The 143,331-nt window shown below is 50.8% G+C and overlaps 1 protein-coding gene across 1 annotated transcript; it reads right to left on the bottom strand.

The window, feature by feature from the left end:
- Positions 1 to 5,212: 5,212 nt before the first annotated feature.
- On the bottom strand, positions 5,213 to 88,231 carry SLCO2A1 (solute carrier organic anion transporter family member 2A1). Its single transcript, XM_008512913.2, has 14 exons — positions 87,953 to 88,231; positions 51,582 to 51,719; positions 44,614 to 44,776; positions 24,842 to 25,069; positions 23,880 to 23,978; positions 22,219 to 22,349; positions 20,350 to 20,428; positions 19,641 to 19,805; positions 18,344 to 18,533; positions 16,535 to 16,694; positions 13,984 to 14,153; positions 10,844 to 10,908; positions 8,174 to 8,297; positions 5,213 to 7,235 (listed from the first exon to the last, which is right to left on the bottom strand). The coding sequence occupies exons 1-14, from the start codon at positions 88,046 to 88,048 to the stop codon at positions 7,115 to 7,117; spliced, it is 1,929 nt and encodes a 642-aa protein (XP_008511135.1). The 5' UTR covers positions 88,049 to 88,231; the 3' UTR covers positions 5,213 to 7,114.
- Between the last annotated feature and the right edge of the window lie 55,100 nt (positions 88,232 to 143,331).

Consider the following 143,331-nt stretch of genomic DNA (forward strand, 5'->3'; position numbering starts at 1 on the left):
TCACGGCAGGTGGGAGAGCGTAGGGGAAGCTGTGTGTGCCCGCGGGCCGTCTCGGTGCTTCCTGGCATCTTTCTCTCTCCTTTCCTTGTTCTTTAATGTGTTTATTACACTTTCGTACGAAAATGTAGATAGACTAAATGGTGCTTTGTCGCGGGGGCAGGAAAGACGGAGATCGCAAGGCACTGTTGGGTGGGCTCAGACCCTGGCTGCTCTGGGGTGGCCAGAACAGGGGATGCGGGAGTGGGGTGGGCGTGGGGATCCCCGCAAGACCGAGGGCGCCGGGTTGTGGGGCCGCGGAGAGCCGGGTGGCAGGCTTCCCTCAGCAGAGCGCGCGGTCGGACGCCGAGCCTGTTCCTCCGCGTCCCCCTGGCCCGCGGGGCGTGGCGCCGCCTGGGTCCCACTGCAGGGCCCGGCGGAGGTGGGGTGTGGCGCCCCCTGGTGGCCCACTGCCGCTCCGCCTGGCTCCCGCGCCGGGCGAGACGCCGCTCTCTGCAGACCTCAGTGCCGAGCCTTCCGGGCGCGTGCCTTCCCGGTGGAAATGAGAGAACAGGGGCCAAGACGGCAGCCCGCTGTGCCTTAGGTCCCCCGTCTGTGAAATGGCGTGCTGATTGCATCTCATAGGGCTGTGGTGACGACTGAAGGTGCCATCTTACGCAGAGCACTTAGGACAGTGTCTGAGCCCTCAGCGCACCTGAGCTATTGAAATTTGGCTTCAAGAGCCCTTCTGGAACCTGTGTGTCTGGAGAGGCGGCTCAGGTCAAGGAGTGAGACAGAAACAGTGTGAAACCTGCTTCTGTCCTTCCCCAGTGTGGACCCAAGGGAAAGCTTCTGCTTCATCCGAGCTCTCAGTTCCTCATCTGTAAGCTGGTGGTCGTGAGGTGTAATGAGGACCAAGGTTTCAACAAACGTTGGTCCCCACATGGGACCCTTGAGGTCACTTTTATGGATTTGGTGTCCATAAAAGGGGATGCCTGGTGTACTGCACACTGATGGACCACAAAGCAAAGAGAAGGGTGTTAGCAACAGATTGGGGGTCTCCACAGATGCCCCTTTAAATTAGTTGCCCCATTCTGCCCTGAGATGGAGACTTTCTGACTCCTAGCTCCAAGCCTCCAGCTCCCAGCACCCAGATGGGGAGAGTGAGGAGGTGGGAGGGCATGGAGCAGCTCCCATCCAACCCTGGGCTGGGGCTGCCCTGGAGCACCAGACAAGAGGGAGGCTGGACACGCGTGGTTCCTCCAAGCATGCAAGGTGGGGCTCCCTGTGAGTGTGCTGGGCAGGGCTGGTGTGTGCTCGGAGTACCGAGAGGACTGCTCACGAGGGTATGGCGTGGCCCACTCAGGAGCCCCTTCCCGGTGTAGACTCCAGGAGGGGACCCTGAGCTAGGAGTAGCTTCTAGGACTGCTTGGCTGGGGCTCTGAGGCCCTTCTTCCGGGCCCTGAGTGGGAAGAGGTGGGCATGGGCGTTGTCCCAGAGCCAGGACCAGGCTGGCCCCACCCCTCGCTGCCTGGTGTAAGCCAGCCCTCAAGATGCTCCAGGAACCTCGATGCCTCTATCGGCCTTCCCTCTGCTCTCCTTCATGGACCCTGTGTGCAGTGAGTTCTCAGAGCTTGCACAGGTTTTCCTGCTTCTTTACCTCTCCCTGGAACTTCTTCTCTGCCTGGAGTCTCTCAAAAGGCAGTCCATCCCACAAGACCAGAATCTAGCCCCTTCTCTGACCCCTCAACCAAATGAGCTCATAGCACTTGTACTTTGCCCTCTGATAAGGCCTTTTTCTTGCTCCTAATTATATGACCTTAAAGGGCAGGGACCATGCGTTTGTCATCTTTTGTCCTCATCTACTTCAGGTACTAAATGAATAAACGAAGGCACCAATGACAACTGGAAGGGGCCTCATTTTCTCCGTTTGTAGGTGGGATTAGTCATGCTGCCTTCCGGGGTTGGCTTCCACTGTGGATCAGCTCATCCCCTCCTCTTCAGGGAGCCTGCTTGGCAGCTGTCCTTCTCTTTGGCTCCTCAGCCTCCCTGATCCTTTGGCCCTAGCAAATCTCTCCCATCTCAAGAGAAGCTTTCCCTGACTCTGCATCTCTCTCAGCCAGCACCCAGTCTCTGCGTCCTCTGAGCCAGCCTTCTCTCCCACCTCCCCATCCCTCTGCAAACGGCCTATGGGCTCAGCCCTGCCTGGAAAGCATCTCCTCACCTTTTGGGACCCAGCATTGATGCCGCCTCCTTTGGAAAACTTTTCCCGACTGTGCCTCTCCTCCCACCACAGCCTGACAACGCTGGCTGAAGTGTCCCAGAGAGTGCCTGTGTCCACCCAGCTCGCCCCCTGGTGGTAGAGGATTCTAGTGCTTGTCCACATCTGCTTTTTGTCTCTTCTGAGCTCACAGGAGGACTATCCTTCCCCACCCCCCTGGCAGTTAGGCAGGGACTTGTGACTACTTCTGGCCCATGGTCTGGGAGCCAGAGGTGAAGTGTATTACTTCTGGGCCAAAACACCTACTTTGCAGCGCAAGACCTTCAAGGACTCTCCGGCCCTGCCTCATCAATCCGGCAGCATGTTATGAAATGGAGGTACCTCGGGAGCCCAGCAGACTGCATTACTGAGCCACCATTTGGAGGCCACTGCCCGGGAGAGTCACCCAGACCTGCAGTGGACTTTCGATGAGCAAGATACAAACCCCTGCTGTGTCATGTGACAGATTGGTGAGGTTTGTTACCGCCGCATAGCCAAGCCTGTCCTAACTCAGTTACGAGTTAAAGGAGTTTGTGAAATGAATGGAGAATTTGGTAAACGCTAAAGATCTGTGCACATTTTGGTCACTATTATCGTCATCAAGGTGTAGCAGGTGCGTGGGGGGCAGGGACGTCAGCAAACTGGGGTGACCCCTGTGTAGTGTGGCGACAATGCAGGGGTGGGGATGGGGGGCTGGAGGGTGGGTGAATGGGCAGGGTGTGTCACAGGAGGAACAACTTTCTCTCCTTTATGATTTACCAAGGGCTTGTCCAAGACCTGTTTACATATTTAATTTCTGATGAAAGGTTATAATGAATTGGGTGCTCCTGGCAGGAGACGGACATTTCTCCCAGGGATTTAGTTCCTGTGGTTGTAAAAGAGAGGATTTCTCTCTTGGATTTACAGAGTTTCTCTCTGTCTCTGTCTCCGTCTCTCTCTCTCTATTACACACATGCACAGCCCCTGCCAATCTCTCTGGGAATCTGTAATATATTTAATATCAATTTGATACTGACTGGATTTAGCCCCAGCTTAACTGCATCTCTCCATCATTGAGAGTGGGTAGAGAAAATCACAATGTGGCTTTCTTTCCTAAGCAAGAATCTGCTAACCCCTCACCAGGTGGGGGTGTTCCCTTGAGGGTCTGTCTGTGGGCAGCTCTCTGGGCCTTTTCTCCTGAAACCTTTTCCTCTTTGTCCCTTTTCTCCACGACTCTCCTTTAGCTCATGGTGCTATAAGGCTAAATTGGCCCGGGTTAATGAACAGTTATGCTGACCTTGCTGCTTGGATAGAAGGTGGGTAAATGAAATACCACCTGGTTCTCCCGCCTCCATGACCCACCTCCCCCGGCCTCAGTGGATGCCCGCCCCCCACCCTCCTATGAGCCAGTGAACTTCAGTGGGAACAAAGGGGCCTCCCCCCAATTCCAGAATGACTCAGTAGGGGGGCTGGAGCTGGAAGTGGAGCCGACAGAGAGGCTGGACAGCATGGTTTGAGCCCAGGTCTGGCCAGTTATTATTTGCATGAAGTTGGCCATAATGGTTACTTCCTTGATTTCAGATTCCTTATCTTCAAATGGGGCCTTAAGACCAGTCTGGCCTCCATCATGGGGCCAGTGGGAGGATCACCCCAGGCTCTGGGCCAAAGGATAACTTATGGAGACACAGTGTTTGATTCTCGCTCATTCTCCCTCTCCTATCCAAAAAGGTTCAAAGAAGGATGGAGTGAAAACGTTCCTGCAGACCCTTCCTTTCCTGGCTTTTTCATTCAGCCCTTGAGGGACTGGGAGGGGGAGTGGAGCAGAAGGGTGGGCATCCTAGGACTGGATAGGGGAAGAGGGCATAGCTGGGGTGTGCACAGGGAGGCGGCCTTTACTCTGGGCTCTGGCCTCTGCAGGGTTTCCAGGCTCAGGGCAGAAGCAGGACACTAGGGGGCCTCAGACTGGGAAGGGACCAGAGACCCACAGTGGCAGGACCCAAGGACCTGTGGAGGGCTCTGGGAGCCAGACCGAAAGATGGTTGATGTTGAATTTCCAGGTAGCCAGAAGGATAAGGGCTTGAAGTCAGACATAACTGATTTAAAGAAATAACTGTGACGCATTTTGCACTCTCAGGCTTGTAGACTGAGAATTCCGCTCTCGGTACTGGAAGAACCTTGTATAAATGTGAGCTCTTGGACAGTTTCTTATGCCCGCCATCTCCTGATTGCAGCAGCCCAGGAAATCAGATTTGTAGGCACCCCTTCCCCTTGTCATCCTTCACTCACATTTGAGCTTACCCGAGGCCAGTCGAGCGTGTACATTTCTCAGTGGCCTAAGCCCAAGTGGGCGTCCCTGAGGCTCTGCTGCAGTGACGACCAGCCACATAGGGTGGGACGACCACCCACATCAGCCTTACGTGAGGGGCCAGTTAAAAGTGCCACTCCTGGGCCCCCTCAGACCCACAGAAATAGACTCCAGGGCTGGTGGAGGGCGTCGGGAATCTGCATTTTAACACCATCCTCCATGGGAGTCTAATACTCAAGGCAGTTTGCTAAGCTTTTCTCCAGAAGTGGAACGAAGGTGACACCCTTTTTTTCCCTGCTAGCAGTTAGGAGGAAAGATTTGCAGTGGCAGCGGTAGTGTTGGCTGTGACCAAGTGATCAATGATGATTATGGTATTAATTCTGTTTTGTACCGTGGGCTTAGCTGTTTGTGTCCAACCTCACTTCTGGATATAAACTCAAGGGCAGGGATCAGGCCTCCTGAGGACCCAGCACTGTGGGCCTTTGACTGCTACCTGCAGAAACTCCACCGAAGGAACAAGAAGCACCTGCTGCCTGCTCTGTACCAGGCTGATGGGCTGAGAGTTGCATGACCTCTGATCCCCATGGCCAGAGGCCCCTGAGGGCTATGGAATGGGCACCTCCTCTGGCTAGAAGGTGCAGGTTCTGTCTGCTCTGACAGACATGACAGTACAAATTCATGACCAAGTTACATCAATAGCAAAATTATAATATATTAATAGCAATATCATAATAGAATAAAGGCTTCGGAGGGCAATCAATCTTCCAGAATCTCAAGATTGGCATTCACCATTCGTAAGCTCAGTTGAAGGCAGAGCCTTCAGAATTTGGTTAAATTGCAGCAAGAAGGACCAGGGTTAGCTGTGGGAATCATTTTCTAAGCAGGACCACTTTAAATGCTGAAACTGGCCCCTGAGGTTGCATGGAGCTGTGCTTCCTGAGTGAGATCTTTGGAAATAAGCCTGGTGGCTTTGGAAATAAGGCTGTCTGTAACAGTGGCTTTCACAAAGACTTCAGTCTCATGGCAGTTTGGCCGTTGACATAAATTTTTTGGTTTACCACCATATGAGGCCTTTCTGGAGGTGGTTTCTGGTATGCTTTGGGAGGGGTCTTCCAAGGAGTGGCATTCAAGAGATCCACGTGTGGCAGTGACCAACACCCAGCTGCCCCGGAGGACATGGTGAGTCAACTCTCTCTCGCAAAGGGCCAAGTGCAGGGTCAGTCTGGTGGGGCATGGATGGTCAAGATCCTGTTGACAGTCTTCTTGCTGTGCCTCCCCCCGCTGCCCACTGAGCACACTCTGGGAGGAGGCCGTGGTGTCGATCGAGGGAGGGGAGGGGAGATCTCAGGGAAGCTCAGTGGAGAACCAGGTACTAGCACTGCCTTGTACAAAGTTGGTCTCCAATAAATATAAGATTTGTTGATGAAAGGCCTCTTTTGTTGGCTGTCTACCACACGGCAGCAGGGTCCCTCCACCCAGTCCCACAGAGAGCGCCCACCTCTCTAGAGGCAGTGAGTAGAGGCTGAGAAAATGTTAATGAACACAGGTGGGTTTGAAGCCAGGAAAGTCAGCCTCACCGGCCTCTGTTCTGTGGGCTGCAGCTTGCCATCCAGCATGGCAGCATTTGACATTCCCTTTGCTTCATCATTCGTTTTGCTGACATCCTGGACTGCCTCTGTTTATTCCACGGCATACAAGCTGATGTCCAGACAGAGAAGTCCGTGTGAAGCTGCCTCCTCTGCTCCCAGGGAAACTTGGGGAGGGTCTTCCCATCACTCTGTGATGAGGGGTCTTGTCCCCACATTGTGGGGGTGGGAGGGTAGCATCATGACCATTTCACAGCCTCCCTCAGGTCTTCACTATGCTGTGGCTTTCTTAGTTTGAAACGTACCCCAAGAAAGAGAGAGAAACATGCACAGACCCATGTATAGAAGGGTCTAGAGTTAATGTGAACAGCATTTGGATGACCCACCCTTGGGGTATCTTAGTCCTTTCTCTGGTGCCTGAGAGTGGGTAATTGAGAGAAGACCAGCTGGTCATACTTCCCAACATGGCAGCTTCAAAAGTGGCCTCCGGGGGTAGGAAGCGAGGAGCTGCAGGGCAAGGAGCCACCGCCTCTTGGGTTCTGTGCTGATGCTGAACCCAGACGCAAAGGGGACTATAGTCAGGCTCCCCTTCCCTTAGCCTGGCTCTGGCCATTAATAAGCCCTCTCACTCCCTTCTTCCTCTGGGCAGATGCCCCCTTTTCTCTCTCCCCTGAGGAAACCACCTACAGGACTGGTGAGGGGCAGGGGCCGCCTCAGTGGGCATCCTCACTGGAGCACTCAGCACTGAGGAGAGCCTGAGCATCTGAAGGAGCCAGGGAAGCCCTGGCCCTCCAGCTCTGTGCCCGCCCAGCCCAGGTGCGGAGCGGCCCTAAGGACCTGAGGGGGCTTTTGGGAGGCGGAGGCAGGGAAGGCAAATGGTGACTGGGGTTTTCTTTCTTATTTAAAAAACAAAAGGGAATGACGTGTTAACAATAGTAAATACAGCAGGAGTGGAGGGACAGGGTCTACTCTCTGGAGCAGGGCGGTGGCCTGGCCAAGGGTCAAGGGTCAGATGAGGCCCTCAGACTTTTCCTGCACATTGTACTCCTTGTTCTTCTTCACTCGCCAGCTGATGAAGAAGAGCAGCAGCGCGCCCAGCGCCTTGTAGCCCACCTGCATGCCCAGGTACCTGTGGGGCAGGAGGAGACAGGACCACTGAGCGGGTGTAGAGGCTCTGTGGCCCGCTCCCAGGGCCAGGGCCACCAGGAAGAGCAGCATTATTCTCAGAGTGGCCCAGGGAATGTGTGGTCACCACTCAGGTAAGGATCCATCACCACCCAGGTGGGGACCACTTTCTTCATTCCTTTGACCCAAAAGGGTACAGGCCTCGCAGGGAGTAGGCACAGACTCCTAATCCAGTGGTCCTCACCCCTGCACTGGTGCCCCCAGAGGGCCAGAGGCAACACTGCAGCCCCAGCCAGCCTGAAGGGTCCTGATGGCCCAGCACCGCCAGAAGGAGAGGGGCACCTTCTCCCTGCCCTCATGGTCAGCCCCTCTCCGGGCCTTCTAGGCCACTCTCACAGCATTTCCAGCCCCCGTCCAGCCCCCAGAAGCCCACTCTCCTCACTCTTTCAGGTCTGTGTGATGATGGCAGCAGGAAAGGTGGCTGGAAGGGGTGTGGAACTCAGTGGGGCTGCAGCTAGGCTCAGGCCGGCTGCGGCAGGTTGGGTCCCCCGCTCTTGGCCTCTGACAGGAGCCGTGACGGGGCCACCTCTTTCTGAGCAGTGGGAGGCTGACCTGGCACCATCGTCCACAGCCACAGCCTGTCCCTCGGACTCCAGCCATGCCCCTTCCCTTTGACAAACTTCTTTCTGCTGCTGTCCCTCCCGTGGGCCTGGGGGGACTGCAGATTGGGGGCCACCTCAGAGCAGCTCCAGCGTCTTGTTACTTGGACGGCTCTCTGTGAACCCTGAGATGCCCATCGTGGTGACTCCCTGTCCATGGCAGCACCCTCCATCCTCTCCCTCAGAAGCCCGACAGCCCCACTGTAGCCGCCAGAGCCGATGACTGCCCTTTGCTCAGGCCTGGGGCCTGGCCGCCTTGACACACACCGTGCAGGGCCCTCACCTGTCTCTGAGAGCGTCATTGTCGTAGTAGGCACAGGCCCCTCGCCTGCCTGAGCACTGCAAGTTCCACCGGATGCAGGAAGAGTCGATGGCAAGGCCGTAGAGGGCTGGAGATGGCAGCCAGGCTGGCATCAGCGGGAAGAGAGTTCAGAGAGCCCAGGTCACGCGGAGCTACCAGCAGAGGCTCCTGGCAGGGTGGGGAGCGAGCCCTCCCAGCGCCCCTGCACGGTTCACACGTATGACAACGGCTCTGGCCCACCCCTCGGAACCACATCGACTTTGGAAAGCAGAATAGCTTTCCGTGAAGCCTGCATTATTCTTTCACTGGAGGCTTAGAAGAGAAAAGCGACCTGAGCCATCCTTGCAGGGCAGAGGGAGTCACAGAGGTCACCTTGGTGCCTGCTCAGGCAGACAACATCGTTCCCACACTTGGGATTGGCCCCAAGTGGAGATACGCTAACCTTCACTGTGTAGCGGGAGGCTGTTAGGCATCGACTCCTAAGCTCTCACAGCAGCCGGGAGGCGGGTGGGTGCCTTCCCTTTAACGAGGAGGAAGGTGGACTTGGCTAGCTCCCTGTCGCAGAGCCAAGAGGGGTCAGCGCTGGACTCTGAACCCTAGTTTATAGGGGTTCGAATCGCATGTTCTTCCACCACACCAGGCTGCCCTGCTGGCTTACACAGCACCCTCAGAACACCCCCAATACCCTGGCTGCTCAGAGCCTCTGCCTCAGGCCCCCTGAACATCCCTGCAGCTGAGTGGTGAGAGCTGGTCCAGCAGCTCGTATCCCTTAGTGCTGGTAAATATTCAGGACTGCCCCGTCTCATCAGATGCAGTGCTAGGCAGTCACTGGACTGGGCAGGGGCTTGTCTGGGATCCCTGCCAAGGTCAGCCCATCCCATTCTCAGAACCACTGTGTGAGAACAGCCTCCCAGGCTGTTTAAGGCCCTGTGAGAAGCTGCTTCCGGAGGAAAGAGAGGCAGTCTTCTGCTTGTGGCTCCACACATAAGTGGAACCTTTGAGAACCAGCCTCCACTCAACCCTGCTCACTCCCAAGTCTCTAGGTAACGGGGGATGAAAACTGGCCACGAGACTGACCTCCAGTGATGCTTCCCTAAATAGAAATGCAGTCCAGAGGAAATTTCAATCAAGTCCCAGCAGGTAGTTTTAAACTTGCTGGGGTTTATAGGTACGAAGACCTTTTTCCTAACCTGGAGTGGAATTGCTTTCTTGGGTCATAAACAGAATCCTTCCAGGCCTGAGTTTTCTAACTGTGGTCCCACATGGAGTTATCTGAGCTCAAGTGAAAAAAGAAAGGCAGCGTTGCTTTGAGCAGTGGGAGAGTCGTTTTTCAGGCCGCTGGAGGAAGCAGGGCAGGGCTCCTCAGAGCCCATCCTCACCGCTGGTTGGGCTGGGCAGAACGCAAGGTTTCCTTCCCAGCGGAGGTCTCCGAGGAAGTTATAAATGGTAAGTTATAAATGAAAATCAGGAGCTGTGATGACAATCGTGCCTCTGCCACCAGGACAGGGTAGATCCTGCCGCCCTGTGTCCTCTGTGCTTGTAATACAGGCCAGAGGGGCAGGGTCTGAAGAGGCCGTACTGGGACGAGAGGAGCAAGTGGCCCAAGACTAAGGAATCCCACTGAAAAAGTTCATTCCTCGTCATCTGAACGCTTCACCCAACCTCGGTTGGAGAGTGCTCTGCAGAGGCTCCTGCTCAGCTGGCCCCGGGAGGGACATCGCCAACACACCCCAGAATAATGGAAGCCACGGCAGGGCGAAGTGCAGACCTGGCACTTACATACATAACAATAATAACGCACAGTAGGCTCTGCAGGGATTTTGGAGTTGAAGGTCAGAAAGCACACCTTGATAGTAAGTCAAGTCTCTCCACTGCAAACTCCATATTCCTCACTGCAGTTTGTGTCCACTAATAAATACGTCCTCAGTTGAATTCCGTCCCTTTACTTCATTTACCTGTCACTGCAAGGGTCTCCATCTTAGAGCCTCGTGTCTAATCTAGTGCCTGGATGTGTCAAGAAGGGACAGGCCAGCACACGCCATCTGGGAAGAGGCCCACAATGTGCCCCTTCCCCCCAGTCCACCCGGGAAGGGCTGGGGGTCCCCTGCTCCCTGCAGGTTGCTCGTCCTCCCTGAGGGGCACTGCTGACCGCTTGTGCACAGCTCCATTCCTCCTGGGCTCCTGGCTGCTTGAGGGCAGGCAGGGTTTGCCGCAGAGGCCCCCTTCTGAGAAACATTTGCCAAACAGAGGTAGGAGGAGTGAATTTTGTAAAACGGGAGGGACGCCAGGGCTGGGCTCAGCTGCTGTTCTGGCTGGGACAGGAATGCAAGGTTATGTTCCTACAGCGCGTTCTTGGAGAGAGATTAAAACACACCTGCTTTCAATTCGCTGTTAGGTATTCTCAGCTGTGTCCACTTTCCATTTTCCTTACATAATTTAGTTTGGACTTAATATCATAGATGGAATCTTTCCTAACCTCAAGTAACGGGGAAACCGCCCATATAGGGTTTTGGCACTGGCTGTTGTGTTGACTATGCACAGCTTCTCTTTACAACAGAGGTGAGAGAGGGCTTTCCCCACCCCCACCCCACACCCCCTAAGCCCCAGATGCCCCCTGCTACTCCTCAGGAAGGGGGCGCCTCAGACACTTACCCAGCAGGCGCATCAGCAAGAACTGTACCCCAATGGCAAAGGACTTTTCATCCTGGTTCACCACACTGAAAAGGAAGACCAGGGTCAGGGCTGTGCCTTCCCTGAGGCAGGGGCCGCCAGCCTCGGAGCGTGTCAGAACCTGCCCTCACACGGCCTGACTGGATCCTCCCGGGCCAAGTGCTCCTGTCGTTTATGTCAGTGGTTCTCAAAACATGATCGCTGGACCAGCTGCATCAGCATCTCCTGGGAACTTGTTAGAAATGCAGATTCTCAGGCCCCACTTCAGCCCTAAGAACCAGAGAGTCTGGGCACAGGGACCAGCGATGTGTGTTTTCAGAAGCCCTCCAGGGCATTCTGTTGCACACTCACATTTGAGAACCACTGATCTCTGTGATTTTCAAGGCTGCCCAGGGCCCCCTTCAAGAGGCAGAGGGCAGAAGAGGCTGGGAGCAGAGAGAAGGATGCCGAAGGGCGTGTTTACAGCAGCAGGTCTGAACAACTCCCCTCGAGAGTTTTATAGCAATAAAAGACAGCCTGGTGCAAAGGGTAACTAGGGACCCTTTTGGGCTGTGGGCTTCTGTGTGCAACTGAAAGAATCCCCTACCTAGGGTCAGCTTTGTGGGCGTGTGACCTGTGTGGCCTCACAGGGCCCCACCCTCAGGAAAGCAGTGTTTGGTTTAATTCTTCATTAAAATTCTTGAAATTCTTAATAATTTTGGAACCAGGAGCCTCGCATTTTCATTTTGCACTGAGTCCTGAAAATTATGCAGCCAGTCCTGCCCTTCTGCTTCTTCCCTCAAGAGTGGAAATGTGTTTGGCTGAGGAGGGAAATTCAGAGAAAGGAGGGAGGCTATCTGGAGGTGGTATTGCCAGGCCCTGCCATCCCAGCTGGGCATGGAGCAGAGAGGAAGGATGCCCCTCTACACAAGGTGGGGAGCCAGTCCATAATAGATGCCCCCTTGTCTTGGTCCTTACCCCCAGGCACAGTCTCCTAGATTCTCAACTAAATGGGAGTTGGACACCCCAATTTGACTTCTGATGGAGATCTTGAGCCCCTTCTGGTCTCTGCCAGTGTTAGCCCTGAATTAATGCTGGCTTTCTGACTACTCTCCTTCCTTCCACATTGTCGGTGAACCTTCACTCCCAGCCTCTATTCCCATGCCTAATGGGGGTCCAGGACTGATGCAAATAATGCTTGGGTCACCTACAAAGTCATCCTTGTCTCAGCTTCTTTACACTAAATAGCATCCATTCTCACATCTTTCCCAGTGAGATTTATCCTTAAGCCATTTGGGGATCCTGGGGCATCTTCTCCAGTTTCACTCCACTCCCTTCTAGGAGAGATTGCCTAGGAAAGCCCATCTTGTGGTTGAAATGCTGCTCCTCCTCCACTCCTTCCCATCACTGGGGCTGACAGAAGTCCCCCGGGAGGTGATCTCACAGGGATTGCCTGCCCCCACTGCTCAGGAACTTCCCCAGGAAATGTCCCTAACCTATTCCGTCTCCTCATCATGGCCGCCCACAGATCTTTCTCAGAGTCGAGGGTCCACTATGGTCCATCTGAATTGGGGTACAAGAAGGGAATGCCAATCAAGGGCCTTAGGTGAAAGTGTCGGTCCTTGGAATGCACAGGACCGGGAGCAGCAGAGAAGAGGGTGACCATGGTGTTGGGAGAGGCAGTATGCCGGGGGCTCTCAGCATCCCTACATGTTTGTGTGGAATATGCCAAGAATGCAACGCCCTGACTGCTCTGTTCCTTGGCCGTTTCTCGGTTCTGCAGTTGCAATGAGCAACCTTGAGACAGGAGGTAAAATCTTCCCCTAGGCCAAGAGCAGATTTGGTCTATATAAACAGTGGCTCTCCCATGCTCAGTGTTCCTCAGCTGTGACAAACCCACTGCATGTGAAATGTACACCTGGGCCCCTCCATGTCACCCGTTAGGACTTGGGGGACAAGGATAAATGAAGCAATAGGAGGTTCATGCTGCTCGCTGTGCTGTTAGTAACAAAGCCCTTTGTTTCTGACCCAGGAATCTCCTGTCTTCTGCCAGCATCCTTGAAACAGTAACAGAAACAGGAGCTTGGTAGTGTGCAGGCTAACTTGTAAACAGGGTAAGTCCTAGACCCTGACAAGTGGCTGCTTCTATTCCTTCCTCATCTCCTAGCCTGAGGAAAATAGGTTGTTGACATCTAGCTAGCTGTTAATTATAGTAATTTGGTTAATAATGATAATTAACCAATATGTAGAGCACCTTGTATTTACAAAGCAATTTACCAAAAACTCCTGACATCGATCCTTTGAGGTCAACATCATCGACCCCATCTCATAAGCGCGGAAACTGAGACTCAGTGAGGTTGGCCACACCCTGGGACACTCAGCCAGTGGACGGCAGAGCTGGGCCTTTGACCCTGGCACTGGGCATCCACTCCTACGCTTTCCCCCTCTCTGCTTGTGAGGTTGGTGAGGACAAGGGAGGCAGGCAGGTGGTGGGTGAAGTGCTATTTTTTTGGCTGAAATGCTGTTTTCTCCTTTGCAGACGGTGAGGTGAACGGAGGGTCATTCCCCATCAAGACCTCAGAGGCCCTTCAGTGCCACTGTAATGGGACACCGCTCCCCTCCCGCCTGCCTTGGCCAGCGTCTCCCTCTGACCTGAGAGTGTAGTCCTGGCGCCTAATACACTGGGCTTTTCTCATTTTCATCCTTTCCCTTCACTCTGTCTCTGGAACTTTCCTCATTTTCCTTCCTCAATTTTGTGTATCCAGCTGAGTTCTCCTCACTCTCAGTTCTTCCGGCATTTAAGAATATGTGAATCTACAGGCATTTCCACAATGTGGAGCCAGGCAGCCTGGCTTGCTCAGGCGGCTCAGCCCTTGGCCGGCTCTGCCCTCCTGGGTCCCACGTGCGGAATGGAGGCGCCAATGGGGCTGCGGCACATGGATGGTGCTGGGAGATGCTGAGGCGATGCACAGGTCCTGGTGTGGGTGGGCCCTGGCCCTGTGGCACTGATATCACCTCCAGGTACCACCCTAGGGACACTGCACATTCACGTTCAAAAGACTGAGGGCCAGCAAAGGGAGAAGAGACAAGAAGCCGGCGGCCGGGCCAAAGCCGAGGGAAACGGGGAAGGAAGGCACCCTCACCGCAGGACCATCATGTAGAGGGGGTTGTGGGAGATGCAGGCTATGAGGGCCACGAAGGAGATGAGGAAGATGGTCGGGAGCAGGTAGTGGGCGCAGGGGATGGGGCACGATCCCGTCTTTGCTGAAGCGGATCTCCCGGTCCCCGTCACGCAGCTGCAGTTCAGATAGGTCTAGAAATGGAGAGGGAGGGGAAGGGGGGAATCTGCCGTTACTATTTCATCTCCATACACGTCGAAGGTCTGCTCTTGCCAAAGAGTCCCTCAGGTTTCAACCCCTCTGCTGCCGGGTCCCCTGGGCAGCTGGGTGAGGCTGACGGAGGGTGAGAGGAGACCAGGTGAGGGTTTCAAGGCGCCCCATGGAGCCCACCTCTGACCACTGTTTGGGCGGTAGAAACCGTCTTCACCCAAACCAGTAGTCCAGCATGGGCTGGGCTCCTCCAGCATTACTCCCACGTCAGCACGTGTGGGATTCCACTGCCAGGCCAGGCTCACCCAGCTCAGGACCAGGGCTAGGAGGGCTTGCCTCTGGGCCAGGCCACCCTGTGCCCAGCAGCGGAGGTTTTGTGGGTGGTGGTTTGTGCTGTTCGTGTGTTTACTGCAGGGAGGGTGAAGGACGCATAAATAGGAGCAGACAGCAGTGGGAACACAATGGAATGCACCAAGCCCCCCCCTCTGTCGGGCCTTTGCCAGAGCTTCCTGCCTGAGAGGAATTCCTCCTGTCTGTAAAGGGCTCGAGAGAAGGAGGTCCGTCTCAAGTCTGCAAGTCCATGTGGCTCCACTCTGCTGTACAGCTCGCCTTGGTGGCCACTGCCTGTGTCAGATGGTCTTCCCCTTCCCTCTCTCAGTGTATGATAGACTAGCCTATGGCCATTTAAGTGTCAAAGCAGTTATAAGGCCATGGTTGGAAATAATGAGCTAGTGTGCTTCCTTCTACCAGACAGCAGGAACTATGCATGCTCTTCATTTGGCTGCTAGGAAGCTCAGAAATAAGTCATATACAATATGGCTGCTACTTTCCTCCATCTGGATTTTTTAAATGCAGATTTTTTTCCTTATAATTTACTATTTTTTCTTGATAGTATGCTAATGGATATATTTGTGCTGTTGTTGGAAACTTGTCAAGATTATTTCTGGAAGTAGATGAGTCAGAGGTGAGTAAACAAAGATAAGAAAACCACAGAAGCCACGACAGACACCTCCATCTAGAGGGCAACTGAGAGAGCATCTTGTTCAAGCTCCTTGTGCCCCCTCTGCCCAAGAACCCCACTCCTCTGCCCACAGAAGTGGCAGTGGCAGCAGCCCTGCCCGGTCCTCTCAGAGGAGGATGGGAAGTGGGGACCGGCCTCGCCCACGCCCTCCACACAGGCTGAAGGGGATGAGGCGCACTCCTCACCTTACGGCCTCCTTAGGGGAACTGCACAGACTTCCTATCACTCTTAGGAAAAAGAACATCCAACTCCTAAGCCTGGCCTGCCCGGCTCTGGCCCCTGCCTGCTCCCTGGCCCGACTGGGCGAGACATTCCTCCTCGCTCAGCGCCAGCCCTGGCCGTCTCTTTTTTCTCCTACGCCCAGCTCACTCACTCCCTGGGACCTTGCACTTGCTGTTCATTTACCCAGACTGCTTCACTCCCATGTCTTCACGGAGTTTCCTTCTTCTATTCGTTCAGTTCTAATGTCACCTCCTCAGGGAGGCCCCCCAGGCACTCTCTGGCCATTAAATCTCTTCACGGCACAGGTTACTTTCTAAAAGATCTTGTGCATTTATTTGATAGAATGCAAACTCCACGAGAGCAGGACTTGTCTGATGGGCTCACCGCCGACTCCTCGGCACCCTTGGCCGTGCCGGGCGTCCACTAAGTATTTGTTGAATAACTGATCAAACGACTCAAGTTGGTTTCCCGCTGGCTGATCCTAGGAGGCCAGAAGCCATAGCGCTCAGAGGGCTGTTAGGACCTCACCAAGTGAGCATGGGGAAGGTGGCTGGTGGCCAGGAGACACCTGACTTTGAATAGATGTGTCCCTGGACTGAGGCAGGGCTTGGGTTCTAGCCCCAGATCTGCCCCTAAATAGCTGCACGGCTTCAGGCCAGTTAGGTGGCCACTCCTGGGACCTGAGGGCTTGACCAAATGCCAAATGCCTCCAGCTCTAATCTTCCAGGTCCACATCACAGAGGACCTTCTGCCCTCAATTTATCTGGGCCTGTCCGTGTGGCTTTCCAGGATGCAGGACCCAGAGATGCCCATTAGGATCCATCAGGACGAGACTCGAAGGCCTCGGCTGAAGGACTGCCTTGGCCTGTTTCTGCTCTGAGCATTGTTGGCCTCAGGAATGCAAGTTTGTTGAACACGGGCCAACCTTTAATTGACTTTGGGATGCAGGGATCTGGTCATGACCTTAGGGAAGGGGAGGTGGAGAGAGGGCGGGTGTGGCCCGGAGGCCAGGATGCTGGGAATGAGCGTGGCATGGGTGGCCCGCTGCCGTCCAGGAGCCTCGGAGCAGTCCGCGAGCGCGCACGCTGCGCGGAGACCTCGTGGGGCTCCTGCTGCGCTTACCTTGGAGGCTGCAGGGCCGATACTGATGTTCTTGCAGCCAGCGTGGCACGGGGAGCGGTACTCCACTCCATTGTCCCCACAGACTGGGTGGAAGATGGTGTCCGGGCACCAGCAGTCCCTGTGGCAGGCGGGGGGCTGTGGCGGTATAGAACTTGATGTGCTGCCAGCAAGACAGGAAATGGGGAATCAGATAAAGCAAGACCAAAGAAAAATCCCTCCGCTCCAGCAGCATGCGCTCCGCCTGGTTGTGTGTCTGTGCGGCTGTTTGTCTTGGGCCAGTGCCACCCTGGGATCAGAATTATGCCATCGGAGCCCACGGGGGATTGGCTGCTGGCCGATGCTCAGAGCACCTCTCCGTTTCTTCTGCCACCAGGAACCCAAACCTGCTACTCATAGTCAGAAAGGCTTGGTGGGCAAACCCTCTCACTGCAGAAGGGGTCAAGACAACCCACCACCTGGCCTCTGATGGAAGAGATGGCGCAGATGCTGTATAAAGGCACAGGCAATAGTTCCCTGGGCTCAGGTTGAGGGACTCTCTGAGGACAAGCTGGGGTCAAGATGGCTCCTGTCTTTGGGCCTTGGTAGATATTGCCCCAGTCACTCCATCCCCCTGAGCTTCAACCAAGGGGATTTCATTGGCTGATCTCACCATCTGCGCCCCCTGCCCTGCCCCATATCTGACATTCATGATCTTTGGGGAGGGTTGGGGTAGGGCTGACAAACCGCAGTCTGGAGCTTTGCTACAATCATCATGATAGTTAACACTAAGAGGGCATCTCTTATGTGCCAGGCTCTGTGCCCAGGGCTTTCCATAAACAGTCATCACAATGACTACAATTGACTATGCTCCTTTGGTGGATGAGAAAACTGCAGATTAGATAAGTTAAGTAATTTTCCCCAACTAATCAAGAGCAGTCCAGAACTGGAGTCCAGTCTGATGACAAAGCCCTGTGCTAAACTCCCAGTGAAGGCCACCAAAGCCCAAAGCCTTCTCGGCTTCTCTCAGCCTACAGTTAGTCTGCAGAGACAAATACAAACAGGGGTGAAGGGGGGTCGCGCTGGGGTGGGGAAGGAGGGGTGTCCTGAGCAGCCCTCCCTTCTCTCCTTCCTCCACCAAAGAGAAAGACAGAGAAAACACCCAGGCTGAAAGGTACAGCATCTCGGGATGTTGCAAACTCACTAGGCAAAATCTAAAAGAAGAGGTGGTTGAAAGCGGCACCCAGAAGAAATTAAATGTCCTTCGCTCAGTCCCCTCCCCTCACAGGGCTCTAAAGCTCTTCCTGCACATGAGGCCAGACTTAACACTTAGGACCATGCTGCTTTATGCAAACCGAAGGTGTGCTTTACCTGCCCTCTTCCTCACCTGCCCTACTTTTTCAAGTCTGCTAGCACTTTCATTGTTCTCTTACAGATCTTTTTAAGTCTCCTTCTCTCATCTTTCTTCAGCAGCTCAATAAGACTCTGTAATTCTAGCTGGCACAGAGCTGATGCTAAACATAGCGTATTTCCTGGTTCCTGAGGCTCACAGCCCTACAGATTCATCCTGAAACCAAACTAATTCATTTTTGGTGCTTCTTAAAAAACAGAACCCTAACCCTGATTGCTGGTGGCCCACTAGGACCCTCCGATTTCTTCTTATACTTGAGCATACTATTCAAGACCTGATTTTCTAAGTAGCCACATAAGAGATTAGATCAAAAAGTGAAAAGGAGAGAAGAGAGTTGAAGAAGCAGAAAGGGAGAAGTATGGCAGTCAGATCCATGGTCTGACCCAAGCAAAGGGTATATTCTCACCCCTCATTCCCATTACCTAGGTGGGTAGACCTCTGCTACAGGCGGGGTGGAGCATCCCATGAAGAAGAGAGGGGCACAGAGGATCATGGAGATGGTGATGATGGTGGCAGCCACGCGGGGAATGGTTTGCAGAGAGAAAACGAAACGCTTCATGAGGATTCCTCCAAACAGCATCCCCAGGGCCGCAGCGGGGAGGTTTACGGCACCTAGAGAGACAGAGAGAGAGAGAGAAAGAGGGAAGCTGGTCTGGGTGCACAGGCCTGGGAGTGCGTGTGGGCCCAGACACTGAGCTGGACCATGGAGAAGGCAGCATGGCTTCCTGAGGGAACATTTGATGTGTTCAATGGCAGTAGGAGTAGCTGACATTAATTGAGCATATACAGTTTTCCAGGCACATCTACAGAGTTATCCTGACAGAGAGGATTGCCCTGCCTGTGCAAAGAATGAAGAAAGAAGTGGGGCCCTTGCAGCCACAGGGATGTGGGCTGAATGCGTTTATTTATGTGCGTTTATTAAGCAGCGTTCCTTACCTGGCCCCTCAGTGCATCCTCGCTGTGACCACATGGGGTTAGCAAGGCACTGGTGGTGCCCTCTGCCTGATGTGCTAATTAATTAGGGGCCAAAGGCTAGAGGGATGAGGTCCCAGCCAAGGGCCACACAGGAGGTTTGGAGTCACGCTCTGACCACCTTGCCACATTCCTATGGTCAAGCTCACTGTGGATTGGGCCCAATAATTTACTTGAGTCCTTGGTGAGAACGCATCAGTGCTTCTCAACCTCAGCTGCAAAAGACCCCGATGCTCAGCCCCACCCAGAGATTCGGCTTTCACTGATTGAGTGTGGGGCCTGGGCATCTGTATTTTTTAAAGCTCTCCAGGGGAACCTCAAGTGCAGCCAGGTTTGAGAGTCACTGGATCACGTGCTCCTCACCCACACAAATGTATTCAAGTCCTTGGAGAAGATGGGAAAACCCAGAAGGCATTTACCTAAGTCCAAACTCAATCTTCTCTCTTTCCTCTGCTGCCCCCGATAATGCCAGGGCCTCTGGGAGGCTATCAGGCTTCCAGCCCATCTGACCGGGAAGAAGGCAGCCCCCAGCCTCCACCCACTCCTGCCTGGAATGATAGCAGCCCCAGAAATCTGCCAAGAACATTCTAGATTGCCAACCAGGAAAAATGTCCTTAAAATTCTTTCTCCGGGGCAAGTCCTCCCCTGACTCCTGTCTGTATCTGGTCTGGCCTCTCCCGTCCCTGGATGGGCAGCAGGAGGGCTGGGCCCGGCTCAGGCAGAGACGCTCAGCTCCTGGGGACCCACCGATGAGGAAGTTGGCATAGGCCGCGGAGGCACCATACTGCTTCTCCAGGAACTTGTTGAGGAAGGTGGAGAGGCCAGCAATGACGGAGGAGAAGGTGCACTGGGCCAGGACTGTCAGCATGAAGAGCGGGTTCATCAGGAGCTTCAGAAAGATGCGGGGAAACCCTGCAAAGAGACGGCCGTCAGGGGCCAGGCCTTTGGGGCATTCGTCACCGTGAGAATGGCTGCTGCCCTTCCACCTCCTTCCAGGCAGCTCTCCTCTCTTCCTCAGGGCACAATCCAAGGTACCAAGATGTTCAGGGGACAGTCCAGGGGCACACAGCCACTCAGACCTCCACTCAACATGCTCATGGGCTGGATAAAATGAGGATGTGCCTAGAAGAACTCAGGGGGAGGGTGGATAGAAATAGAACCAGCACTGGGACGCTTCTCCTCACGTGATAGCCACCTCCACAGGAAGGGAGGAGAGAGGAGAACATGGGGGTCAGACTATGGGGGTGGGGCCGACTTTGCTTGAATTTGGGTCTCCTGGAACCGCAAAGAAGCAGTCCCCAGGACCCCTGGCAAAACCCCTCCTCGGAGATGGGCCAATCACAGACCACCTGCTCTTACTGCCCCTTACCACACACGAGACCATATGGCCTGGGGTATCCCCTGACCCCCCTCCCCAAGCCAGCCCACCCAGGGCTTTGCCGGGTCAGTCAGTTACGTTTAATGAAATCCATCAGGGAGCCTCTTGGCTTGACCTCCTCCATCTTCCTTGCCCCGTTCACTATGGCAGGAGACCTCTGAAGGCAGCAAAGGGGGTGAGTGTTAATGGCCCAGGCTCCCTGCAGCCACCCTTCCCTGGGCCCTTGACCCTCTGGTCTTGGGGGTTCTGGGCTGGGCGGCAGTGAGCTGCCCCAGGTGTGTGTATGTGTGTGTGTGTGTGTGTGTGTGTGCGTCCAGAGAAGGCTCATTTGAAGCAAACACCACCTGCGTGTCAGTGAGCCCCGTGCTTTGGCTGCCGACCAGAAAGCATCCATGCCAGTGCCTCCCAAGATACCTCCGGGCACGTGATATCACATCTAACTTTCCCATGACTGATGCCAAAAGGGGTCTGACTGGATCTCACCCCTTGTCTGTCCATCACGGCTCTGCTTCTTCCCTGTCCTCAGATTCCAGGGGTGCTAGCTTCTGGGACACTCTAGTCTAGCATGACCTCTTTCTAGCTCTCTCTTTATATCTCCACTATGGGCTCCCCGCTTCCTTCTGGGCCCAAAGTTGAGTCCTTTTAACTGCTGTTCTTTCCTGGCCTGTGTTCTGTGCAACTCCCCTCCGTGAACTCGCCCACGTCTTCTGAACTCATCAGCGACAGCTCTGGACCACCAGGCACATGCAAGGGCCCTGAGCTCTGACTCTGTCAGGATCCTCAGGGGGCTGCGTCGCCAGGCACAGGAGCTCCCAGTAGTGCACACTCCATGTTGGGCACCATGCCTAGCGTCCCACATGCACCGTCCCATTCCTCACAGCCTTGGTCTGAGACAGGAACTCTGTCTCCAGTGTTTTAAAGGAGAGGAAACTTGCCTAAGATCACTCAGCCAGCAGAGCTGGATTCAAACTCAGAACCACCATGATGTGCTGGCAGCTTCTGAAATTCTTCCTCAAGACAAGCTGGGGCTCTCCCATCACTGCCCCTCCTCCAATTGCTGGGCCTGGGTTTCACTGCTGGACATCAAGCTCTGACTCTGGCCCGAAACCTGGATGCAAACTTCAGCCCCTCTCCTCCTCCAAGCCAGCTCACTGCTGAGTCCTTCTCGCACCGCCTCCAAGAACGTCTGTCCCTGCCCTTCCCTCAGCTGCCCGGCCATTGCCCTGGGCCTCAGCTGCATCCTCCATCTCTATGCTGGCCTCTTCAGATCTCCAGCCTTCATTCCTTCCTGACCCCCCAACCTCAACCTCGCTGCCATGTTTCCACCTGAGTGGTCACCCAGTCACTGCCGTGTCCCAGAACTTCATGGGATCAGAACAAGTTTCAGAGCCTTCAGGCCAACATCAAAACCCCCACTCAGACTTCTCGTCCCTGTTTTCCATTCTCATCTTTCCCTGATTTCTTTCCCAAACAGAAACGACTAAAAGATGCATGGAAGGGCAGTGCTCAAAATATGCTCCACTCTCAGCTCATACCCACGCTCTTCAGCCCTAGGAATCCCCTCTTACTCTGTCCTTCATGTTCAGACCCAATGGGCTGGATTCAATGCAAAAGTTGATGGCACCAGCTCACATGTGCAGTCTTCATTGGCTCTTAACTCTTTGTTCCAATTTAGACGAATTCTGTGTTTCCCAAACTACGTTCCCTGGAGCTTCCTGATCCCCAAGATGCTCACATGGTAAGGGACCACTGATGAGATACCACTGTTTGGAAATTCACCAGTACTCTCTCCTCTCAAAGCCTCTGAGAGGCTGCATCATGAAACGTGTTTAGATTTCACCCAGAATTTGCTGAACTTGCGGCAGCTTCTCAGTTCTGTTTATTTTCTCCCCACACCTCCCTTTTTTAAACTCCTATGGGTAGAGTCACGGGCTCTCAGAACCTTACCTCCACTCCTCTGGCCATTGTTCGAGGAAAGAAAAAGAAGGGGAAAGACGTGAGAACCAAGAGGGCTGAGGAAATGAGCAGGCCCAGCCACCAGGCTCCAATCCATCGGGGGTCTCCAGGGCTCAAATTAACTGCAGTGAAGAGAAAGCGAAGGACACAAGTATTTGATGGATGAATGCATGATCTCACCTTACTGGAACGCTCTAATCAGGGGGATTTCTTCCCACGATGGAGAAAAGGTAAGCCATGAGCTAGAACCTTGGTCAAGACAACATTCCCTCTCCAGGCCATTCCGGTCTTCCCAGAGAAGGGAGACCACTGCCCATGAAGCAGAGTATGAGAGAATCCCCAGGCTGAAGGGATCAGAACCTTTGCCTCACCTTATTTTATTCCAGCCTTTGACAGGAATAATGATGAAGGCAGCTGACTCTCTCAAGGCTTACCATGAGCCAGACACCAGATCACGTGTTTACATCTGTTATCCCTCTGTGTCCTCTAATCAAGTCTACGAGGTAGGAACTTCCAAAGCATTTTGCCTGTCCCTCTGTCACAGTGCTGGCCTTCCATGCATGGTGGGAGGCTGGGTGGTGCAGGACAAGCTTACAAAGCCCAGAAGTCCTTGCAGGATTCATCTTGGGGCTGGCTCCCTGAATGGTCAGCTCAGTACTCTGCCCTTGTCTATGGACTGTACTTTCTCATTCTAAGATACACAGTGATTTTAGTCCACACCATTCTTTGAAGAATAAGAGCTACACCTGTTAACCTCTCACTATACATCAGGCATCTTCTTTTTAATTTTTTTATGTTTCCTTTTTCTCCCCAAAGCCCCCCAGTACATAGTGGTATATATTTTAGTTGTGGGTCCTTCTAGTTGTGGTAAATGGGATGCCGCCTCAGTGTGGCCTGATGAGTGGTGCCATGTCTGCCAAGATTCGAACTGGTGAAACCCTGGGCTGCTGAAGCGGGGCATGTGAACTTAACCACTCGGCCATGGGGCCAGCCCCTAGCCTCAGGCATCTTCTAATCTTTGCAAAAACTCTATTTTACTATCATTAGACCCATTTTACAGAGGAGGAAACTGAGGTCCACAAAGGTAAAGATACTTGCCCAGGATCACTCAGCCAGTAAGAAGTGGAACCAGGATTAGACCCAGGTTGTCCACTGCCAGTGCCCGCACAGTTAAACACGATGTTATACCCCTTCGGGTGTGAGTCATAATCCATGTGTCTGTTTTATGTAATGCTTCTTTTTTTTTCCTCAAAAGGACTCTTATTAAATCTTTTTTATTTTTAAACAATCAAAACCATCTTAGAATCAAAGGACCATAGAAATATTTTTAATATCACCACCAAGATGGGCAGCTGTGGTGGCAACACCTGAGGCCCTGCCCCAGGTCTCAAGGTTTCCCACTGCAAACTTTTTGAGGGCAGAAAGTGTGTTTTCTTTAGCAGCACCCCTCCCCTGTGTCCAGCACAGGCCTGGTAGGAGGAGGTGTGCGCTGTTCGCTCCTGGCTGTCTGAGGGGGCTGCAGGAGTGAATAAGTGCGTGAGAAGGCGGCGGTGAGCAGCCAAAGCTTCATTCTCTGCCCTGGTTGGCTGGGGGTTGGGGGGAGCCTGCTTCGCGGAACTGGCGATGGGGTGGGCGTCCTCGCACACACTCACCTGTGTCCACCCTGCCGTAGTCCACAAAGATCCGCAGCATGACAGAGCCCAGCAGGTACCCAAAAGCCGGTCCAAACACGGAGATGGCAAATAAGATGGCTGGAAAGGAGAGCAGAAAAAGGAGGCTGAGGGGGATAGAGAGGGTGTGGCAGCCAGGCTCTTTCCCCAGCTGAGGGGTTCCTGAGATGTCACCCCATCTTCCCTCTGACCCTGACAAGTCCACACCTATGGCATTTCCCACAGACAAGGCCAGAGCCACTCAAGATCCTGAGACGTGCAGAACCAAAGCTGTTTCTCCTCCAGCCAGCTGCCAGAGAGATCCACTCGCCAGAAAGGAAATGGCCTCCCCGGCAGTTAAAGATGCTGGCCCAGGGGTGTGCTGGTGGGCAAAGCTTCCTGCAGGTACGATGCTGGTGGCCCTGGCAGGAGCTTTTGGGCCACAGAGCCAGTGGGTGTGGTCTGCCAGGTCTGGGCCGTGGGTCCTGAGGATGCTCACTGTGGCTTGTTCTAAGGGAAGGATTTGGGAAGTTGGATGGTCATCTGCTTCTGCTTTGCATGTGCTTCTTTGAGGCCAACCTGCTCCTAAGGAGATGGCTTGGGAAGACGTGTGCTTCGGCCTGGGCCCAGAGGACTGGACGGCAGCAGTAGCTACTGCAGGTTAAGGAGCTCCTCTGTGCCTGGCTCGGGGCTCAGGTAATCCCACAGCGCCCAGCACACAGATACTCTCAGCCTCGTTCTGCAGGTGGTCTTGGGGCCCTGTGCCCCATTTGCCCAGGATCACATGGCTGGTTGGTGACAGACCTGGCATTCCAACCAGGTCTGTCTGATCCCCACACCTCTGCACTCATTTGCTGTGTTGTGGGGCAGAGAGAGTTAGCCCTTGACTCAGCCCCTCAGGGCCTGAGGAAGTGCCACGTCAGGACCTGCCCCCTCCCTGCAGCCCTCTTCAAGCCGCGACTCACAGATGTACAGGGGCGAGTTGTTGGGCTCCGAGAAGTCGTCCACGTAGGAGATCCCAAACGGCTGAATGGGCACTGTCCCGATGCCTGCCAGCAGCTGGGCAAACACCATGAGCCCCCACATGCTGCTGGTCTCCTTCCGGGGGTCCCGGTTGGGGCTGTGGCATTTACTGTGGGGCAGGTCCTGCTGGGTCCTCTGGCAGAGCTCGGCCTGGAGGTGGCTGCTGTTCCCTGCAATGAGAGTGCACGCCAGTCACACTACCTGTCTCCTGCATCCACCAGCCAGCCTCCAAGCCTGGCCTTTCTCCCAGGCCTTTTGGGAGGGACTCAAGAAACAAAGGTGAGAATGTGGGCTCCCAATCCAGGGCCGCCTTTCACGGGTGGAAGAGGAATCTTTCTCTCCCGGGTCTATATTCTTTCTCCTTTGTGGGTACAGGCAGGGGGCTGAGCATGGAGAGAGCAATACTTTCATCCCAGGAGGAAAGGGTCTCCCACCTGGAAAAGGGGATCCAGGATGAACACCCAGACTTGTGGGCCTTCAGTACCGCTGTGGTCAGCCTCAGTGTCGGGCCCCCACGGGGTGGTCCTCTTTAGCAGGCCAGGGGTTGTTTTGTTCCAAAGAAGACCATGTCACCCCTGGCCTGGGATGCATGGCTCCTGGGTCAACACTCCCAAAGCCCTCACTCCTGGATGAGCCTGGCCTTGCATCACACTGGAGAGCCCAATGCCAAAGGCATTTAGTGTCCTTACCAAGTCTGAGCAAGTCTGTGATTCCCAAGAATCACAGAACTTGGGAAGCTGGAAATGATGTCGAGACCCTTTAGTTCAACCCCTCCTCTTACAGATGGGGAGCTGAGGCTGCATCTTGAGACCCTTGGGTGAGGGTCCCAGAGACCCCCAGTGTGGCCCATGGGCACCATGCTGCCTGTGGCTATAGGAACCTGGCCAGGCTAGACTGTCACTTCCGCGTGCCGCTGTTTTTAATTTGGCCCACACTAAACACTCAGCATTGTCAGCTCTCCAAGGCCCGAGGGCTCTTGAGGGCTCCTTTCCATGAGATCTCTTCTTTTCCTGCCTTGCCCAGGCCAGTGGAAACCAGCGACATCACTGATCTTGTTCTGTGGGTTTGTTCACTTAACACTAATGGGATTTGGTTAGATTCTCATTTGTGGTTCTCCCAGGGAGGGCACGGCCCTGAGCTAGGTGGGCCTCAAAGTCCCATGGAGAGGAAAAGTGGGGGTTGTGGACTAGATCTGCCCCTCACACTGGACTCTGCCCAGGGCTGTTGGGCTCAGGGCTTCCCTGGGCGGTGGGGCTGGGGAGGGGTCTGCCCTCCTCATCATCCTCTCCCCTTCCCCAGACATACACGCTTTGTCCAGCCCGGCCCCGCCATCGCCTGTCCTCTACATTGGTGTTTGTGTAGGACACATTTGAAAACTGCTGGCCTAGGGTGCTCCCCCATCGATCAGGGAGTCTTGTCCCAGGAAATCAAAGGGGCCAAGACGTCTGTCTGGTCCAGGTCGTCCAGACCTGACTCTAGCTTTGTGCAGGGTGTGGAGCACCTGGGCAAGCAGCCAGGCCCTGGCCTTTGGTTAGTGTCCCTCTTCCCTTCCTTCTCCCATCTCACACCCACTATCCCACCTTTCAAGGCAGAATTCAATTAGAGAGTGGTCCAACCTCACCGTGAAATAGGAGGCAGCCTCACAGAATTAGGATGGGGAAGTACCCTTACAACATGGAAAGACAGCTGTAAAGTCCTGTAGGTTCAAAAAATAACTAGCAGTTTGGAGAAGAGTATGATCCCTAGTTTATACAACTTACATGGACTAATTGAATATGCAGAGACAAACTCTGGAGACGACGGCTCTCTCTCTGGGCGATGGGAGTGGGTGTTCTTTGTGTGTGTGTTTGCCTTTATTTTGCAATAGAGCAACAGTAAAATCTTCTAAATTAAAAAAAATTTTCCATAAATAAATATAGCCAGAATTTAACAATGTCTCTCCCATTTCTCATGTCTTTCTTCCACAACCATTGTCCTTCTTTCTGGCCTAGGCCCCAGGCCTGCAAAGGTCTGCATGACACTAGGGCTGCATTTCTCTGCCCTCCCCCCACTGCCTCTCCCCTGTGTGGTGTTGAGCCTTTCTCCCACTTACAGGCTCTACTTTGGAGACCCAAGTTCCAGTGCCAGAACTTTTAAACTCTCGTTTATTGCACAGGCAGACACTGCCGAGGCTGTGACGCACATTGTCTCCTGTTCACAGAGGTTACTGGCCTACCTAAGTGGCTGGTTTGGGACAGAGCTGGCATTTGAACCTGTGTGTGTCTGAATCAAACTCCATACTGAAGTCAAGTCTGAAATGGTCACTTTGAGAAGACACAACACACATTTTTCAGGGATGGAGGAGCCAGGCCTGGGGAGAGTCCTCTGTCCCTAGCCACAAACACAAGGGCTCTCTGATCTCCGTGGGTGGCTGGCACCTTATACTGACTTCCTCCCCAGTAGAGGTGTCCTGGGAAGGGGCTGGCTGCTGGGAGTTTTGCTGAAGTCTGAGACAATGAGATGAAACAAACATACAGTATAAGGAGTCAAGAAATTGGTTTTAGTGAAATAAGCCAGACACAGAAAGACAAATACAGTATGATCTCACATGTGGAATCTAGAACAGTCAAACACGTAGAAGCAGAGAGTAAAATGGTGGTTGAGCCAGAGGCTGTGGGGAGGGAATAATGGGAAGGTGATGGTCAAAGCGTACACAGTTTCAAGTATGCAAGATAAATAAGTTCTGGCGACCAACTCTATAGCAGAGTGCCATAGCTAACGAGACTGCATTGTGTACTTACAATTTGTTAAGAGGGTAGATCTGGTATTAAGTGGTCTTAACACACACAGACACAGACACACACACAGAGTAATAAAGGTGGCAGGAGGAAACTTTGGGAAGTGATAGATAAGTCTATGGCCTTGATGGTGGTGATGGTTTCAAGGGTGTATACTTATCCCCAAACTCATTAAACTGTATGCATTAAACACATACAGCTGTTTACATGTCAATCATACCTCAATAAAGTGGTTTAAAAAGAAAAGAAAGAAAGAAATTGGGTTTAGCCCCAGGTAGCTGTGTGAACTTGAGCAAGTTTCTAAGTCTTTCTGAGCCCCCGCTTCCCTTGAGGCAAAGACCACAAGGTGGCCAGATATGGAGACTCCTATGGGTCATTCACGAGCCAGAAGGTTATGGATCCAGAAAGGGGTGAAGGCATGAAAAGTTGGGCCCCGCTGGGCAGTCGGCAGGTCTGATGGCTGTGCCTGCCCTCTTGAAGGAAGGCTGGTGTGGCTCAGTAACGCTGTGAGGGTCCGATTCGCAGGACAGTCTCTTTATCTGGAAGCACAGAACTGTAAGATGTTCCTGCTGAGAAAGAGACCGTGGGGGCTGTGTAGCCCACTCCCCCGACCCCACTAAGGAATCCTTCTACCAACACTGTCTCGTGTCCAACACCCAGGAACAGGGGTGTGGCGCTGGCAGACTCATCCAGATCCCCATGGGGAGGCCCAGGCAGCCGTGGACAGACAAGGCCAACAGACATTGGAAAGGCTGGACTGGAAGCCTGGGACCTGGGTTCTGGACTGAATCTGTGACTCCGTAGGTCAGTGGCCTTGACTTTGAAAGACCTCAGGATTCTAGGGAGAGGCCAAGCACTGTAGAGGGTGGAGGCTTCTGGAGGTGCGGAGGGGGCAGTGCGGGCTCACTGCTCACTCCCTGCCCTCAATGCGGCAGCCATGCAGGACACCCCAGGACGAGCGTTTACACACGTGGGCTGTGCTGGTCTTTAGAAAAAGTGATGGACGAGTACCGAAACCTCTATGCCCTTCTCAAGACCAGAGGGGCATGTTCAGGAACCAGGGCAGAGCAGGCTGCCCAGCCTTGGAGAGCCCTGCTGGCCCACACTGGCGACAGACCAAACGCAGCTGTGCAATCACTCAAATCGGCACGTACCCTTCTCTGTTCACTGCCCCGTGCCAACTTGGACCGAGCTGATGCATTTCTACAGGCCCATAAATAAAAGGGCTGCTGCCAAGACTTCAAATGGGCATTTCTTTTCAGAAGACTCAAACAAATTTCGAGCATATTTTGTACAGGGAAATAAGCAAAGTTTGAAGTTCCCTAAAACCGTGGGCTGTTGTCACTTGCAAATGTGCTCGGCTAAGCCACCTGTCTGGTCTGTCTAGGTGTGACAGCAGCTCCCTGTCACATGTTGTCTTTAGGCTACGGGGTGGCAGGGCCAGGTCCAGGCTCTGTGGAGGAGTGGTTTAAAGATCACCTGAGAGCAAACGGCCCAACTGGGAAAGAGGTGCAAAGAACAGGCCCCCACTCCCAGCGTGGCCAACAAAGGACCACACGCAGGCCCGTCAGCCACAGTGTGGATGATGCCTGCTTCACAGGGGGAAAGCTTGGATGCTGAGTCCCGAAAAGTCAGCAGAAGCAAATTTCATTCATTCTTGGTTGTTCAGTCATTTGGCCAATAGTGACCGTGGGCAGGCACTCTGCTGGGGTGGGGGACACGGAGGTGACTGAGATGGGCACAGGAGCTGCCCTTACAAACCTTCAGTCGGCTGTGGTACACAGATCATCAAAGAAGCAACCAAGATATTGCTGGGTCAAATCAAAACCACAGTGAGATATCACTTCACACCCATCAGGACGGTTATTATCAAATAACAGAAAACAACAAGCGTTGGGTAAGATGTGGTGAAATTAGAAACTTTGTGTATTGCTGGTAGGAAGGCAAATGGTGCAGCCACTGGAGAAAACAGTATGGCAGTTCCTCAAAAAATTAAAAAATAGGGGCCAGCCCCGTGGCCGAGTGGTTAAGTTCGCGCGCTCCACTTCAGCAGCCCAGGGTTTCGCCGGTTTGGATCCTGGGCGCAGACATGGCATCGCTCATCAGGCCATGCTTAGGCAGCGTCCCACGTGGCACAACTAGAAGGAGTTGCAACTGGAATATACAACTATGTACTGGGGGGCTTTGGAGAGAGGAAGAAGGGAAAAAAAGATTGGCAACAGATGTTAGCTCAGGTGCCAACCTTTAAAAAAAATTAAAAAATAGAATTACCATATGATCCAGCATTTACACTTCTGGATATATACCCCAAAGAACTGAAAGCAAGGACATGAATAGATATTTGTACACGAGTAGTCATAGCAGGATTATTCACAATAGCCAGAAGGTGGAAACAACTCAAATGTCTATCAACGGATGAATGGATAAACAAAATGTAATATATACGTACAATGGAATATTATTGAGCCTTAAAAAGGAAGGGAATTCTGACACACACTACATACAAAATGGATGAACCTTGAAGACGTTATGCTAACTGAAAAAGCCAGACACAAAAGGACAAACATTGCATGATTCCACTTCTATAAGAAACGTAGAATAGACAAATGCATAGAGGCAGAAAGTAGAATGGAGGTGGGGGGCTGGTGAGAGGAGGAATGTGGAGCTAATGTTTAATGGGTACAGTTTCAGTTGGGAAAGATGAAAAAGTTTTGGAGACGGATGGTGATGATGGAGTCCAACGGTAAGAATGTACTTAATGCCACCGAACTGTACACTTAAAAATGGCAAAAATGGCAATTTTCATGTTATGTATATTTCACCACAATAAAAAAAAAACACAGCCTGGTACATACTGAGTTGGGAGAGGATAGGGTCCCAGGGAGCACACGGGAAAGGCACCAAACCAAGTGTTGCTGGAGAGAGGGTTTGGGAAAAGATTCCTGGAGAAGGTGGCCTCTGAGCGCAGAAGAATCAACAGGAGTAGATAGAAGACCAGTGGGGAGGAGGAGAGGGGAACAGCACGTGGAGGGGCTCAGAGATGTGGGTGGCACACTCATAACATGAAATGGAGTTCAGTGTCGTTGTCATGCAAATACAACCAGGGCGAGTCTTGTGTGTCCTGGGAAGGGGCCCGGATTGTATCCTAAGGAAAACCCCAGAGGCGTGAAGATGGTGAGGGGAGCAGTACAATGAACGCACTGGAGAGAGATTAAGACCAGTTTTCAAGGTCCGTGTGTCAGGAGCTGAATTAACCCAGATATTTCGGTGGTAAAATGGGAGACTGAGCATTGCACATGGGGCAGGGAGCGCTGGCCGGCTCCGCAGCTGCGCAGGTGGTGATGCACAGCCCAGAGCGGGTGTGTGTAAGATACACAAGGCCAGGCTTGTAGGAGAGAAGGCGCTTGAGAAACAAAGGATCAGAGAGTAAGTGTTTCTTTTAAGAGTTCTAGTTCTTGATTTTGCCTATTCTCCTTATTTTACTGAATTCACAACTAGTAGAACATTGTTGCTGGCTTGGCTGGCAAAATTATTTTTTGAGGGACATCTAATAGTCATTGAGGATCATAAAAATGTTGATTGCTTACACGTCTTTACGTGGCATGTTGCATGGTACACCAATGCCACAAAAATCCTCATGAAATTTCACCTAATGAAGTGTCCGGGAGGCAAAACTCTCTGCGAGTCACTTAACTTATCATTAACTTTTAAAATGTGAGATTACATGTCAGAAACTGCCTTTACTTAGTAAAAATGCATATTTAAAAAAACAATCAATTGGCCCCAATTAAATCCAAGTCTACTGAGTCGCTGTTTGGCTAGTCTGCCTTCCAGAATGATTCGAGACCTCCCAAGAAACTCTCTTTTTCATATGCCAGCCCTGAGTGGGACCAGATTCATCCTGGACCACGTCTGACACACATGAAAGGGAAATGGCAACTAAATCCACCCGCAGAGGGCAAGGCTTTTTTCACCTGGGAGCTCTGCCCTCCGGGAAGCAGCAGCTGGCTGGCCTGGATGCAGGGAACTCCGGAGCCAGGAAGAGCAGGGCGTGGTGGTGGGTAGGGCTCGCTGTTCCCTGGCTTGACGTGGGAACAGGTGTTTATAGCAGAGACAGACATAGTGTGGCTTCCTCAGAACGCACACCTGGGACTCCTTGCAGTGAGTGGCTGTGGCCAGCTCACTCTGGTGAGAGCAGAATGTTCCAGAATTTAGACCATTATGCGCTTCTCCTAAGAGGACGGGGATAAGTGAGTCCAAGGACCAGAAGAAGGGGGAGGAAAAGACCTTGCATCAGGAGCCTTTGGCAGAATCGGGGGGCTCAGCTTTCTTTGCCCCACTCCACCCCTCTCCTCCCTCAGCTTTCTTCAGGAGCTCGGGTCCATGTAAAGGAAGAGAGAGCAACTGCTCCCCACTTTTCAGGCTTTCGAGCAAAGGCCCCGAACCCACTTACTCTCCACTGACTCATGGAAGCACATCGCCCTCCTCAGAGGCTGCTAGCTGCGATCTCCCCACCGTGTCAAATCCTGTGGGAAGATCAGAGAAATGCCTGCCTATTCCAGCCACCACAGACTCCGGAGGCCACCTGCCTCCATCTTGAGGGGCCTGAGAAAGGGAGGGAGGGGAATCTATTCATTAGCTGGATGTCAGTCTGTTTCTCATCTTCCCGAGGCAGACTTCTGGAAGGCTCAAGTTCATCAGAGCACATTTTTTTCCCCACAAGACACCAGAGGTCCAGCTGTGCCAGTTTTCACTGTGAAATGCTAACTAGAACAGGCCGGGACCTCTCCCCTCCCCAGCTACCCCAGCACCACCCTCGCTGCACGTGAGTCAACCTTCTGACTCATCCCATGATGAAATACGCAGACTTTCAGTTCTAATTTCTGGACCCCACAGCAGATTTGGAAAGATAGAGGACTCTGTGGAGGAAGGCCTACCTCCCTAGAATAAGACCCATGGAGATAGGGCAGATCTGAGCAGACCAAGGTCTGGCCATTCCATTGTTCAAGGACATATATTTCAGGTGTGGCCAGGCAGAGGCTGTCCGGAAGGCTGTCAAGGGTATAAGAAGTCTCTGCACAAAGATCCGGAACTGGGGCCGAGAGGACCCCAGAAGGGTCAAGCAACATAGGAAGGCCATGGAAAGCGGGGCTTTCCTTTGGCTAGTCATTCTTATCATTCTGGTAGAGGAAAGAGAGAATTCTGCCAGGAGACAGAAGGGCAACAGGACTTCTCCTTCAATTCATGGTTCTTGAAGGCCACTCATTATCTCCTCAATCAAAAGGGGGCATGGCTTGGGGGGTGAGTAGGGTCAAATGACGAGGAAGTCAGCAAGACCCCAACCTCAGAAGCAATTCATAAGAAAACAACAGGAAAAGGCAGGGGTGCTTCCGGAGAGATTTCTGGAAGCATGGCCAAGGTGCCAAGCCCTTGGGCTATCAGCAAACTCCTGGAACCTCATTCAGAATGTTCTACTCTGAAGGACCTATTTCCTCATCCTCCTAAATTCAGCTACTCAATAGTTCTTCCCGAAACTCTGGCAACACCCACTGGCAGGCCTGGAATAGGCTGTCCCGAATTCACTCATGATTTGAGATCACGAAGTCCTTTGTAAAGTGGGTTGTTTGCACAGCAGAAGTGATTGGGTTCCCAGTGGAGTTCACAAAGCCTTCTTAATCCATAATACCCCTGTAATAATATGTATTCTATTCTGACTAGCCTAAGCCTCCGCTTATAAAATGATTTCTATGGGCGTATGCATTCTGAGTTTTTTTCGACTAGGGAGAACATATTCTTCTGCACCAGCAGAAACCAATAGAGTGGGGATTGACAGCCTGGGTCGCATCATGGGACAATGGAAGGAATCCACACTTTGAAGCCAGACAGACCAGGTTCAAATCTTGGTTCTACTGCTCCCTGGTCGGAGGCATCTCAGAACCTCAGTGTCTTCATCTCCAAAACAGTTATAATAATGCCCCCCTTGCAATATTCTTACTAGGATTAAAAATAATGTGTCTATTATAACCTGGGACATAGTGATCATATAATAACATCAATTTTCATCTAAAGAGGCCAGAAACTTTGAGAAATGTAAATGGATGAGGGAGATGGCAGAACCCTGGAGATAGGCAATATTGCCCAGGTTTTTAAGAACCTGGGAACAGGGTCCAGAAACTAGAGACAAGTAAGATCAGAGCTGGCCACCAGCAATGGATGGATTGTAATAAAGGGTGGGGGGGCTGGTGGGCTGCCTGGAAGGGTTTACATCTGTGCAGGAAAAGAGCGAGCTCAGGGGAACGGAAGGAGAGAATTTCTCTGCTCTGCTTTGAAAACTGAGTTTCCAAGACTGGTTCTGAGGCTGAGGCTGGACCTCCCTTCCCACACCCACACTCTGGCCCTAGAGGGGGCTGTGGGGAAAATGCCTACTTGTATTGAGTAGGCCACGTGACCAATGAGCTGGGTGGGAGAGGGCGAGTCCACTGTGCATGGTGCAACAAGGCTGGGCGTCACACTTCTGGCAGGTCCAGAGCCTCGCTCCTGCACCCTGAGGAATTGCCACCAGGCCAAGGATGGATGCATTGCCTGCTCAGCTCATTATCAAAACTGTTTCTCAGTGGAGAGGAGGGAAGGAAGACAAACCTGAGCGAGTAGGATGGAGGCTCAGCCCCATTTAATTTTAGCATTCAAAGAGATGTGCACTTACTTCGCACTTCCCAACTGGGAATGAAGCAGAACTTATTGTTCACAGATTTATTCAATAGGCTGACAAGGAGCTCTTCAAAGAAAAAAAAGCTATTAGCTGAGCCAACATGAGTTCATCAAGAGCCAGTCATGCCAAACCAACCTCATTTCCTTTGTTAATGGGCCTCCCAGAATAGCAGGAAGCTGTAACATGGTGTTACTTGACTGGAGGAAGCCTTTTGACAAAGCCTGTCATGACATCCTGGTAGACAAGATGTGGACACGTGGCTGGAGAGTCCTCTGGGAAGACCCAGCTCAAAGCGTGTCCGGTGCAGGTGTTAATGGGTCAGTGTGACCTGGAAGACGGCAGCCCGAACTGTGCACCACTCGGCCCCGTTTCCTAGACTGGAGTGAGGACAAGAAACAGCTGACAAATTCGTGAATGACATGAAGCTGGGAGGAATGGCTAATAAGGCAGTCCAAAAGCTGAAAACTCAAAATTAGACCCAAGGCTAGAAGGAGGGGCTTCAACCATAGAGAATGAATCTGATGGAATCAGTTTGGGCTGCTACACCAAAGAATCAGGGCTTGGGTGGCTTATAAACAACAGAAATTGACTTCTCACCGTTCAGGAGGGTGGAAGTCCCAGATCAGGGTGCCAGTATGGTAGGGTTGTGGGGAGAGCCTCTTTTGGGTGACAGACTGCCGACTTCTTGTTGTATCCTCACACGGCTGAAAGAGAGCGAACTAGCTCTCTGACCTGTTCTTGTAAGGGCACTAATCCCGTTCAGGAGGGCCCTACTCTCATGACCACATCACCTCCCAAAGGCCCCACTTCGTAATACCATCGCCTCGCTTCTGACTTCTCTTTGCTGTTTCCGGCTATAGATCTCGGAGCCAAACCAAGCTCTGCATCCTGAAAAGTCCTTTTGTTCCTGAGAGAAAGAAACTGCTCCTGCGGGTTTCCTGCCTCCTGGTGGGTAGCACACTGCCCCAGTGTGCCTGGTGGTTCCTATTTCAAGCGTTTGGGCCACAGGAGGTGTCCCAGCACGGCCAGCAACCTCAGCTCTACTGTGGGGCAGGAAGAACAGAAAGTTCCTCCCTGCATCCTCTGGGGACCCTCAGGGAGCCAAGGCCTCTTGTGGGAGGGTTCAATGGTTTCTTCAAACCACATTCCCCAGCAGGACCGGGGCCTGCACCTCATTTCTGGGGGGCTATCTCCCACTCCCTAACAGTTTTCTTGAGGTGCCCAAAGCCGTTGGAATAGTAATCAGCCCTCCTTTTTCACCCTGGGTCTGAGCCTCCCCAGGGGACCCTCCCCTCTGCCACAGGTGGGTCCAAGACACAGGTCTGCCAGTGGTCCTGGAGAAGCAACTCTCCCCAGGGGAGCAGGACGCAGGAGGCAGCTTGTGACCTAGGCACCTCTCCTCCCCAGACAGAAGCAGACCTGCCTCCCCAGCCTCATTCTGGAGCAAAAGGAATGACTAAACGAGCCTCAAGGGGCCGGATGGGGAGGGAGAGCCATGCTCAGGCTCAGGTCTCTACTCAGGCCTCAGCTGGAATCCCAGGAGAACAAGAGGTTACGTCTCCAGGCCAGCCAAGGTGGCTGGGGGGCTGTGGGGAGGGGGCGTGTTGTGACTTGCCCACAGAGCAGATGTTAAGAGAGCCTGACAGAGAATCAGCTACCCTCGCATCAACCGCTGGACCGTTGGAGGCCACCGCCATTGCCATGGAGACAGCCAGCTCTCCTGGAGCCCCAGCCCCTTCCCTGGCCTTCCCCTAACCTTTGACACAGCAGCCTAGTGTTTTCTATCATTTCCTCACGTGGGTGTCTATTCTTTCCTACACTGTGCATTAAAAAAATGTTCTACATCAAATCTCATTAGGTTTTTTGTGCTCATCAGTTTGGGGCTATTTTTCTCTCGGTTGACTTAATAACACCCATGTGTTTTGTGATTTTTTTTTTTTCCCCTCTTGTTGTTTCCTCTTCCTTTTCAGGTTAAATCCAACTGACCAGGCTGTGCAACTCCCACCCCCACAGCCTACCCACTCACCCTCCTCAACACACACACTTTCCCCTTCCCTCCCATGCACGCCTCCACCCTTGCCCCAACCCCCACCACATATACTTTTCCCTCTCACATACACCCCCATCTCCCCCACATCCTCCCAACCCCCCCTTCTTCCCTCACATACCTCCCCACCCCCACCATCCCCATCTCCACACCCACATCTACCTCCCCCCATACTCGTACACCTCCTCACCACCAACTTCCTACACAGAGAAACAGCTCTCACACACCTAGACACAATTACTCCACAAACACATTCATAACTCCCTGCATACAGTGTGCTAGTCCCTTTTCTCCAGAGCTTCCACACGTCTCCATCTCACACCATGCTGGCAGCCCTGAGCACACTGTCTGTGAGCAGCTCCCTCAGTGGAAGGACCCTGCATGGCTCCCACGGTTCGGTGGGGTGGGGTCTACTTAGGGAGTTGGGGAGCTGGCTCCAGGCCCCGAGTGTCCTTCACGGAGGAAGGGACTCAGTCATTCAGGAGCCTGAGGTTTCCCCTCCTTATGCCTTCCCACCACCCTCCTTCCCACGGACACCCTTGGGATGAATGAGCATGGGTGAGGGGCTGGGAACTTCACTAATAAACCTGGAAAGTGACTCTTCCCTTTCTTTTCTTGATTGCTCCAAAAATACAATCCGACTCGCCCCATCCTTATCCTGCAGGAAGCTCCCTGCCCGTGTGCACCCATTGTCTGCATAGGGACAGACTTCCCTCTGCTCTTGGCTTAGGAGCTCTCACAGGTTACACCTAATCCTAGCCCACGCTGGTTTCCGAAGGCCCTCCTCTGGTCTCCTGGGAGGACTGGTCTCATGTTGACCTTTCTCCCATCTACCGAAACCTCTCTGCCCCTTCCAGAAGTGGTCTCAGAGGCTTTGGCTGCATAGCTAGTCTTTTCTCTACAGGCGCCAGGGCACATTTCTGGACCCCACTGACATTTAGAAAATCTAAACATTCATAAATGTCTTCATGGCCTTTTGAAAATTAGCAATTAGTTGTTAAAGGTCTCTATGATTCCCACGATTTTCAGCCGCTCTTTACTTTTCTTTTGCTAAAATGCATAGTTACTCTTCATTTTCCACATTCATTTCTGGAGCAGCTTTGCTCCAAGGGGAAGAAATCAGCAGTCAACTCATGACAATAGGTCTGGGGGTCACTATTTATGAGTAACAGATTTCAGGTACCACCATGAGGGTGAGCAAAGAGAAATTTGCTGAACAGCTAACGTGGGGCAGGCACTTTACCTGTACTATTTCATTGTAACTTTACCCTCAGAACACCCTGAAAGTGAACGTATTATTGCTTCCAGTTTACAGATATAGAAACTGAGGTTCAGAAAGGTGAAGCGGCAGCTTGCCTAAAGAGAATTGGCAAGTAAATGGCTCAGCTGGGATTTGAATGTCAAAGTCCACGCTCTACCCATCCTACCAGGCTTCTCCAGCTTGAGGAGCTGGGAACAAAGCAGAACAGCAGTCCAAACTTCAATCGAGAGAAAGGCTATGGACTCACATGTGAAGACGCAGCAAGGATCTCGCCGAGGGAGGGGCCAGAGCAGAGGACCCATGGTGAGGACCCGGGAGGAGCTGCCTTCAGATGCCCCCCCAGGATGAGCTGTCAGACTCGGCTCTCCACTGGAAGCAGGGTGCTTCCTCATTTGGGACCCAGCACAATACCTGTATTGTCTCCACCACCACCGGTTATAAGGGCCACCACTTAATGGTTATTGCACGTGCCAGCCACTGAGCTAAATTCTGCACACGCATCCTCGAAGCCCTGGCAGCCCTGTGAGAGGGAGGAAGTGGTCCAAGGCTGCACCGTTAGGGAGTCCCAAAGCCCGGATTCAGACCGAGGACCGCCTGACTCCAGAAGCCTGTGCAGATTCAGGACGCCATTCAGGGTGGTGCACTTAATGAAAGTTGTTTGTTCCTAGTGACCTTGCATAATTCAAAACTAAAGTTCCCATAGGAATACGTTTGAAGTAGGAGTCGCATTCTAAACCTTTCCCACGAAGGGGGACTTTATGAATATTTTTACTTGTACCTATTAGCATAGCACATGCCCACACTGCACTGGCACCCAGTGCACAGCCCCAGCTAGACACCATGGACGGGCTCCTGGGCCAAAGTCCTCCTCATCCCTGGCCCTGGCACGGGAAGATGGCCTGAAGGTAGCTCGGTCCTGAGCACTTCCAGCTGTTGCTCTGATCCCAGCCAGAGCAACAGAATGCCGTGTCCTATTGTTGCAAATAGATCTACGCAAACAAGATGAGCAACAACAATGAAAAAGTTTTCTCTCTTGGCCAATGATTCCTCTCTGCAGGCGTGAGAGGCAAGCTGTGGGCCCTTACAGGCCCCTTCAGTCCTCTCTCAGTGGAATTTGGCTAAGAACACGGAGGTCAGGGCGGAGCAGCAGAGTATTTCCCTCTGAGCAGGAAGGATCATGGTGGGCTGAACCCAAGCTGATGGACCATCCCTAACAAGAAGTAGAGTGATTGCTTTCAGAGGCCCGCCCTTCCCTAACCACCCTCTGTGGTGGCTGCTCTGTGCGAAGCAAATGCCATTGGTATGTGGCCCAGGCCGTGGGGAGCCAACCCACCAGGCTAAGCAGGTCACCATGTGTGGTGCCTGGCAGGATGCCCTCCCCTCAGCCTGGCCCCAGCGCCCCAGGATTCCTTGCTGATTTCATTAGCCCAGTCTTCATGCTGATGGGGAAGGGCAGGGACCATGAGTCTGGAGTGGGCTTGGCCAACAGCTCTCTCAAAGGGTGGCCAGCCAACTCCTGACTCTCCTTCAGAGCTGGCCTCATACCCCTTGTCTAGACTGAGGGGAAGAAAGAGCATGGCAGGACCCCTAGGCTTGGGTCTCTCTTCCTCCTGGGCCTAGTTGAAACAGCACTTGGTCCTTAAATAGTCCAAATAGATCCAAGGCCACAACACATTTATGGGAAATAATTAGTTCACTGGTGATTCACATAGAGGTGGGGAAAAGATTCCCATGACCAGAACCCAACAGACATTTCATGGTTAGACGCAGCTGTCTGAGTCCATTCGTTTTCCATCCCAGTCACCTATCTCTCCCCACTCTAGGTCTCAAAACCTATAAAGGAAGCCCTTCTATCACTCTAAATCATTAACCTCTTGAACCTGATCTGCACATATGACTCAAAAAATAGTCTGGTGTTTAAGCACACAGGAATCAGTTACTTCCTCAGCACATCCCTGGGTGGCTCATTTATCCTCAGACATCTTCAGCTCCAGTACAGTGGACTAAGGATGAGCATTTATGGACTGGGCCTCTCACTGTTGCTCATCACAAAACCATATCGATTTCCCACATCCCTTAAAACAAGTGTAAATTTATCCCAAGCCAATAAAGTATCAGAAAATTAGCTCCAAAGCAGCGATGTCCCTGCGGTGCCGAATAACTGCCAATGTAAAGCCACCGTGTAGGGCTCTTTCCCACCCCAGACCACGCAAAATTTCTACAGGGGAAAAAAACCCCACTGCAGATGACACCACAGTCAAACATTATAGAACATGCCAGGAAATAACGCACCGTGAACAAGAACAAGCAGACGCAAAACATGAGAGTATTAGCATTCTCGAAACTTGAGCCAATAGAACGATCTGAAAAAGACTATAAAATAAACATTTAAAATAGTTGAAGAGACCATAAGAAAAATAGAAATCATAAGGGAATACCAAGAAACCATGAAAATAGGGCAGATGGATTTGAAAAACTATCGTAATAACTTTTAGAAATTAGCAAAATATATAGAACCATTAAAATTTCCAATGTAAAGTGTGGGTTAGACATCAGACTCACAGAGCTGGAGACAAACAAAGGGAGCAGAAGGATGTGCCCGAGGAAATCACCTAGCAGGTAGCACAGATGAATTAAGCGCTGAAAACTACAAAACAGAAGAGTTCTAGAGGGAAGAAGGGAGAAAATGGGTATGCAATATTAGGAATATATTTGCCTGAGAATTTTTCAGAATTAAAGAAAAATCTTAATCTTCCAAAGAAACAGCACATTGAATTTCCAAACAGATAAGTAAAATTAACTCATACTCAGACACTTTATGGCAGACATAAAGAAAAACAAAGAAGACGGAAAGTCTTAAAGACAACCAGAGAGAAAAACAGAATACGTTGAAAGGGACGACAATCAGGCTGATGGAGAAGCCCCAGTACCATCAAGAGACGTCAGAAGACAGAGGCATAGTCCCTTCTAAGTGCTGAGAGGAAACAACTGTGAATTTAAAATCCTGTTTGTAGTTAAACTATAATTCATGAGCAAGGGTAAAATTAAGACCTTTTCAGACACGAGGTTAGAGATTTTCTCACTCATGGGTCCACCTGAAAGTACTTCTAAAGCATATACTTCAGGAAAAAGGAAATTAAATCAACAAGGGTGGGTGAAACGCAAGAAGCAACGGTGAGCAAAGAAACCAGCAAACTTGTGGGTAAAGATAAATAAGCACTGACTTATTCATAATAACAACAACTATGAAAATAATGACCACTGGGGGGAGATTAAAGACAAGCGGAACTAAAACACTGGTCAACAATAACATGAAAGATGGGAGAGGATGGTGGGCATTAAGACATCCTAGGATCCTTATTTCGTTCTGTTGGAGAACAGAGGCATTCATCAGCTTTACAGTTTGTTAAATCATAGATCAAGGTTAAAATGTAAGGGTATGGTGAGGCATCCTGTGCTCATGGATTGGGAGACTCAACATAATAAACAAGTCAATTATCCCAAAATTGATCTATGAATTCAATGCAATTCTAATCAAAATGCCAGAGGATTTTTTTTTTTTTTTTTGGTGAGGAAGATTCACCCCCTGAGCTAACATCTGTTGCCAATCTTCCTCTTTTTTTGCTTGAGGAAGATTAGCCCTGAGCTAACATCTGTGCCAATCTTTTTCTATTTTTTGGATGTGGGATGCCTCCACAGCATGGCTGATGAGTGGAGTAGGTCCACATCTGGGATCCAAACCTATGAACCCGGGCTGCCAAAGCAGAGTGCAATGAACTTCAACCATTTGGCCATGGGGCCAGCCCCCAGAGGATTCTTTTTCGGTTACAGACAAGCTCATTATAAAATTTATATGGAAAGGCAAATGAATAAAAATAGGTAAAACAATTTTGAAGGAGAAGAATAAAGTTGGAGGATTCACAGGACCCAATTTTAAGATTTAATGATAAAGCTGCAGTAATCAAGATAGTGACAGTGGCAAAGGAATAGACACATAGACTAATGGAACAGAATAGAAAGTCTAGATAGACCAACATAAATATGGCCTACTGATTTTTGATAATGGTGCCAAAATAATTTAATGGAAAAAACCAGTCTTTCTGACAAATGATGCTAAAACAACTTAACATCCATATGCAAAAAGAGGAAAAATAACCTTATAAAAAAACTAACTTAAAATGGATCATAGATCTAAATGTAAATATAAAACTTTTAGCAAATCATGTAGAACAAAATCTTCCTATCCTGGGATTGGGAAAGAATTCTTCAATGTGCACCAAAAGCATGATTCATAAAAGAAAAAAAGGATAATTGGATTTCATCAAAATTAAAAACTTTTGCTTTGCAAATGACACATAGCAGAATGTAAAAGATAAGCTAAAGACTGGGAGAAAATATTTGCAAATCTTATATCCAATAAACAACTTATATCCAGAGTTAATAAAGAACTGTTAAATTAAACAGTAAGAAAACAAATAATCCAATTAAAAAATGAGCAGAAGGCTTGAACAGATGCTTCCTCAAAGAGAATACGTGGATGACAAGCACATGAAACGATGTTCAACATCATTAATTTATATTTATACAGAAACATGTGCACAAATATTTACAGCAGCTCTATTCATAATAGCTACAAACTGGAAACAATTCAAATGGCTTTCCATGGGCGAATGGATCAACTGTGGTACATCCATGTGCTGGAATGCTACTCAGCGATAGAAAGGGAGGAACTTCTGATACATGCAACAACTTGAATGAATTTCAAAGGTACGCTGCAGGAAAGAATCCAGTCTCAAGACGCGACATACTGTATGTTTCCACTGATGTGATATTCTCAAAACCACAAAACTAGAGTGATGGAAAACAGACCAGTGGTTGCCATGGCTGGGGAGAGCGTGACTCTAAAGGAATAGCATGATGGAGTTTTCGCAGTCATGGCACTGTTTGGAATCCCGATTGTGGTGGTTACACAAATATATAAATGTGTTCAAGCTTACAGAACTGTAATCACCCCCCACAAAAAGTCAATTTTACTCTCTAATAATTTTTTAAAATGTTTCAGTGGAAGGATAGCTGGCAATGTATAACTTTCAAACTAGTAGGAATTAAAAAATACGACTAAAGAAACAGGACAAGACGCTAAAAGGGGGAAAAACATAGATAAGCAACAAGCTTAAGCACACCAACTCCAGGAGAGTAGCTTCTTCTGGGGAAGAAGTGAGGAGCCGAGAGAGAGTTAATGTTTTATTTCTTTTAAAAAACGAGGTGTCTGACAACCCAAGTGTTCATCAACAAGTGAATGGATAAATAGAACATGGTATAGCCATGCAATGGTATATTATTCAGCAACAAAAGAATGAAGTTCCGACACAAGCTGCAACATGGATGAACTTTGAAAAGATGATGCTAAGTGAAATAAACGAGATACAAAAGAACAAATATTGTATGGTTCCACTTGTATGAAATATGTAGAATGGGCAAATTCGTAGAGACAGAAAGTAGATTAGAGGGAGCCAGGGGCTGAGGGGAGGGCCAAATGGAGAATTAATGGATACAGAGTTTTTGCTTGAGGTTGACGAAAAAATTTTAGACATAGTGGTGACAGTTGCACAACATTGTGAATATAATTAATGCCACTGATTGTATACTTAAATTGATTAAAACGGCAAATTTTTTATGTATATTTACCACAATTAAAAAATAATATATCAAAACCATTAAATTGTACATTCTAAATGGGTGAATGCTATGGTATGTGAATTATGTCCCAATAAAGCTGTTAAAAGCAAAAAGAAAAGAAAAAATGGGGTATCTGAAGGAAAACTAACAATTCTTTTTAGTCAGTATATAGGTATCTGTTATATTATTTTCTTTGTTATATTTTGAATATTTTTTTTTATTGAGGAAGATTAGCCCTGAGCTAACTGCTGCCAATTCTCCTCTTTTTGCTGAGGAAGACTGGCCCTGAGCTAACATCCATGCCCATCTTCCTCTACTTTATATGTGGGACGCCTTCCACAGCATGGCTTGCCAAGCGTGCCACATCTGCACCCAGGATCCGAACTGGTGAACCCTGGGCCACCGAAGTGGAACGTGTACACTTAACTGCTGCACCACCGGGCTGGCCCTATATTTTGAATTTATTTGCATTAAAAATAAAATAATTTTTAGAGAAAAGGGAACTCTTACTGGGCAATTCTGTGCTATTGAATTCCGTGTTCATAAATTACGTAAAATTCTCACCCATCTCTCTCTGCCATAGGGCACATCACCAAGAACCAGAGGCTCCATGTCACAGAAAGGCCACTTGTCTAAGAATGGGGAGGCCTGGGTCTGTCTCTCCCGAACTGACTGGTGTCCTCGGGAGAGTTACTAGACATCTTTGAGTGGCACGTTCTCATCTTAGACATTTTATCTCCCCTTCACAGGTGTCCAGGGGACCAAATGGGATCATAGCATAAGTGCACCATAACCTAAAGAATGATGGACAAATGTGCAAATGGCAGGAAGCGTTAAACACATGATTAGATGTGGAGAAGTCCACAGAGCTCATCACGGTCAGTGCTGTGACCCTCCTCCCGCCAAGCCCATCACAGGCACTGCTCACAAATGTCCCCACTTCCTGGCATGAAGCACAAGCAATCACAGAGAATCACACGGGAGGTGAGCCACTAGCTGCATGCTCCGTCCTCAGCAAGCTGGAGCAGGGATGGCTGCTCCATAGCTACACATAACTCTGTAGTTTCTGACTTTCAGATGTGCTTTGAGGAGAAACAAAACACTAAAAGCCAAGGGAACTTTCTGGTGGGAGAGGACGGCATAGCCCAGAGTCGAATCCATGGCCCCAGAAGCATCCCCACCAAGTTTGTGAGATGCCCAATCATCCCTTATCCCCTGGGAGGGGGGTCGAGGCCACTTACCGACGGTGGTCAAGGTGTACTGGTAGGGCTCTGAGAGGAAGTGCGGGAGGGTGAGGACAAAGGCACCCAAAGCTAGGAGGAGACCCCCAATGCCAATCAGCCGCGGACGGTGCACCCGGCTGCCAAAGTAGCTGACGAAGATGATGAGGATGGCGTTGCTGATCTGCGAAGAGGGCAGAGGGGCTGAGTGAGACTAGAGACTCCATCCTCACCCACCCACAGAGGAGACCTGCCCCGTACCTTGTCCAGGAAAAGCAGAGAGGCAGGAAGCTGTCCAGGGTAGCTGGGGCCCAGCAGAGCTGCAGTGTCAGCCCCACCCAGGGAGACTTGCAGTGGGCCGAGCACACCCAGTTTCAGCTTTCCTCTTGTCAGAAACCCTGCCCAGCCTCAGCCTTCTAGACCAGACCAAGGGAAGTATCTGGAGACCACGAAAAACCCATAGCCTAAATTGCAACCATCTTAGAACCAAACCTTTTGGGACAAAATCCAACAAAGACTCCACTTCTGGCCTGCTCCTGGGCACAGCACATATTCCCTAATTAAACTTCCCAAGGACTCCTCTTGGAGGTCGGAATAACTGCCCAGCAACACGTGCTATCTCGTTTCATCAGGCAACAACTCTCATTTTCAGACGACAAAATTTTGGCTCAGAATATTAGGTGATTGCCCATGTCCCTGAGGCTGGGAGCTGGCTTGAACAGGGATAGCAGCCAGTCTTAACCTGACTGGTCTACTGCCTCTTGCAGAAGTGGGTTTCTGTGCCAGCAGTTGTCTCTAACCTGCCCCCGTCCCTCCTTGGGCTGGTTTCCACTTGTGTCGAGGAGGGACAAGGACTAAAGTACGCTGAGTCCCTTCCCGCTGGAAACATCAGTAACTCCATGTTCCTGGCACTCTCTGGAAGGTGTGCTCTCAGAGCCCCACCCAGAGCCAGGGAAGGGAACTGAGGTCCCAGCTTGGGGAGCAGAGTCTTAAATGGTAAAAGGGTGTGCTGGCAGATCTTTGAACCACGACTCCATCCGAAGAGGTGTCCTTCTGCCCCAGAAGAGGGACTAAGTTCACCTGGAATAGAGGAACCCTGAATATCAGTACCCACAGCCCCTGCCCTGTCTACACCACATGTCTCCTTCTGGCTGGAAAAGCAGGTGCCTCTGCCTCAGGACATAGATGCCAAAGTCTTGTTACGTGGCTCTTACAAAGACCACCAATGATCTTCTCATTGCCAAATCCACTGGTCAGTTCTCCGTTCTCTTCTTACTTGATCTCTCAGCACCATTGATTCAGTTGACCACTTCTTTCTTCCTGAAACACTTCCTTCACTGAGTTTCCATGATACCACCTTCTCTTAGTTCCTTCCCCTGGCTGTTCTTTCTCTGTCTCCTTGGCTGGTTCAACTCTCAGCTCTCAGAGCTCAGTCCCTGCACCTCTGCTCTAGTCTTGGTGAGCTCATCCAGTCCTATGGCCTTACATGTTCTCTATGTGCTTCTAATTCCCATAGGCTTAGTACACCCCAAATCTCACTCATCTTCCCCCTGAAAACCTGATTCCCCCTCCCCAGTGCTCCTCATCTCAGTAAATGGCACTTCCATCCTACCAGTGGCTCAAGTAAAACATCTGAGCATCATCTTAGGCTGCTCTTTCATACCCACACCCAAACATCAGCAAATCCCATTGGCTGGACCTTCAATGGCCACCCAGAAGCTGACCACTTCTCACCACCTCCATCATTGCCATCTCATCTAAGCCTCCATCTTATCCTCTCTGAATTATTGCAGTAGCCTCCTACCTGGCTCCCTGCCTCCACTCTTGCCTCGCTGCAGTCTGTTCTCTCCCCAGCAGCCAGAGGGGTCCTGTCGAAATGTCAGACCATGTTCCCTCTGCTCAGACCCACAATAGTAAAAGGCAAAGTCTGTCTCTGAGCCTCCAGGGCCCCACGGAGCCTGCCCCCTTCTCTGTTCCGGCTCTGATCTGCTCTCCTACCTCTCCCCATTCCCTCCTTCTATTCTAGCCACTCCGCCTCCAGCTGTTCTCTGAACATGGCAGGTGTGTGTGCCCACCTCAGGGCCTGTGGACTTGCTGCTCCTTCTGTCTTATGTGTCCACAGGGTTCCCTTCTCATCGAACCTACTTTAGATCTCTGCTCAGATTGAACATTCTCATTAAGGCCTTTTCTGAAAAAGAGGGGGATGGGGGCGGGTGACGTGGGTGAAGGGGGTCAAGTGGTACAAACTTCCAGTAAAATAAGATAAATAAGTCCTGAGGATGTAAAGTAACAGCATGGTGACTATAGTTAACAATACTGTATTGTATAGTTAAAAGTTGCTAAGAGAGTAGATCTCAAAAGTTCTGATCACAAGAAAAAAATTTTTAACTATGTAGGGTGGTGGATGTTAACCAGACTTATCTTGGTGATCATTTCACAATATATACAAATGTTGAATCATCATGTTGTGCACCTGAAATGAATACGTTAAATGTCAATTCTCTCTCCATAAAAAAGAGTCGTTTAAATATAACATATTTACAATAATTAATGACAATGTTTCAGTATACTTAAATATATCTTAAAATTTAAATCATATTTAAATATATTTTATTATTTTAATTATATTTAAATATATTGATAATTTAAATATAATTTAAAGAATAAAAAGTTATTTAAAATATAACCACCACTCCCCTCCAAAACTTTATTTTTCTTCATATCACTTATCATAATCTGATTTACCGTGTTTTATTTATTTCTACAAATAAATGTCATATTTAACATTAGAATGATATATGAGCAGAGATTTTGTCTGTCTGTTCATTCCTGTCTCCTTGGCACCTAGAACAGTGTCTGACACATAGTCGGTGCTCATTAAATATCTGTTGAATAAATGAATAAATGAATGAGTCAATGGTCGGCTTTTTCAAGAAGACACAATCGCCCAGGAGACCCCTCCTGCGTGGCCAAGAGTAAGATGGTTTATGACACACAGAGAAAGGGGATGTGAAGGTATGTGAGGAGGCGGCCTCGCCTGATCCAGGGAGCCACTCCAGTCCCTGGTCAGACGTAGTTCTAGGACATTCTGAAACCCGTACCTGGAAACAAAACTTTATTTATGCTTCTTTGATTTTATTTCCTTTTTGTTTCTCCATCATTTTTCATGAAATGGTTGTAAATGTCGGACCACATCTGCTGAGCTGATGGAGGCTGACTTTAAATGGTCTAGCGGAGGGATGGGGAAGGGCGCCAAAGTGGGACTCAGGGAGGAGGGACCGGGGCTGCCCGGCTGCCGTCTGGAGGGGCCCTTCCAGCGCTCACTGTCCGGGGCCTGGGCTCGTTTCTCGGAGGGAGGCTGGACGGCCACAGCTGTTATGGCTGATGCTGGCCGAAGACCTCGCTTTCCAAACTTTTCTTCAGCAGTGGTGTCTCTTTGAAAAGACAATTTTTCCCTAAAATAAATAATAAAAATGAAGCTGTTCTAGCCGAGGAGAGGAAGGCCTCTGCATGCGGACCTCCGCTCCTCAGCCCTGAAGAAGGCCTTAGAACAGCTCCGTGGACTTCCCGTATTGACATCTACGGTTGTTAAGAACATCCCTGCCCATCAGTGTCTCAAACCAAAGGGGCCCCAGGCAAACTGGTGGGAGGCATTAAGCGGGGGAGCCTCTAGGGTTCCTATTGACTTGGTCTGCTCCGCCCTGGCCTTTAGTAGCTGGCAAGAGAAGCTGCTGCTTCACAGGGAAGATGCCTGACGTCTTCTCCTGTCAGCCAAGCTCCTCCTGCTGCTGTCCTTTTACACCAGCCCTGGCCTCCCCTTCACCCGACCTGCTGGGCTCCCAGAAAACTTCGAGACTGGGCTGCAGCCTGAAGGCTCGCGCCCCCTGGAGGCTGGCTGCACACTCTACCCACCTGGATGGCCTCACTCTCCCCTCCACCAGGCCTGGTTCTCTTCTCACGCTCGTCAGGCTTCCGACAGGCAGCCTCTCCCTGGTCTGTGGTGCCTTCAATCTTGCCCTCGAGCAGCTGCAATCTTGCCTTTTCTTCCTTTGCAGTATCCCTGGGGTCCTCTTCTCCCCTAGGCTCTCAAGCCTGGCTTAGTGGCAGAGCCTGCCAGCCAGTCGACTTCTAGATGCACTGTGCCCCACCTCTAGTGTCTGCCAGCCACCTCCATCAGAGAGTTTGTCTTCACGAGACTGTTCATTCCGCCTCGGCTCTGCTCAAGAAGCCATGCCCGCTCCTTACTGCCTACCACAAAAGCTGGGAGCCGGAGCTTGACCGTGAAGGTCCCCTCTGATTTGGCTGCCTTCTGCTTTCCCAGTAAGACCTCTACTCTACTACTTGGTCTGCTTCTAAATGCCTGGCTCAGAGGCAACAGGAGTGTAGAAAGCCCTTTGGCTGAGTTCCTGTCCTACCTTCTCCACATGCTCATCCATCCAACCCGCCTCCCAAAACACACACAGACACACACAGATACACACACAGACACACACAAATACACATACAGACACACTCACAGATATGCACACAGATACAGACTCATACACACAAATATACACAGACACACACAAATACACACACGGACACACACACAAATACACACAGACACACACACAGATACACACAGACACACACACAGATACAAACACACAGTCTCACACACACACAGACACAGATCACAGATATACACACATAGTCATACACACAGACATACACAAATTCTCAGACACACATAGACACAGATACATGCACACACAGACACACACACAGTCACACACAGACACACACAGTGCTGTTAGGTCCAAGGAATGAACTTACAGTATTTGCCTCAAACCATACCCATAGGGATGGCCTAAAACCAGATGTTGAAAAGATCATCTGAGTTTGGGAAAGAAAAGATTTAATGGGTGAATTATTTTCATTTTTTATTGAACTATAAAAAAATCAACCTCGTGTCTTAGACTCCACCACATGTCCCAGCTGGCTACTCCCTGCCCCTGGGCCCACATTTTTGTTCTAAGCATAGGAAAAATATGAATGAAAATTTAGCCATGGAAGATCGTTGATTCGGCTATCCCCAGGCTGCGGGGGGACAGAGGTTTACTCACATGCCAGCTCTGATATTGATTAGTAGAGGCGCCTGGAACACTGTGTTGAGAAGGCTGAGAGCCTGAGAAGGACTCAGCAGAGAATAGGACCGTGGTTGGTTAGCAATAGCTGACAGACTCAGGATAGGACTGTGTTGACATGAACGTCAGAGATTTGTTTTCCTTGTGTCCTTTATGAGTGAGGACAAGATGTGCCAGGACATTGTCAACGTCACAGGCCAACAGTTAGAAGGGTGCATTCTGTGTGAGGGGTGCCAGGTCCCTGTCCTGTAGGAGAGCAAAATCTACATGGAGAGGTAGACCCAGTCATGGGGCCTCACCAGGAAATTCAAGACACAGGTGCACAATCAATTAGAGATACACATATGTACACACACACACAGACACAGACACACAGGAAGCAGTGAAGGCATACACTCGGCCTGGGAGTTCAGAGGAGGGTCTGAGGCCCATCAGCAGGGATGACTGTATGAGTGCAAGTTCGTGCATGTCGCAGGTGTGCGGGAATGGCCCACGGAGGGGGAGTGCGTGCAGAGAGGGGCACCGACAGAGATTCCAGCGATGTTTGGAGGACAAGGATTTGGACAGAACAGGGCTGTGGACGGGCAGTAGAAGAGGGGGTTGGGGACCCCGGGGAGGCCTCAGTGTGGCAGACAGGCCTGGGCTGTCTGGGCTCAGATCCTGGCTGCACTGTGTACAAGCGTGTGGCCCTGGGATGGGGGCCCTGGGCTTTCTGATGCGAGTTTCCTGTCTGGAAAACGTGACTATGCAGAGAGCCCTCCTCCTAGGGCTACAGAGGGGATGGGGCCCAGGGAGGGCATCCTGGGGGCCCTGTGTGGGCCATTGGGTGGAGAAGCGGTGAGGGGCAAAGGAGTGTTTCCAGCTGGGAGCAGGTTGGGGGATGGGGAGACTGAATGGTGGTGGTTGTTGCGGGTGTTAGGAGACACCCCACCTTCTTTTAGGCCTCCATCTTAGAAGCTGCCCCCAGAGAGCCCCAGTCTCGAAATTACTACATCTACCTGAATTTCAGTAAGTCGAGGGAAGACCTAATTATGCTCCAGAGGAGCAGCTGGGCTCCCAGGAGGGCGAGGCCACTGCCTCCACCCTGGAACAGTGGGGCTTGCAGAAAGACGAGAGAGAAGCCAGGCCTGGGAGCCCCGTCTTCTCACCTGGAGCCACCGCTGTTGCAGCCACAATGGAGAGAGGGGCTCTCTTGCCTCCTCTGCCTCCTTCTCCCTGGTTTCCAGTGATTCCTAGCTGACCATGCTCTCTGACCTCCCACCCCCGACCTCCTGGCCTACCCTATCTTCCGCTAACTTTGATGTGCAGTCACTGAGGGACTGCATGAAATCCATGTTGCTGGGAGGTCGTAGAGATCTGATCTTGTCTGACTGGGAATCAAGGCCATCGGGCAGCTCTGGTTCCTGTGACCCTCACAAGACAGAACCTGCCAGGCCTGCGGCTGTTTCCCCACCTGCATACCTAGGACTCATCTCCCTCTGCACTGGGGACAAGCAGAGGCCACATCAACACACAGGTGGTCACAGAACTGAGTTAGAGGCACAGAGTTTGGAGGCAGACAGCCCTGCACACCTGGGGCAAGCCGCTGTGCTTGCTGAGCCCCAGTGCCCACATCTGTCAGGAGGGAGGGCCAGAGCCCCTGCCTGCAGAGCTGCCGTCAGAGGCTCTCAGCTCAGTGCCTGGTGCAGGGAGGCCTCAGGAAACACAGCCACTCCACCACGCCCACTGCACTGGGCTGTCTCCATTCCCCAGGGGTGCGTCCCAGCTCCCTGTTCCTCCGTTCCTCCTGGAGCCCCTCCTGGACCCCATGGTCAGGGTGGTGTACAAGTGGGGTCTGATGATCCAGAACCTCCCGCTTACCTCATTCAAGCTGGAAATGAGCCCCGAAGAAGAACTGGAGAGGCCAAAGCGCTTCTCGATGGTGGTGAGGCTGCTCTTGAAGTAGGCGCTGTACAGGAGCTGGCAGAGCTGCAGGAGGCCATGGCAGAGCACGAACACCTGGCGGAAGAGACCATGGCCTGTGAGGTCTCCGCACAGGGAGCCCCGGCCGCCCACCTCGGCCTTCCATTCTGGGGCTTGTGGGGCACGGAGGCCCAGCAGCCTGGCCTGTTTCCTCCCCTGGTACTTGGGCACATACTTCACCAGGCGGTCCTGAGGGTCAAATCCCATCATGGTTACACCTGTGTTTTACCCGCAGACTTACTCAATGCAGTTAGCCATTCCCATCATTCCACTGTGATCATAAATGGCCCAGTAAAACCACAGGGTTGCAGAAGCACCTGCCCCCATCCCCCCACCCACTGGTCACAAGGGAAAGGCCTGACTTATCAGCCATATGCCCAAGGCATTCAGAACCTCGAATTGTTCTCTGACAGCACTACCGTGCCTGAGGGCTGCTGCTCTGCTCTTCCTCCTGTGTCCTATGAGGGCTGAAGGCCACTCTGCAGCCAATTCAGGTCACTCCCAGGGGCATGAACAAGCCCTAGGTCACATTGCTCCACTATTCTTTTTTTTAAAAGATTTTATTTTTTCCTTTTTCTCCCCAAAGGCTCCTGATACATAGTTGTGGGTCCTTCCAGTTGTGGCATGTGGGATGCCACCTCAGCATGGCTTAATGAGCGGTGCCATGTCCGTGCCCAGGATTCTGACCGTTGAAACCCTGGGCCGCCGCAGCAGAGCACAGGAACTTAACCACTGGCAGCATGTGGAGTTGGCTCCAGGCTGAGCTCTGGGTCTCCTGCATTCTCAGCTACTGGCCTGAGAGCAGCCTTAAAGCCAGGAGTCCCACAGCCCCGAGCCCCCCGTGGAAGGTGCCCCTTCTGGAGATCACACTTTTTCTCCAGGGAAGGGTGGGGTGCAATTACGTTTCATAGTCTGCCAAAGCTCTTTCCTTAATTGAAGGGCTGGCATCTCAGGAGAGCGACTGGGGCTCCACCTTCATTTCCGTTTCCTTGGAGAACTGAGCCTACCCCCCACTGCAGGGGCCCCGCTCCAGGCTGTGGGATCAGAGCTGACGTTCCCTCTCCTACGTGCCAGGGCAGAGCCTTCGTGAGGCCAGCCTGGGGCTTTCGACGGGGCCAGCACTGTCTGCCTGCCTACGCATCCTTGCTGGCAACCTCCAAATCCGAGGGGGTCATCACACCCACGAAATCAGACACCTCTCCAAACTGCCATCTGCCTGGAGCCCATGTGGTCACCTCACTCCTCACCAGTGGCAGAAGGACGCTTGTCCACCTGGACACAGAGGCAGCAGTCTATCCCTGCCTCCCTGGGGAGGCTCCACTCTGCTTCATTTCATATTCACTGGAATTCTTAACAGTTTGTGATAAAGGTATTTTTGAAAATGTTCTAGTCCCACTCTCTTCTACAAATGGGGAAACTGAGGTCGGAGGGGGGAACCTGAGGGCCTCATATAGCACCCTGCACATAGTAGGCACTCTGGCCTTAGGTGCCAGGCACTGGAGATGCCTGGAGTGGACCAGTTCTGGGCTTGACTGTCACACAATGGAGCAACCACAGCCAGTTCCCACCCTCTTAGATCCTTGGTTTCCCCAACCGTGAGGTAAGTGGGCTAAACCAGTGGTTCTTAACTCAGCTTTGGATCATAATCACCTGGTGGTGGGGGGGTGTCTTTGAAATAGAGAGGCCAGGCCCAAGCTGAATCAAAACCCACAGAGGTGAAACCCCAAAAGCATTACTTGGAAAAGCTCCTCCAGCAGAATCTGATGGGCAACGGGCGTTACCATGAGACTAGAGGACACGTTCTGGCTCTGACCATTTCCGTGCAGAGGGTGATATGTGAAGAGCAGGAAAAGAAAAACCAAATGCAGGCATCCCCTAATCTATAGGAGTTTCCACTATAAGTTGGAAGGAAGACAGGAGCCATGGAGCAGGCTCACGGGAAAGCAACACAAGATGGGTGAGGGTGCTGGTAAAGGTGATGGGGAGAGTGAGGGGATTTGTCCAGGTCGGAGCATTTTCCACGGACACCGGGCATCAGTGTATGCTCAAGCCCTCATTCCCTGGTCCAGGTCAGATCCAGGAAGGAGGCAATTTGATCTTGGATGCCTTGACGGGTCCTCTTCTGACCATCCCCTAAAGGCTAACGCCCCCAGAATACTGACTGTAGTCCCTTCTCTGGACATGGCGCACTTTCTGCACAGATTCACTGGAAATCCCATCTGTAGTGCCTACATCTCAGTCCCTCATCCAGAACTTTCCCAGAGCTTTATACTCAAGTCCATCCCACTGTCTGCTGGACATGTCCACCTGGACACTCTCAGACCCCTCAGACTAATCACTTCCCAAACAGGGCTCATCGCCGCCCCAACAAACGTCTCCTGTTTTTCCTTCATCCCCCAACACCTCCACTCAGTTCCCCAAGCCAGAGACTGGGAATCCTCAATGCCCCTGATCCTCACTCCTGGCATCTGGTGCCGTTGCTAAGCCCTGCAATTTCCTCTTGGCGCCTCTCGCATTGCCCTGCCCTTCATCTCCAGGTCATGCCTTGCCTCAGGCCCTTTCTTCTCTCCTCTGGGTTACTGCAAGAGCCTCTCACAGGTCTCCTGTCTGCCCTTTTCAAACCTTCCATCCTACCATCCCAGAAAGAGCTTTCTGAAACATGAACATGAGCAGGTTACACCCCAGTTAACACCTCTCACTGGGTCCCCACTTCCTACAAGATAAAAACCAATGCCCTTGGCGTGGTATCCAAGATGCTACAGTCCTACACCTTGTTTGCCTCTTTGGCTTCATATCCTGCTGTGGCTGCTTGTATTTTACAAAGATGGTGACACCAATATGTCCCATCCCACATACACTTCTTACAATGTGACCATGACATTCCTTCATCAAGAGGTGGTGTCTGTGCTCTCTCCTCTTCAATATGGGTCACTCTTCGTTACTTTCTTTGAATGAAGAGAATGACGCAGAAGTGATGCTATGTCACCTCTGAGGCTTAGTCCTGAGACTTAGAGAATCCACTTGGCTCTTTCTCTCCTGGGACCCTTAGAACCCAGGCATCACATTGTAAGGAAGCCCAGTCTTCCCTGCTCATAGAGAGGCCACATGTCGGTGTTACAGCCAACAGCAGCAGCTAATGTTTCAGCCTGCCACCAGCATCAACTACCAGGCAGGTTACTGAGTGAACCTTCAGCAGATTCAGTTCCAGCCTTCAATGCCACATGGAGTAGAAATGAGCTATCCCCACCAAGCCTTATACAGATGGCAGATTCGTGAGCAAACCAAATGTTGTCATTGTTTTAAGCACCAAATTCTGGGTTGCTTGTTATGCAGCACTGGACAGCTGATACACCTTACCCTTCAAACTTCATAAAGGTCATACCACTCAAGTTCCCCACAGTACACATTCATTGTCTGTGTCTTTGCTGACAACCTGCACAGAATCTTCTTCCCTTTCTTTGTCTGGCTAACTCTTCCTTGCCCTTCAGTGGCCCTCTTGCCCAGCATGGGGCTCAGTTATGTCCTTAGTTTAAGGTTTTCTAAAAATCCCAGCACCCTTTTGCTGACTTCCGCTCGGAGGCATCTTGATAACTTGGCCCATGGCTGGCATTAAGGGCAGCATCTAGTGGAGGGGGGAGGGCTCTCATAACAGCCTGGGAGAAAGACAGTGAGGGCTGGACCAAAGGCCAGAGCAGTAGAGATGCAGGGAGGGACTCGATCAGGGGCTCCTACAGAGGTTGAGTTGACCTGACTGATTCCAGGTGGAAGAAAAGGGGCAGCATTTCCAGTCTGAGGGGCAGGAAGGGGCAAGGCGGTATGTGCAGACAGGGAGCCCAGGAGGAGAAGTGCATGTGGAGAGGGAGCAAGCTCAGTTTCAGAACACCCGAGTTTCTGAGCATAAAGCTCAGAAAAGACCAGTCTCCCTCTGACCAAATGAGTAATGAATTAACAGGAGTGACTAGTCTCTGCCAAATTCCCCAGCAGTCACACGAGAGGAAGGTGAGGGCAGCAGGAGAGAAATCGCTCTTAGAACTTTTCCTGAAAGATATGCCTTTGCTCTTTCCAGTAAATACAAAAATCCCCCATTTTCTCCCCTCAGATACTAGCAGGAAGACTGCGCCTAGAGCCAGCTGGCACCTTTCCACACCCCACGTCCCCTCACAGAGCCAACCTTACCGCCAGCTGTTGGCCACTGCAGCCCTGTCAGGTCTGGTGACTTCAGGGTACTCTGGCAGACGTGCTGGCATATATCTGGGCCCCCAGGTTCCAGTGGATTCAACAGATGGAGATGAATGAGATACGTGGCTTCAGGGGAGGGAAAGGCAGGGAAAAAATGCCAGGAAAAGAGAAAGAAGTGGATGGATGATTCCAGTAGAGCTTTCTGGCCAGGACCACTCAGGGTCACAGCCATCTGGCCCCACCTACTGAGCCTATGTGGATGGGACCCTGGGACCATGACCCAGGCAGCTTGAACTTACCAAGTACCTACTCCATGGTTGGCATGAGATGGAACAACAGACAATCGACACAATGCAGGTGAAACAGAAATCCATCCCTCGAGGAGAACGTGGGGTTTAAGAGTATATGTAGATGGATTGGAGAGAGAAGGGAAAGGTTTGCTAGTTGGGTTGCAACCCATCCTCCACCATGATTTGGACAAGATAGAGTCATGGGTCTTGATGGTTTGGGTATTGGAGTCCAATAAGCCTAGGTTCAAATCCTGGCTCTGTAAGGAAGGTGCAACCTTTGACCATGTATCTGACCTCTCTGACAGCAGTTTCCCCAGGGGTAAATGGGAGCTGGATAACATCTGTTCATCTTGTATTGCGAGGCTTGCACAAGAGAATGTGTTTAAAGCACCTGGTGCCCTGTCTGGCCCACAGTGAATGCTCCACATACCAGAGGATAGTTAATAAATTGAGGCTTCCTCCACTCCCTCCTCTTGCCCAGGTCATTGAACCTCTGTTGCTTTCAATTCTCCTGTGGCATGAGAATTCTAGAACTGAATTTCCCACAATGTGTACGCAGAACACCACCTGCTTGAGATGTTCCAAGTTGAAAGGATTCCCAGGAGAAAAAAATTTGGAAAACTTTGCATACTCTAATCCTCCCTCGTGAATATTTACCATTCTCATTAGCACATTAAAGGCTCTGAGAAAACCTTGAGCAAAGACCTACTTAACTTTGTTTTATCCAACTTGCTCCATGCTTCTTTAACCGTGGGACGCCCCCTCACCCCCACGTACACATTTTAAAAAATTTAATCTAACAGATACTAGCATTCTGCAAAACATACTTGAGGGAAAGATACTACATTCCTTTTAGAAAGCAGCTTATGGTAGAATCTGTGTCTTGTGATTTCTTCACAAAAGGAAAAGAAAATAAAGATATATTACATGGGCTGTATTATCTTCTTTAAAATAGCACACCATCATTTTCTATCTCCTCACTCTACTTTTTTTCTTTTTCATGGCACTTACTCCTTCCTAAAATTATATCACGCATTTGACTTTTCATTGATGGACATCTTGCCCCACCAGAAGGTAGACTTCGTGAAGGAAGGATGCCGTGTGTTTTCAGGGCACCTCATCCCTGTTGCCAGGAACAATGCCCAGTCCAGAATCTGGGCTCAGTCATTGTCAAGTGAATGAATGTGTCTTTAAATACTCTAACTGATGAAGCCTTGCTCAGAATATAGGTCCATCAGAGTCACCCTGCGGGAGGCTGCAGATTCCTTCCTACGATCTGTCCTCAGTCATTGTTGACTTCCCCCTGCTGTGCTGCCTTCAATCAATCTACAAGCCACGGAATTCGCAAGGCACAGACCAGCATTTCTCAGTCTAACTGCCCCACTTATGTACTTGGCTCAACTCTAAATCATTTTTGGGTATTTCTAAACCCACACTAAAACGTTAAAGGTTTGCCTTTATGTGTGAAGAGACTTCCTGGGGTGGTAGAAATATTTTCTATTTTGATCGTGGTGGTATTTATACAGATGTAGGCATTTGTCAAAACTCATCAATCATGTAAAATCTTCGCACTTTATTATATGACAACTCTACTTCAATAAAGTTGATTTAAGGAAAAATTAATTTCGAAAAGATTTGAAACTCTGAAGTTATTTGAAATAATGTTCTGAGGCTTTGAAGGGAATTTCACAAGCAGATTTTTGTTTTAAGTATTATGAGCATTGGCAATGTCATTGGAATAAATCTGTTTATTCAAGGGGCCCACTTTGAAAGGGTCAAAACCCATGTAAATATCTAAGTTTGTGTGTGTGTGTGTGTGTGTGTGTGTGTGCTCATGTCAACATCTAGGTTTTCGAGTGTGTGTTAAAACTACTCTTCTCTTTGGCACATCTTGTAGAAGGAAGCTGGAAGAGAAAGCTAATGCTGGGGAACAACATTCTTTCAGGGTGTGGTGGGCAGGAAGCTCTAAGATTTCTAAATGCTCATTCTCGCAGCTCCATTCTTTCTCCAATCCTAGCAAACACGAAGAGGAAGTTCGGAGAGGAAGGAAGCAGGGAAATCTGAGTGGCCGTGAAGATCAAAAGATCCAATAAAGAGGAATCTTTTTACCACCTGTGCCAAAGGGCTAAGAAAGGCTGAACAGATGCAGAGATGCCAAGTGAAGGTTCAGGGTGGGGCCCCAGGCCCCAGCCAAACTTCAGAGATGTAAGTAATCTGACCACAAAGGGTAAACCACAGGGACAAGGAGGGAAGCGCAGCTCAGGATGAATGAGAAAGGCTCAAAGTGCAGCCCAGACGTGGTTTCCTTTGCCCTTCATGTTCATGAGCCTCTTTTCCAAACGAGGCATTAGAACTATGATCTGAGGCATCGAATCCTGGTTACGGGGACACTGGGCAGAAGTCCTGAAATGTGATCCCATAGGGTTATTTAACCACCGACTCTGCTGCCAACCAACTCTGATTTTGTCCACACATGTCCCGGGGAAGGCAAAACTCTAGAAAAGTCACCTCATGTTTTATGTCCACTGGGATGTCATGTCTCTGAGATGATTTAACACGCTGAGGGAGCCCAGGAGTGGGAAGAAAGCCATTCAGGAGCAGGAGATGGGGCTGAACTGCGACACAGGCTGTGACCTCCCGGTTGGGAACAACTGCTTTTATCCATAAATGGCAGCTGTCAGCAGTCTAAATGGAACTGTTCTTCAGAAGGAAGGAAGGAAAGGAGGGAGGCCGGGAGGCAGGCAAGGAGGGAGGGAGAAGAAAGAGAAAAGAAGAGCACAGTGAACCTTATTTGCACCCTCCCCAGCAACACGGGGAGCTCGGGGGTGGGCTGAGGGCCACTCTGCAGTTCTCAGAGTGAGGGAGGACACACCGAGGTGCTGCCTCCTTCAGTTCCTCCAACCTCCGGGAGTCAAAATCTGGCCCCAGGGTCCATTCTGTTCTTCCTCTCTGTAGGCTGGAGCTGACTGCACCCTAGACAGGAAGGAACACCTCTGAGGCTCACACATCTCTTGCAAAGCACCAGACTGTGCAGCCATGCCAACAACCCAACTGGGTTGGAGCAACACTTGGCATTCCAGAGCTCCTTTTCACAGTCAACTGGAACCCCTCCTATGTAATCATAAATCCATTTACGTTTCTTTCTGCTTTTTCATCTATTTCTTTATTTTGAATCCATGTATTACATGCATGCTTTAAAAATCAAGCAACAGGGAACAGCTTAGAATGACAAGGCCCAGCGCTGCACTAGCTCAGCGCCACCACCAGTACTGCGGTTCAGGGACAGCCACCTCTGTCTTTAGTTTTTCTGTTGATTATATCCACGCATCTCAAAATAAAATGCTTGTTCTGCAGTTTCTTGGTTCGTCATTTTAGATTGCATGTCATTATGCAAGAGGATTGAGCTCACTTTTTCTTGCATCTTTGTATCCTTATTGGATCACTTCATTTTGTGGCAAGCAAGCTGGGCTCCCGAAGGAGCGGGACTTCCCTCCTGGGTGCACACCTGCAATAGCTGACGGGCCTTCCCTTCATGGAGAGAAGGTTGCTTGTGCCTCCTCGGGGCGAAGGGCTGCTCTGTGTTACTCCCTTGGGGTTCAGCTCCACTTCTCATTTCTGCCTTCTGCCACACCCACCCGCTTTAAATCTGTTGCTCTTCGGGGCTGTGCCAAGACTGAGGGCTCCGCACCATAGGCCCCTTGCATGCACTTGAGAACCTGCCTTCCTCCACTCCACTTCATCCATTGACGCTTCCCAACCTCCTCCCACCTTGCTGAAATTATTGAAGTTTTTCATCCACTCGTAATCTCTCTCCTTTTTTTTCCTTCTGTTATTGGTTTTCACCAGTATTTTTACTCATTACTTTCATTATAATGAGGGTATTGGAGATGAGGGGACACAAATGTGCCGAGTCTGCCACCCTGAATTACAAACCCAATCTATTTCCTGATGCTGAGTCTAGTAAATAAATTAATAATTCTGTCCCCACCTTTTCAGTGGGGAAAAAAAGTAGTAGACACTTGTCAGTGGGCTAAGTAGTCAAACCAAAAAGTGTACCCGGGTCCTTCTCCACAACCCTCCCCTCCTCTGTATTCATGCGTCCCGGTATCTTGTTTACTTGACTAGAATCTTCCAAAGTGCTTGGTGTGTCTCCAGTAGAAGGCACATGGCTAGAGAGTGATGCTGGCTCTGCGCGTCTGCCCATCTCCACTTATATTTCTATTTTTCAGTGTCTCTGGTTGGCAGTTCGCTTATCGGATAAGACCTGGGAGGTGAGGCTCTGGAGGCCCTAATGTAAAAGGGACAAAGAAGGGAGCTCGGAAAGGGCGTCTCCTGGCTGTTTCTCCATGACCTCAGAGACGCAGGCATCTGAAAGGGTCAGAGGGTCTCTGGGTTGGCTCCTCTGAGGCCCTCCTAAGTGACCCCTAAGAGCTGGAGGGGAGAGAGGGACTCTTTTTTCTATCCTGCCAAAAGAAGAAGGAAGCAAAGCGAAAACTCAGTTGTGTCCTGGAACGAAGGTCTCCTTCAACCAGTTGGCCTGCTTACCCATCCTGCACCTCCTGCAGGGTGTGACTTTGGATCCAAACCATGGCCTGGTGGTCCCAAAGGAGAATGTCTCTTTTAAGAAACGATTGAGGAAATCACATATGTTCCTATGCAGGAAGAATGTCTGAACAAGATAAGGTTCAGAGATTCAAAATAGCCAGCCTAGGGTCAAAGTTGGTGGTATTCATAGTAGCAATAATAAAAGGTATCCTTAGTATTTAGTATTATGAACCGGAAATGTCTTTGATAAGACAGGGTCCTGGGGGCCCTTGGAAGTATAAAAATCAGGACAATCTAAATAGAAAAACATCAATGTCCATCCAGTTTCCTTGTTCCTTAAGAGGGAAGTGGCCAGGCTGGAGAGGTGGAACTGGGATCCTGCTGGGAGGGGAGGCCAGTTGAGCCAGGCCCCCGACAGTTTTCTCACTCTCTAGCATAATTTTTCTCTCCAGCGCCCCCTCGTTGGTGTCTATGGTCCACAGAGTGATCTTACTGTCTGGCAGGGTTCTCCTACTATGACGGAGAAAGGCCATCCTCTGAGGCCTGTGACAGTTGCTTCAGGGAGGCTTGGAGCCTCAATGAGACCAGGAGGCCACAGGAAACAGCAAGCATGGAGGAGCATCGTGCTAAGTGGACTCTCTCCCACCTTTCACACTGCCTGGGGCTTCCTGGCCGAGGCATCTCTCGGAGCCAGGTCCCCAGTGAATTGGATTAGACTACGATCTTTTGGCCATTTTTCAGTTTAGTCCTCTCAGCTTAGATCGAATCTCAGCTGAAGGCCTCTATGTAAGATTAAATTAAAACGGACATTGGAAGTCCCAATCTGTGTAATTCTGTAGGGTTTGTTATTTTGTGTGGTTGCATTTTGTATTAGTATGAGCTAGAAAAGGCCTTGGATAAGACAGAGTCCTAGGGGCGCCTGGAAGTATAAAGATCAGAACCATCTGTAGGGAAATATGTGGATTTCCATCACAGTGTCTTGTTTGCAGGGACACTGCACGTAAAAGGGAGATCAATGAGCTCCTATCTCCTAACGCCAGGAACCCTCAAACATTTTTGACTGTGGTTGTTTTGTTTTGTTTTGTTTCTAGTGGCGCCTGTCTGGAGCTCAGTCCTAGGGACGGAGAAGGCAGATGGATGGACTGATCTGGTGGCATTTGTGAGGGAAGATGAAGGGAAACAGCAAAGCGCGAGAGACCGCCCGTGGTGACCGGCACCCACAGTCTGGGCTTTAAAAATCATAGATTTGAAAAAACATTTTAGAAGAGATGAAACATGAGCACATGAGACTAGCTGAGTTTATCAGATTAGCCAGAAGCATGGTGCTCAAGGTTTCCAAGAAAAATAAAAACTTTGAAACAAAATTATCATTGACATTTATATAAATCCGTGTCCAAATTCCCTTCAGAAATTCCCAAAGTCGTTTCTTTTTTTAAGTCAGAAAAGCTTTCCTTTAGGGAGAATAAGTGCCACTTGTCTTTTTTTGGAAGTTAGCACAAGAGCAATTTGTTCGGTTGAAATATGGCACCATTAGGGAACCTGCTCTGAATCCATTTATGGCGGGAAAAGAACATCCAGACAGTATTAATATGGAAACTTCACCTGTTTGATATTCTTCCTATTCTTTGCAGTAATAAGATGGAATGTTCACATTTTCCCTCACCTCCCTGAAGGGTTTGAAGATTAAGCCCTTCCCTTCCTGCCTCAAAGAAGAGAACCTAGTTTTTCAGAGAGAGAGAAAGTGGGGAATGGGAAAGTGGCATTGGAAGAGCCCAGGACCCTGGGAGCTGATCCCCAGGAAGCCGGCCAGGAAGGAGGGACCCCACTGCCCAAGAAAGTGGGCTCAGGCCTCAGGGAAGCACTGAAGGGCTATCTCTTTTCTTCACAGCATTGCGTTTGTTTGTTTACTTATTAATTTCTGTCTCCTCGTTTGTCCGTCTTGGTCATCCTGTATCTTCTGCATCTGGCCGACTAGCTGGCACGTGAGAAAAGTTCAATAAGTATTTGCTGCATAAAGTTAATCCTCATACCACCCTGAGAGGTATGTATGATTCTTTTTGTTTATGTACGAGGAAGCCGAGATTCAGAGAAGCTTACAAATTTGTCTCATAACACACAGTTAGTAAACAGCAGCAGCCAACTGATGCCAAATCCTGCCACCATTCTGCTCCACCAAGCTGCCCAATCTTAGGAGAGTTTGGGGGAAGCAGGCATCACAGACATTGTTTTCACCAAGATTGCCAGTTATCAACTGCCAAATGCAGTGGGCTCTCTGATGACTTCTTTACCTGAGTTCTGAGCATTTGACAGTCTTCGTTCCCCTCATCATGTGTGATGGCACCTGTCCCCCCAGTGCTCTGGCTCTCTCTCTCTGACTGTTCCTTCTTAGAAATCCCTGTGGGAGCCCTTCTCTAGCTCCGGACCTGCTGTGGATGGTATCTGGCTTCTGTCCTCAGCCCTTTGGCCCACTTTCCACACATGCTTGTCCTGGGCGTCCTAGTCACCCAGCCTCAGGGTCATCCTCGGCAGCATCCTGAAGCTACCAGCCTACCACTAGAGCACAGCTGTCCCTCCTCAACCCCAGCCTTGCAGGACACTGCCTCCCACACATTTCAACTCTGGCTCCCGGTCAGTATCTGAAATTCATGCCCCAAGCCATAATCCTTATCCCATACCGTCCCTCCTCTCAATTCCAGTGCCTGCCCTGTGCTTCAACCTCCAAATCAAGACTCAGATCTACCCCGTGCTCTCCATCTCCACTGCCAAGTCCCCGTCAGATCCCACCTGGCCACCCTCAAGCATTCCTACCCTTTCCTAAGCCCACTCCTTCCCCCTTCCAACCCATTCTTTAAGCAGCAGCCAGAGTAATTCTTTAAGAAACTTTCAGTATAACATTCACACAAAAAAGGCACAAGTCAGAAGGGTACAGCTTGATAAAATTTCACAAACCAAGGACTGAGGGACCGGTACCCAGATCAAGAAACAGAACATTTCCAGCTTCCCAGGAGCTCCCTAGTGCCTTTCTCCATCACTACCCACCTCCAGGGTAACGTCTCTCCTGACTTTTGGCAGTGCAGGTTACTTTGCATGTTTTGTACTTTACAGAAATGCAATGATATACTATGTCAGCGTGATCTGAAAACGGAGATCAGAGCCTGTCATAACCCTGTAACAAACCCCTCCAATGGACTCCCACCACCTCAGATTAAAATCAAGCAAAGTACCCCAGCTACCTGCTCTTGCTGAGCTTCCTAACACAGCGACCTCTTCTTGGGTCCCAGGCTACCTACAGTCAGTCTATGGTAACAAGCAGTTGAAATTTGCAGCTGAGTGGCAAGTTCACGACCCGTGTGAGATGAGTTGCTGCCTCAGAGTCTTTGGTTGGGGGACCTTCTCTCCACCCTGGGGGCTCTTCACTCCCACCCCCTCCCTTGGTTAACTTGTACTCACTTGTCTTTTGGTGGCAGAGAATGTCGCTCCTGTTACACATTCTCCATTGTTCCTCCAGGGCACTGAGCCCAGACTGCAATTACAACCACCTCACTGTTTTGGACCCTGCAGCAATGCTGGCACCCGGCACATACCTGTCACCAGCCAGGAGGGTGGAGGCGGGAAATGACCACAGATCGCCGCTGCCGCCACTTTATGAGGAAGAGGCGATCTGCTCAGCAAATATTTGATGATGAACAAATTTCATGGAATGACACCACCAGCTACCTAGGCACCCATAAGCCATAGTAAGGGGATGTAAAATTATCAAAATGGACTGTATATTCCTTGTAGAAATAAGTATTGTTTCCCTTCTATTGTATCCATTTATCTCCCCCCGAAGTTCTGGAGGCTAGTAAGTTACTTAGTAAACTCTTCTAAATTCTTTCACACTCATCAGAATTACGCCCAGGTCCAGCTCCATGTCAGAGCTCCCCAATATCTCCATTTGGAGAAATGAAATCCTGGACCCATTTTCGCCCCTTGGCCCAGGATTTTCAGCAGAGAAGAGGCTGGAGACGGGCTCTGAGCAGTTAGGAGGGAGAATGTCTGGGTATCTGCTTGGGGCTGCCTGGGGAGGTGCCTGAGGAGGTTTCCTCCAGAAGAGTGGGTGCCCAGGCAGGACAAGGAAGGAGCCCTGGCCCCGGGAAGCCCCTGCCCTGGGCAGCCTGTGCCCACCCACTGCCAGCTCGGCTGCAGCAGCAGCAGCTCCGGGAAGACCATCCCATAACCCCGCACAGAGGCTGCTGAGTTCCTGATAAACCGCAGCATGCCCAGCCCTATCAAAGCCACAGTGGAGGTCTGAGAACAAAGCTTCAAGAACCTCTAATAGAGTCAAAAACAGCAGACGCTTGAGAGGAGGGTGAGCAGGCTGCTCACCATGAGAGGTCAAGGCACGGACGTGCGCGGACACCTGTGGGCCCTGACCCCAGTCATGAGGCTGGGCTCTGCTCATTGTCAGCACTGTCCCCTCCGGTCACTCTGATGTCAGAGTTCCTCCTGAGGCGATGGCATTCCGGAGTTGTACACACCTGCAACACACAGGTGTGCTCAGCCTGTTCTCCTGACCCTCACCACGTGTGCGCAGAGGCAGGGACTCCCTTGCAACAGGCCTGTCACTGGCAGAGACACGCTTTCCTGCATGGGAACATTCTCACACACCATACTGATCACCTGGCATTCCCCTGCCTGCTGAGGCACCCAGGATTTACAACCTTGGGCTGTTCTCAGAGGTGCCCACTCCCTTGTAAGACCCCATCCTTCCAAAAGTGACAGCATCCTCTTAAAACTCAGTCCCAGGTGGAGCAGGCCCTGACAGCCAGGATAAGATGTTTAGGAGAAAAAAAGGAAAACCCAAAGGACAACAGATCAGACTGCTGACACAGGGAAATTGGCCCTCTCCTGTGGTCATTCCCTCCCTCCGCTGTTCTGGTGGCAGGTGGAAGGATGTTGGAGGAAAAGGCTCTTTGTCCAACATTCAAGTCTTTCTGTCCCATCAGACACCTCAAGAGAATGAAATGTCCTTCTAAGAACTAAGCTCGGAGCATAATTCCAGATTCTACTACTTGGCCTTCTGGAGATCATAGGAGGGGCGGGTAACCCGGCGGTCTGTTTCCCACTGATTACTAACAGGTAAGCTATCAAAGGTAGGGACCCAAAGGACTACATCACCTGCAGAAGATTCTGAGCAGGGAAGCCGAGATATCTGTCCCCGTGGGTCTCCATTTCACCTCCTGCTCCAGCCCTGCACGTGGTCCCCCAGCACCCTTTGTTACCATCCTCATGACTGATCTCATGTCTCTGTGCATCCTACTCCCTCTGCCTCTGGACTCAGAGGGAAATGCCATGTGCGTTCTCTACCACCTACACTGCCCCCAGCCTCCTTGCTGGGTGTTATGGTTTGAATTGTGTCTTCCAAAAAGACATGTTGAGGTCCTAAACCCTGGTACCTGTGAATGAGACGTTATTTGGAAATAGGGTCTTTGCAGATGTAATCAAATTAAGGGGAGGTCATACGGGAATAGGGCGGGCCCTAATCCAATGACTTTTGTCCTTATAAGAAGAGGAAATTTGGGCAAGAGACACATAGGACAATGGAGGCAGAGAATGGAGTGATATGTCTACAAGCCAAGGAACACCAAGGATTTCTGGCAATCACTAGAAGTGCAGGAGACATGCCCTGCAACCCCCTTGGTCCTCTTTCCCTTAGGTCAGTGACAGAATCCTGTCCTCCTGGCCTGAACATCCTCAGCTGGCCCTACCAGAAACCTGTCCACCTTCTCTGGGCCCACCACATTCCTCCTCCAGCTCCAGGGAGAGTCTGCTCTCTCCTGCTCTCCAGGTGACCCAGAAAGCAGGCTGTTTTATTTTTTAGTTGTTTGAGTTCCTCTAAATTCACCCAGTTTTTCCTGAATCCCTCTATTACTCATCTGTTGTCCACTGTGGACACACATTGTGACAGCCAAGGCCTCCCGTGCTGGCTGCCCATCTCCTGCCTCACCCCTGCTGCCGTCCTTGATCTGTCGTGTCTTTGGGCCTCGCTCCCCTGCCTTAGTGGCCCCTTTCTCATTCCAGGCTCTTCTGCCTTCCATCTACAGCTGGAGGGTCCTGACTGCTCACGTTCCACGAGCATTTTCCCCAAATGCACAGACCTCTCTTCTGTGTGCGCCAAATAGCTGCTGGTAGTCCATGTGAGCAGAGGCGGCCTTCCTCCTCTCCACAAGTCGAAACTGTCTCCCCTCTTCCTTTCAAAGCTGTCACGTACAATGCCCTGCCTTCTTGGCTGAGGAGAAATTCCAACAAATATCAGAGAATCAGTCTGCAGGCATTTCTCCACCAGCCAGAGAATGTCAACTCGTCAACTTTTCTAGACCTTATAAAGGACAGAGCTCCAGATGGATTTGCTTTTCCACACTTTTCCTTTTGCAGACTCATTTTAACCCTGTGCCTGCCAGCATGCATGGCTGTAGGAGGCCTCCTTACCTTGGATGGCCGGCTCAGGGAGGCAGCAGCCCCGTCACACTGAACTCGTGTCTATTCCTTGAACCCCTCCCTCTTCATCTGGGGTCCGACTCGTCATATATGCTGCCCTCTGCAGAGAACACTCTCCTGCCCGCTCCTTCGCCTCCTTGCTGGCCTAACTCTGACACCCCTGTCCAGCTCTGTTTGAACCTCACTTCCTCAGGAATCCTTCCTGCTCCCTCATCTAGGCTACTCCCCTGCTGACACACTCCTGCAGGAACCTGTGGGCCTCTCTCTCCAATCCATTCCACTTGTGATTCCAGGGCAATCGTGGTTACACAGGGGATCCACTCTCGAAGCCCTCACCTAGTTCAAAACACAAGTCAAGATTTAATCCATTTAGTCCTGGATGCTGTGTCTCCCTGTGATGGCTGAAATGACGCCTCCCTCTAGCAAAGGCGCAGACAAAGCTTACAATTCCCTCGGCCTGCCAGCTTTGACAGATTTTATTTGGGACTCTGTGTGTGTGTGTGTGGGGGGGGGGGTGGCTGGGTGGGTGGCTTATTGCTAATTTTGTCCATTTGAAATAATGTGATAAGCAAATATTTATTGAATATCGTTATGGGCCAAGCACATTCCAGGGGAGACCAAGGGCCAAGCAGGGCTAGAGCACTCTGGGGGCGGTTTGCTAATAAGATGAGGTATATGGACACAATACAAGAGATACAAGTGATGCAAGTAATGGTACCAGAGGCGCTCAGAATACGAGAGGGTGAGGGAGAGGGCCCTGGAGCAAGTGAGGCTGGAGCTAGGTTTTTGAGAATGAGGAGGATGTCAGAAAGTGGAGAGGGAAAAAGGGGGTCATCCTAGGCTCAGGAGACAAGATGAGGAGTAGAAAAACACAAACATGATTAGGGGTCAGGAAATGATCTGGTTAGTCTGTGAAAGTTCTGACTAGGTGAGAGGAGAAAACCAAGTCAAGAGAGGGGATTGGTGCCCGAGAGGGACCACAGAATTTTCTCTCTCTCTGGCCATCACTGAAGACTTCTGAGCGGGGACAATGCATGTCAAACATTTTAGAAAGGTTAAGCTGTGACAAAGTGAAAGAGAGATAAGAGAGAAGATAGACTAGAGTCAGGGAGGCCATTGCAAGGTCTTGGAACAAGGCAGAAGAAGCCTCCGGTCGAGGGTGGCAGTGGGCCAGGGGGAATCAGCTTCTGGGGAAGGCAATGACTTGATGACCAAGGAGAGATGGTGGACAGTGAGTGAGTGCCTGAAGACCAAGGAAAAGGGAAGATAACATCAGGGAAGCAAGGAATTCAAAAACCACAGGGAAAAGGATGAGTGGCGGGAGGCAGACTTAGACTATGGGCCTGGGGAAAGCCCAAGTGGACATCTGGGGAGCCATCCTGCGTTTCAGGCTAGCCAGCAGGTGCCTCTAGAGAAAGAGGGCCTCACTTCTGACACTTCTTCAACCCCACACCCAGGAAGAAAGGATAAGGTCCCTTCTGGACCATATAGAATCTGAGGACGAATCCCCAAATTAAAATAGTGACCCAGTAGCTACATTTGACATCTTGAAATAAATCCCTCTGGGCTTTCTGCAATGTTGGTGCTCCTTGAGCCATACTGCAGCTGTGGGAAGATGTCTTGTCCCATTATCTTTGCCACCTTTTGCCCCTTCTCCCTGAGGCCAGAGCCTCGTGCCTTGTTAGACTGCACACAGCTGCAAGATGCTATCTGTAGGATGGAGGGTTTGCCTGAAATGCAGTCCCAGCAAAACCTCCTAAGAGAACCTCACTTACTAAATTTACAGAAGAATTAGGAGGCCAGACGAGCCTTTGACGAGGCTCTCTGGGACATCTGAATTCTGACTTGAAAGATGAAGGATCTGGAGCCTGACAGAGGCTGTTTGATTTCCAATGATGTATATGATTTTGTCTAAGTCGAGCCCTGTCTAGTCTTCAGATGGGTAGAAGTCTGCCTGTCTTGTCCCCACCCTGCCTCTTTCCCAGCAGTGGGCAGTCCTATCACTGAGGGCTGCATCAGGACGCAGGTGGTCAGGCCATCTGCTTGGTCTTCTGAGGTTACCCCTGGCCAGCATATGGCCTGGGACAGCTTTGCCCCAAAGAGCTTCCATTCCAGCTCTACTCTCCATCACCTCAACTTATTTCTGGACTTTTCCGGACAGAGGTCTTCTCCTTCTGTGGCCTCATCTCTTTGACTTTCCTATCTGTCTTCCAGGTGTTCCCTCTTTCCCTCCCCTCTGTCTGCCTTCCTCCCCTCTCCACTTCTCAGATCAGCAAGAGGGGAGAAGAGGAAAAAGCATTTACAGGCCCTGGGTCAGGAAAGGTAGAAGAAACTGGATGGGTTCCAGTCTTCAGGCAGACAGAAGAAAGAGGGCTTCGGTCAGCACCACAGAAAATGCCCAAAGTCTTTCTTGGAAAAGTTTCCTCAGGTCCCCGGCTGGCGTGAGAGAGGAAAGGAAACTGTTAAATGAGAGGTTAAGGCAGGAGTTCAAGCAAGGCGTGCCAGTCTCTTTCCCATCAGAAAGCCACTTTTAGATAAAATCAGCCAGAACACACTTCCCTGGTACCCACACCCTCTGGCACTCTCCCACCCTCACTGCCCAGGGCCCCAGAGAGCGATGAGGGGACTGGGTCCCAGTGATTGCCACCGTTGCTGGGAGGGGTCATTCAGGGCATCAAGATCTTCTCTGAGCCATGAAATGTCTAGTCTAAATGCGGAAAATGAGGGCAAGAGAGGGAGCAAGTGGGAAAACAAGCCAATTTCTCAAATTTCCTGTTTACCCACAGTCTTTAGCTTTAAGGTATAGATATCAGCAGTTAGAACACCCAACCTCAGCCTCTGGGAACATATGCCATCTCCAAACTAACTGGGAAAAAAGAAGGAGTGAAATGGGACTCAGCCTAGCACAGAGAGCCTGGGAGCCCGGAGCACCCCTGGAGATCTTCCAAATTCCAACAAGCAGTCTACCATGCTCCTCTGCACTGAGGAGGCTCTGCCCCCCACAGCCGCCCCACCTCCCTCCCCTCCTTCCTCCTGGCCCAGACGCAGGTCTCAGGGCCTGAGGTTCACAGCCCTTGGCTTTGCCCCAGGCCACACACCACAGCTAGCTCTGGAAGGCCTTCACTAGCCAACCTAGGATGCTCCCCAAAGTTCCTCCCTTCAATTATGGCTCCACATTGGAGACGCATGTTCCCTGGGAACCATTTCAGTTGACTATGATTACTTCCCATCAGTCACTTTAACAACTGCCTTGGGGACAAGGATATCACAGCCACCTCAGCGACTCTGCATGTGAATTGTGCCCCACATGTGCCTCGCCTCAGAGCAGAGGTTCTGGAACTTCAGGATGCATCAGAATTACCTAGAGGCCTTGTTGAAACAGCTTGCCGGGCCCCACCTCCAATTTTGGATTCAGTAGATCTGGGGAGGGGCCCAAGAATTGGCATTTCTAACAAGCTCTCATGTGATGCTAATGCTGTTGGTACAGGGACCACACTTCGGGAAATATGGCCTCAGACTCAAGTGGGTCCTCCTGAGCTCTAACCTAAATGTCTCCTTCCAGACATCTCTTTCTTGGAGACAAGGCCCAACCTCTGTGTGCAAATCCATTACAAAGGAATGTGATAAACTGAGGCAATCCCTTGATTTCTCTGCACTCCCGCTGGCCATCTGCCCATCTGGGCATGGGGTGTCCTCACCTGGTGAGGGTCTAGCCGCACTGTCAGTGTGGGCCAGGAGCACCCCACAGCTAGCCCTGGCTGGGCACTCTGTCCACCTGCCAGCTCCTTTGAGCACTCCACGCAGCCTCACCTAGAGCTCCCGAAGGCCATGCAAGGAAATGCGGTTTCATCACCATACCTGGTTTATCTTGGCTGGGATTTCTTCCTGCAGGTTTCAAGCCTCTGGGATGAAATCATCAATAAGCATCTTTAGACAAGGAAAGATTAGCTAACCAAATACTTGACACCTACCAGCTACAGCCCTGGGAGCCCCAGACATGAGCTCACCCACCTTTCCAGCACCACTGTCCATTCACGTCTGCAGCCCAGGCGCCTGCGACCTCAGCAGCAAGTCACAGAACAAGTACTGGTAAGCGAGACCAGGAAGGGGCATCTTGACACTGGCAATAGGCTGGGCATCTGATCTGTGCAGAGGAGGGAAGCAGACCCTGATAATGGGATTTTCAAACTGTGAGAAGGAGTGGATGGAATGTCCCATTCCAGGCCTCCTTTCAGAAACTCACCCCTAAGCATGCCTTCCTCCCATCAGTGACTTCACTGAAGCCCCTCTGGCCCCTGCACCCCTCCTTTTGGGGCTGCCTATCACCCAGTGCCTGCTGCTGTAACGTTCCGTCCTGTACATGTCCTGAATGACACTTGCCCTTTGACCCTGTGACAGTGTTTTGACGTGTGAATTTGGCTAGGCTGTGGTTCCCGGTTATTCAACCGAAGACTAATCTAGGTGTTGCTGCAAAGGGAGTTTGCGGATGTAATTAAAATATACAGTGAGCTGACTGTAAGTAAGGATGATTATCCTAGATAATCTGCGTGGGCCAGATTCAATCAATCAGAAGGTGTTAAAAGCAGGAGGGAGAAAGATCCCTCCCCTGGACAGAAGCTTCAGCCTAATATCTGTGCTCACCCATTCCTGAGTGCCTGCCCTGTGAATTTTGGATTTGCTTATCCCGCCGCCACAATTGTAGAAACCAATTCCTTGAAATAAATCTCTTAATACATATACATACACATACGTGTGTGTATTTTCTATTGGCTCTGGTTTGATTGAACTCTGAGGCAGACAAAATAATGGCCTCCCCAGGGGCTGGCCTCATGACCTAGTGGTTATATGTGGGTTGCCACCACAGCATGGCCGACCAGTGGAATAGGTCCGCACCCAGGATCCGAACCTGCGAACCTGGGCCGCTTAAGCAGAGTGCACCGAACTTAACTACTAGGCCATGGGGCCAGCCCCTAAATTTGTGTTCTTTTAAGCCACTAAGTTTATGGTGACATGTTACGGCAGCAACAGGAAACTAATACCAACCCTGATTCATTCTGGCCCTTCCCTTCTCGCCACTACCAATAATGCCCTCATTCAGGCCGCCTCTTTTCCCTCAGCAGGACCACACTTCCTCCTTTTCTGCGATGCCTCAAGTCTGTTCTCTTCCTAGGAAGTCTCAGTTGTCTTGTCTGCTCAGCTCTCCCCATGAGAACGGTGCTCCCCCTTGTTTTAGAGAGGGGCCTCTGTTTACCCACACGGTTCCAGGAGAAGCCCCCAGTCAGAGGACCCTACCCTGCCTCAGGGAGGGACACAGGACCCAGCTGAACCAATCAGAGTCCTGTCCCAGGATGTTTTCAAGGTGGAACTGAATGAAGGGCCGCAGGTATGCTGGTTGCTGACCATGACTCAACCATGAAGAAGACAGAGGTTTACAAAGGAAGATAACGACCGTGACCTTCAGAGAAAAGCAGAGAAGACAGAGCCCAGTCAGCACTCCTGTCCACCTGCCCAAATCCTTTACATACTGTTCTATTGTGTTTCTTGTCTTTTTCTTGTTGACTATCTGGAGATCATTCCAGATATTAGTCTCTAGTCAGTTTTAGACATTGCGAACATGTCACAATCTCATTCTTTTTGCCTTAAACACTCTTCTCTGTTATTAAAGTAGACGTCTTCTTTCTTTAGCTGGCATTCTCCTGATACATCTTTTTTTGTCCTTTGATTTTCAACCTTTTATTTTAAAGAGCATGCAACTAAATTTTCTCTTTTTTTAATCCAGTCCGAGATTCTCTTGCTTTGAAATGGTGAGAGTAGTCCATTTTCATGTGATGTAATTTCTGATAAAACTAGATTTATATCTAGTCATTTTATTGTCCTCCTATTTACCATGGCTTTTGCTGTTTGTTTGTTTTCATCATTATTCTTTTGCCTTTTATTCTCTGTTTTCCAGTCTTCTCTTGGTTTCATTCAGTTTCTATGTTTTACTCTATTCTGCTTTGAAAAGTATGCATTCAATGTCTTTCTCATAATGATTCTCCACACGTTTTAACATATGTAATTGACCTAACAAAGACTAAAGTGAGTTCTTCCACTCTCCTCCCACACAAGGCAAGGGCTTAAGATTTTAACTCCAATTTTCTCTCCCAGTTATTGCTGGGTATTATCCTACTTCCAACTTTTCTGCCTTCCATGAGTCATTATTATTTTTATCTATCTACAATCAATAATTACTACTACTTTTTGCATCCAACTCTTTTCTGCTGTGTTTGATTTCTTGCTTTTATGAATTTCATCCTTTAGTAGTTTATTTTAGTGAGGACTTAGGATTAGTAAATTCTCTGCCTTGGTTTGAAAATCTCTATTTTGTCCCCTTGAATTATCATTTAATTATAAAATTAGAATTTGGTGGTAATTTTCTCTTAGCATTTTGAAAATTATTCTATTATCTTCTAGTATCTATTATTTATTTTGAGAAGCCCATTGTTGGTCTAATTATTGATTCATGTGTAATTTCACTCCAGTAGCTCTTAAAATTGTTCTGTCTTTACTGTTCTGCAGTTACAGTATGCTGTGTATAGATATCTTTTTTCCATAAGTTCCTGTCAGAACTTACTGTGCTTTCTTTATATCAAGGTATCATATGTTTTATTAATTCTGGAAATTCTGTCATTTTTTCAATATTGTCTATCATCTATTCATTCTATTCTTTTCTTTGGTGCTCATTGCAGACTCACAGTGGATACTACCCTCCTGTCTCCATCTCTCTTGACCTGTCTTTCAGTTCCCACTTTATTTCTCTGTGCTGCATTCAGGGCGACTTCTTCAACCTTATCTGCCACTTACTAATTCTCACTCAGATGTGGTTAAATTAAGGATTTTAGATTGGGAAATTGTCCACTGTGTTACCGAACCATTCATGGCACCTCATCTGCTATTTAACTATTCACTGGATTTTTACTTTCTGTATCTATATTTTTCACTTCTAGAATTCCCATAGTTTCTCAAATCTACCTGTTCCTTTTTCATAGCATTTGTTCTTTCCTGATGTTTTCTATTTCTTCTTGCACCTCTTTAAAGATTTTAATGCATTTTTTATAGCCTCTTCAGAATGTTCCATTATCTCAAAATCTTAGGGTGCTAATCTTCCTCATTGATATATCTGCTGCCTGTTGCTTATCGTGGATTGTTTCCTTGTGTAACTTTATTATTATCATTATTTTATTGTTATATAACTCTCCCATGGACAGTCTTCTCTTGGGGATCCTGGTTGGTCTGGATTGTGAAATATCCCTCCAGAATACTCCACACTGGAGTGAAGAGACTGTTGTGTCTACCAGATACCAAAGACTAATCACCAGCCCAGAAACAATTTTTTATGCTAATTTATTTGCTTTGAGATTCCCATACTATGTGGATCGTATAAATTCTGTTTCCAATTCCATGTGGCACAGACTTGGGGTTTCGATTTCTCAGAGGACTTATTTCAGCCAGAGGTCCTGTTAGAGAGAAGTCTCTTTGCTGTCCCTAGGGTGGTGGGTTCCCCTCTCGCCAACCGGCCCAACTTTATGCGCGAATCTGAGTGCCAACTCCCCATGTCATCTTTGGTACCCATGTGATTACTGATACTCAATCTCCGTTAGGCGTTTCTTTAGGATTTCTTCACCAGTCCAATCGCACCATACACATTTTCACCCTCAGCCCTTGCCGCAGGGTCAGCTGGTACACTCACTGTTTGGGTGTTCAACTCATTTCTCACTTCTTACACCTAAAGATTTCACTTTGTTTCTTGTAAGTTCAGCATGTATTTAAATATTTGGTGGGGTTCTATTTTATGTAGCATCTGCAGGTATTTGTAATAGGAGGATCCCATATTAGGTGAACCTATCATGTTGATAGAAACCATAATTCACTATAGTTCCTTTTTTTTTTTTAAGATTGGCACCTGAGCTAACAACTGTTGCCAATCTTTTTTTTTTCTTCTTCTTCTTCTCCTCAAAGACCCCCAGTATATAGTTGTATATTCTAATTGTGGGTCCTTCTGGTTGTGCTATTTGGGACACTGTTTCAGTGTGGCCTGACGAATGGTGCCATGTCCGCGCCCAGGATCCGAACTAGTGAAACCGTGGGCCACCGAAGTGGAGCGTGCGAACTTAACCACTTGGCCTGGGTGCTGGCCCCTCACTACAGTTCCATCTTATCCCAACTAACCAGAGCCTTTGGAAGATAGGGACCTTGTGTGATTCACAGTTGTGTTCCCCACACAGAGGTTACATATCAGAAGCATGAAGGTGACTTGTTAGAATTCAGAGTCCATGGCCCCATAGGTATTAGGCAGAATTCAATTCTGCCTCATAAAACCAATTCTTTTACCTCTTATTTGACACATTTTGTAATTTTGCATTTATTTCTGTATCTGCACACTGTTTATACCCCTTGTGAGGGCAGAGCCCACTCTGTTTAGTTCATCATTGGCTCTTCAATGGTTGATGGTAAGTGATCAATAATTACATGTTGCATGAATGGATAAACGAATGACTGTGTCTCAGGCAGCTATCCTGACACCATTGCTGGTCTCAGAGTTCTGAAATTTCTGCTGTTTACAACACTAGCAGAGAGCTGCCTTATAAACAGTGGTGGTCAATCAAGGCTCAACAAGTGACTGGGTGAAAGCCCACACAGGGATGTCTCCACATCCTCCCAGGTCTAACCCTCCAGGCTCAGGACCTGGGCCCAGGCAGCTCATAGCAGATCCTGTCTCAGCCTCTGTCCTCACTGCCTCCCCCTCAGGCCCACTCTTCCTACATGGCACAGAGCCCATCAGATACACTCACTTCCCTAAGATGTTTGGCCAATCCTTAGGGCTGGATTCCCAAGCTCTGAGCCAGCCCCTGAGAGTGGGCACCAGAAGAACCAAGAGGGCTTCCTGGAGAGAAATGCCTCTCAGTCTTCCCAGAAAAGAAAATGTCCCATAGATTTATTCTCTTTAAGAGTTACCATATTGTTTTCTGACCACTTCCATCACTGGGGAGCCATAAGACTCAAATGCAGTGACAGATGTAAAAATGCAGTGGGAACAGCGAGGGGCACTGCAGGAATGGTCCTTCCAGACAACCCCATCCCCTGGCTGCCATTCTGGCTGCATCTTTGGTCCATCCTCAGGGACCTGGAGACCAGCCACCTCCCACCTTATATGGCATTTCATATACCACAACGAGATATCTCGCTGTACCCAGCAAAGGAGGGTGGGGGTGTCCCCACAGACATCAGGGCTTTTTCATTGGTAGTTCTTTCTAATTATAAATACAGGACATGTGTTTTGTAGAAAAATGGAAAACTAGAAAGTCACAAAGAAGAAAGATAAAACCATTTATAGGCCTCCCACCCAGAGAACTCTCTCTCTTTAGGTTCACCCTCTCTAAGTCTTCCTGCGACTTAAAAAAAGTTGGATCATCTCTACATACAGTTGTCCGTCTTGCCACCTCTGCTTAATATTATGGAATGAACCCTTCTCCCGAGTTTAAACCATTCTCAATAAAACTTCAAAAAATGATTTGTAGATATTCCATAGATGGGTGTCTCATGATTTATTTATTGACTCTCCAGTTGCTACATATACAAGTGATGTCCTCATTATTAGTTTCTGGGCAGATGACTTCCACGACAGAACATTGCTCAGCTGACAGGTTTCCATTTATTCTTTCAGGAGGTGTTTCTAAGCCACTTGATTGCCACCCCCACCGCATACCAGGCCCCTGGTCTAGATGCTCGTGTGCCGTACAGCAGGAGTATCGGTCTAGCCTTATGACCATGGGTGAGGGAATGTGCAGCGAGAGAGGAAAACTGAGGAACAAAGACTTTGGGGGCCGCCAATGTCAAATGTGTCTTGGGAAGATAAAACAGCAAATATGAATACACAGGCCTGCTTGTGTTTGTCGATTTGAAGGACTGAAGCAGCAAAGCTCTGGCTTAGCTGGCTGGGGTCTGCGGTGGGATGCAGGGAGCAGCTGTAGAGGAAAGAGCCTTAAGATGGAGCCTGCACATCCCAGGAATGTCATTGTGTAATATGGCAGTTCCCACAAGCTGCCTCCCAGCTTCCTCCATTAGAAAATGTGGACAATATGCACCTCGTAGCACGGGAGATAGGGTTTAGTCAGATAGCATTTCTCAAAGCACCTATCCGTCCACTTGATATTTCACTCAATTTGTCATCTCATGGGTGCCCCCCAACGCATGTGCATTCACAACTAAATATCCACATGCACCCATATATTTTACCATACATACATGTCCTAATAAAATGTACCCATCTTTGTAATGATAGCTCAGAAAATCTTAACCGCTGCTAAAAATGTGTTGGAGCCGAGGGTGAGAATCCTGAATATCTGTGACTTTAAGGCAAACAAAACAGGCTTCACTGATGCCCATCCTCACGCCTTGCTAATTTACATGTTTGCATGTTAAATTTAGACATTGATTCAGTGGGCCCGTGCTTTCCTGGGACACCGAGTAGGAAGAAGGAGTCTCAAGCTGTGGTGAGCCCAGGAGGACAGCCTCCTGACAGCAAGGGAACTTTACTAATGAAGTGGACAACTACCAGGCCCTGTAGGCTCACTTTCCAAGTCAGCGACAAGGTCCAGGGGTGAAGACGGCCCGATAGACGGGGCTGCTCCTGCATTAATTTGGCCCTGCCCATCTGGGGTGGGTGGGATGTGAGGGGTGCAGCCCTGGGGTACAGGCTGGGATCCACAGGTAGGTTCCCACTAGCATTAGGCCAGATGTCCTCTGTAAGGGTCTCTGTTGGGCCCTCTGGCAACAAAGCCAAGGAAGGTGGTCCTCAGTGAGCCCCTTCTCTGGAGAGATGTCGTCCAGCTGGAGGCTGGAGGGTGGACTCAATGACCTGTCCAGGGCTCCTCCAGGCTTGTGCTGGACATCCATGAAGGCTCCCAAAGTCAAGGAGAAGTGGGAGCTAGGCGTTGAAAACAAAGGAACATGGGGGTGAGAAGGAAGAGTGTGAGAGATGGGTGGGTACCAGCCTTGGAGCCCACAAGGGCATAAGAAACTTGCAGGGCATGATGGGATGGGGAGTTCTCTGCTGGTTCTGGGGAGCCCTGGGCTTACCAGCCTCCACAGCACCTGAAGCCCCCTGGTGAGTGATGACCAGGCAAGCAAACCTTTGTGATCTGGGACAACAGGAGTCAGGCACCACACATGCCCCTCAGCAGCGCCCACTGTCAGAGCCTGGTTTGGCTTTTACAGGAGGGCAGCCCAGACCACCTGGTTTTCCGTTGCAACCCTGCCGAGAAGTTCCCCAGTTAGAGTGCCTTATGGGAGTGGGGAGACCGCTTTCTCCTAGAAACGGTGAGGAGAGCGACCAGGAAGAGAAGGGTTCTGCAGCTTCTCTCTGGGGGATACCTGTGGAAGGCCAGGGGCAGATGTCAGCTCAACATGGGAGAAACTTGCTAAAAGCCTGTGGTACTCCCAGTTGCTGGGCCTGCCTTGTGATGGCGTAAGTTCCCCATCACTGGGGCTATGCGAGCAGAGGCAAGGACATCATCAAGAGGATTCCTGCCTCTTTGAGCAGATGAGCTTTCTCGTCACTTTCCATTCTGAAACTCAATAATTCTATAAACCAGGCAGTACCATCTTTCTAAAGCTCAGTTTTATCATCATTTGCATAAATTTTTTACAATGAGAAGTTGGAAATGCCATAAAAATCATGACGAACAATGAAAGCGGGATTGGGCGGGATGACTTCCGCGTACACACAAGAGGGAGAGATGGGCCTCGCTGTTCTGCGAGAACACAGCCTTGGGCATCCTGGTTCTCGCTCGTCTTCTCTCTGGAAGCCTCCAGTCTCTTCCTGCACGGATCCTTGAGGTTTATTTCCAGGCCTGGGCACCATCCCTGACGCTCCATCGGCGCCTCCCCTGTCCCACAGTCAGAGAGGGTGGAAGTCTATTCTGTAAAATGTTACAGCAAGGGAGGTAGCAGGGTGACCAACTCATCCCAATCTGCCCTGAACGGTCCTGTGTCGTGGGAGCTCCTCAGCCCTGGGCAAATGGAGACAGTGTGTCACGCTGGGAAGCAGGGAACTTCTGGCAATTGTGTCTTGGAGACATAGGGGCCTCTTAGGGAGCCAAGCACAAAGATACTTGGTGAAGAGGTGCCCCCCACCCTCTCCCGGGGGGCGGATAGGCAGTCAAGGCTGATGCAGGAGCAAGGCCCAGGCTCAGCTCCCAGCCACTTCCCTCAAACCCCTGTGAAGCAAAAGCAGGGCAGGCACAAAGGGCCTGAGGCACAAGGCAGGAACGACTTGTGAAACAGCTGAGAAAGTGGTCCCATCCTGCAACCTCTTTACCAATCAGCTGGGCAGGACAAGCGTGACTCTGGAAGCCTGCTGTCCTCCCTCCCCTCCCCTCTGCCGCTGACTTTCCCCCCCCCCAGGGCCACAGGGGCCTCCCTGCCTTCTCTAGCTGGCTCTGCTCCTGGGGCATCCCACGGGGCTGAGCCCAGGAATTGTCACCTCCACACCCCCACCTGTCCGATTTAAATCTTCCAGGCACTGTTCCCTCTGCGCCCAGCAAGCCGGCTGGGTGAGCTAACCAGATAAACTCGTTCCAACCTGAGGTCTGCCTGGGTTGTGCTCCCAGCTACGCTCCACCTGGGAGTCACATCTGGGAGACGGGAGCTGGACGCAGCACAGCTTCCTGGAGCATCAGTGTCACTCCAAGATTTGGGGGAAAATACAACATATTATTTGGAAACACATAGATACTGTGGAGGAAAATATAAAGCTCACTTGATTTTTAGAGAAAACATAAAATATCACAGAAATGTAATACTCGGGTTAGTTCAACCACATCTCCAGACACCCCCGTTTGTTCCCTTGTCCTATCCCTGTGTGGAAACCCTACACCCCCTTGTAGAATTCAAGGCATCTTGGTGGGGCCAGGTGACAAACACTAGTGTACTGTGGCCTCCCGATGACATGTGCATTTTCACTGAGGCCTTCTGTGCTCTAGGCCAGCATTTCCCAAGGGTGCTGGATGGAGTGTTCCTCAGAGCCTAAATAGGTGTTATTGCTGTTTGGGTAAACAAAATGAGACTTGTCATCAGGCCTCCCGGGTCCTACAGGACTCAGGTGCACACTGAATCCCTAAGAAAGGGTTAGTTTGCCCACATTTCTGGAGACAGGAGCAGCCCTGTGGGGCGCAGTGCCCATGCTGACCAGCCTGTGTCCCAAAGGTCCCAAGTCTTGGGCTTCCTGCCCTGGCTGGTGCCCTCAGCCGTGCCGGAGCCCCCAGCGGCTCCCCCTGAGCCTCCTCAGCATTTCCATCAACAGGGCAAAGAGGCCAGGAAGACGGGCGGGGGAAGAGGGTTGCCCCCGGGGTAACAGCATCCCGCCCTCCAACCCTGCAGTATCGTTTGAGACTCCTTGCCTTGGTTTCACTACCCACCCTGATCAAATTTAATCCATCCCAAACAGAAGGACACACTCAGAGAATCAAGGCCCTCTACACCGAGAGAGCTGGGGATTGATCAGAGACACCCAGCCAGGCTGCACCCTCCACTTTGGCCAGGTTTCATAACAGTACTCCCAGCAAAGCTCTGACCCAACTGGCCCTGCTCCTACTCTCATCTCAATCAGCAGGAGATGAGAATCTGAGAACTTGAAAGGCCCTCAGAGATTACCGAGCTCAGGCCCAAATGTTCACAGACCAGAGATGCCAGACCTGAGAGGCATTCTGTGGCCATGGGAAGAAGGCAACTGGGCAGTGAGATGACCCGGGCGGGAACTCCTGCTTTGCCATTCACTGGATGTGGTGGTCTCAGATGGGCCTCGAGTGCCTCAAGTGTGAAATGGAGATGCTGACAGCTCTCTTGGAGGGCTGTCATTGAGAACAGAGAAAGTTTAGGAACATAGATTAAAAATAAAATTCAAGGGGCCAGCCCTGTGGCCTAGTGGTTAAGTTCAGTGTGTTCTGCTTCAGCGGCCCAGGTTCAGTTTCCAGGGGCAGACCTACACCACTCATCAGTGGTCATGCTGTGGCAGCAACTCACATACAAAACAGAGGAAGACCGGGGCTGGCCCCGTGGCTGAGTGGTTAAGTTCGCGCGCTCCGCTGCAGGCGGCCCAGTGTTTCGTTGGTTCGAATCCTGGGCGCGGACATGGCACTGCTCATCAAACCACGCTGAGGCAGCGTCCCACATGCCACAACTAGAAGGACCCACAACGAAGAATATACAACTATGCACCGGAGGGCTTTGGGGAGAAAAAGGAAAAAATAAAAAAAAAATCTTTAAAAAAAACAGAGGAAGACTGGCACAGGTGTTAGCTGAGGGTGAATCTTCCTCAGGGGGAAAAAAAAATCAAATTCAAGGGAAAACAGAAAGCCTTCAGCCAAGCCCTAAATACATAAGATCTCATCCAGTTTCTAAAAATGAGCTTTAAATCTGTCCTTACAGCTTCCTAAAAGGCAAAGTAGAAGGGAAACTGAATGGGTTATAAAATTTGGTATCCATGAGATAAACACATAACAATGCAGAATAAAAATCAAGCTTTTACCTGATTTCAAGACTTGCTGTATAGCTACAATAATCAATACAGTGTGGCATTGGCAGGGAGATATACACATACATCAATGAAACAGAATAGAAAACTCAGAATAACACACACAAGCATGGGCAACTGATTTTCAACAAAGTTGCAAAGGTAATTCAATAGAGAAAGGATAGTCTTTGCAACAAATGGTGCAGGAGCAATTGGATAACCACAGGCAAAAAACTGAAACTTAACCTAAACTTCACACCTACACAAAAATGAACTCAAAATGGATCATAGATTCAAATGCAAAATTATAAAACTTTTAGAAGAAAACACAGGCAAAAACCATCAGGAACTAGAGTTTGGTGAAGAGTTCTTAGACATGACACCAAAAGCAAGATCCAGAAAATAAAAAATTGATAAATTATACTTCATCAGAATCAAAATCTATTTCTCAGTGAAAGACCCTGTTAAGAGGATGAAAAGCTATAGACTGGGAGAAAATATTTGCAAACCACATGGCCAAACAAAGGACTTGTATCTTATATAGAGAGAGAGCTCTCAAAACAATAGTAAAAAAAATCCAATTAGAAAATGGACAAAATATATGAGCAGATCTTTCAATGAAGAGGATATACACGTGGCAAATAAACACATGCAAGGACGTGCAGGATCACCAGCCATTAGGGAAATGCAAATTAAGACCATGACGAGATGTCACTGCACACCCATTAGAAGAGCTAAAAGAAAAAGTAGTGTGCCAATAAAAAGTACCAAATGTTGGCAAGGATGTAGAGAAACTGGATCTCTCATACATTGCTGGTGCAAACGTAAAATTGTATGGACACTCTGGAAAATAGTTTGACAATTTCTTTAAAAAAAGAAATCGACATGCAACTACCATATGACCCAGCAAATGTACTCCTGGGCATTTAATTCAGAGAAGTGAAAATTTATGTCCACACAAAAACCTGTACATGACTTGTACATAGCAGCTTTATTTGTAACAGCCCCAAAGTGGAAACTACCCAAATGTCCTTCAACAGGTAAATGGTTAGACAAATTACGGTACATCCCTACTGTGGAATACTACTCAGCAATAAAAAGGAACAAACTATTGATACATACAACAATCTGGATGGATCTCAAGGCCATTATGCTGAATGAAAAGAGCTGCCCCAAAAGCTCACACATGGCATGATTCCATTTATATAACATTCTCAAAATGACAAAATTAACAGAAATGGAGAACGAATTAGTGGTTGGGAAGGGTTAGGGATAGTAGTCGGAAGCGGGTGGGTGTGACTATCAAGGAGCACACAGAGATCTTTGTGGGGATGGAATGGTTCTGTGTATTGAAGTGGTGGGGTGATGGTTCCACAAATCTATACCTGTGAAACACTGGCATGGAACTGTACCCACACATTGTAGCAATACCAGTTACCTGCTTTCGGTATCATATGGTAGTTATGTAAGATGGAATCATTGGGAGAAATGGGATGAAGTGTACACAGGACCTCTCACTACTATTTTTCCCATGAATCTATAATTGTTTCAAAACAAAAAGTTTTTTAAAAGCTCAAAATATATCAAGCTTTGTCTGGTACTTAGAACTCAGTTGGCTTTCTCCCAGAGTCCCTCCCTTGTAAGGGAGCCCCCAGGTGCTGTAGGGGCAACCCATTAGACTGGTCCTGCAGGGTAGACACAAGCGTAAATTCACTCAGCTATTTCTTCACGTCTTTCCTCAACAGAGACTGAAAGGTCAATGCCCAAGTATACGTCAGTGAACTTATGATGTAGAACGGGGCCAAACCAGCCCAGCCCCACACAAGGTCCTCTGAGGGCCCATTTGCCCACAAGCACCCCTGGCTTCTCAGCTCCACCATTACCGGCTCTCCAGCTTTGGCCTGTAACTCGGGTTCTCTGTTGGCCAGTGCCTCCACACACAGAAACCGGGTGAAGTAACAGCTAGAGATGGTTAAAACCATGGGCCAGGATAAAACCAAGCAGGGGTGTGATGAGCGGAACCAAGGAGGGGTGGGGAGCTGCCCACATTCCTCTGCATGGACCATGACCTACTCCACAAGCAGAGCAAAAGAAGGTGAGGGGAAGCCATGGTCTCATTCCAACATCCCGATGCCACGTCTGGGTCTCCCAGAAGGGGAAAAAAAGTAGTCACTCCATAGACAAAAGAGAACGATCAGAAAGGGATGAAATGAGCCATCTATATTGTGAGACATAAATTGCTCTTCCGTTTGTTCTATGGCAGCACAGGTCACAAATTCATCGCCAGGAGAGAAAATGAAAGCCACGAAGGGCTTTAGCATCATCCCATGAGGAGAGGGTCTGAATGACCTGTGACCCCCACCCCACCCCACCCATTCCCATTGCCCCCCACCCCCCAACAAGCAGGGCAAGGCAGGTTTCTCAGGACAGACGCCTGGAGAACACAATAAATGCTGCCCACGATGTCAGAGAAACACCACTGCGGGGAGGAGTGGGTCAGGTAAGGAGTTCTTTGGCACGGGGGAGTTGATCTGAGTGTTTTCTGATGCAGGAACTGCAGGTTGCTGGGATTTGGCCCTTTCCCCTGGAAAATGAGAAGTTAAGTCCAAGATGCCTCCCCCTAGCTGGGGTCAAGGGCCTCAGGGCATTGTGGACACAGACCAGGACAAAGTACATCTCCCTCCTTTTTGGGCCTCCCTCCTAGGTCAGAGGTCACAGGGTCACTGAGGCCAAGCTTTGAGGTTTGTCTATGCCTTTCATCCCACCGTTCTTCCCCAGCCCTCCACCCACCCTGGAATGTTCCCCAACTGACTGGGTATACACGATTCCACTACACTGGGGCCCCGGGTGTGGGAGCTCCTGAAATTTGGGCAGTAGTTACCAATCGACCCCTCCTTCTGTAAGATAACCTCAGTTTGGCCCCCAAAGTTACATTTTAGGAGAAACAGATCTGTTTGAGGCTGGCAGGAAAAGTTCGCCACAAAGGCTCCCTCCTACCTCCCCCTCGTCCCCCGCTCCTGTAATCGTTGAATGAACCTGGTTTTAATTTAGAGTCTCAGAGTTCTGGATGACAAACTGCTCCCTCTGACAAGGATGGGGTCAAGTGGATCCTCCACTTCTTAAGAATTCTGTGAGCCAGAGACAGTAGAGACTGTCCCTAGACTAGAAACAATCGTGTTGACACCTGCGAGAGGAGGTGGAAAACCTCAGCCCCAGAGTGGGAGTCGCCAGGCTCTTTAGATGAGAGTTAGGAGGAATGAGAGGGTGGAGACTGTTAGCACATGGGAGCAGACACGCTGCAGCCACCGCAGCCCCCACATCACGGCTGGGACGTGTGTGTCACCAGGGCCTGGAGAAGGCCCTGACCACCTGGAACAAGCACACCCATAGTATCCTCACATGCTAAACCAGAGTTGAGCAGCACCTTGTGATGGTGAGGGCTGGGCTGCACAGTGGTTAGGGTCTCTGACTCTGGAGTCTCACATACCTGGTTCCTCTACCCTCCACTCCTTTCTGGCTATGTGTCCACGCACAAGGGACCAGCCTCGCAAAGCCTTGTTTCCTCATCATTAATGGGGACACTAATAGGACCCACTTGGTAGATTTGTAATGAGGATTAAATACGTGTAAAATATTTCCATAATTCTTGGTATATTCAGACAGCTCCACTACTGTTAGCTTCCATTACTGTTATTTTGGACATTATTAATTGTAGTTTCTCTTAACTATTGGTGGAACAATAGATCCTAAATGATGTTTGAACGTGCAGCCCTGTGTGTGGCGGCAAGCGCTGACCTCACCTGGATGCCAGTCCCAGAGAGCCCAGCACGGGTGACAAAGCCCTTTTCCTGTGCCTCATCCACAAAATCCTGACAGAGCCCCACGAGGGGCAACTGTTCATATTGCCCAGTTTTTTCACCCAAAGACTCTGAGGTGCAGGAAAGAAGAGGAATGCTCCCCTGTGTCACCTGGTTAGTAGGAAGCTGGCCTGGGGCTTGGAGCCCAGGCCCCTGGCTTTCTCTCCTTCCCCTAAACCATATGGTATGGAGGGTTTTGCAGGAATGCCCTAAAACCTATTGGTTAGTCTGTCCCAGCAATGAGGAATCTAGAAAAAATGATGACTCCTCAGGTTGGGTGTCCCCTGATCCCCCCATATCACACAAGTCACAAGACATGTGCAGTCCACACCCCACGGGGTGGGTGCAGGGCAGTCCTCCAGTCGCTTATTGGGAGGAAGAAATCACCCAGCAAATAGCCAAGCCCCCAGAAAGCCAGCGCCACCCCTTGGGAGAAAAGGCTTAAGGGAGTTTAATTAAGCAAATTCCAGACTCCAGGTCTGCCTTGAGACATCCAGCCTTGTACCTGCTGTCAGGCTGATAACGGAAGCTCAGTGGAAACCTCTCCAAGCTCAGGTCCTAGAATTACTGCACATGAATGGAGGCAATGATTAAGCGAATCTGGTTTTTATAGTTAAGGAAAACTCTTAACTAGTATGAGCCTTTAGGAGGCAAATTGGCCTGGGCCCAGGCCTCAGGCACGTGTGGCTAAACCATCAGCATGTGATAAATTATCCTATTTTTATAGATCTTCAAAGAAACTGCTACCATAAACTTATTTATTTTAGGAACTCAGAGCGCGTCTAAGTGGCTCTGTCTCCTTTAGGGTCACCCTCCCTGTCAGGAATCTGTTCCGGGACAAGCCTCCTTCCTGCCCTTCTTGGTGAAAATGGGGGGGTGGGTCGGTTGCCCCACCCTGGCTCCCTCCTGAGCCCCTCTCTCTTCAGATCACCCAACCGTTGCCCCCACCTTTCCCTCCCAATTCTTAAGTTATAAACACCAAATTTTCCACAATTCTCTGCTGAAACTTCTCCAAGACTCTTTTAAACGTTGGGACCAAGACTGCACACAGCATTCTCATCCAGGTCTGGCCATAGGTGAGGAAATCAGAAGATTATATTAAACTATGTAAAAATTTGTCTTGTTTATATCCAACCACAAAATCAGTTCAGCCTTTATTTACTGTGGTGTGGGGAGAGAGGAGGAGCAGGGGTGGGGATCCCAGCTCCACTGGTAACCATATGAGTAAGTATATAGGTAGGATCCACTGTGACCTCAGGATCCCTTTCTGTTGGACACTCACATAACCAGTCCACAGAGCCCCGCATCCTCCCTTTGTGTGATCTGGGCTCCCTTTAACTGCACCAGTTGGAGGCCTTACCTAGCCCCATCTGATGGTATGCTTGTGAAAAACAGCCTCCCTGCATGGTAATCCCCACCCTGACCCCAAGGAGCCCTGATGTGGGCTCTGCAACCCTCACCACCGCAGCTCTGCCCGCTCAGGAGGTGCATTCCTCAGCTGCTTCTGCCCGGCCAGAATGGGCAAAAGAGCCTGAGTGTGGACTCAACCATTCCAGGTTCCCCTGGACCCGACAGGGAGTGGAAAGCATTCCTGACCCCCTGGGGAAGAAAGTGTGCTCACCATACAGCTGGCCTACACCCCATCTTCTCTCGACCCACTCTCCCAAGCTTGCCAGGCCAGAGGCACCTGCCTAGATGTTACTGAACACATTGAGGGCCCCTGCTTTCCTGGGGCGCTTTCCAGACCAGGAAACTGGTCCAAGCTTGCAGAGTTGGTTGCCAGCCTTGGGGGAATTCTGAACACCGCAGGCAGCCCCAGCGAGGTCGCAGAGTCCCCGCGGCTGCTCTTGGGCAAGATGAAAGCCCGGAGGAGGAGATCTTCCCTTCTACCTCCCACCCCAGGATGAGTTGGGCTCTGATCTCCATCTCAGAGGGATAACGGCCTGGCCCCGACAAGGCGCCAGACCCGGGCACCTCCAAGCCCACCCCCTTAACGACGTAAACTGCCCGCAAGAGACGGAAAAAGTGCCGGGGGAGATGTTCTTATTCAATCAAAGCACAGGACGATTTCCTCGGCTAGCGCCAAGACTATCCGAGTGGAGTTGGCCCAATAAGCAGGTACTTTCATTGTCCTGTTTCTTAGTCTGACGAGGGCGTGTGACACACACACGCACGCACACACACACACACACACACGCCCTGCACTCGCTCGCGTGTGCAGGGGTCCCCTCGCCCGCCGTGCCAGGCCCGGGGATGCGTCCGGAGCGCGGTCCCGAGGGCGGAGGAGGGAGCCCGGCGCCCCGGCGCCTCCTGGGCTCCGCAGCGCCGACGGCGGGCCCCGCGGACGGCCCCGGGTTCTCCGCTCACCTTAATGTTGCTGAAGATAGAGCGGGGACAGCGGCGGGCTCGGTCCGAGGAGGCGTCGCTGCCCTGGCGCGCGCCCGGCTTGGGCAGGAGCCCCATGGTGGCGGGCGACGGCGGGCCGGCGGCGGCGGCGGCGGCGGCGGCAGCGGCGCGGGGCGCGTCCCCTCCGGCCGGGTCGGGGCGGCGGCCGGGCGAGCCGGGGCCGGGGCGCCTGGGCGGGTGCGGCCGGACCGGTGGGTGGCGAGCGCGGCGGCGGTGGCCGGAGGAGGCGCGCAGCGGAGACTGAGCGAGAGAGTGCGCGCCCAGAAGTTTTATAAGTGGCCGCCGCCGCCGCCGATGATGAAACGCGTCCTCCCTCCTCCCTCTGCTCCTCGGGTGTCAAAGGCGCTGCGGGCCCCCGCCCCCGCCTATGCCGCCCCCTCCCCCCTCGACAGGTGTGACGCGGCCGCCCGTCGCGCTTGAGCTCGTTGCCGGCCCGGGGGTGCCTCTCTGCTCCAGGAGCTCAGTGTGGACCAGCGAGGCTGGACCGCCCCTGGAGAAGGTCCCTCCTGCCTGGAGGGTGAGGGGTGGGGAGGTGGCGGGCCTGGATAGGGGAGGTAGAGGCTGGAGGGGGCAGGAGGCTGCAGGAGGGTGAGGACGCCTGGGAGACTGGCGGGCCGAGGGTGGGTGCAGCGGGGACAGGCGGGTTGGAGACTGGAGGGGACCAGAGAAGGGGTTGGCAGAGCTACAGGGGCAGGAGGAGGCAGGAGAAGGACCGAGGGGTGCTGGAGGGGCCTGAGGGAGCCCGGAGAGGGGTGGAGGGGAGCCCGCGCGCCCCTCCCGACGCGCTGGGGGAGATTTACGGAGCCGGTCTCTGCTTGTTTGCACTCGCCGAAAACCTGGGCTCTCTGTTCCGGTGATGGCTCGAGACTTGCTGAGGCTCTGTTTGTGTCGAGGACTGATTTATATTTAAACTGCTCTTTGCACTGGAGAGGGGGCCGGTAACAAGGTGGAGAAGTGGGGGCCGCCCCGGGCTGGGCCCGAACTCTCTGGACCTGAGCCAAGGTAAACTGCAGGCGCTGTCAAGTGTCAGCACGGCTGGGTCTGGCCTGAAGTACTGTGGGAGAGAGGGGGGCCCCTGTGGACCGACGGGACGCACCCCATTGGCCTCCTTCTCAGGGCTGGAATAGAGCAGCAGCTTTATTTTTACTCAAGATTTTTTTCCACCACGATTCCGAGTGCAGAGAAGAGAAAGAAGGTGAGGCTTTTCAAGAGAAAATCAAGAGAAGGATAAGAAAGTTCTGCCAAAAGCAGCTGCAGCAAGGAGTCCAGTTCTGGAAGTATTTTTCCAGTTCCCTAATTCCTGTAGTTCCCTGCAGAGCCAACCTTTGCAAGCCCTTCCCACTCCATGAAAAGCAGGAGCCCACCCTGCTTTTCCCAGGAAGCTTGGGCTCCGGCAAAGGCCACAGGACAGATGGAACACATAGGTTTCTTATTTCTACCCAAGGTCTGATGCCTTTCTGAGCCTGGTCTGGGCTGTCCTCTGTGCGGGGGCTTCTCCTCTCCACTGCGGTCCAAGGACCCTGCACACAATAGCATGCAGTACTGGAGGAAAAGCCATCGGACAGCGGGTGGCCCCTGGCCACTTCCCTCACCCACAGAGTGAAGGGCATCCAGAGAGGCTTTCTAGAGCCCTGCAGCAGCCCCAGACCCAGAGCAGGCATGAAACTCTGGGTCACCAGACTTCCCTCTTGGAGAATTTGGAATGCAAGGACAGCTGCCACCACAGAGCGCTCAGTGCATGCTGGGCACTGAGCTGGAGCACGCATGGTGGACTGTGCCAGGCAATCTGCTGGGCACCCGTGTGCGTGATTCCGCAGATCCCCAGCATTAGCCCAACAGTTATAGGTACTATCACAATCCAGATTTTACAGACGGCAATGCTAGGGAGGTCAACGAAAAAACTGACTGCAAGATACACAGCTAGTAAGTGATGGAGCTGGGTCCTGAACCTAGCTTTGTCTGACTCCAAAGCCCAAGCCTGAAGCACTATAGCCTTTGAAAAGTTATCTACTCCAGCAACCTCATTTCACAAGTGAAACCAAGTGGAGTCAGGAGAAGGCCAAGGTCACAGACACATTAGGGCCCCTAAGGCTGGAGCCTCTTCCTCAAGCTCTGAGTGAGCCCTTGCCCTGGTCCTTTGATAGAATCCCAGAAAGGCCAGCCTCTTCACCCCTCACCTTCTCCTAACCTTGCCCTCTGCCCTCTGTTAGGACCAGCATCTCCTCCAGAAGTGCTCACAGATGGTTATCTGCCTTTACTAGATGGAGTTCGGCTAAATATAGTGTAGCCCTAAGCAAAGTGGCTTCAATGAGATTTATTTGTCTCTCAGAATAAGAGGTAGTCGAGGGGTCATGGCCTGGGCTCCTTCAGGATTCCTTGGTGTGTGGCTCTCATCCTTATGGTTAGCTCATTGTCACAAGATGGCTACCCCACCTCCAGCCTCCTCTCCTAATTCCAGGAAGGAGGTGGAAGACAGGAAACGGGGAGGGGCTGTGCTCTCATCAGGGAAGCGGATCTCTCCTATGCACAGTTAGCCACTTTTCCTTAAGTCTTGTTGGCCCAAGCTGGGTCGCAGGGCTACACTCTGTGAGAGAGGCCAAGAAATGCAGTTAACACCATTGCTGTCTCCAGAACGAAATTGGGGTTCTATTAGGGAAAAGGGGAGAAAGGATATTGCATATTCAACTTGCAGTGTCTACACATAGAGTAACCCATTTCCTAAAAGCACCCCCAGGATCTGCCCCCAAGACCCTTCCCAGATCCTTGATGTTAGCAAATATTTCTTAGCTCTGTAGGAAAATAAAGCACAAGGTCAGTCCCTGACTTCAAAGACTCCATGGTCTCAGGTAGGGAGCGAGGAGAGACAGCATCAGTGCGCTGTAGGAAGAGAGCTGTTGTGCAGAGCTGCTATGGGAGCAGAAGAGGGGCCCTAACTCATCCTGGGGCAGCAGGAAGGCTTCCTGGAGGAGGTGACTCTCAAGCTGAGCCCTAAGGCCTAGAAAGATTGGGAGGATTCGGGTGAAGGCAGGTAAATCTGCTCCATGGTTTCAGTCTGGCTGTAGCACAAGACCCAGAGACAGAGAATGTGGGTGGTGAAGAGGCAGGAACATTGAGTGGTGTGTATGAAGTGTGGGCCTTATCTCTAACACCATTAAAGGCTTCAGAACAGGGGATGCCCCAGGCAGTTTTGCATTTCACAGAGACCTCTCTGCAGGCTGTGGAAGAGTGCGGTGGGACAGTCCATGGAAGGAATCCCAGGAACTATGGTGCAGGCCTGTTCTGCAGCATTGGCGATGGTGATGTGGAGGAGAGAAAGGCACAAGAGATGGTGAAAGGAGAGAGCATCTGGGTGTCAGTGAGGGAGACATTAGGGATGACTCCCAGAATCTGACTTGGCCAGCCTGCACTGGTGATGCCAAGCCCTGGCAGAGGGAACCCAGAAGGAGCAGCAGCTACTGGGGGAGCGCATGAGTACCCTGGGCTCATTTTGAGTTCCAACTGCCTGGAATACATTCAGGTCAAGATACCCTGCAAGCAGATGGGTACATGGATCCAGTGCTCAGGGTGGACACTGGGCTAGAAAGAGGGGCTTGGACATCCCACATAGAGGTGGGTCAGCCTCAAGAATGTATGAGTCTCCCCATGAGAATGTGTTGACGGGAAGTAGGTCTGGAACCAGCCACAGCAACATCCAGGGGCGGCACAGAGGATGGAGCCAGCAAAGGAGACGTGGAGGAGAGCCCAGCATGGAGGGAAGCAAACAAGCCAGCGAAGGGTGGTGTTTCCAAGCGAAGGAGGTCAGGAGCATGTCTAGGTTGCTGAGGAGGGAAGATGAGACCTGAGGATGACCACTGGGCGGGCAGCAGGCTGGCACTGAGGACCTTGGCAAGAATGGGTGATGTGTACAGAGCCAGGTTATGTGGGTCGCGGAGGGACTGGAAAGGAGAAAGTGCAAAAAGAAGCTGGGAGCAACATTCCTGGGGTTGCAGAGGGAAGGGGAAGGAGAGGGGAGGTGCTGAGCAGCCTTAGGCTCTCCTCTCTGCTAAATAGTCCCCAGCTTTCTCAGGCCTGCTGGAGCAGTTGCAGGGTCACACCTCCAGGCTTTGCTCACACTGTTCCCCCTGCCTGCACGGCCCACCTCGAAGGGCTTGGCTTCCACCCTCCAAGAGCAGCTCCTGCCGCTGCCTATTCGGAGCCCCCAAAACAAGAGTAGGAACATGTCTTGCAGTGATACAGACCTGTTGCTTGTCACTCAGGAAACTAGAGGTGAGTATCCCCACTTTACAGATGAGTAAATTGAGGCTCAGGGCTCTTCCCTAGCACACACGGTGTGTTCCTGCCTTTATTATCATAGGTCACAGGTCACAGTGGTGGCTAAGGGCACAGATCTTACAGTCAGACTTAGATGCTGACCACCCTTCACATCAGCTGTTGCCTTAGATGGCTTGCTTAACCTGTCAGATCCTCAGTGTCTTCTCCTTAAGATGAAGATATCAGTGTCCACCTCCCAGGGCTGTTTTAAGTGTGTAATGAGATCTCAGTGCTGGCAACTGCTGCCTCTGCGGTGGCTGGAGGTATTGATGGTAGTAAGTGTACCCATGCCTCTTTCTCCAACTCAGCTGTGAGCTCTTTGGGACAAAGGTTCTGTGTTAATTTTCCTCATGTCCCTCATTTGGTCGTGCATACCCTGTTGCTTAAAAATATTTATTAAATGGAATGGAGCTGAAATGAATTCCAGAAGGACCCAGTGACTGGGGAAGGCCTTGTTGTCCTGTGGCCTCCGAGCCAGTGCTGTCTCTGTCAGACCCCACGGCCTGCATTCTAGGACCCAGCCCTTCCAGCCCTTGGAGGCCTCTCATCCTCAGCCTCATCCTCATCCTCACCGTTGGCTGGCCCCAGGCCCCTTGGGTTTATCAGTCCAAGGGGCCACACTCCCACTCTTGCAGCAGCTGACGAAGGGCTGTTGGTAATTTGGATACTTGACATGTTCATGGATTAACTCTGGCCTCCTAGCTCCTTGTGCGCCAACAGGTATGGGAGGAGGTTTCCCAAGAACTGCCTCCCTCGCCAGGTGAAGGGCACCTCTGCAGCCAAATGCTCCACCACTTTGTCACTGTCACTGGTAGGGCAGCCTGCTCCCCTTGTGGGTTGCCCTGGTCACTAGTTTATATCTTTATTTAACAAGCACAGTGTTGAAAGTCCATGCCTTGCAGTGGTACAGCCTTGGTTCATTTGATCCTCAAAAGAACCCCATGGGAGGGGTTACTTTTGTTAGTGCTGTTTTATATTTGGAGAAACTGAGGCACAGAGAGGTAAAATAACTTGCTCAAGGCCACATAGCTAGGAAGTGGCAGAAGCAGATTCAGACCTGGGCAGCTCAGTGCAGAGTCTCCGCTCCTGGGGCTCTTGCTCCCAGAGACTGAGTCACAGTGAGTGGGCAGGCAAGCCCCCTCCCCCTAGAATGATCCTTCAGGAGCCCACCTTGGGGCCTTGCCCATCCCTGCCCCCTTGGAACCTCTGCTGCCAGCACCGCACCCTGCCTGGAGCGCTCTCCCTAAGTGAGGGTCTGAGCACAGGCTGGGGCGGCTGGGGCCCTCCCGGATCCAGCTCCAAGACCCCCTCTATTCTGCCCTTCTCTACTGTGCACATTCCAAGCCCGTGGCACCGACTGCAGGCCATTCTCTCTTCAACTGTGATACTGGCCCCACTCCCCTGACTCCTCCCCCTCAGGACCTGAGGCTATCTCCCCCGACTCCTGAAAATGCAGTGAGGAGGGACAGGGGCACTGTAGCACCAGGGCGCCCCGCCTCCTGGAACCCCGCCGCTCTGCATATCCCTGGGGTACCCAGTGCTTCGCACAGGGCCTGGCACACAGTGATGCATTTTCTTCCGGGAAAAACTTCTTCAGGCCTGTCTGTCCTGTTCCAGCTCCCGGTCTCACCCAGTGGGGGCCACTCAGTGCTTTGGCACGAGGCGCAGCAGGCAGGAAAAGGAGAAACCCTAACGGGCCTGGCCCCGCACCCCTCCCACATCCGCTCCCCCAGGGTCAGGAGCCTCAGCCTGGCCCATCCTTTGGACTCCGCCCACCCGGTTCAGGCCACCGAGGGGCACTTATCAGGGGCTGTCCTCCTGTGCCTGCCCATGCAGGCCCATCACCGCCCCTGCGATAATAGCCACTCCTGGAGAGCTCGGACTTCACCCTCCATTCTCCTCTTGCTGGGGTCATACACACACCATCCGGGAGCACCTATGGCCTCTGGGCCCTGAGTGGGCCGGGCCCTGGTGAATCCTGTCATCTGGATGTTAACGAGTAAACAGAAAACCCAGTGCTTCGTCTCTTTGCCACGATGCTTGTTTTTAAACCGTTAATCTTTATGTTCTACTCTTGCAACAATAATTTAACTGTGTTTTAACTCTACTGGGAGAGAGAATGTTTATTTAATTCACCCATCATTCCATACCACTATTTAAACTTGGCTGCATTGTCAATTTTTTCTAATTCTTTCCCATAAGCATGTTTTTCTTTTGGGAGGCGGGGTGAGGAGGATTGGCCCTGAGCTAACATCTGTGCCAATCTTCTTCTATTTTGTGTATGGGATGCCACCACAGTGTGGCTGATGAGTAGTGTGTAGGTCCACAACCCCCTCAGGCCGCCGAAGTGGAGCATGTGAACCCAACCACCACGCCACCAATCCAGTCCCCCTATAAGCATGTTTTTACTTAAAAAAATTGTGGCATTGACTCCCACCTTTTACAACAAATGTCATTCCATATCGAGAGGGGCTCGTCGGCATCTCTTTCAATGGCTGCGAGGACAACCAGGAGTCATTTCAACCCTCCACTGGTGTTGAGTGTGGGGATGTCTCTAACCTGCAAGCCTATCAAGTGACTTGATAGATTACTTTTTGCAAAAAGTGCTTTGCGTCAGGGCTGGTCGCCAGCAGTGTGATTTGAACACCTCTAGGCATTTTTCTCTGATATTCAAAATCTGTATTTCCAGCACTTAGGTCCTTCTTCCTCACCAGTGACACTCTCCTGGCCCCTGGAGAGGAAGGCCAGTATCCCAGACTCTACCAGCTGTAGAGCCCACCCGGGCCTTGGGACTGCCCAGGTCTTCCTTGTCCCCAACAGCCCAGACAGGACCTGGAGCTCAGAGACCCAACTCGGGGCTGACCCAAAGATGCCATGGGGTGTGGCTGCCTTGATCCAAACCCCTGTCCTCCAGCCCCAGGTCTGGAGAAGGAACTCAGCACCAGGGACTAGAGGTCAGATGCCTTCTGTGGTCACTTCAGGGCGAGAGCTGGGTTCCTCACCTGTGTAATCAGGACATTGGACTCACGGTCCAAAGGAGTGTTATCCTTTTGTTCTCTCCCTGCTCTGTCAACTTACTTGCTGTGCCACCTGGGGCAACTCACTTAACCTCTCTGTGTAGCACTTGCCTCATGGTGCCCTGTGAGGAATGAACTCGACTCACAAGCCTCAGTCATGGTCACCATTATTAATGTTGTCTTCTCCTGAATACAGCAGTGCCTCCCTCACAGGTCACTGTTCCCTCCTCAGCTCTTCCCTACTTTTCTCCTTAGGAGGCCCTGCTTTCTTCATAAGAACATCGCCCCAAAGGCTGGACTTGATTCCAGCCCCCTCAGTAAACTTAGCATGAGCCCTATCCTCCCCAAATGTTGGGGTGGAGCTGGGAGTCCAGGAGGAGACCTGAGGGTTAGGCCTTGTCCTAGGCTTCCTCTCCTGTGTCCCCGAGGCTCCCCCTCCATGTGCACACAGGACAGGCCGGGGTCCCAGTGCCAGCCCTGGAATTCTACCTCCTTCTCTCGGAGCCCAAGTCCTGTGCCTGTCCATGGCTGCAGCACAGACAGACACACAGACACACAGACACAGACACACGCACACACACACACACACACACACACGCACCCCTCATGAGAGGCTTCCTTGAAGCCCTCCTGGCATTTCCTGCTCAGAGGTGCCTGTCCCTTCCTCACCTCTCCCTCACCTCGTTCCTCGCAGGGTTAGCCCACGGCATGGAAGCCCTAACGAGGGAGGCGCCCTGACATCTTTCCATTTTCTGAGTTCCCATATGGCCTGTAGCACTTGGCTAATCACTGTGGGCACCTGCATCCTGCCCTGTGCCCTGCACCCTGCCTCCTGGTTCTGAATTCATGTCGGGCTCACGCTCACACCTGACCCGCCCTCACTTCTAGAAGGAATCTCCTCTTTCCTCATTCTTGCTTCTTGGCTCCTTGGCCCCCTGGCGCCTTTCCTCCTCCTTTGTTTGTCCGGGTCTGTGGCCTCCTTATGTGCGGGAATGGCCTCCAGCTGCCCGTCTTCTTCCCTGAGCCCCCTCAGCACCCCTCCATGGCGCCCGAGGGTCTCTCGAGGTCTGTTCCTCTCTCTGTCTCTGTCTCTGTCTCTGTCTCTGTCTCTCTCTCAGAAAGGGAAAAGGGAATGGGTGTCCTGCCTGGTGGCGCACACGCCCTCCCTGCCTGTTTGACTGACCCTGTATCAGGTGGATTGTGAGCCTTCGGGGCAGGGACCAAGTGCAAACACAAGTGCAGATAGCAGGATGCCACCGGGAGACAGAGCAGGGCCCAGCTGTCAGGGAGCCCACCTCACCTACCTCAGGCCGGAGGGGTGGGGGGCACACTCATCACATCCTTTAGTTCCCAACTGAACAAAGCTCGGGCCGAGGGTGCTGGGAACACCCCAGCTCTCCCACCCACAGCCAGTGATTACCCTGACAAGGACCTCTTCTGCAGCTCTGAGCCCACGCAGCCCCGCTCTCCCAGGCGGCATCAGCTCTGCTTTCTCAGCTGTAAGCCGGGAGGCCTGCAAAGTTCCATGTGGCCCTTCACCTGGGCCTGGGGTCCCTAACACACCCTGGGCCGTGTTCGCTGTGTGCTGAGTCACCTGATGAGGTCACTGCGAGTCAGACCTCCTCCCTGTTCATGGGTCACAGGGAGGGAGCGCCTGGGGGTGTGGCCCCACAGCTGGGGATTCAGGAAGAGAATGTTCACAGCTTCCTCGTGCAGCCAGCACTGTGCGGAGGCTGAGGTGGGTGACAAGGGAGGGTTCGGACCGAGGAGGGGGAGACCCAGCTCTCTCACACCGGTGTGTGGGCAATAAACCTCGCGGGGGCTCCTGGCCTCACTTGCTCTGAGAACCTCCCTTGGGCCACAGTAGCAGGAATGACTGTTGGGCCTATCTCTGTGTGTGTATGTCTGTTTGTGTCTCTGTGTGTGTGTGTGTCTATCTGTCTGTGCTGCAGCCATGACAGGCCCAGAGGACATCGGCGGTGGGCCCCTCCTGGAATCTGTCCCATTTCTGGTGAAAGCGCCTGACCCTCCTTTGGGGTACCACCTCTCCCCACTCTCAGGCTATGAGGTTGGGTGGGCTGGGCCCCACTGCAGCAGGCAGGCGTGACCTGGCCGCTTGAGCCCTCTGCTGGAGCAATCCAGACGGCGTGCTCTCTCCTGGAGCTGCCAGCAGTGGGGGCACCTCCCTCAGTGTTGGGATCTGGGCCATTCTGAGAAGAATCTGCCCCAGGATGTGGCCACCGAAGGAGTGGGCATATTGGACAGAGGTCACTGAGGCCTGTGACCATGTCCTCTAGGTCTTGTCAGGCCCTTGCATCTGGACTTTGCAATTCTGTGAGCCAATAGACTCTCTTTATGGCTTAAGTTTTCTTGACCTTGATTTCCTGTTGTTGGCATCTAAAGAGTTCTGATAAACCCAATAAACCAAGGTTTGGACAACCCCGGGCAATTCACAGAGCCGCCTTGGAGCCAGGATCTCACTGAACTGTGCCACGGCCATGCGAGGCGGGTCTGGTTGTTATAACCCCGTTGCAAGAGGAGGAGCAGAGGCTCAGAGGTCAAGGGCTCACCCATCCCTGCGAAATGTTAGTGTGGGCTGAGCAGAGGACTTATCCTTCTGCTGGGTCTCACGTACCAAAGAGCCACTTGTGCCCTTCTGGGGTCAGGCCCTGGAGGCTGAGGACACAAGGGCAGAGCAGGACTGTCCAGCACTTTGGGGAGACAGCCAATAAAAATTACACTCATGAAGAATTTGTAATAACGAGGAAAATGCTTATGTCATGACAAAAATTGGACAAATTTATAGATTACGCACACATACATATATAAGAAGTACTCACAATTATGTTTTTCAAAAAACTAGTGCATAAATTTTTTTAGGACTAAAAGAAAAGCAGCAAAATATTAATAAAGATGATCTTTCCATGGTGGGAAAGTGAGAGTTTTTTGGTAATCTCATTTTTTCTACATCTTTCTAATTTTTATGAAAATATTACTTTATAAAGAAGTAAATATAATAAACTTTATAAAAAAACAAAAGATGGGAAGAATCAGTTGGTCACATAGCAGTTTTCCATTAGCGCCATTTTCAGAATTGAAACCAAATCTCCATCAATTCCTTGTCTGGATGGTGTCAGGGAAGATGCTCCTGGTCCAGCCCTGCCTTCACCTTGTGGACTTTGGTGGGGCGCCGATCATTGTTCTGCGCAATGGGAAGGGATTGTGGGTGGCCTCAAAGGGCACTCGCCCCTGGTGCTGATGTTGCAGTCACTGACCTCTGCTGAAATTCGCATTCAACCTGCGCCCTCATGTGAAAGAGAGCTCAGCTACTCATATCAGACAGCCGGAAGGCACTGCTGCTCTGTGGTGGCTCCCATTATCATGAACCCAGACCCTGTACTACATGCTCGGGCCTCACAACAGCCTGCAGGGGACCTCTGGTCATTGTGCCCCTTTCACTGGGGAGAAAACTGAGCTTCTGGGAGCCTAAGAACTTGCCCTCGGTCACAGGGCTAGCGAAGGGCAGAGCTGGAACTTGAACTGCAACCCATCTGATTCCAAAGTCCAAGCCACTGGCTGTGCGTTGATGCTGCCTCTTTTCCAAAACATTCCGGAGTGACTTGTTCTTTTGTCCCTTTCACAAATACCTGTTGAGAACCTGCTATGCATATGACACAATTCTTATTCACAAAGGAGACACGGAGCAAGTGCCAGACACCGGCATAGCTCCGTGGCTCATGATACAGCTCAGCAGGTTCAAAGGGGAGCATGCGCACTCTAGTAGGGGCACAAGCCCATCCCTTGGGCAGTGGGCAGAATACAGCACAACTTCAGTTTTTAGCTATTTGTCTCATAATTTTAAATTTCTATTTTTATGCTTTTATAATATGCATGATATATTAATAGAGGAACATCCACACAAAATGTATGAGATAAATCTTTGGTATTTAGTCAGAAAAGACCCTCCAATTTTATTTATGAGTCTTTATTCATGAAACTCTACCTGTGGTTGATCAGGAAAGACTTGTAGAGAAGGTGGAAGCTGCAATAGGATGGGCTTTATCCAGCCGTCAAAAGCAACAAGAGAGCATCCTTGCCAACCAAGGCTTGATCTGGGGATACGGCTGGTGTAACCCAGGGAATGGGATTGCCGCCTCTCCGCCCCGTCTCCTCCCTCAACCTCAGGGCCTGCAGAGCATCAGATAGTCCTGCCAAGCCTCTGGGCTCCTGCAGTGCCAGCCTGTGCCCGCCCAGTCCAGCAGCCAGGCTCCCACCCTGGCCTGGGACATGGCCCCAAACTCAAGGCCCTTGCATCCAGATCCTCTGCCTCCACCATCCCTAGGCCCCTTTATGTTTCTTCCCAGACCCAATTGCTCCCTCTGCTCTGCCCCTTGCTGCCCCTCCCAGCCCGCCTAGAGCCCGGGTCTGTTGTCCCCCCAGTTCCCTCCACCTGAATCTCGGCATGAACTGCCTGCCCTCTAGGGCCCACTCCTTTATGCCCCTCTGAGAAGAGCTGTTCATTCTCCAAGACCCAGAGCCAGGCAGTGGCCATTGGGTTGGAGAAGGAGGGGGTGCCTTGAGGCTCTCTCCTGGGTCCCTGAGGCCACTTCCAAGCCTCCTCTCCTTGAGCCCTGCCTCCTGTGAGGCTCAGACATCCATCCCAGTCTCCCTCAGGCCCTTCCTCATTTCTGTCATCCATCCCCCTCCAGGTCCCTCTCTTCATTCTCTAAGGCTGTGGCTCTGACCCAGAGCTCTTCCCCTCGGCCTCTACTCACACCACTGCCCCCCTGCCAGTGTCAATGTCCACACTGACCACCCTCCCATCCCCACACCCTCAGTCCTTGACCTCCTCCACATTGGAGGCCTTTACCTCCCAGACACATCAGTCACCTGCGCCTACACTGGGAGCCGCCTCCACCAGGAGCTGCTCCACCTCTGTAATGCCCACATTCTACTCTGGCCACGTCCCGGCTGTAGCTGGCCTTGCACTTCACAGAGACACACAGGGCCTTAAAGCCTCCCATCTATCTGTCCCCACCTATCTCTACTTCCTTCTAGCCTAGAACCTAGGGAATTCCATGGCAGGGCTGTCCCTCTTCTTGACTGACAACAGCCAACTCCTTGAGCTGTGCTTTGGCCCCAACCCCTTCCTCTTTCTTGGGCAGGAGTTTGCTCCTTCGCATTTCCTCCCTCTCCCCTGCCTGCGTCTCCAGCTCTCCCTGTAGTCCACACCTCTTCCTTCAGCACATTTGCTTATGTTTCCACGTTTCCCCACATGAATACCAGGGCAACCCTCCACCCCTTGTCTTCCTCTTGCCACTGTCCTGTTTTTGGTCCTCTTTTACAGTTAAGCTTCCTGAGATTGTCTCTATTTTTCTTGCCATTCACGGCTCAACCTACGGCAAACTGTGGGCATTTCACAGTCACAATGGAATTCCTCTTGACAAGCTCCCCAGGGGCCTTGTTAGTACAGCCCTGGACACCTGGGTTCTGCTCGTGGTGGGCTTTCTGCAGTCGAGATCATCACCTCACGGGAACTCTCTCCCTGCTTCGTCCACGCGCTGCCCCCTCCTTCCCTTGCTCCGGTTCTGGCTTCTCCTCAGGCTCCTTTGCAGCACCCTCGTGGTACACACGCCCCTCAACGCTGTCGCTCTGGTGCCCTGCTCTCTTCTCACTCAAGGTCCCTGTGACCTTAGCTACCTCCTGCCGCTGCCAGCAACTCACACGAACTTTCTCTAACCCACGCCCTCTCTGACCTCCAAACTGTACACCAAGCGACCTCCTGACCTCTCACCTGGATCTCAGCTGAGTGCGTCCATCTTACTCCCCAAATCTCATCCTCCTGCTCACCGGCTTCCTGCCAACAACTCCAAGGTGGAAGTCAAGTCTTGCTAGACTTCTCTCCCGCCTCTCCCGCTCCTCTCAGCTGGGCAGTTGCAACAGTAGCAAATAGTAATAACACTGATGGTGGCACTGTTCATCCCAGACTGAAATAGCTCATCCCCCCGAACCAGGCCAAAGTGTCAAGAGGCGGGTCTTGCTGCGCAGACGGCGAGGATGTCGGCACCATGGGCATTACGTGCCATGCAGCCTCCTCTCTGTACGTCATGCTACGCTCCATCACTCCTCTCCCCATTTCTGTCCTTTTTACACTCATTCCATCTCCCTAAGGCTCCCACTGCCCCCAGAAGTTATCAAGGCCCTCTGCTCATGCCCTTGTCCACTTCCACACTCGCCCCATTCTGCGGGGGGCCTGAGTCTCGGCCATTCTCTCTTTATACGAAAGCTTCACTAGGAGGAGGCCTTAGACTTCCAGGAGTGGAAGAGGTTGGAAAGCTGTCAGAACATCCTCCACTCCAGCTGCAACGTGCCACTTTGGTGTGTCTGAAGACCTCAAATATATCCTATGCGGCTCCTGTGACCAAGTTAATCCTTTGCCAGTTCACTGAAACTCAGACCCCTGGCTAGCCTAATGCTGATCTCACTCTGCACACAGGCGTCTGTCCCTCCTCTGACCTCGGTTTACCTTGGGAAGCAGCCTTCTTCCACCTGTCCTTGGGAGACACTGTCACGGGTCATATGGAAGGCTGGTCTCTCTGGGGGCACATCTCAGGCCCTGGTCGCCTCTGCTGCTCTGCCTTCCCCACCACCGAGGGGCTTTAGTGAAAGCTGGGGGAGAGAGAGGCCAGTGGGCAGCAGCAGAGCACTGGGGAGCCCAGGGCTTTGGCTGCTCGCTGAAGCTCGGCTCTGGAGTTCACACCTGTGGAGCAGTGTGACCATACTTGCCGGGCCTGCTGCTGGCTGCTGTGGGGAAGATGAAAAGAGGTGATCCTGGTGGGGCAGTGGCCCTCACACTTGAGTGTGCATTAGAAGCACGGGTCACTGGCCCTACCAATGGACCTTCTGAGGAAGCAGGTTGCTGGAGGAGGGGCTGAGAATCTGCATTTCTAATCAGCTCCCAGGCAATGCTGCCACTGCGGATCCAGAGACTGTGCTCTGAGAATCGCTGTTTTAGAGGAAAGAGCCTCGTCCTGAACCCTTCAATGAGTGCAACAGGCTCATACGAACGCCGGCCACTCCCACCTAAGCTGGAGGGATGGTGTCTGCCTTCCACTTTGGCTCAGTGGGCAGTGGTGAATCCCTTGACGTTGGCTTGTTTCTGTGCCTGGACTCACTGTTGGCTCATTTTGCAACTTACTCTCGGTCATTGTTGCTGTGGTTGGAAAGCAGAAAATAGATATGAATGGTGATTAATGGTGCACAAGATGTAGGTAGGGCAGTGATGGCCATCAGAGGGAGCTCTGCCTGGTTAGACTCAGGCAGTCCTTTCCGACTGGTGCATTTTCTCTACGCCCCCATCCATGTGTATTTTAAAAGGACACAAAGCCATGCTTCCACAAAGGCCTAAAAGTGTTGTCGAATAATTACATTTGGAATCCTTTCCCAGTTTCCTCCAGCACCCCTGAGCTACCCCACCCCTAGCACCCGCGTTCTGGGCTGAGAGTGAGAAGGACTTCCCACACAGGGCAGATACCAGCCCTGGGGAGGAAACGGAATGAATGTGTTTGCTGATGCAGGAGGCGAGGGCAGCCTCCACACTGAAGCCAGCATCGCTCCCCCGGGGCAGAGCCTCAGAGCCGCCCTGGCTCCTTCCTCTCTGCCCTCTGTCTACTCAAGGGACTAAATAAACGACCTTTACCTTGAGCCCCTTGCCAAATGTCTGCCCTGTTTCCCACAGCCGGCAAGGGCTGATCGTATCTGCACAGGAAGAAGGGGCTCATTCTCAGAGGGCCAAGGCGTATGCACTCACAGACGTATGAAGCTGCTGAGGCTGGGCTTGAGTTCCTTTGGATGAAGCCTAAAAATATCTGATATTTTCTTTGGTAAAAACTGTAATAAAATGGTACTCACTTCCTTACCAAGACCCAGATCTGATTCAATCTTTCAAAGTAGCCACACTTTAATGAAGGCCAGGGGGCAGTGCCTGGATCATTGCCTGGCCCTCAAAAGATGCTCAATAAATATTTGTTGAATGAATGGATGCATCCATTCCAGAAGATCTGACGTGGTCCTGGCTACTCTCATCTAAACTGGGTTTTTCCTGTTTCTTTTAATCCTTCCCCTTTAAAGTTCTCAGATGGGGCATAAAACAAATCGCCTTTCATCCTGCCACTGGCTACCAGGGAACAATGGAGTGGTCACTCAGCAAACCACACGCGACCTGTCCATTCAGCCGGCCCAGCCCACCCCTCCATTGGTCCCACCTCAGAAGGAGCCCCCAACAACCTTTTGATGGGCCCCCAACTCGATGTAAGGTCTGTGTCCCATCCTCTTGAGGTTTAAAGCTCCCAGAATCCACAAGGGCAGGATGTCTTGTGATTGCTGTGAGGCGTCCCTCCCCTTGTAGATTCCTTTTCAATGGTGCCCCAGGTCCCAGGCCTCAGGAGATCTGGGGCCTTGCAGGAGGACTAAAGGACAAAGAAGGGCCAGGGATAGGGGCCTAGGGTCAATAAAAGGCAGAGGAAGGATTTTTTTAAAGAACTGATTTGGTCGCCAATATGTCAAACACACCTGCATTGCAGAGCCGAGAGTTGGGACGCGCACTCACAGCTGGGCCTCTTTTCCTGCCTGGCTCACTGTGTTAATCAGTGTCTCAACACTAGATCCACACATCGTAGCAGAGGCCCTTCCCCTTAAGGAAGTCTGTCTTGATGGGTTGATAAAACTCTTTACTTAAACTGGCTAAATAGTGTGATGACATGGCATAGGATAGAGAAATCACTCTACAGAGTACCATGGTATAATAAATGATTACTGCTGAGTCTGGTGCACATTTTTCTAGTTTTGGAGGAATTTGAAAATGGTTCATAACCATTTAAAAAAATGCTACAGTTTATGTACCTAAAATCATGTCAGTTGCCTCCCATGGAATGTGCTTCTTTCTATGGGCAATGTTGAAAGAACGTGGAGGAATCCCCATGTGTTGCTCCAGCAGGTGACTGTTGTCTCCCAAGTCCAGCCGGCAGGACACAGCTCGCACTAGGTGGGGTTGGGCAGTGCTGCCCATCTGGGCCATGTGGCCCAAAGTCACAGTCCCAGGTTTTCCTCTCTGGGCTCAGATGCCAAAGTGACTTCTAGCAGCAGAGCTTCTGAAAGCAGATTGAGTGAGAAGTCTGTTCATCAAGTCTACCGAGGCCGGGGTCTGCCTGCTGCCCTCCCGTCTGGGCACTTTGCCAGCACAGATAAAAGCCAGAGCATCTTCTCTCTCTCCCACTAGTTCTCTCAACATCTGATCCAGCTCATGAGCTGGCATCTTTAGGGATCCACGACAAGAAGAAATCTGAGGTTCTAGCAGGTTTGTGAGTCAATCTGCCGGTGATTTCAGCCAAGGCTGATGTCATGCGAAATGTGGCTGCCGACCTGCCCAAAGTGGGGCGCAGGCAGGAGTGCAGTCCACGACCCCCTCCCAGGGCAGACTGAGGTCCCAACACATCCCCAAAACACTGGGCTGGGAAGCAGAGCAGAGTGTACCACAGATGTCGCATTTTGGAGCAACCATCCCAAAGCATGTCACAGATGAGTAAACAAATTGGCCTAAAATGTGACACCCTACAGGATAAATGAACAAGATTAATCTAAGCTTTCAAATACTGAATATTTTTCAATAGACACTGACTTCTTTTGCATATCTCCAATCTACAAGTATTAGCAATAAGGCTTTGAAGTGTTGCCGAAGACTAAGAATAAAGAAATCTTCCCCTTTAATTTACAGATGTGTACAATGGTGTCATTAACCTGGATAATGTCATTCCAAAGTCCAGCTCTGAGCTTATGTGGTGGCACTCACTGAGATGTTCACAGCGTTATCCTTGCCCAAGTACAATGTCCAACGGGTGCTCTTGTCACGCTGTCTTCATCAGGCTTGCCTTCCTCTTTCCTAACAACGTGTTCACCAATATCTGAGTCCGTTCAGGCTGCTATAACAAAATACTATAATCCAGGTGGCGTATAAACAATAGAAGGGTATTTCTCACTGTTCTGGGAGCTGGAAGTCCAAGATCAAAGCACTGGCAGGTTTGGTGTCTGGTGAGAGCCTATCGTTGGGTCATAATGTCTTCTCGCTGTGTCCTCACATGGCAGAAGGGCTGAGAGAGCTCTCTGGGGGTCCCTGTTATAAGGGCACTAATCCTATTTATGATGGCTCCACCCCCGTGAACTAATCACCTCCCAAAGGCCCCACCTCCAAATGCCACCACCTTGGGGGTTAGGTTTCAACATAAGAATCTGGGGGGACACAAATATTCAGTTTATAGCAATGAGCAAAGGAGAACGAAACAGACGATGGAAGCAGAAACCAGAGTGCGTGCAGCTGGTAACCGCCCCATAAGCTATGCACTGACATGACCCCTGGGGGCTGAGGGTCTGGGCATCAGTAAGGTTGGCCAGAGGCTGTATGCACTTTCTAGAACCCAAGAGTGGGACGGTATACCAGGAGAGGCCCAAGTCTGCCCTCATGTGTACGTCATTGAGAAACCTCAGTTCTTCACTGCTGGTTAGAATTCCCTCGCAGAACCTCTGACACACGGCACACACCAGTGCATGTGAGCACCAGATTAGAGTCACCAGGTAAAACATCAGCTTCCCAGTTCAATTTGAATTTCCGATAAACAACAAATATATTTTAGTATAAGTATGTCCCAAATATTGCATGGGACATACACTAAAAAAATTATTTGTCCTTCACCAGAAATTCACATCAAATGGGATGCCTGGTATTTTTACTTTCTAAATCTAGCAACCCTATACTAGGTGAATGAGGGCCGTTCTGGACCAAGTCGAGGGTGCTGCGGACAAGCATCCAGGCCTCCCCGGACACTCAGGTGGGGTGTGCCCACCTGTCAAGTGGCAGCAAAGCCACTCTTGAGTGACCTCCCAGAGAATGGGTCCATTTAACCCTTTCCACAAATGAGTGTCCTTGTGTTAACGTTTCATCTCAGACACACGAAACATTTTGGTGAGCTAGAAATAAACAACAGCCAAATTTAGTGTGAAGATTGAGGGCGACAAACTGAATCTAGATGCTTTATATCATATGTGTTATTGTTTCTTGGTTTGAGGTCACTGATCTCAAAAGTTTTAATGGGGGAAGGGCTTAAAGAGAGTTCTCACTATTAACTTTTTCTGTGAATTGGGAAAAGACTATCATTATTTTATTTGAAATGCAGAGTACACCTATTCCAGATGGAGGAATGTCAAACATCCATCAGCACATAGCTTGTTAACACATTTGCAACACAGATGGAGGCTCTGAAGGGTGAGGGGAGAGGGAGCCGGGAGAGCAAGCCTCAGGCGGAACTGGTCCAGTTCACAGGAGCCACGAGAGGGGGCAGTCGGCCCACAGGCAAGGAGTATGTGGGGGGGGGGGGGTGGTGGTTCCAAAGGATGCTCAGTATCTGTGGGGGCACACGGTGGCCTGGGAGCCCTGTGTGTGTGTGTGTGTGTGTGTGTGTGTGTGTGTGTGTGTGTGTGTTGTTGTTGTTGACACTGCAGAGAATGCAGAGTTCACAATGTCTCTCCAACAGATGGGGCAGAAGGGGACAGGGAGGGCAGTAACAAAGTGGCCTCGGAGGGCCAGGGAGGCACTGCTGGTGGCCTGGGTGGACAGAGGAGTTAGGAGCCGCGCTGTCTGGTGTAGACTGTTAGGACGCGTGGGTTGGGAGTTTAGCTCCTGTCTTTACCTGCAGTTGGCCAATCAGCCAGCTGTTCTCTGTCGATACCAGGCCTGACAGCTGGTTCTGGTCCCAGCTCTGGCCCCAGTTTCTGTGTTACTTTGGACAAACCACGCCTCCTCTGGAGCTGTTTTCTCAGCAGCGCAAATGAGGAGGCCAGAGAGCTACAGTTCTGCGTGCTCAGGAGAGTCACAGCCTCTCTCCTCAGGTCTATCATAGCTGCTGGTATGGACCCAAGGCCGGGTGCTGAGCCCACTGTCTCCACTGGCCCGCCTCAGCCAGGGCCCTCATGAGGGCACCTGAGGGGGACACACATCATGACATCGCGGACCCACCTCTCTTGGTGTTTAATCCAGGGAGTCTGAAAGAGAAAACAACTAGAAGAAAAGTGAAACTGGCCTCTCCCCTCCCATCCCTGGGGGAGGGACAAGCCCAAGTGGTAGAGGCCAAGGTTGCTTTGTGTCCCTTGAAATGCAAACCCAAAGAAACCTTTGAGATTTCCTCATTCCTTGTCTTCTGTCAGCACCTCCTGAATGGCTCTGGTTCCTGGGATGCAGCAAGCCCCATAGGGCTGTCATTACAGCCCTGTCAGCCAGGTGACCAGGTGGCCTGCCCCCCTCTATCCTGCACTAGGGCCAGCTGAGCCCCTGAAGGCAAAAGGTCATTTCCTCACACCCCCCCATGCACGGAATCACATACATGCTTGGGCATACATGGCCATCTGTGCACAGGGCCACACTCACACCTGTGCACATTACCCATCCTCGGGACACCCCACCACAGCTCTCCCCAGGTATAAGACTGTACACTCACACGCCTCCCTCCAACCCTGCTCTCACACACATCCAAGCACTGGCACAAGCACACTTGTATCCCTGAACATGGGACATCCTGCACTCTTGTATATTCACCCATCCCTATCCATGCTGACACCCAGTTCACACACACACACATGCAGGTGCGTGACCTGGCTGCTGATGAACGTCAAGCCCCTGGGGTGCTGCCGTTCCTCCTCCGGATGCGGCCTGGACACCAGCTCCCTCCCTCCACTCCTGTCTGGAAATGGCTTCCACCACCATCTCCCTCAAACAGCTGGGCGGTGCCCCACATCTGCATTTTGTTCTGTTTGCACTGACCCAAAAACGGCACTCCAGATGCAGCCCTTCAAGGCGAAGCCACCGCCTGCGAGCTGCTTTTCCCTCAAGTTTAACATAGAGCGCTGGAGGAACTGGGCATCCTGCACCTGGGCTCCCTGGCAAATTGATACAGTTCATTTTATTTCTGCATTAGAAAGGCTTTTTCAAGCTGCAAGAAACACAGACTCTCAAGATAGTTGGAGTGATGGCTGTTTATTGGAAAGGAAGAAAGACAGGACAGATAGACATATGGGCAGGACCCCAGCAGCGCCCTGCAGTTAGGACTCGGGTTTGGGTTTAATACTAAGGCAGCCTTAGTAATGATGACAGTGAATGCAGCGCTTGCCCCGCCTGGGACCCAGGCCCAGCCCCAGGTGGTCTGCGTGCATTACCATGTGATGCTCACAACAGCCTAAGGAATAGGTTCCTGTCATTGTCCATTTGAGGGGGAGGATGTTGAGGCTTAGAGAGGTTTGCGACTTGCCCAAAGTCCTACAGCTAGTAAGTGCAGGGCTGGGAAGCAAACCAAAGCTGTCAGGAGCCCATCAGTGTAGCCCAGAACCACTCTGCCAGGGTGACCCCCATCCCATTGCTCTCAGAAGCTGGCGGCTGTGGCTCCCACCCCGGTAGGTCTGCCATTCTCTCCAGATGACTTCCCCACATCTTTGCATCTCTCTTCCTCTGCTTCTCATTCTCTTCTTCTGTTTCTTGTTCTGTGTGTCCAGATTCCAACTCCCTGAGAGAGGATCTTCAGGGTCACTTGGATTCTAGCCGGCGTGGAACCACTCTGAAAACAGAGACAGCAAAGCAGTAGCCAGACTGGACCCACGCACCAGGATTTATTCTTTCTCTCAGCAAGCAGCTGCCTTGGGGCGGAAGAATCAGCCGGGGTCGGGGCAGCTGGTCATAGTGGGTCCATCTGGGAGCCCCTGTGGGTGGGGCAGACTCTCTACTGACTGCAGATTGTCCAGCGTGGTTTCAAATGCTGTTATTGGGAATCTTTACTGAACATATTTCTCATTTTCCTGACTTGGTAAGATTCATCTAGTAAGCTTAATTGAATTTTTTAAAAAATTAGTCAGGATTTTATAATTCCTGGGTCAGTATTCTGAATTCCAACTGGGTCAGGCAGCAAAAGTAGGAGGTACAGAAAGCTCATGTGTGATGACAACTAGGAAACTCCCTAAACATCTTTTTAAAATGAGTTTCTGGTGGTCATTTGCCTTCTCTTTAATGCGGAGGCACCAAGGAGAAGGAAACTCCCTGGCAGTGGGTTCCAGAGAACTTGGGTGTCACGGTATCAGCTGCAGTGCAGGCGGGCCCCAGGAAGATGCGGCCGCCTTCTCTGGGAACTTCCAGCTTAGGAGGTTGAGGGGCCTCTGGGAACCCCTCAGACATGGGGGGACCTGGGCCAGCTCCTCAGTCATCTTCCTACCCAGCAGCCTCCCCTGCTGACAGAAGGATAGCAGATGGGGTCTCAGGCCACTCAGCCCCATAACACCCACAAGCACAGGCCACTAATCCACTCTAGGAACTGTCAGGAGAAGCCCATTTTAACTTGATTGTTTGTAGAAATGGATTAGAGGCCATGGACCTCGACATCTGTGTGTTGTCCATCTTCCGTTAGAAAACATCCATGTTTATGGAGAACCACAGAGGCAGGAGCAAAAGTTCCAAATCCTTCATGGAAGGACTTGATCAGGACGGAGTCTTCACACCCAAAGCCCTAGTCAGAATTTGGACCACCGTCCAGCATCTGACAGGATTCTGCATGGATCTGAAATACTGTGTGCTGGCAGCTCCCGTGGAGCCAACGCTTTCACAGGAGAGTCACTTCCTCTGGGCCGTGTCCCCCAGCTGACAAAGGGTAGCTGACTTTTAGTCTCCTTCAACTCAGGAGGCAGTTGGGAGCAAGGCTGAGTGGTTGAGATTCAGACCCCTCTCCCCATTGGCCCCAGGGTGTGTCTGCTTGGGGAGGGGCTGGGGGAAGCTGGCCTGGGCCGGAAGCCCCCCTTTCCTCAGTCAGGAGTGAGTCAAACGAGGAGATTGCCTCAGACCCCGTGCTGCAGTGGGACAGTTACACGACAGTAGACCAACCCTCACAGTCACACTAGGCAGACCTAGATTTTTAAGAGGCGTGTATGTGGACGGCCTTGTTTTGCCAAGAAAACTGTTGTTCTATGTTTTCCCATTACTCTGCAGAAGAAGTGAGACCAAGGTTTCTACCAAGGTTCCACAGCATCTCTGCCCCAGCTTCTGATGGGGAGACTCTTCCAGGACGGTCGACATTCACAATGTTGATACGTGGGTCTCATTCCCCTGATCTTTAGCCTGTGTTGTTAACCAAAGCAGTTCACAGGGGTCATGTGGGTGGTTCTGGGGGAGGCAAGTGGACCCCACTGCATCTCATGACTACATAAACGCAGTGCAGGAGAGGGAGGTCTGGAGACCAACTGCCCCAGGGAAAGTGACCCCTGGGAGGAGACGTGAGGACCGTCTGCAGCAGCTTCCCGGAGCCCTGCGTGCTCACAGGGATGATCTGAGACATCAACTGACACAAACAGATCTCCCAACCCTGACAGCCCAGCGTGCCCAGACAGGACCTTCCAAGCGTGTGGAGGGGCAATGGGCTTTGGGCACCGGGCCCTGGGTGTTTGCCCAGCCCTTTCCAGAGAATACAGATTTCTTCTTTCCTCTGACTGCCAACAAAAAAAAGGGCAAGAAGAGGCAGTGTTTTCCATCTCAATCAATGTGACCCAGACCCCTCCAGAAATCCCCTTCTTGTAGAACGTCAACAGAGTGTGTTGCGGAGGGTCTCTGCCCAGAGATGACCCCCATGGTACTATCAGGACTCCTCTTGAGCTACCAGGCCTTTCAGGCTGAGAGACCCACCTGGACATCTCCGGGACCCAGGCAGGCCGGGGAGGACTGCAGGGCACTGGGGACTGGTGTCTGGGACCTCTGTGTGTGTGTGTGTGTTGCGGGGGGGGGGGGGGGGTCTGAGTGGGAGAGGAGCAGAGCAGCTTGGTTGTTGGGCTTGCTCACATTCGATGAATCCCATTCACGCCTACCGTCTGAGTTTCCTGGGGCTGCTGTGACAAAGCACCACAGCTTGGAGGCTTAAACAACAGGAATCTATTTTCTCACAGTCCTGGAGGCTGGAAGTCCAAGATCAAGGTGTCAGCAGGGTTGGTTTCTTCTGAGGCCTCTCTCATAGGCTTGTTGATGGCCGTCTTCTCCCTGTGTCTTCACATCGTCTTCTGTGTGTGTGTGTCCGTGTCCAGAATTTCTCATCTTAGAAGGCACCAGCCACAGAAGACTAAAGCCACAGAGGATTAATGACCTCATTCAAATTTAATTACCCCTTTAAAGATCCTATCACCTAGTATAGCCACACTTGTGGTGTCCTGGGGGTCAGGACTTGAACAGATGAATTTGGGGGGACACAATTCAGCCCCCTAACACCTGCCTGAAGCAACCAGCATCTTATCCCTGGTGGGCAGCTTTGCGCCCGCCCATAAAGGCCATCCCACATTGCCCAGAGAGCACTGTCACGGTGCTTTCTCCTTCAGCCCCTTTGGCGCCCTGGAGCCAGCAGAGAAAGCATTCTTGTCTCATTCCACAGATGAGAACACAAAGGTCCCGAGAGGTGAGGTCGGTGACCCTGAGCCCCCTGCCAGGAAGTGAGCGAGCTGGGCTGGCACTGGGTCCCCTCACTCCTCTGCAGTTTCTTTTAAACTCACTGGCTTTGGGACCAGAACATTTCCCTCCAAGGAGGGAAGAAAGTGTTTCTTCTGAGGAGAGCGTCACACCTGAATCAAGTTTGTGGACACTCACTGTCCTTGTCCTATTTTCTGCCAGAGCTTCACCTCATAACATTTGTTTGCTAAGTCAAGTCCCTTCTCTCTACAGTTGGCTCCCGTATGACTGCTGTGGGCCAGGCCCACTTTGTAGATGAGAAAATCGAGGCTTAAAGGGGTAGAAATTAAGCAGCTAGTCACTGCTGGAGGAGTGCACTGAACCCAGATAAGGGTGATTCAGAAGCCCATGTTCTTTCCAACAAATTCATTTATTCAACATGTATTTACTAAGGGCCTGCTCTCTGCCAGGCACTGTTCAAGGCTCCAGATGCTCAGGATTCATCACTTTACAAAACAGACTCGGATCCCTGTCCGTAGGGAGCTTATGGTCTCCCTGAGGGAGGCCAACAATAAAGATAATAAATGAGTAAACTATGTCCTACAGTAGAAAGTGGTAAGTGCCGTGGAAAAAAGAAATGGTGCAGGGTAGGGGGATCAGGAAAGCTGGGGCTGGGGAGGGGCAAGGTGCAGCGTTAAAGAGGGTGATCAGAGAAGCCTCAGGGAGGGGACGGTACACAGAGACTCGAAGGAAGGAGTTAAACCATGTGGATATCTGGAGAAGAGTGCTCCAGGCCAAGGAGCAGTGAGTGCAAAGGCCCTGGGAGAGGATGTGCCTGGTAAATGTAGGGACAGCAAGGAGGCCACGTGGCTGGGGCGGCGTAAGGAGGAGAGTGTAGGAGATGAAATCTGGACGGAATAGGGACCTCACAGACCACTGTGAAGACTTGGGTTTTATTCTCAGAAATGGGACCACTGGAGGGCTCTGAGCAGAGGTGGGGCCAGGCGGGTGGGATGACTCACGTTCTAACAGCATCACTCTAGCTGCTGTGTTGAGAACTGACCACAAGGGGAACTGAGAGGAAGGGAGACACCAATTAAGAGGCTTTTGAAATAATCCAGACGGTGGCTTGAACAAGGTGGTCCTGGGGCTGAAAGTGACAGATTCTGCTGCTGTTACCACTGTCTCTCCTTCTCAGTCCCCCTCTCCTCCTCCCCTCCCTTCTTTTCAGAAAGTCTGTGGAAAGGGGCTGACGGCATTCCAGTCCTGCTGCTCCCCACGAGCAGCTCTGAGGCTGGAGAAGCCTGCTTCAACTCTCAGAGTGTCAGTTTTCACATTTAGAAAATGGGGCAAAATGGAGTGAACAATGCCACCCTCACAGGGCTGTTTGGGAATCACCTATGAAGATGGATGTGAGGCGTGTAGCCAGCAATAGATGCTCGGTCCCAGCCGGCTCTCCAGGACCCTCTAGACTCCAGGTCCTGAAATCTGACTCAGATTGGGGCTCTGAGCCCTTGTCCCCCTGCCCCCCAAATGGAGGCTGGGACAGATCAGTCTCTGACCCTCCAGAACAGGAGTGCCTTGGGGTTCATGGTGCTGCACAGTGTCACCTTTGGGGGAGGGGAGCTCATGAATGGATGCAGCCCTCTGTGAGGCCCCCAAGCCTGAGCCCACAGACACAGGGGGCACCAGCTTAGAGAGGCCCAGGGACCCAGGGACGAGCTTCATGTCTTCTGACCCTCAGGGGAGGGGGCTGTGGATGAGCACTGGATTATGAGTCCAGCAACCTGCATTTCTTTTTTTTTTTATTGCCATATAATTGGCATACAACATTATATTAGTTTCAGGTATACAACATAATGATTCCATATTTGTATATATTGCGAAATGATCACCTCCATAAGTCTGGTTAACAGCTATACCTGCATTTCTGTATCGACTCTGCCAGTTTCCAGCTGAGTGTACTTGAGAAATGACTTCGCTCTGGGCCTCAGTTTCTCCATCTATCAAGTGTAGGTGCTGGCAAAATCTCTGTGCTTCTCTCCAGCTTTCTGGCGGTTTTCTGGGCCTGAAGAGGCGTCCAGGCAGTTGTGGAGTTGTGCATTTACGCACATCCCTATTTTCCTCCATTGCTTGGCCCTGTTTCCTGGCATCTACCTCTCCCAAAATAATCTCTTAACTTGGTCTGAGCCACTTTTGCAAGGAGGGCTGGTGAGCTGAGCCAGGATCAGAAAAATGCTGGGACAAACCTGGGCCACACAGCCTTACCCTCCCCTCAAGATGGTGCTGCCTTGAAGAGAGATGCAGGGGTGGTCATGGTGGGCAGGAGGTTAGATGTCCAGCTGGAAGGTCCCTTAGAGACCTCCACTTCACAGATGGGAAAGCTGAGGCTAAGAGAGCGGAAGGGACTTGTTCAGGATCTCACAGAGGTCATGGGAAACATCTTTAAAAAAATAAATAAATAAATAAACAACAAATACCTTTATTAAGGTATAATCAGAACACTTAAACTGCATATGAAGTGTAAAGTTTGATGAGGTTTTTTTGTTTTGTTTTGTTTTGTTGCTGAGGAAGATTAGCCCTGAGCTAACATCTGTGCCAATCTTCCTCTATTTTGTGTGTGGGTTGCCACCAAAGAATGGCTGATGAGTAGTGTAGGTCCACGCCCAGGATCCAAACCCACAAACCCAGGCCGCCAAAGTGGAGTGCGCAAACTTAACCACTACCCCACGGGGCCGGCCCCAACAGTTTGATGAGTTTTGATATATGTACACACCGATTCAACCATCTCCACATCCACGATGCTTAACATTTCCACCACTTTCTGAAGTTTCCTTGTGTCTCTTTGTCAGTTTCCCCCCACCCTACACTCCAGGCCACCACAGGTCTGCTTTCCGTCACTGTCAATTAGTTTTTGCATCTATTTTAAGTAGAGCTGATCTGACTGGTTGACAGATTGGGTGCAGCTGTGAGAGAAAGAGCGGGGCGACTCCACAGTTTTGGCCCGAGGACTGGAAGGCTGAAGTTGCCATCGTTTGAGAGAAGGGTGAAGCAAAGTAGGGGAGGTCTTCCAGAGCTCAGCTCTGGACACATGCACAAGCTGTCAGATAGTCTCCATGTGGGAAAGGATTGGTGGCAATTGGCCACAGGAGGCTGGAGTTCCAGGGAGTCTGGGCCAGACACAAGCAGAGAAGGACTGAAAGCCAGGGACTGGCCAGATCTCGAAGGAGCAGAGTGCAGGTGACGACCAGCCCTGGCTCTCCCACAGTAAGAGGTAGGTCATTAGGGCCAGCTCTGTGCAAACTGCACGCTCGCTCCCAAATCCACTCCTCCTGCAGGGCTCAGGCCTCACTGACCTCTGAGGGCAGTGAGTGTTCAAGGGCAGAGCCGTGTCCTTCTGCCTGCATTTGCTGGTGCCCGCACAGTGCCTGGTCCCTGGTAAGAGCTGGGTGTGTGTTTGTTGAACAACGAGGCTGGGAAGGGCAAGAGAAACTCTGCCCCCGTCTGCAAAGTTTGCAGGAACTTGTTTCTGCTTTCTTCCCAAAGCCGTGAATCACAGCAGCAGGGTTTGCCATCCTTTACCATCAGCTGGAGGGCAGCTATCCAGACGGTGATGACTCCCCTCCCCTGGAGAGGAGGAAAAAGCAAAATGACGTTCGACATGCCTTTCAAGAACATTCCCTCAGCTGACCTCTCAATAACCCCATCAGTTAGGTCTTGTCATCCCCACTCTACAGATGAGGAAAGTTGGGGCTCCAGAGAGAAGGTGGGGAGCATATTGGAACCCACTGCCTCTGAATCCTCCGCCACCTCCCCACGAGGAGGAAGGTCGATTGTAAGCAGAGACCCTTGGTGACATTATGCAAAGCTTTCAGGGAATCCGCCTTGGGCGGTCCACCACTGAGCGCTGCTCCCTCCACAGTTCTCTCATCTCCCTGCAAACCTATCATGAGGCATTTTGTCCCCTTTGGACCAGCCACCGCTCCAATCTCCCTGCCCAGCACTGCCCTCGGCACTCCATCCCAGCCTGTCCACAGTGTGAGCACCCTGTTGCCCCGACCCTGCCCTGTCCTGAAGGACCTTTTCTGGGCCGTGCATGCCTCCTCTCACCCTAGGTGTGTGCCAGGTCCCAAGGCAGTACCTTCTGGAGCCCCCAGTCCTGCTAGAACATTCAACTTACCCAATACGCATAGTGAGGCCACTCCCACTGTGTCCAGCCTGGCCTACAAGCGGCAGGCACTGCCCTAGCCCTCCTGTGGCTGGAAAGGGGAGGTCAATGGATTGACCTCAGGTCATTGCCTATCACCCTGTGGAGTGCTCTGGAGGAAGAGGCCAGGGAACAGGAGGGAGCGGCCAGCCATCCTGGGGTCCACGAAGGAATCCCGGGGAAGTGAGGGGAGAGCTGGGACTGGAGGAGGAGCAGGCGTCTGCAAGAGGAAGACGTGAGGAGAGAGCGCTCAGGCAGAGGAGAGAGCGGGGCAGAGCCGTGAGGGGCGGAGGCGGCCTGTGCGCATTGAGGGGAGACCAGGTGATGTGGATGTCTGGAGAGGGAGGCAGGATGAGAACCCGTGTGTCTTGTCCACGGTGGAGAAACAGGCCTTCCCTCAGCTGGCTCAGTGGCTGGGCCCAGGCATTGGGAGCCAGCGGTGGTGTGGGGTCCAGAAGCCCCTTGAGGGAGGGAGGCTCCAGGGTCAGTTCCCAACAGCAGAACCCAAGCACCAAGAGCTCTGCCTGGCAGAGAGGAGGCTGCTGTCCCCACCCCCTGTCCACTGCTGGCTCCTGGCACAGCCAGGGGGAGGCCCAGGCCTTCCACCCACCCTGTGAGTCTTCTGAGGCGGAAAGGTGCGGCCCTGGAATGTGTGACCTCTGCCTCCCACAAGGCCCGGGAGCCAAGACCTATTCTTCCCAGCGCCAAAGCCCTGCTGAAGCCAAGGGTGGGCGCGGCCCAGCACCACGCAGGGCCACCCAGGAGTGTCCACTTCCCTTAGGACAGTTCCCTGGAGGGCTTGGGCTCTCCTCAGAGCCTCCTGCATCCTCCCCGGCATCCTTCCCTGATGAGGAGAGGAAGGGCCCTGAGGCCAGGGTCAGCGATGCGGGAAGTGTGGCCCAGTGCTTCCCGGAGCCCTTGAAGCCAGCGGCCCCGCAGCGCCTTTCAGGAAACTTCACAGTTGGTTTTGGAAACCACTCCACTTGCGTAGGAACAGGGCACACGGGGACACGTGGCCCGCCTTCAGCGGGAAGTTGCCCGGTGGCTGGAGGGGGTGGGGGCTGTGAGGAAAGCTGCAGGGCAGGGCCCGGGCATGAGGAGGGCACCAACGTTGAGGGAGCCCACTCTCGGGCACCATGTGTGCCCGCTCCAGGCCTCAGTGACCCCGTCTGTAAAATGGAAACCACAGCTTCTCCGCCAGTGCCAAAGGAGGGGCTTGTGTTACAGGAGGCTGTGAGATGCTTCCCAGATGTGAAGGGAGACGCAGTCTCCAGTCGTCCCGGGGAGATATGCGGAGTCCGCTGGGACAGCCTCCACTGCTAAGCTGGGGTTCTGGGCTGCCTGAGGGCACGGTGGGACCGCAGAATGAGGAGTCTCTCTCTCATCCTTGATTCTGAGATACGGTGCCCTGGGATGCTTCTCCCCGGCTAACCCGAGCTCAGATCGAGACTTGAGCTTGCATGGGGGTGGTGGCTCTTAACCGGCGTCCTCCGAGAATCTCCCATGGGAGGGCCATACACTCACGCATATTCTGGGAGTTCAGAGACTCTCGGGGGTAGGGGATGCACAAAGATCCTGGCTAAGGACTCCTGGGCATGTAGGAGTTACGACTAGGCTGGGATGTAGAATGAGGCAGGAGCCCCCCAAGGAGCCCCCACAGCCCTGGGCACTCCGTTTTGTGTCCACCTCCCAGAAGGCTTCCCCGTGGTCTGTGAGTTCTCAAGGGCTCTCTTCATTCCTCTTAGAACCCAATGTGCCACAGAGCAGGGCCTCTGGGAGTCCGCTGGGAATTGAATAGAACAAAGTCTTGGTAAACTCTCGACTCAAGTCTCCTCCACCTCTGTCTCTAGCACCTAGAACAGCACCTGCACACAGCCAGCGCTCAATAAATGTCTGGCAGCTGACAATTTGCTCCCAAATAAACCCTGCAGTGCAGTCAGTGTGGACTATTTGCCCTTTCCCAAACATGCCTCTTGTTTTCCAGCCTCCCAGCCCTTGTTCTTTCCGCGGGGCAAGCTTCCTGAGCCCCTCTTCACCAACTGATATTCTGAGCATCCTCCGTGGACCTCCAGAGGGACACCTTCTCTGACCCGCCTGACCTTGACTGAGCACACTCCAGTCAAAGACCTCCAAGGACTTTCCTGGTCCCACACAAGCCTGCCTGACTCTCAGCAGTCACCCCCACACCTCAACCCTCAAACCCTTCCCTAATCTAACCTGGTCCGGCACCTAACACAGTGTCTGTCCAGACAGAGAGTACTCAGCAATTTACAAAGATGTGTAGACACATGCGTGTCTGTTCTCCCCGTGGTGCCAGGGGACACATCCTCGCAATTGCACACATCTCCCTCACACGTTCGCTGTTTCTCAGGAGACACCAAGTTGGATGATAAAGCGGAGGGGCTCTGGACAAGTCACCTTCCCCCGTCAGAAAGCAAGTGGTGGTTTTAGAGAGCACTGAGACAGCTGGGGGGCAGGGGTCGGAAATGAGGAGTTGGACCTCATTTTCTCTGAGGTCTCTCTCAGCACGAAAAGTCTGACACATTACAAGTAGTCAGTCACGGGGCAGGCCCCGTGGCTGAGTGGTTAAGTTCACGCACTCCACTTCAGCGGCTCAGGATTTCGCCGGTTCGGATCCTGGGCGTGGACATGGCACCGCTCATCAAGCCATGCTGAGGCAGTGTCCCCACACAGTAGAGCCAGAAGGACCTAAGACTAGAATATACAACTATGTACTGGGGGGCTTTGGGGAGAAGAAGAAGAAGGAAAAAAAAGAAGATTTGCAACAGATGTTAGCTTAGACGCCAATCTTTAAAAAAGAAAAAGTAGTCAATCATATCACAAGGACAAAATTCCCCTAGGTGACTGGTGAAGGGGAAGGAGAGAAACGAGCTCAGGGTGCCCCATGAATGGTGCTCTGCTCTCCAGGCTCCAGCGGGCTCATCCTGTTGGCCCGAGCCAGGCTTCCTCCCAGCACCACCCCAGAGGCTGAGGACACGGCCAGGGGCAGTTTTTGGGCCCCAGTCGGGCCTCTGCCATGTTTTGCTGTGTCTATTATCAGTCCCTGCGGGTGTGGCGGGTGCTGGCCTGTGGTCAGCGGTCTGACTGCATTCAAGGAAGATTTTCCCAGGAGCGAGCCATGAAATTGACTCCCAATTTCGGAGGAGGGAGAACAAATTGATTCCAGTGAAGGACTATTTTTTTCCGGAACATTAAAGACAGCTGTTGTTTCTGTAGCCTGGGGGTCCCCCCACTCCGTGATCCTCAGGGCAGCCGATGCCCACCACTTTGGGAGCTGGGAAAGATGCTCTCCTCTATCCTTTCAAACCGCCACCGCCTGCTCAGTTCCAACCAGCAGCACTTCCGCTGGGATTCTCTGCCTTGGACTTGCTCCCGGGAATTTCTGGAAGCATCAAACGGTGCAAACAGACTGTTTTCATTATGATTATTCTGGGTTTAACCTCCTGGCCCTGCGTCACCGAGATTATGGAGCTCTTTCTTAGAACTGCATGGGGCAAGAGGCCTGTTTTTCCTTCGGCTTACCCCCACAAATCAGTCTTCTTTTTCTTTTCTCCAATTCTGCATCCTCTCCTGAGAGGCCCCCACTCCTCCACATGCCCTCCCTGCTTCTCCAGGCTTGCCTGATGAAGCCTCAGGGTCCCTGGGGCACAGACAGGCGCCCGAGACCCTGCACCATCAGCAAATCCCGGCATCTCTCCATGGCCGCTTCCTAATGTGAAACCAGCATCTCTGAACCTGCCCTCAAAGGGCTTAAGGGATTGGCCAACATTTGGTCTGAATGTTTTTAAGATGACGGTTTTCCTATTCTTCGAAATTGTAATAAAACAACACACCCACACAAACGTGTTACATGTAAATTTTCGTACATTGAAAACTACCAACGTGGGAGCTTGGGCGGCTGCGTTGTTTTTCGTGCAGACCTTAGAGTAAAGCTTCTATTTAATTAAAGGAGGTCCTAGGGGTATCCAGAGAGCTGATTAAGAAAACAAAACAAAACACTCTCACCAACTGCAAGTAGTCTCCAAGTGAGCCAGGCTTTTCTTGACATTGCGCAATCAAAGATGGCAGTGATTCTCGACTGGGGCAACGTTGCCCCCACAGGGGACACCTGACAATATCTGGAGACATTTTTGGTTCTCACTACTGAGGGGAGGGCTACTGCTCAAGTCCAGCAGGTGGAGACGAAGGGTGCTGGCAAACATCCTGCAGTGCACAGGACAAGGCCCCACCACAAAGAAGCACCTGGCCCCAAATATTAATGGTGCTGAGGTCAAGAAATCCAGATATGGGAAGGCGCTGGATGCCGAGATTGGCACAAAACTCTGATGATTTCCATAGCCCTGGATATCAAGTGGTTATGTTGATCAAAACTGCCTTATTGTTCTCACCAATTGGCTTAATAAGTAAACATTACAAATAAGAAGGCACCAAATGAAGTTAATGCTTAATAAAACTCTGTTTACTTGGGGTTCCAAGTAGGATTCGTTAAAAAAATATATCTGTGGCTGAGAAAGTCTGTGACCAGATGGCCTGGTTGCTGCTCACGGTGTTCCTGGCAGCCTGACTCTGTAGTTCTGGTCCGTCCCACTCAGCCCCTGTCTTGGCTGCAGGAGAGGCACAGCCCCGGTGGCCGAGCCTTCTCCATGTATGGGGGAGGGGCGTGTCATGACAGTGGAGGGTGGGCACCACAGGAGCAAGGGGTTTGGTCCGCTCTGTGCCTGGCCTGAAGTAGGTGCTCACTAAATATTCACTGAAGGAAAGTGAGACTTATTCTTGATGTCTTTGAGGGACTGGAGGGTCTCCTTGACCCCTTTGGGGGACAGGAAGCTGGGTTGGGCTGTCCTGGGAGCCTGTGCCTTGCACTGCCCTGCTGCTCTTGTCCCAGCTGGTCACATCTCGCCTGAGGAAGTCCTGAACACCTGTTCACAGGAGATTGGTTCCTTCGAAGGAGCCACAGGACCTCACAGGCACACCTCCCTTCTCCAAGCCCTCTGGTGGGGGAGTGGCAGTGTGGACCCCAGAGCCGGCCTCCAGTCTTCCCATTTGTCTTTGAAGGCTCCTTCCAGCCTCCCTCACACTCCCTGAAGAGCCTCCCTCGGGTGGGCTTTGGGCTGGTGCTAAGAGGCACGTTCACCCACGGCTCCTAAAACTAAGGAATATTTCCAAAGTGTTGTCCCTTCCAAGGACTCAGGACAGGACCCAGGGGAGTCATCCACAGAATCCACCTGTGTCTTCTGGAGCCTCACTTGGGTGGCCCAGGGGCCAGGGCTGCCGTGCTGACGATGCAGCAACCCCTCGCCTCAGTGATCCATGTTCTGTGTTCGCTCAAGCCTCACCAGGCACCTGTGACGTGCCAGGCCCCATGCTAGGCCTGTGAGCACCACAGTCAATGGGGTTCATGGTTCTCCCCACACCAAGTTAACAGTTAATATTTGTAAGGAAGAGTTTTACAAGGCCTAAGCCCCAAAAGGCAGGTATCTCAGCCCAGGAACATTAGCATCCTAGCAGAAGTCACTTCTTTGCTCCTGCTCATGCAGGGAACGCTGTGGAACAATGACCAGGCCGGGGCACTGGTGAGGGTGGCAGGTTTAGCACATAGTCTTTGCGCTGCTGGGCTGTGAGCTCCCTGAGGGCAGGACTTTGTTGTGTGCATGCTCGAACCCCCAGAGCGGGCCCACGAGCGTTTGCAAGTCTCCTGTGCTGTGGCGCCACGGCGTCCGATGCCCCATCCACTGAGGGCTGGCACTTCCCCACCCTGACCGAGGGTGGTTGTCACCACGAAGCCTCTTGCGCAGGGCCACACGGGCTTCCACCCTGGCCCTACCACTCCCAGACAATGTGACCTCAGGCACGTTGCTTAATGTTGCCCAGGCTAGATTTCCTCAACTGTAAAGCGGCGACAACAAGATCACTATCGCATCTGGTGTCTGTGACGATTGGATGGTGGAGTCCATGCCAGGTGCTTAGAATAGCGTCGGGCACACAGTAAGCCTACCATAAACATTAGCCACCACCATCGTTAGATTCCTGCAGACTCCAGCAGCCTGCAGAGCGGACTGGCCCAGGATGGACGCCAGTTTGCCTCCCGGTGAGTGGGTCCTTGTCTTCCTTCATAGTCGAGAGCCGTGACATGGCTTCTTAAAGGAGAAGCATGGAGGCGCTCCCCCCCTGCGGTGCACAGTCCCCTGGGAGACACTGCTAAGTGACCAGAACAAGGCCTCAAGCAACAACGTCCAGAGACTCAGAAGGGAGGATCCACCAGCTCCCCCAACCTACAGACGCCGAGACTGGCCAGGGTCCTCCCACTTCCTCATCGAAAGCCAAAACCCCGAGTGGGCCTGGGAGCACGGAGGAGCTCCAGGCTCAGCCCCGACCTCTGACTTCAGGGCAGGTTCTGCTCTGTGCAGAAGCTATTCAACTTGCAGAGGCTTTGAGGGAGCGGAGAGGGGATGTCCCAGCCAGGATATCCAAGGGGAAAGGGCGCTGTTTACATTTCGGCCAGCTCCATTGTTTCAAAGGACACAGTGTGGATGTTCCCATAACAGTGGCGGGATGGGATCAGAATTCCTCAGTCCTCAGCTGAGGCTGGCCTGGCTGGCCTGTCTGTTTATAAAAAAAGCCGTCACTCCCCAAAGTAGCCATTCAGCAGAGGCTAAAAAACTATCTTCCAGTATCAAATTTGAGAATTCTGGTGTAAATATGAAAACTGAATTACTTGCTACAGATGGTGTTCCTGCAAAGACTAGAACAGTGTTGGTCAGGCTGTTGGCCTGAACAAAGCAGCCCGGTGGCCCCCCTCCCCTATCAGGAGGCCTTGCAGAGCCACCACACTGTGCAGTGGGCCCAGAAGAGGAGAAAGGCTTTGGGTTTTCCTCAAGCCTCAGTCTCTAACCACCACCAAGTTATGGAGGTGAAGAAAAAACTGAACCCATTATGGAGAAGGTTTGCTCCACTGAGTCGGACAGCAAGGTTGAGAGGGTATCCTGCGGTCTGTCCCGGACATCTCAGGGCCTCCTGCTCCCAGAGCCTTTCCCACTGCCAACTTCCAAGTGCTCAAGACAAAACCTGGGGTTCTGCCGATGCCTCTCTCCTTCTCACGCCCCACGTCTCATCCATCAACAACTCCTGCTGGCTCTTGCTTCTGTATCTGTCCAGAATTGGACCACCTCCCATCACCTCCACAGCTGCCACCCCAGCCCAAGTGCCATCTTCTTCTCCCTGGGTCATTGCTGTGGCCCCTTCCCTGGTCTCCCTGCTTCTGCCTTTACCCTCTACACACTGTTCTCCACACAGCTGCGGAACAATCATGTTAAAATATAAGTCCAATGTTGTCACTCTTCTAGAATGTTCCAGAGTCCAGAGGATACTTCCCTGTCCTCTGTCACACAGATGACAATCCAAAGTCCTTTCTGTGGCTTGCACGATCTGCTCCCTACTCCACCCCACCTTGGACCTCATCTCTTCCCACTGTCCCCTTGCTCACCCCTCCCCAGCACCCTGGGCCCTTGTTCACCACTGAACGCCCCCAGCACATTCCAGCTGTTCTCTCTGCCACCATGTTCTGCTCCCACACAGCCTTCTTCACTTCCTTCGAGTCCCCGCACAGGTATCCCCTCACCAGAGAGGCCTTCCTTGACCTCCTGACAAATTGCCAGCGTCCACTCCACTGCACACCCTAATCTCCTCTCCTGTTTGCTTCACAGCATTGCTGACACATTAGCTTCTGTTCTCGCTTGTGTGTTTATTGTTGGTCTCCCTCCCTAGATCATGAGCTCCTCAAGGGCTGGACATGGTGGTGTTCACAGCTCTATGTCAACGCCCAGCAGTCCATGGAAGCATGGAAGGAGCTCGATTAACACTTGTTGAATAAGGGATGATTGAATGAGTGAATGCTGAGAGGGCAGCTCCAGACAGCCAGGATTCTTCCCCTCTGCCTACAGCTGACTAGGCCCGGTATCACCCATCCCCAGACGGGCCAGCACCTAGGCATGGTTGGGAGGAGAAAGTTCAGCTCACATGGTGAGGATTTGGGGCCAATTCCCTGACTGTCTCCAGCTCCCTCTCTCTCAGGAGTTTGAAGAGAATATTAGCCAGGTGACAGCAAGAAAAAGAAACACCCGTTGAGGGTCCCAGCTACCGAGACAGTGGCTCACCATGCAAAGACCACAGATCCAAGATGAGGCCGAGGCTGCTCCAGCCCTCTGGTTCCAGGTGCCGTTGGGAGCCATCCGGCCTGGGGAAGAACCGTGTGAGGGGCAGTCCTGTGTGAGACAGAGGAATGCGTTTGGTGGCTTTTGGCTGGTCCCGCTGGTGAGGGAAAGCATTCCAGAAAAGGAGGGCCAGGAAGCATGCTCACAACTTCAACAAGCAATGATGAACTTGGGAGAATAGTCCCGGTAGAAGAAACAAAACAAACCAAAAAGAAGCAGCAAAATTGTTTCGTGAGCAAAGGCTGGGAGGCTGGAGAACAATAGCCTAGACTGGCGAAGGGAGGATTTGAGCTGGGGGCCAGGAAGAGGTGATCTTGAGCTCCCACCGTGTGCCAGGCCCTGTGCTCAGAGCTAGAAGATGAATAAGGCCTGACTTTCCCCACCCTGTCACACTCATCATCATCACACACACACATACTCGTGCGTATACACAGTGCACGCTTGCACACACACAGAGAAGACATATCTGGATGAGATAGCTCAATGGCCTTGTCAAGCCTCTGAAATGGTTTCTCCCAACAGGAAACAAGCAGCGGTGCCAGAAGACCCACAGGGCAACTCACAGGCTGCACCCGGCTCCCGTCCTGCCATCCCTCCCCTGGAGGCCAGCCTTGAACCTTGAATGGGTTCTTGTTCCTGCCAACACAATCACCCGCCTCCTCCCTCCCGTCAGATGCGTTGGGACTCTTGGATGGGTTGTGGGTGGGAAAGCAGGGTGTGGAACAGCGTGTCAGCAGGTGGGTTCTGTTTGGGTGTGTGGGTTAGCTCTGGGAGGAAACAAGGACGCTGGCAGCACGGAACGGGGGACAGGAGTGGGAGAGGCCTTGTTTCTACTGTGTTTTATTATAAACATTTTGAATTTGGTATCAGGTTTATGTATTACTTGATCAAAATAAGTAATTCATTTCTGAAAGTTTTTAAATTCCAAGGCTCTGAGGAGCCAGACTACTTCACAAGGATGTCCCTAAGCATGATGGCCCACAGGCCTTCCTCACCATCAAGTGTTGGCCAAGTGCTGTGGCCCCAGGCCACCATGGGCTCCAGCGACCTGTGCACAGGGCACCCGGCTGGAAAGCCCGGGAGGTAGGCCACATCTGAGCCTCTCCCAGAGCTGCAGCTCAAGTGGGCTCAAGTCCAGACATTTGCTCAGCCCTCGCGTGGCTCTGTGGAGAATCAGGGTCCCGGAAGAGGAAGGCCCATTGACCAGACCTCCGTGCCTGCCCTTGGCTGCATCAGGGTGATACTGGGAAGTGCCTGGGGCCAGGAGTCACATCCTGCCCATCCTGGCCTCACCCTACCAGGGCTGCCCATGGTGAGGAGGCTTCACCCACTTCACTGGGCTCTGGTAGGTGCCAGGAGGGGCACCAGGTCACTACAACCAGCTGAACATCCCCTGCAGGGGTGATAGAACACAATGCGCTTGACACTACAGTGGATGGTCAGACCAAAGGGAGCATGGGAGTGAGGAAAGGACACAGGAGGCTGCACGCATTTCCTGTGAGGGCCCTGGGGGCGAGAGCGATCCTGGGTCTTGAAGAACCGTTAAGCTATTCTGAACATGAAGTTACAGTTTCAGAGGTAATTAATGGCATTTGGCTGTATGACTCATGTTACAAGTCCATCAGGGCTAAAACCTCAGAGCGCCTGGTGTGCCACACCCTAAGGCTGTTCCCTGGCCAGTCAGCGGGAGGAACCGGAGGGTGGAAGGCGTGCGATGCTCTTGGGGGAGGCCTAGTGGCCCTAGAATGTCGGAGGTGGGTCAGTGAATACCCGCACATTCCCGGACTTTCTAGCTGAGTGGCCTAATTCCTGGCAATCTTGGGGCACCCTGCAACCTATGGAAGGACATTTTTCTTTCATGAAAATGTTGAAATAATGGGAGCTGAGTGACACAAATCTGGCACGAAGACTCTTGCCGTGAGTAGTGAAGCTCAGGCTGCCAAGCACCAGTGTTCTCACTCGCTGGGTCAGTATTAAACAATGACTTAACCCAGCAAACGGGGAAGATTAAATGCAGTGTCATGGGATTGCTTTTTATTACATGAAAATGCATGTTTTGAAATAGCTAATAGACTATACACCTCACTATTGTTATCAAAATATTCTGGGACAGGCAGGGGAGTTTTCAGTTACAGCTGATGCCAAGAGGACAAAGGCCTTTCGGAAAACTGTTCTCAGCCACAGACTAGGAGTCAGTCACCCCTGATTTCCCCTGCAGGGTCCGCCTTTCAAGACAAGGGCCCCATTTTAACTTCCAAACATTTCTGGTCCCCTCTGTGGGAGTAGTTTGTTTTGCTCTGCCATGAGACCTTCTGAGAACAGTGGGGTGGAGCTGTCTCCAACCTCCGACAGACGTCCCTGGGGCCCCTCAACGCAGGGCTGTCTCCCCAGGTGGGTGACCAACTGTCCAAATTTGCCCAAGACTGAGGGGGTTCCCAGGGCGTGAAGCTTTCAAAGCTAAAACCAGAAAAGTCCAGGGCAAACCAGGACAAGTTGCTCAACCTCCTCCCCAGTCATTCAGTCCTACTGTAGCTGCCCCCTCCACTCAGACCTGCGAGGACGGGGAGGGGCAGTGTGGCCCTGGCAAGAACAAGTCAATAATAACTTCTCCCACAGGATGGCCCACCTGCTCCAGACTCTGTGCCAAGGGCTTTTCATGCATTAACTTATCTCCCACTTTCCACTATTGCTTTCCCCATGAGCCCCAGGGAGATTAAGTGACCTGTGCAGGGTCACCCAGCCAGTAGATGGAGAGGCAGGAACGGGCTCACAGGTCTACCTGACGTCAAAGCCTCACCCTTCACCCAGGAGCAACATGAACACATGAATACAAACCAAGCAATCATTCTGCACTCTCTGACACCAGTTGTCTTAAAATTTTGCTCAAAAAACCCTAAAATATTTTTTAAAAGCTTTGTACTCTCTCAAAATTAAACTCGAAAGTATTTTATCCTAAGTCTAAATTGCTCTAAATACATACAGTTTCTGATATATTTAAATATTCAATAAAACTGTCACCTCACTCTTTAAAATGTGTGCAATGACGGGAACGCAAAACAGCACAAAACTTGCGGAGGGAAATTTGGTAATATCTAGCAAAATCACATACGCATTTACCTCTTTACTTGTTCGACTTCTAGGAACCTATCCCAAAGACACAGCAGCAAAAAATACAAAATGACGTATCGTAAGACTCTTTACTGAAGCACTGTTTTTTATAGCAAAAGACTGGAAATCCACATTTTCAGCAGTCGGGGACCACTTTAACAAACCACAGTATGTCAACGCAATGGAGCGCGATGCAGCTGCACAAAGGGATAAGGAGAGTTTCTACATACATTCTGGGTATAACCCACAGGGCACATAGTGTTAAATGAGAAAAGGCAAGGTGTAGAGTCATGTGTATCATATATTATCTTTTATATAGGACTGGGGAATATAAATGTATATATTCATATTTGCCTGTATTTCAAAATAAAAGCAAGAACAGTTTCCCATATATGGAGGGAGTGTAAAGAATTTAGGGGAAGAGAATGGAGGCTGAATTTATCCTACTTTACAGCTTTGACTTTAGAATCATGCAGGTGTTTTCAGAATACTTACGCAAAATTAAATCAAAAGAAAATACACATAAAAATCAAGTAAAAAATATAACAAATGCACCTAACTAGATATCAAATTGATGGCTTAATCATACAGTGAATTATTAAAGTGACTTTAAAATACAGTAATTTGGCTGAATATTCCAAATAAGACATACGCTGAGAAAACTGCAAAGAAATATTAAATCAATGACTGCAGTAATCATATTGTGGTAGTAACATTAGTAACACTATTTTGTAACTATTATATATGAGGATAAAGTAAATAATTATGTTAGTCTTAATAGGAATCAAAGTTTTTAGCATAAGAGAAAGGAGAGACAAATACAAAATTTAAAAAGTTAAGTCAAATTCTATAATCTTAAAGTTTAATCTGAAATATTAATATTCACTCATAATTTATTTTTATATTTAAAACAAATAACTATTTCCTAGCTCTGAAAAGACCTAGAATCAATGACCCATCCAGCAGCAATGAGCATCCTTAGCATCCAGATTATGTTCTCCAGATATCGGCTTCCAATAAAGGGCTTCTTGGAGATACGTCTAGAGGTCTTAAGCAGGAAATTGACCAGCTGAGCCTGCAACATTTTGTCAAACTAGAAAGTAAGGATGCCACCCAAGACTACCGAGGTCATGTCAAAAGATCACAAGAGTCAAGTCCCACTGGCCAGAGATGGGACAATTTGAGCATCAAAAAGAATAATTACTGCAATGGAATGAAATGTATCAAATATATTAAAAATAACCAAGTGCATACATAAACAATACAAAAACAAAAACACTGTCAGATTCAGGCCGTGGGCCCTGAGCACCCCTGCATGTTCTTGCTGGGTATGCAAAGAATGCCAGGCCCTGGCCACTCTACAGGCCATTTATCAGGGTTACGTTAGCAGACAGCAACCTTGGGGGATGAGTAACGTCTCCCTCCAGGACAAAAATGACTCCTCATCTCCCAAGATCAATCAGCTGCGATGCAACCCCACTGTGTGTAAGGCACGTACTTGGCTCACTCTGTGTTGCCTCATGGGACTTGAGAGACAAGAGGAACTGACGTCAACATGAAGCTCCTGTTGCTTGCTGTGACGTGAGTAAAAGTCTTTGTCTCTGATCCAGAAATCTCATGTCTTCTGCTCACATCCACGAAACTGTGACAGGCTAACTTGGTGGCTCTTCGTAAGCTAAGATCCCAGACACTCACCCCTCTCACTGGTCACTTTTGACAGTTATTAGAACAGTAGCTCATTATTTTGAAAATTGTTAAAAAGCAAACGTTTATTGCAATTTTTGCACAAACTGTATTTCAGGGTAACTAAATACTTGACGTAAGAAAGTTCTTTACAGAAGAATTTTAGTTAAGAAATTTTAGCTAATAAATTCCAGAAGGGTGGATAGAGTTTGAAAGTCACCACTTTGCACACCCTAATGAAATACTGAATCTAGGCAATGGTCATGAATGGCTGTCTTTTAAAACGACTAGCTGGAATGTTGCTTGAAAATTCTACAATGAATCACTGTACAATGAATGTCTCACAAAAACAGAGACAACAGACATTAAGTGACTCCTGCTGTGATAAAATGAGAACTAAATCACACCATCTATGACAGGTTCTTATAGAAAACCGTCCATGAATCTGATTAAACCTCCAGATCCAGCTACCATTCACAGGAAAGACAAGGAACAGAGAAACATGTTAATGATACCAAGAGAGTACAACCTACGAGGTCCAGAGTATGGGAAACTCAGCAGGATGGATGACTTGGTTTCTTCAATAAATAAATGACCAGAAAAAAAAAAAAAAAAGAGGGAGGCAGAGCTGCTAGACATTACATGAGACTTAAGAGACATAATCAACTGCAATCAATGCATGAACTTTGCTTAGATCCTGATTTAAACAAACCATCTGTAAAAAGCCATTAATGAGACCACTGGGGGAATTTAAACACGATGGGATATTTGATGATATTAAGGAATAATTGTTGACTTTTGGATGTTGTAATAGCATGTGGTTATGTTTTTAAAGAAACAGATTGAAGAATTCACCGATGGAATGATGTGAGTCTGTAATTTGCTTAAAAATAAATCCAGTGGCCAGAGGCAGGGGAAGGAGTGGAAGTGGGAGTTGGAGATAAAACAACATTATCATGTGCTAACAATTATTAAAGCTGGTCATGGGCACAAGGGGATTTAATTTACTATTTACTTTTGTGATGGAAATTTTCCATAATAAAAAAGTATTTTTAAGCAAAATGGTACTATTTCTGGACTTCTTAAATAATGCGGTTAATGAAATCCAAATACGTAATAATTACGTATTCGACAGAACAATACATCAAATCTGAGAAGAAGGAATTAATCCTACTGAAACAAAGCTGGTTTTCCAAAGATTGTGGGCCTTTCATCCTAAACAGCATTTGGGAACATTTTGTCCCACGTCCATACCGAAGTAGACAGTTCTGCTCTTAATTCATTTTCTGGAAATTATTGGCATAAAAACAACGTAAAAATACTGTCAATCACATAAAAGACATAAGATTTTTGGATATCAAAAGGGAGTCGATACATTTGAAAAGACTGGAACCCAGAGGACTCAGGGTAAGCAAGAGTGGGCTCTGGGACTCTGCCCCGGCTTCCTCCACCCCAGCCTCCACCCCATGCCTGAATCTGCTAGGTGGCCTCACTCTGCCTCTCAGCCTGCTCCGTAAACCTGGGCCCAGCTTGCTCAGGTTGGTCCCCCCTCTTCTCTTTCTGTTTGCCCATCTCTCTCCAGCTCCTGTGTCCGGGCCTGCAGCCATGTCTATGTGACGTAGTATGGGAAGGGGGCAGACACCTGGCCCTACTGTAAATCCGCCTGCAAGGAGGGGGCCCCAGTCCTCCTAGACCACAGGAAAGGGCCATGATCTTTGACCCCCTGCTCTCCGTGGCTCCTCCCCCCCATCCTCACTTTTCTTCCTCTGGGTCTCCAGATAGGGCTTCCTTCACCACCGCAACTGGCAAGGCAGCCTCCTGTGTGTTCCCAAGGGCTCAGCAGAAGACTCGCATGACCCACAAACCCGGGCTGGCCTCCTGGGAGGCTGGCCAGGCTGGAACTGCCTGAGTTCCCCAGACCTTCGCTGGCTGCTGCCCTTGACGGAAGAAGAATGAGGATGTGCACGTAGAATGGGAGGAGACAGGGTGGAGGGGCAGCACAGGAGAGCACGTGGTAGAAGGAAAAGGGTGGGTTTAAATGCCCCTCAGGAGGGCACAGTCTGCAAGTACTCAGAGAAGCAACAAGTGAGTTCAGAAGATGGTCAGCAGATGGTCAGCAGGCATGCATTCAGAGACTGTGAGTGTGCCGGGACAGGGTGGATGGGGAGGTGGGGATCCTGGGCTAGTGAGGACAGGGGACAGCTGGGGGAAGGGAGGCAGTCAGTTACTGACTCATTCTTGCAGAAAATAGATGCTGTGAGAGACCCTGGCTGAGCGGCAGTGCCTGAGACATGGTCCGACAGCTGAAAGCTCTCTATTTAGATGTTACCGAGGTGATGACTGAGGGACCACCATCAGAGCACAGGCCTGGGGACCCTCATCAGGGCTCAAGGCTGGGGACCCTCATCAGAGCTCAGGACCAGGGGATCCTCATCAGGGCTCAGGACTGGGGACCCTCATCAGATCATAGGGCTGGGGACCCTCATGAGACTTTAAGGGCTAGGGACCCTCATCAGGGTTCAGGGCTGGGGACCCTAATCAGACCTCAGGACTTGGGGACCCTCATCAGGGCTGGGGAACCCCCATCAGGGCTCAGGGCTGGGGACACTCACCAGATCTCAGGGCTGAGGACTCTCTTCCAAGCTCAGAGCTGGGGGACCCTCATCAGGACTCAGGGCTGGGGATCCTCATCAGAGCTCAGGACTGGGGGACACTTGTCAGGGCTCAGGGCTGGGGACACTCATCAGAGCTCAGGACTGGGGGACACTTGTCAGGGCTCAGAGGCAGAGGACCCTCACCAGGGCTCAGGGCTCCTCAGGGTGGCCCCAAGAACTCCATGGCTTTCAGGAAACTGTCTGTCAGTGTTTCAGGGTTTCCAAACAGACCCCTCTCCCAGCACGCAGGCTCCTATCTAGGAAGGTTTGGCTGGCGGTGCAGTGAGATAGACCAGGTCAGAAGAAAGGAAGGCCTCTCCAGGACTCTTGCCTCTGGCAGACAGCTGGGCTAGGGAGCCCCTGCCTAGAGGAGGAGCCATCAAACAGGAAATTCCCGGATGAAGACATGAGAGAATGAAGACCTCAGCAGAGCTCTGCCCTGGAGAGGCTCTGGTGCCCCCGACCCATCTCAGCTGCTCCCACTCCCACCCCCAAGGTGGCAGCATCGGCAGGGAGGATGAGGTCTGGAGGAGCACAGGGTCTCCAAGAAAGAGCCCCTGTGAGTCCAGCTTCCCCAGTGCATCTGGCTCAGAGACACCTAGAGTGGCCGTGAACTCCTAGTGTATCTCTGACCCCTGCCCCCGCCCAACCCCGCTTCTGGTTTCTCTAGGGCAGAGCAGAGATGTAGGCTGGGTGTCAAGTCTTCTCCCGCCCACCCACCCCACTGTCTCTTGCACACACTCTGTCACAGCCACTCAGCAGTCTGTCAGCCATGAGGATGTGTCTATCCACGAGGGTGTGCCACTTGCATCTCCCCGTCAGTTCCTTGACTCAGCAGCAGCTAGGGCCTGCCACAGAGGCGTGAGAGACTGAAGTTGAATGAATAGAGGAAGAAAGGAATAAATGATGCTGATGCTTCGGGATCCCTCAGGGAAATGTCCTACTAATTTGGCCATTGGCTCCATGGCTACAAAAGGAGATGGCACTTGGCCAAGCCCAGAGGGCTGTAAGGCCAGACTTCCAAGGAAAAAAGTTAAAAGCACCAAAATTCCTCAGTCCTGGAGGGCGAGGCCAGCCAGGGACTGGAATCTGCTTTCCCAGGACATGCTCAGCCTCTGTCCAGATGTGTGAAGAGCAAGGGCCTCACATCCTCCTTGGCTCTCCAGATGCCCAGGCAGCCAGAGTGGGCGTCGGGGGTCCACCTGGCAGAAGCCTCCCAGCTGAGGCCCTGACACCACGACTGGATCCAGCTCACAACCTCTTGTGGGTGGGGAAGTGGAGCTGGAGGGCAGGCGGCAGCAGGACTTGGCACCTTCCAGACCAGGGATCCTCGCCTGGGCTGCAAAGCAGGACGACCTGGGGCACAGGAGATTTTTGAAAATACTAATATTCTTGTCCCACCCCAGACCAGTTGGATCAGAATCTCTGGGTGGGACCCAGGTCAGGGGATGACACTGTGCAGCCAGGACAGAGAACCCTGGGTCTTGTTCTAATTGTCCCCACCTTCTCCTGACATGAAATGTGAAAAAGTGATGTGAAGGCGGGGCTGGGAGGTGAACCTCTGGCCTCAAGACATCTTGGCAACCTGACTTACATTCCACGGTCGTCTCTCCTGGACCACACCTTAGTGTCCGGCTAACTGGTCCTTGTCCCCAGATACAACACAGAGTCCTCAGCCTGACCCACGGCAGAGTGCCCACTCTCCAGAGAACAACCTGACGGTGCAGTGTTTGTCCTGGGAGCAATGGTGTCAGAGAAAGGGGGAGAAGAGTACACTACAGGGGCTTTGGGTCAGTTTGGTTTCAAATCAGACACTGTGACCTGATTATCTCTGGGTCTCCTTTTCTTCTATAAAATGAGATCGGAAGTTCTGACTGCCTCAGAGATCTGAGGTGAGGGTCTAATGAAGAGCCCCTGGCTTTGCCTGGCACCCAGGAAGGGCATGATACCAGGGACCTGTTGTTAGCATCACTGTGGGCCTTACCCTGTTGCCTGCAGTAAAGGGGAGCCATCTTTGGGGAGAGGGTGTCGGGCAGTCTGTCTGTGTTCCTGTGACTGGCCAAGAAGAGTGCCGGTTCCTGTGAGACAGGCTGTGAGTGGGGTGGAGCTCACCCCCAGAGTTTTGTTTGTCAGGGGAACTGCTCTGCCCGTCTCTCCTTGAGGCTGAGGAAGGAGTCTGCCTGGGGGGGCCAGCCCAGTGGCGTAGTGATTAAGTTTTCGCGCTCCACTCGGGCAGCCTGGGCAGAGTTCGCCAGTCGGATCCTGGGCGTGGACCTACACACCACTCATCAAGCCATGCTGTGGCGGTGTCCCACAGAGAAGAACTAGAAGCACTTACAAACTAGGATATACAACTATGTACTGGGACTTTGGGGAGAAAAGAAAAAGAGGAAGATTGGCAACAGATGTTAGCTCAGGGCCAATCATCCTCACCAGAAAGCATACCTTAAAAAGAAAAATAAAGAAGTCTGCCTGAGTGAAGTGAAGTGAAGTTTGGGGGCCACTGAGTCACAGCCCTAGCTTCTGCAACACTCTGCTGCCTGGAGGCTGTGAGAGAGACACCGCAAATGTCACTCTCCCCTTGCTCAGGGGTGTCAGAGGGCATGAAGGTGCATCCTGAGTTCTGTGGGAAGGTCTCACGGTTGAAGATTGATGGATCTGTGTGCAAATCCAGGCGTGGCCTCTTCCTACCTCCATGTGGCTGGGCAACATAGAGCCCCTCTGAACCTCAGTTTGCTCATCTCTTAAATGGCAGTGATGATACTGACCCCACAGAACAATGCTGCAACAAAAAGGGATCAGGGATCAGGTATACAATGCACCCAGCATGCTCGGGGCAAACGGTGGATGCTCAGCGCCATCAGGAGCCCCTGCCTTCCTCCTATGCTGGGGATGAGAAAACCACAACTCTGGGCCAGGCTTCTAGCCAAGGATGCTGACTCATACAGGATGGCCAGTTGACATCGGTGCAAGTGTGGTGAGAAGTGGATGACAGTGCTCAGCTTATCAGAACTGTTGGAAAGGTCCTCTGGGTCTTGATCCCTAAAGAAGTCAATGAATACCAGTGCAACTTTTATTCCTGAGAAATTGGGTTGTGGCCTTCCCCAGAAGCCTTCCGTGATTGCCTACCACACCCCAGGGTCATAAGGGTACCCTCCTCTGAGTTCCTGCTGCTCCAATGCTTGCCCTGCTACCCATTTACGTGTCTGTCTCCCCACTAGATGAGAGCCCCATGAGGGCAAGGCTGTGGCTCATTCTTCACTGTGTCCCTGGTACCCAGCACAAGGGTCCTTCCCATGCAGCCTCTGGGGTCCCAAACATGGCCTGAGGACATTCAAACACCAGGCTAGATCCTGTCCTCCAGGTGGCACAGGCAGACAGCCACCCCCTCCGAGGCCAAGAAGGCCATAGCTGGACTACTCTGACCCCAGGACCATCTGTACACAACACAGGGCTCATCAAGAAATCAGCCAACTTGGCTGCTGGGCAGGCTGACCTTGCTGGGGTCTCGGCAGCTGCCCCAGCTCACTGGTCTGGGCTTTGAGATTGGGCTTCATGCCCAGTGCCCCTTTGAGACTGGCCTGAGTGCAGTGACGAAGCCCTGTTATCTCGGGGAGGGAAAAGGAGTTTGGGCTGGGCGAGAACACACTTCCTGGAGGGCAGGGCAACCCCACAATGGAGAGGGCCCCTACCCTGACCCGCCCCCGACAACTCACAACTTCCGGCTGAGCTGCTACGCTTCCTGTAGGCCACCGCCGGCAGGGGGAGTGTCTGGACAGCGAGGTGGGGGCTTTCATTGAGGCTCGCCAGCCTGGACTAGCAGGTGACTGGAACGTCCCTGACTTTTACTCTGAAGGCAACGGGAACCACTGGAGGATTTTTGAACTGGAGAGTGATACGCTCTGACATGTTGTAACAGGATCCATCTGGCTGCTGTGTTGAGAATAGACTGAAGCGGGACAGGGCTGGGAGTGTGAGACCACATGGGGGCTACCGGATACTGACATTCAGTGTGCACAGCCTGTGAACCAAGGCTTAATAACCCCCCTATGAAGTAGGTATAATTATATTCATGCTCTTTTATTTTTTAAGATTTTATTTTTCCTTTTTCTCCCCAAATCCCCATGGTACATAGTTGTGCATTTTTAGTTGTGGGTCCTTCTAGTTGTGGCATGTGGGACACTGCCTCAGCATGGGTTGATGAGCGGTGCCATGTCTGCGCCTAGGATTCGAACTGGAGAAACCCTGGGCTGCCCAAGTGGAGTGCGCGAACTTAACCACTTGGCCACAGGCCGACCCCTCATGCTCTTTTTATAAATCATAAAATTGAATCAAAGAGGTTAGGTAACTCCCCAAGCATATACAGCCTGGAACTGGCAAAGTCAAGATTTGAATCCAGGCATCCAGCTCTAGCGTCCACGCATTTAACCAGCTCACTATATAGAGAAATCAAGAAAGAAACCAAGAATGGTCCTAAGACACATTTCTCACCACTTCTATTCAACGCAGTACTGGAGGTACCAGCCTTTGCAGTAAGGCAAGACAAAGAAGTAAAAGGATCAAGATTAGAAAGGAAGAAGTAAAACTGTCTTTATTTGCAGATAACATGCTCATCTATGTTGAAAATACTAAGGAATTTACCAAAAAAGTTACTAGAAGCAATAAGATAATTTAGAAAGGTTGCAGGATACAAGGTCAATATAGAAAAACCAATTTTATTTCTATATGCCAGCAATGAATAATTGGAAAATGAAAATTTAAAAATTAGCAATTACAATTGCTAATTGTATCAATTAAGTATAAATATCAAGAAATATGAAATACTTAGAGATAAATTTAGCAAAGTATGTATAAGTCCTGGAAGCCAAAAATTACAAAATATTGTTAAGAAAACTAAAGAAAACCTAAAGAAACAAAGAGATATACCATGTTCCTGGGTCAGAAGACCCTACATTGTTAAGATATCAATTGTCCCCTCATTTGAACCACAGATTCAGTACTGTCCCCATCAAAATTCCAGCAGGCTTTTCTTGTAGAAATAGAAAAATTGATACTAAAATTTATACAGAAATGTTAAGGATATAAAAATACCCCAAATAATCTTGAAAGAGAAGAACAAATTTGGAGAACTTATACGAGTCTTGATTTTCAGATCTACTGGAAAGCTACAGTAATCAAGAATGTTTGGTATAGGCATAAGATCAACAGCACATAATCCCACAGAAAAATCCCACACATATATGGCCAACTGATATCTAACAAAGATGCCAAGATGACTCAGGGGGAAAATGGAGATCATCTTTTCAACAAGTGATGCAGCGATAACTGAATATTTGTAAAGAAAAAAAAAAGAACCTCCATTCTTACCTGACTCATACACACAAATCAATTTGAAATGTAGCATAGACCTGAAGGTAAAAGTCAACATTATAAAACTTCTAGAAGAAAATATAGGAGTAAATCTTTATGACCTTGGGAGGGGCAAAGATTTCTTAGATAAGACACATAAAGCACTAACCATAAAAGAAAAAGTGATTGCTTAGATTTCATCAAATTAAAAATTTCTGCTCTTCAAAAGATACTATTGAGAAAATGAAAAGACGAGCCATGAACCAGGAGAAAATATTCAGCACATATGTATCAGACAAAGGATTTGTATCTAGAATATGTAAAGAACTCTTACAACTCAATAATAAGATGACAACTCATTTTTTTAAATGGGCAAAAGATTTAAACAGATGCTTTATTAAAGAAAACGTAGGAGTGCCCAATAAGCATGTGAAAGGATGCTCAAATCATCAGTAATCAGGGAAATATGGGTTAAAACCACATAATGAGAAAGTGCTATATATCCAGCAATCCAATAGAATGGTTAAAATTTAGAAACTGACACCACCAGATAGTGGGAAGAATGTGGAGCAACCGGAACTCTCATCCATTGCTCATACATCGTGGGAGTGTGAAACGGTAAAACAGTTTTGCAATTTCTTATAAAGTAAACCAACACTTGCCCTGTGACTTAGCAATTCTACTCCTAGATTTTGGGAAATGAAAAGATATGTCCATAAAAATACCTACACGAATATTCATAACAGTTTTATTCATAATAGACCCTAAACTGGAAACAACTCAGATATCTATCAGTAGATGAATGGGTAAACAAATTGTAGTATACAGATATTATAGAATATTACTCAGCAGTAAAAATGAACCAAATCTCTCAAAGGTTATGCTGAGCAAAAGAAGCCAGATACAGGATGTAGCCGCCCCTGACACAGGAAGGGTTAATAATCACTGGAAAAAGCTTGCCAACAAACTGTGACCCAGAGGTGAGAAGGCCAGTTAGCCAATGGACCCCCTGGAGGGGCAACCTAAGCCAGGCGGCACAGATGGAGAAACGATGTCGGTATCGGGAGCAAGAGGGACCGTTGCCTAAGAGACCTTGCCTGCTCCGAGATAAAAATATAGGAGCACAGCAACAACATGATAATATCAAAACAGAGGCCAAGGGAGGGCTCCTTGAGAAATCACTAAGAATTCTTGGCATTCGCTAATTACTTCATCCAGAACACCTGTGTATGTTTAACAGCTGTAAGCTATGTATATATTGAAACGCTGGTTATAATAAACTCAGAGTGGCCATCAGCCCTCTCCACATCTACCCTGATGTGTACATTGGATTGCGACACCGACACAGGAGAATACATACTGTGTGATTTCATTTATATGGAATCCTTGAAAATGCAAAACGAATCTATAGTGACAGAAAGTAGATGAGCAGTTGCCGGGGCTGGGGTCGGGGAGACACTGGCTTACAAAAGGACCTGAGGGAACATTCAGGGGTGATGCCCATGTTCCACATGTTCATTTGGGTTGTGGGTACCCGGGTGTATACATTTTTAAAAATTCTATCTGAGTGTACACTTAAAAGGGGTCTATTTTATTGTATGTAAATTTATAGGATCTAATAAATATCCCAATAAAGTTGACTTTAAAAAATTAAGAGAGGGGCTGGCCCCGTGGCCGAGTGGTTAAGTTCGCGCGCTCCGCTGCAGGCAGCCCAGTGTTTCGTTGGTTCGAACCCTGGGCGCGGACGTGGCACTGCTCATCAAACCACACTGAGGCAGCGTCCCACATGCCACAACTAGAAGAACCCACAAGGAAGAATATACAACTATGTACCGGGGGGCTTTGGGGAGAAAAAGGAAAAAATAAAATCTTTAAAAAAAAAAATTAAGAGAGAATACGAGGAGAACTAGAGACAGTGAGTATGGTGCAGGGGCAGTGCTTTGTGGCTGAGGCGAAGCCCAACGCTCGGCGTACAATCAATAATTTTTTTAACAAATGAAAAGGGGATGGAGAAGGAAGGAGCAGCAGGAGGCAATGATGGGAAGAGAGGGACCCCCTCCCAACCCCCCGCAGAGACGAGGCACTCAGGAGAGCAAGTGCTCTGACAGCCCTGGGTTGGAGTCCCTCTGCCACCCCAGCTCTCCGTGCATCTCATACCAATCTTTCTCTGAAAGAGGGTGTGCTGATAGCGCTGGCTTCAGGGGTTGAGATGAGACCCAGGCAAGATCATTCACAAGGACTGAGTGCATCCCAGGCCCCGACAGGTATGTTATTATACTAGCAACAGAGAAGTCCCACACAGCTTCGCGGGCCCCTCCTGCTGCGGACGTGACCTAATGAGCGCGTACATGTCCCTAGCTTCTGCCTTCCTGTCCTGCTCTTCTTGACATTCTCGGGCCATGGAAGGCGAGGCAGCTGCCAGCCCCCCTTGAGGGCTTGCTGCCTGTCTCTCTGGCTGCCCGGTGAACAGGGATGGGGGATGCCTGCCTTGGGCGTGTGGCTGGGCACACAGGCTCCTGGGGAATCTCTGCTGCTATTCTTCTCACGGAATGTCTGAGATTCTTTCGATGGGACAGAATAACAAGTGGGACTTCCTCTTTGAATATACTGTTTGTTCCAACATCAGAGGCCCTCTAAGCGCAGAGGCCCCAGACCTCTGTGCCTTGCCCTGCAAAACCGCAAGGATGATTTGTTGGTCCAGAGATAACTGTGGAGCAATGAATGATAACAGGGCTTTGTGCTCCCCATCAAGCTGTGTTCCCAGAAAGCAGGTGGAAGGAGAGGTCATGGAAGCATTGAGCTGGGAGGGGATGTAGGAGCTGGCCCTGTGTTTTCCACGTGTGGTCTGTGGGCTCACTGTAGGTAGTATAAAATAGACACCTGTTATTCTAAACATATGTTTTGATTTTTGGACACTATTTATGTAGGGTTTTCCATTTATCATGGGCCTATATGAAGTTTCCTTTTTAAATACTTATGTTTTCTTTTTAATAGGTTCTTAAAGAAGAGTGTTAAGCCAATAATGGAACAGATTCTATGCAAATATAGCAAAAAATACAGATAATATGCAAATAACTGAGATTTAGGGAATGTTGGTAGACCAACTGCCCATCTGTCAGATTAGGAAGTGGAGGCTTCCCAAGGTTGAACAAAAATCTTCATAGCAAGATTCTTAGTGGCAAACTGGAGGTGACTGGGAATGGGAGCCCTGATCTGGAGGCAGTAGGTAGAGGGGACGCAGTGCTGAGCTGATCAGGGTCAAAGGGAGCACCCAGACTCAGCTGGGCACTGCCAATTTCAGGGTTCCCTCCAAGACCCCCAGAACATTTCCCAGGATTATGGAAATCTGTCCCCTGGCACCCCAGCTGTTCTCTAGTGAGCGTGCTTTAGCCACAAAGGAAAAAGGCCCTCACCTCCATGCCTCTCTTGCTTTAGTCGCCAACTCTGACATTGCTTAGCCAAATGCCAGGCTGGCAGGAGCAAGTTGAGGAGCTCCTTGCCCTGTGTGCCAGGAACCCACCCCTCACCTGCATCAGGACCCTTTTGTTAGTGTGCTAACTTCAACTGGAGAGCACTTGTGTCCCCAGTTCCAGGCCAGGCTCCAACAGACACTTGCTCACTGAGTCATTCTGACACTCCTTTGAGATGGGTGCCCTGACCATCCCCCTGCAGTGATGAGAACATCAAGTCTCAAATGGCAGTCTCAGGTGGCAGAGCAGGGAACTGGATCCCGTGCTGTCTGAGGTTAAAGGCTGCCCCCCTCCAACCTCCTCCCATTGACCCCTGGAACCCTGAGTTCAGTGCACCAGGGTCATTCCCAACATCTCACTGGCTTCTCCTAGGGCCCATCCAGCTTGGTGGAGCGTTTGCTGCACCTGCTTGTCCAAGGGCTAGGAGCTATAGTCTCCTTTTACACACAAGGGAACTGAGGCTCAGAATGATGAAAGGATTGGTCCAGGGTTGCATACCTGGTGAAACTCAAGACTCAAAGCCAACGCAGAAAGCTTTCCGTCTTCAGAGTCCCCAGGAGGAGGGAGACCTTTGCTCATGGGGGCAGTCACAGGCTGGAGAGAGAAGCAGTGCCCCTTTTGAGGTATCCACTCTCTGTTGCCTGAGTGTCTGAGGCCCAGAACTCTGGGGAGCCACCCCCAGGTCAATTCTACTTTTCTGGACTTACCTTCTAAAGGCTCTCTAGTCTTGAAAAAAAGTAGCATCCCCAGGCAAGGGGCCTCTGAAGACAGTTAGACCTCCCAAACCACTGCATGGTCCACCCAGGGAGAAGGTCATTTCCACCAGGCAGCAAAGAAGCCAGCCTGGGGTCACCCTGGCCTGAGTTTGAATTCTAGCTGAGACATTAACCCACTGTATGTCCATAGCCATGTTAATTGACCTCTCTTTGCCAATCTATCTACCTATAATATTGGGATAATAATACCAACTTCAGAGCATAGCTACAAAATGTGTAACACCTCTAACATAGCTCCTGGAACATAGTCTGTGCTCAATAAATCAACAGTAATAGCAGTCATTGTACTAGGGTTAGTCATTCAACTTTTTGCTTTCACAGCTTCCTGATCCTACACCTTTGTTCAGTCCTAATTGATATCCTAGCTGTCTCTGAACGACCGTTTTTTTTTCTGCTTTAGATCTTTCCTTATGCTTTATCCTTTCCTGGAACACCATTCCTTTTCCTTTCTATGTGCCTAAAATATATCCATCCTTCAGGGATGTTTATAGATCTCCTCAGGGAAGAAACTGAGCTAGAATAAAGTAGTCAGTCAGGCAGGGTATGAATGACCAAGAACCAGGGCCTCTGGCTCTGGAAGAATCTGAGACCTGGGGATAAGGGTACCTACTTGACTATCTTGAACTCCTCACCTACCCATCCTCCTACCTACCACCCCCCAGCCGCCTACATCAGATCCAGCCACCTGCTTGTTTCTCCCACTGTTTTATTCAGGATGGACTATCTGCTCTAGCAGTACCAGATCTCGTCTGTCCTTTATTCTCTTTTCTCTCTCTTTTTGCCTTATTTTGGATCAATTTAGATTTTTCTTTTAAATCTCCTTCTCCTTTGTTGGCTTATAAACAGCAACTCTTGCTATTTTAGTTGTTGCTTTAGAGTTTATAGTATACATATAATATTTATCGTAGTCTACTTTCAAATGATGTCACGTGACATCATTTTTGAAAGATATTTTCACTAAGTAAAGATTCGAGGGTGGCAATTATTATCTTTCAGTACTTGAAAGATGTTGTTAGACTATTTCTGGTTTACATTTATTCCAACAAGAAATCTGCCTCTTTCTTTCCTCCAGCTACGTAGAAGATTTTCTCTTTATCTCTTGCTTTGAGCAATTTGGTTATGAAGTGCCTTGGTGTACCTGGTGCAATTTTCTTCATGTTTCTTGTGCATGGGGTTCACTGAATTTCCTGAATATCTCAGTTTATAGTTTTTATATAATTTAGAAAATATGTGGCCATTAGTTCTTCAAAATTAAAAGAAAGGAAACAGAACTATCATATGATCCAGAAACCCCACTTCTGGGTATATATCCAAAAGAAATGAAAACCAGGATCTTGAAGAGATACCTGCACTCTCATGTTCGTTGCACCGTTAATCACAATAATCAAGACACGGAAACAGCCTAAGTGTCTGTCAACAGATGAATTGATGAAGAAGATGTGATATTTTCATTGTATGAAGATACACTTGTACATACATTGAACATACATTGTATGTGTGTATGTGTACATTATTATTCAGCCGTGAGAAAGAAGGAAATCCTGCCATTTGCATCAACATAGATGGATCTCGAAGGCATTATGCTAGGTGAAATAAATCAGACAGAGAAAGACAAATACTATGTAATCTCACTTCTATGTGGAATCTAAAAAATCCAAACTCGTAGAAACAGAGAGTAGAGTGGTGGTTACTGGGGGCATGGGCTGGAGGCGAAATAGGGAGCTGTTTGTCAAAGGATATACACTTTCAGTTTCAAGACGAATAATTTCTAGGGATCTGATGTACAGTGTGGTGATTTTTGTGAATAATACTGTATTACATACTTGAAAGTTGCTAAGAGAGTAGATTGTAAATGTCATCACTAAAAGAAAGAAACGGTAATTATATGATATGATGAGGTCTTAGCTAAAGCTATGTGGTAATCATTTTGCAATATATAAGTTATCAAATTAACACATTGTATACCTTAAGCTTACACAACATTATATGTCAATTGTACCTCAATAAAGCTGGAAAGTTTTTTTCATCTC

This window comes from Equus przewalskii, chromosome 15 (assembly GCF_037783145.1).
Source record: "Equus przewalskii isolate Varuska chromosome 15, EquPr2, whole genome shotgun sequence".
NCBI lineage: Eukaryota > Metazoa > Chordata > Mammalia > Perissodactyla > Equidae > Equus > Equus przewalskii.

Bases quoted from the DNA above. Each gene is read 5' to 3' on its own strand.
- SLCO2A1 (XM_008512913.2), bottom strand. From the start codon at position 88,048: ATGGGGCTCCTGCCCAAGCCGGGCGCGCGCCAGGGCAGCGACGCCTCC. The intron at 25,070-44,613 runs GTAAGTGGCCTC...CTCTCATTGCAG, and splicing joins GTACACCTTGACCACCGTCG to GGAACAGCAGCCACCTCCAG. The intron at 22,350-23,879 runs GTGAGTGTGTGC...TCTTCACTGCAG, and splicing joins CTACGGCAGGGTGGACACAG to TTAATTTGAGCCCTGGAGAC.